Source organism: Anomalospiza imberbis, chromosome 5 (genome assembly GCF_031753505.1).
Source record: "Anomalospiza imberbis isolate Cuckoo-Finch-1a 21T00152 chromosome 5, ASM3175350v1, whole genome shotgun sequence".
NCBI classification, from domain to species: Eukaryota; Metazoa; Chordata; class Aves; order Passeriformes; family Viduidae; genus Anomalospiza; species Anomalospiza imberbis.
The window spans coordinates 34,460,321-34,604,499 of record NC_089685.1 but is presented as its reverse complement, the minus strand read 5'-3'; the positions used below and the strand labels follow the sequence as shown (position 1 = coordinate 34,604,499).

The window sequence follows — 144,179 nt, the reverse complement described above, 5'->3', positions numbered from 1 at the left end:
CACTTGAAAAATGGTAACTGGAAGTTTCTGCTGGCTGCTTCAGTCTAGCTCTTCACCACAAAACACACAAACCTTGTGATGGATTAATTGACATCCTGTCAATCACAAGAGAGAACAAGAAGCAGAGAGCACCACAGTGCTATATCCATGCAGTGTGTAAATCCTCTTTGCCAATCAGTTAAAGACTAATTTTGTTTGCCTGAAATATCGTCCATTATGTAGTGCTTGCTTTTGATGGAAGATTCCAACACTAGCTGAGTTTATTGATTTTCCTGTTGTCCATCAGACTTGAGTCCAAAATATTACTTTTAGATGCAATATTAAGTGATATACAGACTTTGATATATACATATTAGATATGGTGTCGCCTTAGAGGACCACATTCAAGTTTTCTACCTTAAGATCTAGTTCCTGACATCGCTTTCTGAGATAAAATAATTTGCATTCTCCCCAAACAAGCTTAAAACTCCAGAAATTATTTTAATTTGTAATTTAAATTTATAAAAAGTAAGTAAAAAGAAGAAAGAAGTATCTGTATAGCAAGCTGTGACCAACACCACCACACTGTGGACAGTAACATGAGAAAAAAATAAATGCTAACTTTGACTGATCATTGGGGGGATTTTTTTCTCAAGAAAGAGACTGGTTTTTTGACAATTCTCTAAATTAATTTGTTGATTATATGCATATTCTTCAAGTGAACAGTCCTAAATATTAAGGCTATCTTAGCTCAGTGGTTCAGATTCATCTCACCTATTTCATTGTCTGGGCATGTTCAATCATCAGTAAGGGACATAGGCATCTTCATGTTGGCTTATTAGTCCACTGAAATTTCTGCATCAACTGTTAAGGAAATCAAGGTGAATACATACTTCACTTCAGTAGACGTCTCACTTCAACAAGATGCGGTTTGCACCAGTGAGCTTGCACTCATACACACGAGAGCAGAGTTTGGCACTGCATGGCTATGGTATCAAACCATAAGAAAGGCATCCAAATTCACCCAGTAGGAAACCTCACAGTACTTAAAATGCTAATTAAATTACATATTAAAGTCAAATACCTTTACCACTACAAGGGAAAGGTTTATAATGTTGTTCTATGAGGACTGCTAAGTACAGACAGCATTACTAATATAGGATTCATCAGTAATCATGAGTAACAAATGAGACTGAAAAGCAGTGAGTTTTTGTTGCAACATTAAACTCAGTGAAGCTATTTGACCACTCACTGCAGTGAAAGGCCATGTCTTGCTGCAGCAGCAGTACATTTGGATACAGATCAAACAGCTCAGCAAGTAGCACAGTTAGAAGCTCCAATTTACAAGTCCTAATTTACAGGAAGTCATAATTAAAACCAATCCTTATCCACAATCAGTCTATTCCTTGCTTAAAATTAAAATAATATTTTATGTACCTGAATAAACTCTAAGAACTATAGATGACTTATCTCCACTGCCACATGCCTCTTTTCTCATTCTAGCCCCCTTACCCTTACATTTTTCTCTCATAGTTCTTGTGAGGAGACCCTTAGCCCAATTTGGGCTAAGAAGGGCTTTGCATCAGCATTACATCAATGTGCTTTCACTCTCTTCACCTTATCTAGGCAACTGAGAGCACCACAGAGTGGTCAGATGGGCCAGATGCTTATGTAACCTTAACCAGGTGGTCTCTATCACCGTAACTCTTGGAGCATGTTAAAGGAGTCAGTTGGATCATTCCACGGGAAGGATGGATTTTTTTGTTTAAAAATATGCAAGAACTTGGCTTCTGTGATTATACAAGAAGTGCACGTAAAGCATATTTTAATGTAATGATAATTTGACAAATGTTGACTCCTGCTGATAGAGCTGCTAATTATATGCTGCAGCCGTGCTACTAGATCAGAGGGATTAATACATGACATTCATTAAAAAATCCTATTTTTATGGATATCATGCATTAATTTAGTAATTTTTCATACATTCCTGTAGTCCAGTGAAACACGGAAATACTGGCTCACCAAGGGCCTATAAAGCAACACTAGTGTTTATGAAGCTCCATCCTTTTAAGGCCATCTTCACTGCCACTTTTTATTTTGCTTTGGTATTTACATTTTCAGTGCAAGAGCAGGAATTCAACTCTTGTGCTGCGAAAAATAATGCAGTGCTTATTGCATGCAAATAAATGGCAGGAATGAATGTAGATTTGACACCTGAACAGAGAGTTCAAGCCCTCTTCCTCCAAGATGTTCCTTAACTGTAAGAACCACCTCCAAAAGGAGAGGGATAATTCAGGCTACACATCCATTTACTACTTAGTCCTATAACTGGAATTACAGACAAGGATGTAGTTCTTGGTCATTTTTGTGATGCATCCAAATGTTCCTGGGGAATTATGCTTCCAGGACCAGAGTCACTTGCAAGCATCAGTTAATAAAGACCTGGGTGAATTTCAGTCTACTCCCTGCGAAGAGCTGAATGAGTCTGTAAATATCTGAAATCATCAAGACATCCAGATTGTGAGCAACCCTGTTCATATATTAAGGAAAAGTTTCCAAGTGCTTAATCTTGTGGAACTTCAACTTCCTTGCTGCTGTACTTTTAATACAAACTATCATTAGTGATCTGTCTCATTGATGCTTCAGGCTCTGGTACGTCTTTGAGAAGACTCTTAATTTTTCATTACAGGACTAGAAGCATCTAGTCCTGTAATGGCAATTTCCACTATAGCACGTGCTACTGGCTGCAGGATTACAATATTTTTATAGGATAGATAGGTGGCCTGATTCTCCTTTCCTCTAGGATCACCATGTAGATGGTAGGTGGCTTCTCTGGATTTAGAAGAAGGCTGTGAGTGCAGGACATTTGCAAGTAAGCACAGAAACCAAGGTGCTGCAGATGATTAATTTTTAATTTTATAATTGTGACAAATGTGAGCCTGGAAGTTACATCCCTGATGCCACACATCATCCAGTAGGCTCAGGTCAGGACCCTGATGAGGTGGAGGCGTGTGTTTCAGAATGGCAGCTTCATTAAATCCCCGTTTCCTTATAGAAAAGTGATCCTTACAGAAGGAATACTGGTCTTCTCTAGACATTATATTTCTTATTTTTTTTGCCAGCTCTTCCATTTTCCCAGACCTCTCTAATCTGAAGGCTTTCTGCCTGGGGAAATGGAGAGCTTCACCAAATGAGTCAGTCTCAGGGGCAATCTTAGCTTGACGCAGTGACACGAGCACAGTCTAAACTGAAATATTTGGAAATCACCATAAAGGGCACATGAAGGGATAATCCCTCCTTTTTTCACATGGTCCTAAGAGACTGTTTGGCAGGGCTCCCACAAGGCTGTGGCAGCGGGCAAGCAGAGTCTGGCCAGCAAACATAACATATTAAGGAAACAATTAATCTTCATTCCAAATTATCTGCCATTAGCGACTGCATACATGTGCACAGTAATTAATCCCCTTTCTTGCTAAGGAACTGATTCACTGCAATTTAACTCAAGTTTCTCCAGTCACTTTTGCTGCCCTCAGCAGCTTTGCTGGGGCTTTCTCATGATCACACTCATCTTTTTCTCCTCCTGATGCAAAGTACAAAAGTGAGAGTGGGGGTTCAAATACTATCCCAGAATATTGCCTTATTGAATAAGGTAAATATATAATCATCCAGTTGAAAAAAGTCTGTTAGAGATGATGTAATTTGTGTCTGTATCTCATGGTATGTTGATACATTAGACAAAAATATGAACAATGCAGACACATCACTAGAGAAGCCTTTAAAAAGCCTATGGAGTGACTTTCTCCCTGTTTTCATTCAGATGAGTAAGTCATTCTTACATTCAGTCACATGTGATGATGGAAGGTGGGTTTGGATCAAACCCTCCTCTTGATCAGCTTAAAATAATCCAGATTTAAATTAATGTTGCTTATGTATTGTTGTATTCCAGATAAGCCATCTGCCCCACAGGTGTGAGATGCAAAGACAACTTTTACAATGTTTGGGATTCTTTATAATTATAGCTATCCTAGCAATAATTTAGGACAGGAAATTTATTACCTTGGCATTATTTATTTGGCTGCATTTTTGTAAACTAAGGTGGAAATCTATGAAAAAAATGTATTTGGTCCATGTGTTTATTTCATTTCTACTATTTTTAAGTCAAAATTTGAAATCTTGTTTCTACACATTTTAGCAGAAATCACTGTAGAACTAATGTCTGATTAGAGTAAAACATATCTATCAACTAATTATTTTATAATTCAAGGTATGGTTGCCAAAAATGGAGGAGTCTCTTCCAAAATTAGAAAAACTCAGTAATTCCTTTGTGCAGAATACAGTTAGCACAAAGTAATTACTACTAATAGTCCTAAAAGTATTAGAGCTTAACAGTTGGATGTATCCAGAATATAGACAAGGAGGTCCACACAATTAAAAATTCCAGCATTTTCCTTTAATACTCTCAGTAACATTTGCATAATTAAGCAAAGTGGTTGCAATATTAAGGAATGCTACCTGGGGAGGGATTGCTCTGAAATTGCATCCTCTCTTGTTTGTGCCACACAATACTGTTTAACACACAACAGCTTACATGTAGTCAATCCAAATAACAGTTTTATGCACTAATATTTGGTTAATTATGAAGCCAAAACAGGGGTATGCAGGTGCTGCCTTGGGGTCTGCAATGTCCTGAGATGCATTTTTGTCATTCAACTGTTAAGGGAAGTGCATGCTGAGGTTTTGTGTTTCCTAGTCTTTTTTTCCCAGATCATACTTTTTTTTAAAACTTCTTTTTTATCTCTAAATACTACTTTCTATTTTTGCTAAATAATTATCCTAAATTAACTGTTGTTAAGCTTTTCAGCCTAACCATTCTGTTATTACTATACAAGCATAAAGCTAAAACCCAATTTCTTCTGTTCTCAAACTATTTTTCCCAAATGCTTTCATCTTTGTAAGTAAGGAAAAACAGTCTTAAAAACATCTTTAAAATGAAAAGGGTTGGGGGAGTTCCTGTATTTTTTTGAATAGTTTTGTCAGTAAACTGAAAAACCTGTCATATCACAGTTGCCTTAAGTCATGAAAGAAGAAATAATTTTAGCGTTTGTTAGTGCAACTTAAGGGAGGGAAAGCAAAACATCTAAAACATTGAAAGAAAACCAGTAATCTAATCTTGCCTAACCCTTCTTGTATTTATCTGTGTTTAGTCAAGTGGATTTTTTGGAATTATGCTGAAGATGTTCAGATAGCTGGGGTTTAGCTCGTATGAGATTTAGCAGGAACATCCATCATGCTTTGTTTCCTGTCTGGGAGAAGCTCACTGTAAACATTCACAGAGTATGAGTAAAATATATCTTAGACTAAGCTGCCTTCGTAGAGCAACACAAAGCGACTGCACAAAGAAAGGCATGGTGAGAACAGCCAAAAGTAAGTCAGCTCCTTGTTTGAAGCTTGCAGATCATATTGTGCATGACCAAACTAGCCACCCTTGATCTCACATTGTCTTCACTGCCACTGAGAGTCTTCGGTGAAGTTACTATTGCTGGCTTCTGGCTGGAATGTGGCAGGAAAACACTTTAGTGCATGATTAAACTAGCTCCAGACAGCTAAGATGGACTCTTAGACGAAGGTCCTGTTTGGGTTCTCATCATCTCAAAGCTGAGGTTTCACAGAATGCTTCTGTTTGACCTTGGCAGACCTTACTGGTCTTCTCAACAGCACCGCCCTTTCGTCCCTCTTCTGCAGCACAGGATGCTTGTCCTCCCTGGTGCAGCTTCCCAGTGGTTATTCCACTTCCCTATCTCTACTGTTCCTCACCCCCTGACACATTTTCCTTTCCCCTTAGGTATCAGAAGGGGATCCTCTGTCCTAATTTTCAAACCAGGTTCTTTGTGTGCACTTTCCTGCTTGCAGGATGCTCCCTATAACCTCCCCTGGATCTACCTCGTCATCCTTTTATGGTCCCTTCCTTCACCCTCTGCCTGGTTTGATAGCAGTAGCAGACTTGGTGGCCACCATGTTGCAAATGTTCTGTGGTTCATTGCCTCTCTGCAGAAAAAAAACCCAGAACAAACCTTCTGCAAATGAAACCTTCCTCACAGAGGAGGGCTTCAGGGAGCATGTATTTTTTTTACCTGGAGCTACATGGAGATTTTTAGTATATTTAGTAGCAATGGCTCCATTCAGAATCAGGAATATTCTGCATAAAGATACCAGAGATCAGCTTATTCTCCCTGCTTCTGAGGGATGGCCAGGGAATCTTTTTTCCATCTCCTGAGGTCACTCAGACCTTCAGGAGGCTCCCAGCATATGGGCAGGCTGCCTGGGCATCACATGAGCTCCCTGAAGCAGTCACAGCCCTCTTGGACAATAACTGCCTGTGAATAATGGATCACTCCAGCCAGGCCTGCTGGGGATATATTATTCAAATGGCAGCAATGCCCAAAAAAGAAAAAGCCATGCTTGTATTCTGTATAATCACAGGATGGCAATCGACCTCCGAACACACGGGTGGCTGCTTTCCTGGCACCACATGTCTGGTAAAAGAATGCCAGGCTTGCAAGCCTTAATTAGTACTTAATAAACTGAAAAGGTGTAATTTGCACTGCTCATTTACCTCTAGAGACTTATTCTTGCTGCCTCTGTGCCTTTCCAGACTTCAGACTTCCTTCTGCTCTCAACAGCAGTGGAGAGAAAATAAAATGGCATCTTTAAGCTGAATGAGACAGTTTGTTTATTACGGTTGGTGACACTATTCTTGCAGCTAGCAAGCTAAGCCAAAATCACATGTCTTTTTGTATATAACACTCGGCTAAATTGATTCAGGAGCTGTATCTCAGCAAAAGGTGCAATGCTGTGAGGGAAGCCTCCTCCAATGATACAGATGCAGAGTCCTCCCAACAAAGTGAGTCTCCATTTGTCTGTGTTTAACCTGACGTGAACACGGTCTTGAGACACTTCATGTAATTATTTCAAATTGTTACATCTATCCAGAGAAATACAGTCCATGGCTGTGGGGCAGGTTATATTCTAGGTGCTACATAAAGTCTGAGGACTCAGGACTTATAGTCTGACTCTGGCTGTGCCCTTTCCACAGCTTCACCAGAGCTGGCAACTTGTGTGTCTCCTGTTCTTAAATTCAGGTTGTACATACAAAAGTAGGTCATACATGTATACATATCTCTGCAGTCCCTCCTGAATGCCAGAAAACTCAGTAATTTCCATTTGCTCTGCAAAGAAAATGCCTGTGATGATAAATCCTAGCTCACAATCCTTTGGTATAATGAGACACCAGTCACCAAGCAAGGGGCATTAAAAAAGCTATTTACTCAGCCACAGACATTAAAAGGGCTTTAACTGTGTCCTTATGTCCAGTGAAAGTATGAAGAGTATTGACAGGGTTTATTTTGTATGATACAAAAAAAGAGAAGCTGCTAAATGTAATTGCAAGAAAATTAATGTAGATAGCAGTTTTATAATATAAAATATGTGAAAGCTTAAAAGCAGCATATAAATTTTCTTTTTGTCCCAGAACAGACATTTTCTGAAAAAAAAATTATAAAATACACTTATTCTGATACTATAGTAATTCTACCATTTTCAAGAAATGAATTCATCCAGTTATATCTCTAAATACTGACTTTTACCCACCCTTAATAGTGCTACTGAATTAACTATCATTAAGCTTTTCAGCCTTGTCATTCTTTTCATGTTACCATGTAAGCATAAAACTACCCAGCCCTTTCAGCTGACCTTCAAAAAATGAAGCAGTATTGCAGATAAAGACCTTGAAAATCACAGTCAAAGCTCTTGTTGACTTTAGCAGTGCCAAGGTTTCATCCTGATGGTTTTTAATACAGTGCCTTTGTGAAGCTATGAAGGAACTTGATAGTAGGTAGCAAAGTACATGGTGATGACATCCAGCAGAGATGCCAATCCTTGCACAGTGGATTTCAGCCTGTTGGCAACAGATTTGCATTCCACGGTTGTCTTTTAACACATATGTACCTGTGAACAGAAGACCAAAAGCCTGATCACCCCTGGAACAGCACAGACCCATATCTGAATGACAGGTTCAGCAAATGGCAAGAATTAGTGGTGTGCAGTTACAAGGCTCTGAGGGCAGTCTTTGTACACCACAGAAAGTGATATGGAACTATCTTTTCCACTAATTTTTTATTGCTGTTTCCCAGCATGACTCTGACATCTTCAGAAGCCACAATATGATTTAAGACTCTAAGTCTCCTTAGGTTTCACTCCTGGAAGTCTTGAAACACCTTCAAGCATTGCACAGAGGTTTTTCCCAATTAGTTGCCAGAATTTAGTGCTCAAAGCAATGTTGAATTAGAGATTATTCACATATTTAAAGGTATCTGAGCTGATATCTGCCTCTCATAGGCTGATGCTGATCCTTTAGCAATGCTTCTGGGGTCTGAGTTCTGGCTCGTACAGACAGACTTACTTTTCTGACCTATATATATAAAACCACAGATGGTTTTGTATAAAACCAAGCCAAAAAGTTGCAAGATCACCTTTCAAAGTCTTCTGCCACATCCAGATACTGTATCTGCAGAATCCCCTGTGCATCCCAGTCTGCCCACAGAAACAAGCCAGCAGGGCTCCCAGGGCTCAATGCCGACTGAAGAATGTAGAGTTCTGTGCTGGGTCTGGTGATGGGAAAGCTCCTCCAGCCTCCAATGCTCATGGAGGTGTCACGGCTAATGTAGCAGAGGAGACAAGTTTACAAAACAACTATCTGGTGACCACAAAAGGAAATCTTTAATATGGACCTTTGGTGGAAGAGAAGGAAAAATTGAGTCCTGAGCTTCCAAATACTGAACTGAGATAAAAGAGAAAGGGCTTCATGGAAGTGACCATTAATCAATTTGCAATACATTCCATTATTTAAAACATTAATTACCTTTCTGCTAAATAAAGCTTAATCAGTAGCTCTGTTTAAATCTGCCTACTGTAGCAAAATCCATCCTCATTTTCTGATCACTCTCCTACCTTGCAATGGGAACCACTCTGTTAGGCGAATCTTTGATCTAAAAAAAGTAAGTAAGCATAAATACTTTGGTTATGACCATGTCATTTAGAAACTCAGTGCCTTCAGAAAATTAACACTGTGTTTTGATCCATGATATATTTAAGGAACAGGATGATATATTCATCCTAGTGGCTTGCATCTACTGAATGACTAAGGCATGTTGATTTTTGGTACAAGGTAAGGACTGCCCTCAGAGCCTTGTGTTTTTTAGGTAAGTTGACTCTGGAGACACCTCTTTATTGCATCTCAATTGGTTCTTTTGTCTCTTTTTTGTTTATTACTTTTTTTTTTTAGCAGGAATCTTGCAGAATTATTTTAACATGTCCTCCAGGTTTTTCTTTTCTTCCAGAATTGCCTATTAGTTAATGGACAAATTTTAACAATACTTGTTAACCTTACTTCAGCCCACTAAGCTTTGAAAGTAATAAAATATAAGGTTGTGATTTGAAATTACAAATATCTGAGGCTTGCTTGTTGTCAATGCCAATATATTTATTTTAAATATATGATGAGCCAAATTTATTTATATTTTTTATGCTTCCTACTTTAAAAAAGCCAAACAGACAAAAAACCCCACACCTTCCTATTGCTCTAGTTCAGACAAGTATTTTCTAGTTTAGAATGTAAAAATAATCAGTAAAAAGCTAAAAAAATTAATGTAATTAATGGAGAATAATATAAAATGTTATTTCTCCTATGACTGCCTCTGGAAATTATATATAAAATTAAATATTCCTAGTTTTGAACATTCAGCTATGTTTGACTGCCAACAGCACTCACTCCTACCTGGAATGTTTCACACAGTAGTCACTTTGGAGTGTTGTGAGGAGCAGAACTGCCTTTATGGAAAACTGTACAGAATCAAATACTGTGCTTGATATCCACATTTCTCAGACTGCACTGAAACTGTCCTGGCTGAAAGCAAGATAACTTTACTTTGGTTTGCTGGGAGACTAGTGAACATTTGTGTACCTCAGCCTGCTGTGGTTTAATGAGGTATTTTACACACTTACCTCTAGTTAATGTGGATTAATTTTCTGAGGACGTACCTATATATGAAGTTACTTTGCAAAGGAAGCCCCTGAGCACTCTTGTGTGTGCAGCACTGCTCCCAAAGATGCCCCAAAGCCCTGCAGCAGGGTAAGGGCTGCTCCCAGCCTCTTCCCCAGCCCCTGGGTGTCCATTCTTCTCCTACATGGAGTCCATGGAGTTAGAAGGGCAATCCCAGAGGATTTGTGGGGACTGGGATTTGCACCCTCTCCACCCACTTTGTTCTCTCTCTGGCACCCCATCAGGGACAGACTGCTTGGCAGAGACAAAAGAAAAATTCCTGGCCCAGGGACAACTTGGGCCCCTGCAATATATCATGGAGGAAATTACTTTGTTGTAACTTTGTTGGCACCAAATGAATTCACCATAATTATTGCATTCAATGTGAATCCCAGTGGAAGCAATAATGATTTTCAGCTTATTCAAAAAGGTTGCTATTTTCTCTGACAAAAAAATTATGACCTAAAAATATCTGATGTATTTCTCATTACTTTAGTGACTGTAATGATATGTTTGGAAGAAACACCAATTTTCCTGTCTACTGCTTTTGACACAACAACAATTAGTCATAAGCAATGAAAAAAAGACATTCGTTAAGAAGTGGTAAGAAATACACAATGTTTCTGTATTCATAGCTATTAGATTATTATTTGGTTACATTAGTCTAACTCATTTTGTAGAATCAGGGATTTAGAAAACACGCCCTGTAAAAATTCAAACCTGTTGATTGTAGAGGCAAAAGAATTGTATCTTATCAGTGTAATCCTTCCAGAGGGAAAAAGGCACTTTAGTAACAGCCAAGTATCACATCATGTAGTGAAAATAACAATGTAGTTTTTAGAAAACCAAGCTAGGCTTAGGATGGTAGTGTTTGTCTAATTAAAGAGAGAACATAATCACATCATGCTATTTGCATGCCTTGTCCCTAAGTTTGGCTGATATATCTCTAGTTATTCTAGTGAATATAGAGAAAAATATATTTGTAAATGTTCTCCTTAACCATTTACTTTTATCAATGTTTGTTGGCGTGTCTGTTGGTAACTCCTTTTATTCATCTATTTGATAAACATAAAAAACAATTATGCAAATGGTCTATTAATATTTCAGAAACTTAAAACCACTTCACTATGACAACTGTACTGCATTGATTTTGGCTTCTATTTCCCCCTTTTTTACTCTTCCCAAGTTCTTTCCCCTCCAGACACTGCACTTTCAACCATTCTCTTCTCACATGTTATCTTACCCTTGCTTTCCAATGTTGCAGCATTTTCCATGAATCCATCTTCATGAACAATGTATGGGGGAAGAATCTTCAACTTCTCTGTCAGTCCTTATCCAGAGGGTAGGTTCATTCTCCAGAACCAACAGGTCAGTCAGTGACACACATCACCCTTGTCATACAGACTGGTTCTCTCAGACTAAGCTGCATCTTTCTCAGCTTTCCTAGCACCATGTGCTCATGATATAATTATGAATTTACTGCCTGTTAAATATAAATCCAATGTGGTTTGGAAGTCTAGATTGTAAGTGCTGCCATCTATACTCAGCATATGAGGGATGGTGGCTGAGGTCTAGGGCTCTCTGAAGGTCCAAGATGTAGGTTTTACTGCTTCATTGGAACTTGGAGCCTTCTCATGTAATGATGGGACATGGGCTAGGCTACATATGCTCCCTCTCTCTCTCTCTCTCTCTCTCTCTCTCTGCTAAAAGAAATCCCAAATCTGGCTGCTGTCAATCAGGATATTCATCTGGGCATGAGCTACAGCTACGTGGTTAAGAGGACACCTTGTCATGGGCTCAGCACAGGCAGCTCTGACAAGAACTAAGGTTTGGCTCCTGTAAAAGTCAAAAGGAAATTTGCCTCTTTCTCAATGCAAAACCAGGTCCTACCACAGCATGAGGCTATTTCTCCATTTGTTTCCTCTTCTTTCAAAGTTAGATAATCTCCCTCCCCCACTTCTTCATTTCTTACTATTTCTGGTAGACTGGGAAATCTCATTTTGGCAATTTTTATATCATGAACACAGAAGAAATTGTTTTTGTTTCATTACTGCTCACCCTGCAAAAATTTGGTTTCTGCTGTGTTCTTTGCCTGCCAGTTTCCAATTACACAAAAAGATATGCTATTAAAACATAGAATAACTTGTACTACTTGCACTTTTCTGAATCTTACTGCTTAAAGGAGTGATTTAAACAGCACCTACTGCATCAGACTTGGTCTTGCTATTCATCAACTTGGTCTTACTATTTTCTACAGATAAAGGGAATCATTTGTTATTAATGAAGCTTAATTTATTTACCTCATTTTCCCTGCTGAGTTTGCTCAGCAATAGACCCCAAACAACAAGCAAATGAGCGTGGAAAGGTTTTTTAAATGACAGCCCAAGCTCTCCAAAACAGAGGCTATGCAAATGCTGCCATGGTAAGACGAGCCCTCTTTGAGGCTTCTTGTTTACAAAAGTCCCTCTGAGAGTGTCTTGCCTCTGAGGCATGGGCTCCCATGAGCCCCACCAGAGCTAATGTCCAGCAGTGCTGCAGCTCACCCACTGACTCTCTTCCTTGCCCTTTCTCAGAGGGTCCTGGGTCAGAGACTAGGTTTTAAATGGCACCAAAATTAGGAAAACTCACTAAAATGGAGAACTGCCTGCACATCTCTTTGAGTTATGCTTTGAAATACTTTACAAAGTGTCACACCCTGTGACTATTGAAGAGCTGATTTATTGTTCAAAACTCGTTTTACTCACAGAATTGCTAGCTTCTCATATGAAGCAGATATATATGACTATACATCATGAAATTATTGTATATGAAAGTTTCCAGGTGTCCTAAGCCCCTCCCTCACTTATAAATTTCTTTGAAGTTAAAACAAAACCAAGCCTCTAATTATCTGGATAAAACCCTGTGAACAATGAACCTTAACATCAAAAAGAAATTTTCACCCATTATCTGTTCTATGCTGGTATTCCCATGCAAAATCTTTATCTGCTCACTTTCTAAGGCATCTTTCTTCTGCATGACTCCTGGAAGTCTTCAAGTACCAGAAGCCCAGGACAATATGATTTCTCTGATTTCCTTGGTTTTAATGTGGTCCCTACTGTAAAGTGGAACTGTTGGAATATTCTGTAATAACAACACCAATCCTGAAATATTTGCTTTGAGATATTCAATGAGAAAATCTTACATTTATTAAGCTAATCAATAGCTCAGACTATTTCACATATGACACACGTGGCCCTAAATCTGGATTGTACATTGAGAGAGGCAAAATATGTGTTTGAAGGAGAGCTTTCTGCTGGCACTAACTGAATTTAACAAACAGTTTGCAAATAATTTATCAGGTACTAAATAAGTCCCAGATGCTCAGAGAAACCTCCGGTGAAAGGCAGAAGAGTGATTTCTGTATCTCTGTGGGTAAACAAGTGATCTCACAACCATAAACTGCCACCGCTGTGGATACTACTGTTAATTTTCACTAATTTGGAACATCAGGTCAGCTGTGCAAATCCTTCATGATCAGAGCATCCAGGGTCACCAGGCATGCTCAAGAAGCCCTCCAGCCTTCAAAAGGCAGTAGTAAAATAAGCTGCCTTTCTGAAGGATGGAGGTGGCTTCATGGATGAGGCAAAATTGTACCATTCTCTCATGTATCCAAGCACATTATGCTATTTCTGAAGTTTTACACTGGCTACATCCTCTCCTGATCCTGTGGGCAGCATGACAGACCCCAGGGGCATAGATGGTGAGCAACAGGAGACAAAGAGGTACTTGGTTCCCTGTGCCACTCCCTGCTGCCTGGCCATATCTTAGCTGCAAATGAGGAAACCTGATGGTTGCCATAAATTACATTTCCAACCCTGGGGGCTGTTCCAGCAGTGCTGAGGGCTGCCACCTTGGAGTGAATGCCAAAATGCCAGCCCCAGGCAGTGGGGGCAAATGCGGTAGCTGTGTGTCCCCTGGGGGCTTCCTGGTGCTGGAGATATCTTCAGAGGCAGATGAACCATATTAAGGGCTGATTTGCATGTCAGTCACTCATACCACTACTTCAGACCTAATGATCTCCTTCTTTGAAAATATCAGTTGCTACTGAAAATAATAAATGAAAGTTTATGCATCCCAAACAGCTAATGCCCATAAAGAGATCACATAGCATAAAAGGGATTGCCAAGGAAAGGATGCACCCATTTGAAGCTTTTGGCAACAGCCAGACTCCAGACTGATTTGCTTAAAATTAGCCTCAAGGGCAGTTGAGAGCAGTTCCATATATCCCATGTCACATGTCAAAATTTCATTGCCTAAAATGGAAATGGCTCATAAATCACAAGGTAGTGCAAGAGCATGCCAAGCAGAGGACCATTAACTGCATATTAGGAGAAATAATCTTTTTAACAAGCAAGTTTACTGGGGCTACTGTAACCAGAAGGGGAAAAAATAAATTCTTTGTACTGTCCTTGGAACTATTGGCCTTCATATGTCCTGCCTGCAGAAGCCTTTGAGTTTCCTTCACAGTGTAGTATTTCATTCTCCTTAGCAGCTGGAAGGTTGCTGTCCAATTTGTTCATGCACAAGGTGCAGAATCAGTGACAGCTGCATCTGTGCCTGACCAAGGGCATGGCATAAGCAGGCATATGCTACATAGAGCATGTTTCACTTGCTAAGGCAACAGCATTTTTGTTGTACTTCAAGCCTTTCACTATTGAGCCTCAAAATAGCTCTGTTGGGCTTGCTGTACCAAGGATGCATTGAAGATTATGTCATGTGCAGGTCAGATGTCTCTCTAGGAAAATATGAGTTAGTTATGAATGATGAAATGCAGTTGATTGTCCACTGTATGTGCATGTATGCCTACCTGTGCCTGTAGATCATGTGTAGTACTGTAAAACCTGGTTTTGCAGATAGAGCTGTCGACTCTGAGTACTTGTGCTTCTACATGGGAGGAGAACTGATGTGACTAACTTACATGTCAAGAAAGAGGCATGTGCACGCTTGTGAACTTGAAATACAGAATAATCACCTACATACATAGAGTCTCAGACAGGACTCAAAGCCTGCAGACATTTCAGGATTGACAGCATGCCAGAATCTCCGGAGAGCTGGTTTGGGGGAGGGTTTGGTTTTTTTGAAACCTGTAAAACAAGAATTCCCAGGAGGCAGCCAGTCTGCAGGCGATTAGGAGGAGCCTGCAGTACCTCTGCTGGGGTGCTTCACTTGTGCTGAGGCCGTGTGCAGCCGAGTGGGTGGGGTGGTGTCACACGGGCTGCTGCGCATGGGACAGAAGGTGGACACCAGACTGCTGCCTGAGCTTCTTCTGCAGGGCCCACTGGAGGGTTTTCAGCATCACTTTTGAGTGCAGACCAGCCAAAGACTCCACACCTCCATACTGTGCCTGGGAGGAGCATGTTGCTACACTTGGGGAAAAAGAAATCTGTGTCTTCCAGCAGCTTTAAAATTTTCCCCCTGTCATTAAGACCCAATAAAACTGTTAGCACCTCCTCAGATATCCTATTTTCTCATGCCATCTTTCAGGTGTGCTCTATGGACTTCCCTGTTTAGTACATCCAGGATACATTTTAAGAGCCTCATGAATTATTTTGGGTAAAGCAAAAGGAAGCAAACTCCTGGCTTTGGAAGGAGGTTAATCTGGCAACAGCTCCACAAATGGTTATCCTGGGCCTCAGCCCAATTCTCTGTCCTTCTCAGTCTCCTTTCCACTTCGGTATGATTTCCAGGCAGGCATATGGAGCATGGGAGCCAAGGAACTCGCTGGAGCTGCTGTCCAGGGCCAGGGAGATACCCGGGGTGCCTGAGGTGCATCCAGTGCTGAGTGCTTGCCTTGAGGCTGGAGGGCACCACTGGGGCTCCTGCCCTGCATGGTGCAGAGCTTAGGTTCCACGGAAAGGTGACATGGAGAGACCAGAAGCAATTAGAAACATGAGCAGATGAGGCTGGTGAAAGTGCAGCATGCACAGAGAGGATGTCCCTGTGAACGGCGTTTGTAGGAGGCAAAGGGAGGTCCTGCAGAAGCAATCCCATTGGGTTTATCAGATTGCCTGCTCGTATCCTTGCAGATTTGTTTCACTTTTTCAAATTCTGCACTTTCTTTCGAGGTATGTTGCGCCTAACGGATAAATACTAGAGAGCCAAGATTCTACAAAACTAATTCCAGCAATGTTCCAGTATAAGAACTTTCTCCTTTCTTTCCTTGGCACTGCAAAGACATGCATAAATTTAATTACATCTATTTATTTTGCATTAGCATATCCCTTCTCCCTTGGTCAAATCACCATGCATTGGATTCTCAGTGTAGGATTTCTTCTATTTCAGAAATTAGCACAGAAAGGATCATACGTTCAGGGGGAAAAGGGAACTAGAACTATCTTAGAAAAAAGAGCAGAAGTGCATTTTTGCAGATAATTTTCTCTTTTGGAAATGTTTTTGGCCTTTATCACCTGAAAATGAAATGTTTTTATTAACAAGTAGGATTTGGGCAGGTTTCAGAAAAGAAAAAAAAAGCGGGGGGGTTATATATATTTTTTATTACTTTTCCTCAAATCTGTTGAAAATAATTGACATAATAAGCTACTTAAGCACTCAGTTTGCATCAGTCCCAAGAAGAATAAGATATCTAAGAGCTAGACATCTAAATAGCTTAACTAATTGCCTCCTGACAAAGAGACTTTATGGAACAAGCCATTCAGCCCACACAGTTGTCTTCCTTACCTTCAGAGAACACCATTACAGCTGTCAAAGGGCTCATAGACCTGGTATGAGTTAAGGATTAGTTGAGGATAGAGGGATTGCTAAATATCTTGATTTTTGTCCATTGATCTACTGTGAATCTCTGATTTCCACAAGCTTTTTTGTACAGAATTAATCAACCTAAAGATGGAACAGCAGATGCAATATTGGTATCTTCCACAGCTGTAGCTGTAACGATGGGTACTTCCTCCTCTTTCCTCACTGACAGAATAATACTGGCATGTTAAAACTGCTGCAAATGGCAGTGCATCTGCTGGGTACAAATGACCCCTCTTTAATAAGGCTGCCATTCCTCAGCAGCTAGCTCAAGGTGCCAGTAGTTAATCCAGCGTTCATCTCTGGAGGACATTTGAGAGATGAAAGTAGGAGCAGGCAGTGTCTCCCTGGAAGCTGCAGAAGTCCTCACTGAAGACAGGTACCAGGGGATGGAGAGAGCAAGGTCTGGAAAACCCCCAAAACTCCACTGTGTGAAACATCTACATCATCATCTCCAGGGCAGGGGGAGCTGAGAGCTGGGAGAAATCACAGTCTGGGCTGCCAGATACTGCTGGGGAAACACATATCAGGCTGAGATCCCCAGCCTGCTGTGGATGTTTAGTGTTCCACCAGGTTGTTTCTGTCCTTATAGCAAGGCTGGGCTCATGCCTGAGATCTGGGACACTGTGCTACTGTGGCACAACCAAAATAACTGCAAAAGCTGCACTGAATCCAGGTATGGCCAGGAAGTCCAGGCTGGGCATTGGACAAGAGAAACAGCAAGCACATGAGAGCAGAGAACAGGCCAAGAGCATGGCCAGATATTGCAGGTAGAGAAAGAGAAGACAAGATGCTCACACTGGACCAGGTGCTGGAGTAAGTCAAGGGCAGAAACAGGAACCAGGATAAAATAGGAAGAAACATACCTTCAAGTTTTGCCAGAAAGAGCTGCAATGATGGTATCTTCCAGTGTCTGCGTGGGGACAAACCTAGGGCCACAGGAGGATATGAGATTTAATTGTGCCCTCAGATAAAGCAGCAAAATGGGGAGCACTGGCAGCTTCTGGAGACAGGGACTGAGTAGAATTGACACTGCCAATTGTCAATTGAAAAATGAAAAGATAGCTCCATACTGCTGAAAGCATATTTAAAAATACAATATGGGTCTGAAAACCACAGCTAAATAAAGTGTTGTTTTAGTTAATTATATATTAAGAACCTTATTCTCAGAGACAAGCAGAGCCTTGTTAAAAGTAGCATGTTTCCTGATAATTAAGAAATTTGCTACAATAACAACACAACTACCCAAAATCAACAGTCTAAAAATTACTTTGTGAAAAAGTTTTCACTGTCTTCTAAGGTCATTAATTAATTATGTTACAAATATTCTGTTAAGTTAGTGGCAGTGTAAACCAAGACATAGGTACTGAAGGTATCTAGGCAGAGACTTTATGTGATACGAAAGGAGGGCATACTAATTACAAGTAGGCTATGAATATACATCAACATAATAATCAGTGTGCACCTCATGTATTTTCAGGAATCTTAAACTGTTGTGTATATGATATAGCTAGAACTGCTATTGACTCCAATGGTTTCAAATGAGAGGCATCACACAGCTAAATTCTGTGTGGACGTGGAGTGGACGGAATTAACTTTAGCAAATCTGGTTCTATGACCACAATATTTCCTCTGGCCTCCTATCCTGGAATGTATTTACACTTATTTTTTTCCAATCTGTTATGCCATGGACATGACAGGCCTCAAAGGCCATTCCAGGATTGGTTTTCTCTCCTCTTTGCTTATTTCTGCACCCATTTTTGGGAGAGTGAGTGTCCGCATGGTGCTGTCTGAGAACATATCACCTGTTCTTTCTGTGTAATGCACATTTTGTTCAAGTCCTATCCTGATGTCTGCTCAGATGACCTCTTCCAGCACTGTCCGCTACAAAGTTCCTGTGGGAGTCTTTTTGTTGCTTACAATTTTACCGTCCTTTCACATAAGCATCGTTCTGTTCCTTAATTTAAAAAATACAGTTAAAAGGACTGATTGATCTGTACTATACCCATCATAATCAATCAAGTTCGCACTGCATTGTCTTTCTCCCCAAAATAACCGTTCCCTGGTTTTGTATCCTCTTTTATAAATATAAGTCTCACCAAATCTCTAATTTTGTTATTCTTTCTTGAATCTTTTCTAAGTTATGTTTTTTCTTGAGATGAGAAACAGTATTGAAGAAAGCATTCCAGAGATTTTATAAATATACACACACATATTCTGTTTGAACTACTCAGCACAGTAGTTTCTATTGCTATTTAATGAGCTTTTATGAGCATTTAATCAACATTAATGTGTAATGTTCCCTGCTGCTGTACATGTCACTGATATCCAAAAACGCTTAGTGTTTTCTACAGACCCAGCCCAGAAATCAACAACATATGAATATATGACGTTTTTCTAATATTCACATCTTTTGTATTTAATCAGATACAAATATGACTTCAGTTACATACATAGTACCTAATACAAAAATCTGTTTAAACTCTTTTAATGAGTTTTTTAAAATTTGCCCTGATTTTTACTAATCAAATTATCTAGAATCAAAGTTCCTTTATGTAACAGGCACAGCAGGAGGGTGTGAATCTAAGATCTGCTCAGCATGGGAAAATAAGTTATTATCTGTGTGGTCATGAAGGCCAATGTGCTAGCATTTTTCTAATTCTCTAATGCTGATTTACCTCAGTGTTTTAAATGGGAGGACATGTGAGAAGGAAAACCTTGCACTTTTGGGAAAAAGATGCTGTCGTCTCTTTCTGCGGTTTAGGCTGTGTCCTCTTATTTCTTTTGTACTTTTAATGTGTGACATTTATGCCAAGTCTTTAAGATTTATCTTCTTTGAAGATGGTCATGGTGGATTTTACTACACACTTGTGGCAAGGGTTATAGAGTTTGAATATATGCACCCAGGAAGCTAATATTAAAAAATAAATTACTTTGTACTGTAAGGAGTTCTGCACCTCAGGGTTGTTCATCAGGATGGATGGAGCAGAGGATTCATTTCAGAAGACAGACATAACCCAGGTCTTTCAATACAATTCCTACAGATGCATCTCTCAAACATGTTTGCCAAATTAAATTTCTTGAGTAAACACCAACTTCATCCTACTAATTACACTGCAAAATTCATATACACTTGCTCAATATTTGCAAATTATCTCCTTGCAGCAGTCCTTTTCTTTTTTTCTTTTTCTGTCTGAACTGCCTTGTGCAGTGTGAACTGCACGCACGCCTTGTGGCCCGTAAGAATGTGTACACTGAAAAGAAATTTAAACACCAGCTGGCCTGAGCCTACATACATCAGAAGAAAGCTGCAGTTTACTCAGCTGAATTCATTTCCCAACAGTATATTTAAGGGTAGAATGCAATTTCAAGGTCTAACGGCTGATAAAGTTAATGTGCACATGGGAGGAAAAAAAGGTGCTGTCATTGCTGCAGATGGTTCCAGTGCAGATCCATTCATGTACATTCCTGTCCTGAACTGATTCTCCTCAAAACCATGACATACTCAGCCATGCTCCCCAGGGAGCACAGGGGCTGCAGAGGGAGCCAGGAGGGGCAGTGGGGTGTGGGGAGGAACAAAACGGTGAAGGCAGTGGCAGCCAGTGACTGGAGGACAGGGGGGACAGGTGGGCTAATGGGAGAATAGAGCTTTTGGACAGGGGGTCAGGACACAGAAAACACCCTTTTGTACACAGCTGGAAGGAGAAAAGAGACAAGGAGCGGGATCAGAAGGATGTGAAAAGACAGGGATTAACAGCTGTGAATAGCCTGTGGTCCTGTTCCTGCAGTGAGGACAACCCCCAGATGACAGACAGTTGACTCAGCCTGAAAAGCCACCATCACTTGATGCCCTCACTGCATTAAAACTGTCCTCCCTTCCAAGTGGACCGGCTGGCTCCTCATTGCCAAAACCTGTCTGAAGACATGTTTAAAAATGGTCTGCTTTTTTTTTTTTTTTTGTACTTTTCTTTCATGAGAACTCCTGTTCTCACTTATGATTAAAGCTGAGAGCTGAGCAGATGTCAAGACAAAAGAAAGGCTTTATTAAAAGTATTCTCTTCAACAGAGCTGGATGAGCATGTTTTGGGCAGTTCTAGTCCAAACTATCCTCATTTTACTGAGCTGAACTGTGAGACCTTTCAGACACAATGGCCAAAGCAAATATCTTATCTTTGTGTATTTATCAAGAATGGGAATTTAGATTATCAAGAGTGGTTCAATTTGTCCATAGGAAAGAAAATAAGACCAGCACTGAAACACCAGAGAAAGCTGCACTTAAGCCACAAATGTGAAGGGCCAAACCCATGCTGGAATTTTGGGACAAATACTAAAGGAGATCCTGGTGCCTGAAGGGGAATGTGGCACCTTAACCCCAAACACTGATCTTCTCAGCTGAACTCCACAGCACCTTATCTGCTACCAGAAAGCCCTCCTGCTCCCACCATTTACCCCACTGAAGCTTTTTCTCCCAGTGAAAAAAAAAAAAAATGGGCACAGCCCATGGACAAAAAGGTACTGTCTGGATGCCTTCTCCAGCTCAGCCTTCCAGTGTGCCCAGCAGACATCCCTGTCCCTCCCACAGCCCAGTGCCCACAGAGCCTGGGGGAAGCTGGTAGAGAGACACACATCCAGTCCCTTTTGGGATCATGACCAGAGCACTGTGTCATGAGAGTAAATAAAGACCAGAAAGAAAGAAGCACGGCCATCCCTGGGTACAAAGAGGAGCCACCCCATCGGGAGGGAGCAGCCACTACAAAGGCACCACCGGAGAGCCGCCCTATGCTGCAAATACTTGGTGCTGAGCCTGCACAGCCTGATCCAGGGAGCAGGGATGTGTGCTGTGCTGCACATCCTCTGCATGGCTCTCCGGGGGAGAAGGTCTCTGAGACCCGTAAAGCTTGTGTCGTACGTGCCCCGGGCCAGAGCGCCCCGGCTGTGCAAAGAGCCTGTCAGAACTATGAACCATCACATCAAGCAAATGAATGCTAATCTCTGCTCAGAGAGGGTTTCAGATGCTGTTGCACAGGGCTGGAGGTGGCAGGGCTCCTGTTTAACATGGGCAGAGAGCAGCCGAGGGGGGGCTGCTGAGAAAAGAAAGCAGCAGATGTGGATTCAACAGCAGATAAAATAACTGGACCAGCAAATTCACAGCAAACCCCTGAATGTTTTCTGCACTGAGCCAGCCACAAAGCCTTGTATAAAAGAAACAAATCAGACTTAGGAAAGACAAAAAATTAGACCCAGAAAGGCAATGTTGCTGATACATAAAGGAAAGCCAGAGGCTGGAACTGAAAGGTGTGTTACATGTTCACCTGAGGACCTCTCAATGGGCCTGAGAGGTGGAGGTGAACAGGAGTGCTGTCAGCAGGTGCCCTTCACCCAGCAGCACAGGCAGGGCGGCCCCAGGCCAAATGGACAGGATAGGGCTGAGAGAGCTCCTTTTCCCTCTCAGGGGCACATGGGAAGATGTTGTTTCTAAGCATTTGTCTGTCCTACCAACAGCCAGAGCTTCAGCCTGGCTGCTCAGCCTCTCAAAGTGTTTCCCTGCAAATCTGGGCTAGCACAGCAAGGCACCAGTAGCCTGCAATGTCTGAAAACAGCACCAAAAATGGAAGCTGAGGTCTCCCTCTGTGCAGAGGGATTTAGGTGGGACAGATGAATTGAAGAAAAACCAGCAAAGATTAATTTTGCACAGAATGTTGTACGAAACATGGATTTAAAAACAGTTCTCCCTCTCTGCAGAAGCATTTGTCATTCATATAAAAAGGGTTGTGATTAAAGTCACATTCATAAATGAAAAAGTAGGCAACTTGCTAATCCTCACTCTAAAAGGGAGGGAAAGCAATTTTGAAGGGAAAAAATGAAATTAAGTAAGTTATAAAACAAGACAGTGGCAGCTGGTGGCAGCTTAGGACAGTCTGGCAGTTCATCTGCCCAAAATCCTCTTGTGTAATGGAGATGTCTGTGCAGGCACCCTGGCCTCACTACTGCACTCAGAGCCAACTGCAGCTGCACAGAGACCTTTGTTGCCTGCCTGCCCTCATCTGCCAGGGTTCTGTCTGCTACAGAGGTGAAGCCCTCTGCACTGGGCAGGGTATTTCTCGAGCTCTCCCCTGCACACCCCTGCCTTTGTCTTCTGTGGGGTTTCTAAGCTCTACAGCCAGGTAAGGTAAAGCACTTATTCTCTGCTACTGAGATTCACAATTAGGCTCTGTAATCCTACAAATAGTCAAACAGTCAGAGGAGACCGTCTGATTATGCTATAAAAAATGTCATTAAAATGTTGGATTTAAAAGAAAAACCCTTAGCTCTGGAAAAACTCATTAAAAAGTCATTATTAGGTAGAACCGCCATAGCAGAAGGAGGTGGGTGTTTGGGTAATGGACCTTGCATATGCACAGAAGGACCTCCTGGTGATGCCATTATGATGCCAGATTACAGTGGCTAATCAATTTCAGTGCCAATCTGCGGAGACCCCATTGAGTTACAGAAATAAAACAAGGTTCTGCTGTGCAGATATCCCTCTACTTATTACAAAAGTAAGAAAAGAAATAGATATACATTGCTATGGTTTTATTCTGCACCAGAGGTAGTCTCATAAAGAGAACCTCCCACCTTTTTCAGGGTTCCTGTGTGCCAGCTGTCAGAGGGTCCTGCGAAACAGCATGTACTATCAGTAGAGAGCACACACCAGTAGCACATGCTGGGCAGGATGTCTCAGGAAGGGACAATATATGTAAATACACAGAGGCATTTTTAGTCTGCCAACAGCAAATGGGTAGGTGCATAGAAAAGAAACATATCATATTTTGCTAATAAAAATGCTTTCCCCATTAAATACTGATCTGGCTTCACTGGGAAACAAAGGTTTTGGGTGTTTGGTGTAGCCTCTAACCTGTCCTCATGAGGAGATAGGTGCACCTGGTGAACTGCAAGGAGTCTGACTGTATTTTGCTAGAGAGAAAAAAAGCCCACATTTCCTTACACTGGTCACAGTAGCTTCCTTCCAGTAGGGACCTGTAGACAAAGAATGTAATAAAATCTGTTAATTTTTGGTTTTAACCAAAATGTTTGTTGAACACAAAGTCACAGTTGTATTTAATGCAAGTAAAGCATTTTGGTTTCCCAATTGAGCCCCATTCAGCTGTGGAGTTTGATGGAGGGAATGGAGGGCCCTGGAGACCTGCAATTACAAGGTCAGAATCTGAGCCAGTGTGTGATGCTCCCAGCTGTGACCCTGCTGTCTGCTCTCATGTCTGTGAAGTAAAACATCTTTGATCAAGGTGTGCAAGTGCCTGGTCTCAAAAATTCCCAAATCAGTAAAAGATAAGGTAACATAGAACCCTTTTCTTTCCTGCCCTGCAACTGAGGGTGCCCTGCTCCGTGCAGATGTGGCAGCCCTGGCACAGCAGCAGGACGCCCAGTGTTGCAGGCTGTGTGCACCTGGAATTTTTTTTCTGGACAACATCTGTTTCCCATTAGCCTGTGACTGACAGTTTACATCTATTTTACAGAAATCCAGTAACCATAACATCATGGTAGCTGGAATAGAGTCTACTAAAAATATCCACTTTCAGGACAAAAAGACTGAATCTTCTTTTGTTTTCTATTTCCATCCAGCTGCAGTCATCAGGATAAAAACTGTGCAAAAGCTCAGGCAGGTTTACTGTTGTACATAGAGAAACTCATTAAGCCATCCTCCAGTTCACAGGGATATTTTTCCACCCATTTTCAAACCTTCTGGTATATTAACTGGAAAGGTCACCATAAATGGGTTGCTCAGTCACCTGTGTAGCAGGGACCCAAATCCTAATGCCCACTGGTGGACAAGTTGCTGAATTTCTTTAGCAAGGATTTAGGATAAAGGACCTCACTTTTTCCTAGATTTCTCTGTAAGAAGCTTCCTCTGGGCTTCAGAAGTATTTCATGCACTCACAGAGGTAGACATTGTCCAAGGTAGGAGCTACCAAACTGGACATAAAGTGCAGGCTGTTGTTCTGCTTTTAAAAATATATCTAATATTCCAATAAATGTGTAACTAAATATGTAATTATAGCGAAGCCAAGCTTCTCAGAGCATAACTTTCCAATTTAGCTCTGACCATAGCCCGAAATAGCTACATGCAGGCAAAGCACCATTTGAGGAGAAAGCCTAAGAGCACTTGCCTGAGAACAGCCCCAACCCAGGTGGCTCAAAGAGGGGGCTGGCCTTTTGCCAGGATTTGTCCTGTTCTTGGATTGATTCCCAGAGTAACTTCAGGAAACTTCCTGGACCTTCTGCATTAAAAAATACCTTTTTCTATGAAAGGTTAAGCCTTAAAACACCACTGGGACACAGATCTTGGAAGCAATTGGTGTTACAGGCCAGTAATTGTTGGCCCGAGGAGGAAGAAGACTGAATGGCCCTAAGACATAACACCTCTCTTTGCATTTCCTTGGGCCCCTCTCTCTTCACTTCCTTTACAATAAAGGAACTCACAGTGCTAATTTAAGACAGATTACTTGAGTTTCCTCTGCAATATGCAGGCTATTTAGTGAACTGGTGAGCAAAAGTGTGACTTCAGCCAAGGTTATCAATGTGGACAAGCTGTGCTTGGATTTGCATGGAATCTACTCATCTACCACATCTGCAGTGTGAAGTTGGTTGTGTGGACCTGACTGCTCCATTCAGGCCAAAAGTACCACCAACTTAAGCTTTTCACCCTGATTTCTTCAGGGAGGAGAGCATCACCACAGGAAGACTTGCTAGGTTTGTTGAGACCAATCTATGAAAGGATTCCTCACCCAAAGGGTGTAATAAGACAAAACCTCATTTATGGCTTCAGATCCCACTGTAATATTTACCTGCATTAGCTTTGGTTGCTGTTAAATATTAAGAAAAAAATGGAATAAATGGGAACTGCCTTCATGCCCTTAGGGGTGCAGGTGTGGAATGAACATGATTAGCACATAAAGGGGACTCTAGATGCAAATGCAGGCCTGTATTTATTTACTGTTATTGTACACACACCCTATATGCCATATCTATACTTAAAATTGCTGATTTAAAGAATTTAGAAAATCACCCTAGGCATAAAAATACCAGGACACTGTTAGAATTAATTACATAATTGACAAAATGAATTGGTTACATTCTAGTTTGAAGGTTTTGGTTAATCTCAACTCAGGCTTTTAGGGCTTTTTGTGCTATCATGAAAGAAATCTGGATACAGTAATATAAATATGGACCATAGAGCTAGGGCTGAAAGAGATGTCAAGGCCACCAGAATCCCATGTGCAGGGAATTTCTCCAGACATCAGGACTAGGAACACAAGAAGATACTTAACAGAGGGGACAGCCTACGAGCAGACTCGGAAAAGTCATCTAGAGGTGATCCTCATAATGCAATCCAGGGTGATGGCTGCAAAGGATGGCTCATGCAGAGACATCCCAGTTATAAGGGAAGAGAAAAAAGCAGATGACACAGTGGGCTAGGCTTGTGTGCTGTGCACCTCCCACCCAGCATCACTCACATGCTCAGGGCAAGATATGGGGGTTTGTAGTTTTTGTCACAGCAGAAAAAAGAAAGTATATTAGCATGTATGACAATTAATGACAACAAATGTATTGACAATAAATTCAGCACTTGAAGCCACTCTCCTGCATCCACACAATCAGGTCGCTGTGATGTCAAGGTAGATACACCTGCTGTGAAATGAAACTCCAGTGACACAAAACAATTATATTAGTGGAGTGGCAACCGACTCTCTGGCATGTGAATATTTGCCATCAGACACTACTCAGGAAATGGGCAGTTTAAGCAAGCCTAATTTATCAAGAAAACCATAACCTGAGGACTTACATTTTCTTTATCCCATTATTCACATAATAGGATTAAGTATGGAATAGGCATGATCTTCAGTCACACACATTCTATGAGTTTGCAATCAGGGGCTCCTGCAGTGCTCTCAACCTCCTTCTCTCAACCTCCTTCTTTGCAAAGGCACTTTTTCTAGTTTGGAGGAATTTCACTAACCTGATGTAGAAGATGGAACTGTGATGATGTGAAATATCCTTGCTCCTTAGCATCAGGCACTGATCCAAAGGGAGTGCCAAAGTGATCCAAAGTGAGTGCCAAAATCACAGTGACGGGCACTTAATTTTCTACTGCTGTGAGTAAATCTGGATATTCAGAAAAATGTTCTTAATTTCCAACAATGGTTTTGCTGCATTTATGGGTTTTGTACCTCTGCTGAAAATTGAAGTCCAGCCTCTCATATACAGGCAACTCCATTTTCACCCATATCAGGCTTGATGCCTACAAGTTTACAAACTAGGGTAACAATGGACTGGAGCATAACACCTTACCTTATTTGCTATCACTTGGTTCCTTTAGACCACAAATGTCTGCATTATTAGTCCAACAGTTTTATGGGTTTACAATGTCCTTTATGAGCTGCTAATTACTTGATTGTGCTGAACTGTTGTAGGTTGTGATATTTTGTATAACACTGCCTGCCAGTGCATTGCTGTGAGCTTTGCAGAACAGCCCAGCTCCCAGCCCCAGTTTAGCAAAGCTACTTGACCAGGTGGCTGCAACACGAGGTCACTCCTGGATGCATCCTTTCCTGAATGCATCCTTTCCTGGATGCATCCTTTCCTGGATGCATCTATCATGGCCCAGAATCCATCCATTGCAGCCTTCCTTGCAAGCCCAAAGCAGTCAGAGCAGAGACCTGGCAGCTTGCTGTGCCCAGCGTGGGGATCAGCACAGAGGCTCCCAGGGTGTCTTGTGGCCCCAGCACACACAGGCCATGCAGGAGGTACATCTGGTTGGCTCAACAGCAGGAGTGCTGCTGGATCTGTCAGGAGCACACACACGCTGATGTGCAGCTGGGCCAGGGCAAGGAGATAGCCGAGGTGGGCAGGATGTGCCCTGGAGAAGAAGGGATCTCTGGGGAAAGGTGGGTGGGCGATGCCACAGCCTTTGAGGGAGGGTGTCCAACCTGTCGCTGTGCATTTATCCAGCACTGCGTTGCTTTGTGAGGTACTTCTTTTTGACAGGTTTCATCAATACCGGTATGAGCCCAAGGCTATTTCTTATGTGTACAGGGCTGATCACTCCAGAACGTGTTACACACAGAGCTCAGCGTGCCAAACTCAGCGCTGCTTCCATGACTGCCAATTCCTCACCTCCACATGGAGAGGGCAGTGAAGAGCCCAGCCCCTGAAGTGGTAAAAAAGCTGCATGGAAAGTTAGTTACAATTTTTGAGCATTGTTTGCTTTAACCACAGAGACTATTAACAAATGTTACTAAGAAGTGTTAATGTTACTACCACTTTCTGGGAAGTGGAAGGCACAGGTGCGTTATACACACTAAACTCAGGATTGCTGCTGCGTTCCAGAGGCAGGGATAACACCAACAAGCTTCGTGCCACCAAATAGCACAGTCAGGGACACCATCCCATAGGATGTGGACTAGATGGAGTAACAGCCCTGTCACTTCTTGGAAGCTTGCACACAGCCCAATTGCACACAATTATCAGGTGATAATTTTCAATTCTACCCTGCAATATCTTTCTGGTGGTGCTCAGCATGAAGAAATAAGGCTTGGCACAGCTCCAGCATCAGCAGACACCTGGAAACTTTGTCTGGCATGGCTTCTAGCAGGGGAGAAGCTCCAGCCTCAGGAAGAGTAGCAGGAAGTCACTCCTGCGTTTCATAGAGTTCGGACCTCCCTGAGCACTGGAAAACTCCATAGAAAATCCTGACAAAGAGCCCAGTAAAATTGTTATGTTTGTTGTTTCTCATCTCCAGCTTGGATACGTCAGAGGTTGCATCAGACTGTACTGAAGCAGCATGCTGTTGCAAAAAAAGCATAAAACCAGCACCAAACATTTCACTCAAAGGCCATGTCATGGCTTGTCAGCTGCCAACCAAGCATCACCCAGCCCTCACTCAATCCTCTCCAGTGGAATGGGGGAGTGAAGAGTAAAAGTTAGAAAACTTATTGTTTGAGATAAGAGGGTTTAATGGGACAGAAAAGGAAGAAAGTAATAATAATAATAATTGTAATAATAATAAAATTATAAATGCTCATCACCTACTGACTGATGTCCAGCCAGTCCTCACACAGTAGCCCCTAGCCCATTTTACCTCCAGTTTATATATTAATCATGATGTCTCATGGTCTGGAACATCTCTTTGGCCAGTCTGGGTCAGCTGTCCTAGGTGTCTCCTCCCACCTCCTTGTGCCTCTCCAGCCTTCTCAGGACATAAGAAGCTGAAAAGTGCCTGATGTAGTATAAACACTGCTTGGCAACAACTAGAAGCATCAGTGTGTTTTCAACATTATTCTCATATTATATCCTAAACACAGCACTCTACCAGTTACTGAAGGAAAATTAAGCCTATCCCACCCAAAACCACATCAGGCCTCAATATTTATAGTATTCATAGTATTCTCAATATTCATAGTATTCTCCTAGAGACAGACAGCTGTTTTCTCATTATTTAAGTAAGACCCAAACCCTGTAAGAGAAGCTGCAAGTAATGGTCTCCTTGTGTCTCTACACAGGAGGCTTCCCAGTTCTGGCACTAAGCCATGTCTTATTAGACAGCCAAGCTATAATTACAGCTGGGTCAGAACACATAAACTGACAAGTTTTACTTGGAAACAATAATTAGGAAAAGAAGCAATAACTAAGCTGAGATAATAATTTGGGATCCATTTTGCCCTCCTGAGAAGGCTTTTCACAGATTCTTATTACCATAGGAATTAATATAAAGTCCACATCCTGAAGGGTATGCAAAAGAAATTGTTCAAAGAAAATAGGCATAACCCGAAAAATACGTAGTAAATTCTGAATTCTCAGACGAACACACTGGAGTGGGAATGTGAAGCAGTAGTCTGAGGGGTTGCTGTAACATCTGGGGAATTTGGCTATTCTGGTAGGAAAGAAAATGGTCCCTTTTCCAGAACTTTGGGAGACGAGACACCAATTTGATCATCCATTTTTTTATTGTGTTCAGTGCTATTTCTGAACTCTTGCTAATTACATTGGCTAGATATTATACCCTTAAAGAAGACCATTGTGAAATGCAACCAGGTGTCTAAGCACTGGCTGTCGTACACTAGACCACAAGATACTTGAGGATGGCAGTTTTTTCCAAATTTTTGGAACTTCTTGTAGTTCAAGCAGATGCCTAACTGAATTAGATCATCAGTGACTGAGCTGCAGCCATGACACATGTTTATAAAAGCAATGCCAAGAGGCCAGCAAGAGGGAAAGAGGGTCATAATGGGATTACTGACTGTTTGGCCTGACTTCCTGTGTGATGGATGCCAGTCAGTCATTCTTGTGTGCAGGCCACTTCTGATATTTGTGCTGCAAAACATAAATTTGGTCTAATGAGTAACAAACAGACATGGAAATGAGACCTTCCAGGGAAAAGCTTCAGAGTGCCAAGCGTTTCACTCATGCCAGCTGTCTGAGCTCTACACGTACCTGCTGCAGACCACGTGTTCCTCTGGGATTTTCAGCACACCTACCTTGGCTTCAGAGACACACAGTGGGGAGAGTGGGTGGTCACACCAGGTGTCTAAAGCTGAGCAGTGTGGTACCTCTTTTGTGACCCTGTGCAAGAAAATGAGTCCCAAATAAATGGTGCCATCCTGTGTGTGCCACAGAGACCAAGTGCTCAGTAGACTCTACCAAGGGGAAGCCCTTTGACATTTGATATACAGCAGGAAGGTCATGGTAAGCACATCCCTGGCCCTGGCCTGAGAACAAAGTGGAGAAGTCCTTCAAATTCCAGGCTAAGGAGAGAACACTTAGGGAAAACTATGAGCTCTACCATTTCTGAGGTTAGCTTCTGATGTCTTTTGAGAAATTTCCCTTTCTCGAGGGGACTTGCAATGCCAGGCATAAGATCCCCTCCCTGCTTTGTTAGAGAGGTAAACAAGACATCAGCAGATCAAAAGTGAAGTGGTTGGTCTGTCTCCTTTTGCTGTGGCTGTGAAACAAGGCAGTACAGGTTGTGTCTGTGAGCTGCAGACAGGGGTAGCAGCTGCTCAGCTGTGGTGGCTCCTGGCCTGGAAATAGGTGAAGCACAACAGGGGATCAGACAGCAAAGAGCAGAGGAGACTCTTCTCCTTCATGCTTTCATAAACCCAAGGATCAGTCTCAGCCTAGGGAGAGGCTGTCTGGGGAAAGAAGAACAGGAGAAGGAGGATGGAGCTGAGAGAGCCAGAGATGAACTTTTCTAGGAATGTGGAAAAAGCCATAGATGTATAAAATGTGGAAGGTCATGAAAAGGAGAGTAGAAAGCAGGAAAAGACTGGGCATGGGTGGTCCTGGGGAAGTCCAGGGAAAAGGAGCATTTAAGAGCACAAAACAAATTCTATTCCTAGTACAGCCTATTACAAACATGTACATTTTCTTTAATGGGTTTTAGGTTAAGCAAGGTATATCTAAAACATGTTGAGCACATTGCACAAGGTGAGCAAACTCCTCTGATGCTCCACCAAGGATGTAACATCTTTCTAGCATCTGGTTATGTCTCCTCATGGGCAGCTCCTTCGTCTGTCCATTTCTCTTCTGGGCAGCGCAGGCAAAGCTCACATGAGACTGTGACCATCAAGAGCCATTGGAGTCTCCTAGGTGTGCCATGCCTGGTGCAGAGATGTACTGCATTAACACCTGGGTGCAATTGCCTCTGAAATGAGGTAAAGGTCTGTATACGTGCCTACCTAACAGCCAACATCAAGACGTGTGTGTGGTGTCCTACAAAAACCTTCCTAGAGTAAGAGGACTGTGCTTCAAACCATTTATGTTCACATTCAAAAAGAAAAAAATAAAAGGTTAATCACCCACATAGTTGGGATTATGAAGCAATCAACACATAATATTATTAAGACCAGTAAGAAAGGCTTGGCATACTTTTCCCACTTTTTAGTAGAAGTTCACAGAGGTCTGTCTTTTTAGCAGAGCTCTGACAGAGGCAAAACACCCAAATGTCCCTGAGATGAGAAGGAAACTTCTTGTGGTCACCAGTGTGAGGTCAGATTCTGGTACAGTGTGGCCTCTTTCACTCTTCCCAATGTTTCTTTCAAAATACTGATACCACTGTGTTCCTAGAAAATATCAAAAGATCAGCACATAAATGGCTGCAACAAACAATACTTCTTATCCTCACACAGTTTTTCTCCCTCCAGGGCTACAGATAATTTAATGGGAGAATTGGTTATTTCAAAATGAACTGTTCATTACAGTATTTTTATTGACAGTTCAGTGAAACTCTCAGCTCTTCTTGCTCTAATTGCTTTTGGTCAACAAAAGGAAAACATGCACCCTTAAAAGAAAATTATTTTGATGCAGCTGGAGCAGCTCCCTCTTTAAAGAGACTGATGTGGCAAAGAGCAAGCAATGGACAATGATGAGAAAAGAAAGGAGGAAAAGAATTGACACATTTTCCCAAAAAATCACTAGTTACTTCAGTATTTCTGCAGTCAAATGCAGTTACTCCAGAGGAAAACTTTACATGTCCTTCAGCAGCCTCTGCCGGAAGAAGAATTTATTTGGATTGGGTCCTGCAGGCACTCAAGAAAAAGCCATTTCTCGAGTATTTATAGGGAAGCAAGTGGTTAGCTTGTGTTGCATGAGTCAGGTTTCTCACTGGTACCATTCAATCAAGCTACAGAGATTAATTTGGATACACAGTCTAGTAAAACCTGTCATAGAATACCCATAATTGAATATAGGCTACAACACTAGTCATAACAGAATTAGCAGCAATGTGATCTTAAACTCTAGTGGAAAGTATGATCTACCAACACTCAGGGTTTAATGGATTTCTGTAAAACAACTTGCATAAAAAAAACTGGCTTGCTCATTGCCTGCCCTTGGTAACTCATGAGGCATTACTACATCACACAGAAAACTGACTAAAGCCACAGTCCTTTAAAAACTAAACAGAAATTTTTTTTCTGTTTAGTTCACTTCTCTTTCCCAAATATCGAAGTATGTAAGAGAGAAAATAAAATCCCGAATTCCAGTCAGATTTGGGATCAGATAACAAGGAAGGCCTTGCACATTAGGAAAAGCACAGGAAATGGGTTTGGGTTGTCCAAACTCTGGACAACCACCAGCTCACACTTTTCTGGGACTCTGGGGTGGTCAGAGCACAGTTGCCCCTCAGAGTGCTCCCCTACATGAGGCAGGATGGGGATTCAAGGCCAGGTGCCACCTCTCCTGCTCATCTGCAGCATTCACTACCCAAACATGGTCAGCCCTTCCTGACTCCCCTGCTGGTGCTGCACCCTCCAGTCATACCAGAGTGTGTGGGACCCCACCTCAGCCCTGTCCTCCCTCCTGGCTCTAGGCACCAGCTCCCTTTCTAGGGCCAGGAGCACCTGGCTTTGTCTCCAGGAAAAGCCCCTGCCAGAGACCTGGAGGGAGATTTCCAAGAGGGTGATGCTGATGAGAGTCCCCATTTGGTTCCTAGCCAGAAAAGTTAGATCTGGTGTCTGAGCTCAAGAAAAATAAAGCAGCAAGACTGACTGCTGACCATCTCTGGGACAGGTGTCAGCATGTTTTCTGGGAAGGACCTGGCTGCACACCAGGCAGGTAACTCATCCTGGTGCTCCTTTCTTCTAACAAGGGCCTTGATTTCTAAACATGTAAGATTAGAATTGATTTTGTATGTTTTGAAAACCTCTGTAGCATACATTCTCTCCTAGCCAAAATAGCCACCCTTGGGATCTCAGCAGAATATGTGCTGAAATCACTCGGCTCTTCCAGGAACTGAATCACTCTTATTTGTGTACCTAATCATGGCTTTAAAAGCTTAACTTGTAACATGCTGGTTTGAAAAATACAGTCACCTCCTTCCTAGTTGTACACATGTTCCTGCTGTTTTATAGCAGACGTGGAAAATAAAAATTATAAAAGAATGTCCCTTAACCTGAAAGAGCTTGTTTTAAAAGGCAAACCAGCATCTCCTGGGAGTCCATGGAGGATACCTGTGTTTAGATGCAAGAGATAAGCTGACCAGCCATGAGATGGGGAGGATGGGAAGAGATCTTGATTTATCATGGCAAACCCAAGCTTCATGTGAAATTTCAGTGCCAATATAATCCTCTATTTTGAATAGCTGGTACTCAGGTACACAAAAGCTTTTAAAACAGCAGACTCCAAACTAGCAGAGGGAAAGCAAGAGTATCCGTCACCTCCCTGATAGCCTCTGCCAGCTCCATCTACCCATTTTTATAAAACATGTTCACCTTACACATTCAGTGCAATTTAGGAAAATCACACTGGGCTTCATGTGATCATATTTCCCTCACGACCTTGAAGAAGACAAGATGAAAAACCAGGGGTTTCACTATGCCTCTGCAGCCCTGCCATTTTCCAAACCTCTAATGATCAAACCAGGGAATGTTTAGATTGGATATTAGCAAAAATCTACTGAAAGGGTTGTCAAGCATTGGAACAGGCTGCCCAGGGAAGTTGTTGACTGCCCATTCCTGGAGATATTTAAAGATGTGTGGATGTGGCACTTGGTGACATTGTCTAGTGGTAGGTTTATTGTTGGACAATGATCTTAAAGATCTTTTCCAGCCTAAATGTTTCTATAATTCTGCAAGAATAACACCTGCTGGAGGCTGCAGAGCCGACATGCTGTATGTAATCCTGAAACAATATCAAAATTTTTTGCTTTCTGACATTTTTTTTCCTCCTTGCTCTATATTTCCCTAGAAACCTCACAGTCAAGTTTATTCTAATTTTGCCCTTTCTTCTGTCAGGTTATTTTTACTCCTGCATTCCTAATGTAGTTTGAAATTAATGCAGCCTTTTTATTTATATATCAGCCTCCTCAATGATGTATGCACAGGTTGAGGAGAGATATAATTACAGGCTGCTGTGGAAGAGCACAACATGCTGGTGTCATTACAACCCAGGCAAACTTCAGCTTTGTTTGGAATTCATGGCATATTGGATTTTTTTAAAAAAATGTTTGATCTGAATGTCATTCCCCTAGACCTGATAATAATCTAAATCAGATCAGGACACAGGCAGTATCCCCGTGCAGCACCAGAAATCACAGAAAAAGGATGTGTTCTGTCACGTCCCTGCTGCCTGACCGATAGGGCAGTCCTTCATCCAGGGATTTTTGAGCCCAAATAAGGAATGAGGTCGTTTTTATTAATAATTTAATTAAAAGCACTCCAGACAAACACATCTAAAACTAAGAAATAGAGGTACAAAGTTAATGAGAAAAACCTAAGTATCTTTTGCAATGACCCCACTCATGGATTTGTAATGTGTTGTCAAACGGTGAATAAATCATTTCTTGCCAAAAAAAAAAAAAAAAAAAAGGTAAACCTTGCATTGCTATTTGAGAGAAGAGGCTTAGGTGTGACCACTGGGGCCAGCCATGGCTGTGTATCTCATACAGCAAGGGTTGAAAATGAAGAGAAAACCAAGGGACATTTTACCTGGAGACTCTGACCTGAAGCAGCTGCTAAACAACAATAAGAAGAGGAAAAAAAGAGAAGGATTAAAACTTTCTAGTGTCTTTCTAATGGCTTTTGCTGGGCTATCTTGCTGTGGCCTATGAATACTTAGATAGAAAAAGTAGTAATAAAATTAACATGCTTTTATCTTTTTAAATAAAGCTCACCTCACCTTATTAATTCCCCCAAGGGTACTGTGGTTGAGAATAACTCTGGCTGAAAAATGGCTTTCTCATGCTATGAAACCCCAGAGCTTTTTAATCTCAGGGTCTTTCACCAAAAAAGAGAAGGTGAAGGGGAGCCTAAAGAAAGTACCAGAGGACAAGGCAGAAGAGAAAAAAAATTCTCAAACTTTCAAAACCTTCTTTATATACTTAATAGAGCCTCATCCTTTATATACTAAAGAGCCTCATCTTTATATACTAAATAGAGACTGGGGTTTAAACAACTGAGATTTAGCCTTTGGATCTGTCATTTCTATTCTTGGCTAAATTCAATTTCCTTTTAAGAATAATTGTTGAATCTCCTTAATTTGTTCTTTGTATAAATGGCATATATAATAGGGATGAAGGCAGGAAAAAATGAAACAATTACTTATGAAAATGAGACATTTTAATTAAATTTAAACATCATGGTACTTAGTATTATTTAAGTAAGCCAGCACTTTTTGTTTAATATTACTATGAGGTGGGTTTTCCCTTAAATAAATTTTGCTCTCCAGTCCAGGTATCAAGCCAGGATTATTCTGAGTATTCTCGATGCAATCTCTGGCTAGTGGGACATTGCACAACCTCATGGCCTAAAGACCTTTGCAAACGTGTCAGTAAATTGGTAAATTGGGATGGCACTTGTCTTACCTAGGTGTAGGCTAGATTAGTCTAATCTAATCATGGAGGCTTCCTCTTCTGGCAAAGGGGAAAGAGAGCATCTCCAAATGTCAGATCATCTCCTTAAGGGTTTCAAATTTGCAGGTTAAATAGCCTTCTGTGGGTGCCTCTCTGTCTGCTCTGAGCATGGAGCAGGAAATAGAAGAGTGCTTTTAACATCTGTACTTACTACTAGATGAATAAAAATAGAGAGATGACCTCATGCTTTAGATCAAGCCTTTAATTTACTAGCTTTGGCACAAACGGTTGCACTAATTACTAGGAATTACTCCCACATTTCAGGGGGAAAACTCCAACAAAACGAAAATGGAAATAGAATGTGTGGCACTTCAAAAATTCCTGTCCCAGGTAAGCAGTTCTATATAAAATGGGAGATCAGAAACCAATTTAAAATGAAAGATGGGGGGAAAATCTCTGCAGCCTGGAGTTCCAATCACATAAGAAACCAACTATAGTTGGTTTGTTTCTACTTTGAAAGGTATATAAAAACATCCCAAAAGGAAATCTCATTATACTATGACAACAATCAAATCCCTTTTTAGTTGACCAGTGAAGCAATTCTAGAGAAATACCTTTGAAAGTATTGAGCAGAAAAACAAGTGGATGGGTTTGCTTACTTTTATGCAGAAACCTCAGTGGTCAGGTTTGGTTGGAAACAAGAGGAGGCTCAGCTCTGCAGACCTCTCCATCTAGCAGGAGGGAGGACCTGTGTCACACTGTGTGCACTCCCACATCAGTCATCTGGGGAAAAATAAGATTGGAGATGGACTTTGCTGGAAGGCACTGGAAATCCCCAAGTAACCAAGAGGAGACACATTGAAATGCTTGAGACTAAAATCAAGGGGTGAGGGACCTCTGATTTGATACATTCTTCTGATGATGCCAAAGCAAGAGCTGCTTGGGTCTGAAACAAGATTTATCCTTTCCACATCACTGCAAAGGTCCAAGTGATTTCTCCCATGAATATCAAGAAGAAAGAGCCACTGCTTATTGGCCACAGACACAAGAGGGCTGTATCCCTGCCCCATGGCACTGCCTTGGCAGATCAGTCATGTACCCCATGGCTCTGTTTCTCAAGGGCTGAGTGCTGGATTTCACCAGAATCTCAACCCAAAATCTCTCTGACATGTTTTATTTCTTTTCTCTTAGAAGGCAGGAAAAAAAAATGTATTTCAATGTGATATTTTGTAAAATGGTAAAATGGTAATAGTGTGAAAGTGATATGATTACTGCAAAGGCTGTATAATTGGATGATTTAGGATATGCAGGGCTTTTGAAATACATTGGGCTTGTTCCTTTCACTAAGATTGCTAACACTTTCTTTTAAGTCTTTCATTTTACATTAATGGATTCATTTTACAAAATCCCCTCTTATGCTAGTGCTAGAAGGAAAGTCAGTTGGGCCAATTTGCTTTCTGTGTACTGTTTGTTAATGCACATCTTTCCACATGTCCCTGCATTCATCTCCACTCTAGCTGAAAAAAATCTATTTTTTCTGTTGCATTTCCCAGAGATCTTTTCCTGCTCTCATTAATTTTTATTGCCTGGTCCAGACCACTCTCTGCTCTGCTAAACAACAGGCAAACAGAACAGAAATCATGTTCCTAGTAAAGTGGACAGCAAATTCCTCAAAAGGAAAAATAATAACCCCATATAATTTTTTTCCACTCTGTCCCTTACAGAGTCTGGCACTTGAGTTGTTTTTTTTTTTTTTAATCACTAACTACATCAGCTGGGGGTTTTCTGTGTTCTGTCATCAGTCACATCTAGCTTTTTCCCTCCATCCCATCTGCAAATTAATCCAGCATCCCCTGGGGTAAATCATTGTTCAAATCATTCCTGTCAGCAGCTTATGAAGGTCTTGGCTGGCTCACCAGTGCAAACACTGATCCCAGACCTTGTCACCTCATCTGGGACACAGCTGCTCAGTGCCATGCCAGGCTGAGTCCTGTCCCACGGCGAGGGCCAGGTCACCCCATGGCACAAAGGTACAGCAAATTTTGTCTCTCAGCAAGAGGTAGGGTTAGGGCTTGCTCGCATTCATCATCCAAAAGGGACAGAAATACTTTTTTCTCCACTGCATGCGGTAATCTGAAAGGGTTGTACTCCCCCTAACACACACCAAAAAAAAGACCTTAGTTAATTGCTCTTCCCAATCTGCCTGCTCTAAGGGGAAATAGCTGGTGCCAATGAATAATAAATAGAGTATTTGCATATTTTCTTTTTTTTTTATTTTCTTAAATATTTAGTGTCATTGGCCAACTATAGATCTATTGTCTTATCTCCCCTTTTTGAGATGATTTATACTCTGAGCAAATAACTCCATGGCTTACCTACAGAAGGTGGAAGTGCTGGCCTGCTGAACAGTGCCAATTTCAAAACAAATTATTTCCTTTGTCTTTTGATTAGAAGAAAAAGGTGGCAAAATCTGTTTGCTTTGCCTATTGCCTATCTTCTTTCTTTGAGCCAAGTTATTTCCACAATCCGTTCAAGGCATCAGAGCCCGTCAGTTTAATGGAAACCCTTCCCTCTGAGCTCACAGAAAGGACACAGCCTCAGCTCCTAAGGAGCGTTTCCCCGTGGAAGTGTGGAGACATGGTGACCACTGAGAGACTGGACTCACTCCAAGCCTCAAAGCATTGGCTCTGTGTGATAGAGCCTCAGCAGCCTCATGGGAAAAGTAATCCTGCCCGGCTGGCTGAGTGCAAAACTGACAGAAAAAAGCACAGATCAATTATTTCGTTTTAATCTGTATACCACTGAGGTGAAGCTCAACTAAACAAAATATAGGGTTGGCCTCAAGCAACTATGTAGAATAAGAAAAATTGTTCTCACTGTTATTTTTAGGTTACAGGAGCTATTTCAGTGCTTTTACAAGATTATAAGGATAGTATTTGAGAATAATTAATTTTCTAGTTTATCTGCAGAGTGCTTGAGTAGAGATAATTATGTTTTACGGTGCTTGAGAGAATCCAGAAAGCAGTTCGATGTCAACTTTTCTGCTGAGGCAATCCAATCTTGCAGATTAAATACTGATAAGCATACCAAAGATACATAGCTCTTGGTAAATGCTAAAGATCATCGTACTGTAAGTGTAATTTTGATGATGACTACTTTGCCACTAATTCAGAACAACACCTATCAGAACAACATGTTTGAAGTAGGCAAAGTGCTGAAATGACAGTGCTAGAAGCTGTGTTCCTTTATCCAGAGATGCCTTACCGAGACACAAGTGCAGCATCAGCTCCTGCAAACCGACTCATCTTCATGTTTCCACGTCTTATGGGAAAGGCTGTGGTTTTCAGAGCATGAAAAAATCTCTTTGCTCATCCCTGATCTCGCTGGCAAAATAGGGAGCAGCAGAGTGCTTCTACAATACTAGCTTTTACAATAGGCTTCTTTGACTGTGGTTGAATAACACACAGAATAACATCAATACCATGTCTCTTTGTGACAGCTATGGGAGAAAACTAACAAGAGGGAGAAACCTTTGCTCCTAACCTATGCAGATGACGGCTCATTCACTGCCCTCTCCAAAATCCTGCTTGCTGGGTATCCCTGTATCACCTGTCACCTTCCTTAATGATACAACTAATTCCTCTGTTCCTGTTTGCAATGTATCAGCCACTATATTCCTTTCATATTCTTCTTGACCAATGAAAACCTAAAAGATAACCTGCCTAAGAAGGCATGTCAGAAGACACATACCAAGAATCAGTGGGCTACAGCATCCAATTCCACTGCTTTTGCATCCACATCAGATCAACCATGGGTTTGCCATGCTCCTCAGTGCTGAGCACACTCTCGTCACAGCCCTGGAAGGAGAGCAGGGCGTGCTGGCAGGGTGGGCACAGGAGAGGTCCCCAAGGATCATACCCCAAGGATCTGCCTCGGGCAGGGCTGGTGGAGCCTTGCGCATCCTCTGCCCTCAGCTTGGGGTGGTGTCACTGCACACACCAGCAAAGAGCTCCAGAGTTTTTGTCGTTCGTGTGACCAACTCTAATTGACTGCTTAATTACATCTCAGTAAGAAGCATCTTTCTCCCAACAGAAAATATTTCTGATGTCAGATGGGGCTAGCACTGGCAAGGGTGCAGAAAACTATGCTTGAAGTAAGACATTATCAGAGCAGACTCTTCTTCCTTCTTCTATTTTAAATTATATATTTTTATTTAACTAGAATTATCAATCACAATACAAGTTTAAATACGAAGCAACAATTGTAGATTAATTAAAAGGCACATGATTAAAACCAATAATTTTGAAGATTGATAACTTTGCAACTAATTTTATGTTCATAATTCCTGTTCTCCAATATTGTTTGCAAAAGTCAATGGCAATTAAGTAACCTTATACCATTCAGTCAAAGGTAAAAGAACTTTGGTTATTTGATTCTATCTGTTAACAACTCTATTAAACAAAATAGCCAAATCCCCAACTATATTTTCATAACAAAATTTCTTGAGGACAGTTTCTGTCCCCAGCTTCTCGCAAAATGAGAATGAGTTAGAAGAAGCCAGATTTATGCTGAGGGACAAAGGATGACAACAGTCACATGAAACTGTTCCAGGATGGTGTGAAAAGATGCTGGTCATGTCTACTGGCCTTCACCCAGTCACGACCTCTCCAGAGGTGAACAATGATCTCCCAGCCTCTGCTGCAGAAAAATAATTCCCAATGGGCCATTATACTCTGTGCACTGAGGTGCAAAGCCAAAAAGCTCAATTAAAAAAAAAAAAATCTGAAGTCAAAGAAAAGAGGAGAAATAAGATGTCATGACCAGGAAAAGGATATGGCAACTAAAACTGGCGCTTAGGGGACTTCAGAATACTTCTGGAACACAAGCAGGAAAATAATACCAGCTAATAATAAAAAATGCAACACCTGAGCAATAATTCCAACAGACATAATCTGGAAACCATCTGACCTCATACTTACCTTTGCCTGCTAAAGCCCCTGATGGACAATTAGAGATGGCTGGGGAGGGTTCATGGCTGAGCTGCTGAGCTGGAGATCTCCAGCATGGCTCACCTCACACCCCTCCCATTCACAGGGTTGGAGCTGCAGTCACATCAGGAGCACCTGAAGATGAGGATGCAGAGACCCCCTGCCCACCCAGTCAGAAATTGCCCCTTACCCACACATGAAAATCCCAGTACTGGGGACAATGTAACAGGCAATAAGCCTAGACAGATGTATGCAGGAAAACAACTTTAAAAAGCACTGTAGGATTGAAATTCTTCCCTAACAAAATGCCAGATGTCAGCCTCAGTTGATTAGCATTACAACTGAAATGTGCTTATAAATATGTCATATTTTTGTAGCACTCAGAAAACTCGTGAGCATTAGACAGTCCTCAGGACACTTTCCCTAAAATGCAACCTACAAAAATGTTCTCGTTTTCCTCAACACACTGGAGAAAAAGATAAAAGTTTTATTGGTACTCAGGCATCACATAGATCAAGGGAAACATATGGTCAACATGTTATTACAGCATTCATGGGCATTTTTCCCAGTAACATTGACCAGTATGGAACATAGGACACTGACCTATGTGTGGACCTGGGATTATCCTGGAAGGCAGCTCCTACATCCACAAAACAGTGGCAACAACCCATTACTGAGAATCTCTCACAGACATCTGTTAATTATTTTATGACACGTGAAGCCAAGACAGAACAAGTACCAGGGAAAGTGCTTCCCCAGTGGCAATTTATGGCCTCACCCCAGTACCTGCAGGCAGAGACAACCACATTGCACTGATACAACCAGAACCTCCAGGTAATGAGTCTTCAGGACTGCTGTGAGCTAAAATGTCCTCCCCAGTTTTCAAAGGTGGTGGAATTTGGGGTGTCCTTTCTTGGCGCTCCTTTCTGCCTAAGAGAAAAACACCACCTCCTTTCAGTGTGGACTTGGCTCCTCAGTCATGCCTATGTCATTTTCCCATAGTCACTCTCAGGCAGGGCTGGGGGTGCTCCTGCCACACAGGGTGTCAGATCAGCTTATGGGTCTGACCAGGCATTAACCTCAGCTCTTTCATTTGATGTACCAGGTCTCAGTGTGTTCTCAACCTGCACCCAATGTGCCCCTCAGAGGCACTGTAGTGCAGCTACTGACACCCACACAGAGGGCAGTGCCAGGCGGAAAGGGCAGACCCAGCCATCCTCCTGAACTCTAAACTCAGCTTAAGCACATCAAGGTAGACTTGGTGAAGATGGTTATTGGAGAAGATGGTTATACTGCCACTTGGGATGTCTCAGTACCTTTCTCTACATTGATCTGAGCAACCAGTTGAATATGACCTCCTTGATTCTGTGATGAAAACTCAACATTATATGATTTTGAAACAAAAGAAATAGCACTAAATCACTAAGAACAAGCACCACACAAGTGCAGTTGGCTGAAAGTTAGATGCACTGGTTGCCAGTGAATTTTAGTTTGCGTCTGTGTATACATACCTTCTGTACTTTTGTTTATAAAGTATGCAAGGATATTTGGAGGCAATATTTTAAGCAGAGGGCACAAGGCATGCTCAAATACCAGACTTGAAAATAGGATTTAATTGTACTTTTTAAGTTATTTGTTTATGTCATTATCAATATCAAGGTTGGGATTATTTCGATGAACTGACCTAAACCTTTTCTTCCATGTGTATTTTAAGGACATGTTAAGGGAGAACCATCATTAGCCAAAGTTTGGGCAATACATATTACCTAATTATTAATTGAGTCAAAATACAGATTAACTAACATTGATTAAGACATCTTTTCCAAACCTTGTTTTCTCTCACCCCTGAAGTGAGTATAAACACATAGGTGTCTGTCTTGTCTCTGGAAGGAGATTAACTTAATATTTCTTATGTGATTTTACCTTTTGGAAAATGTTTGTGTCCCTATTTATATTATGACTTCTCACATTATTATTCCTTATTATGTCAGAGTTATCATACTCTGCCTGGATGCATGTTTGGTAGTCTCCCTTTTCAAGGGTATACAGATGATTAAGTTTATTTTCACAAAGTATGTGGAGTGGTTTTCTCTGCTAAATACCAAAACAATATTCAATTGGGAGAATTAAGCTTATGAAAGAGATGTTAAGGCAATGTCAAAGATCTTTCAGGAAGACGGAACTTTGTCGCCCTGATTTCTTAGGATTTTCTAAAGCCTTCTGAGCTTACATTCTTGTAGACAACTTTCTCACGCAACTTTCTGTAAACAACCTATTGTTTTACATTCTTTCATAGAGGCGGAGAAATTTAATAGTCTAGTAGTTTGTCCAGTGTAGTTGGAGAGGTGGCATGTTCACCCTCCAATCCACTTGAGAACTATAAATAATTAGAGTCAGAAGAAATAAATTAGTCTCTTCATTGTGACCATAGCTGTGGTGCATCGTTTTTCCTTGTGTCCTCTAGTGACAGAACTTCTATGCAATAACAACATGGTTGGATTAACTTTACAACAAAAGGAAATTAGACTGGATTTCTACAGAGTCAGTTTTGTTATTCTAGCTAACAATATGATTAACATTGAATGAATAGTAAAGGCCTCATTCATGCTTCGCTTAGCCCAAATTAATGTGACTGATTACCCAGGCTCTCTGTACTGGCAGAAATCCCTGTGTCTCCAAGGCTCATTTATCCAGAAAGTCTCACTTCTAAGGGAGTTGACCCCAGGTAGAAAAAACCAAAAGCCAAAGCCTTTGAAAATTTTGCACTTCATTGCCTTTTCCTCTGGACAACCAGCTCCACCTTCATGTGGGGGTAAAAGTCTACAGCCCCAAAGATCCAGCTGGGCTCCCTTGTAGACATGCAGTTTGACAGTAACTTCAGGAACTGTTCCTCTCTCAGGGAGGTTCATTTTTTTCTTAAATTACTCCCATGCTCCACATTGCCAGTAACCAGACCATCCTAGACAGAGGTTACTATTAGGCTTGGGATTAGCTGCTTCCCCTCACTGAGGACCATCCCTGACTCCCCAAGGTGCCATGAATTAAACCTGCTGCTGAATAACACCTTTCTCCCAAGCACCTGAGGAACCTGAGAAGATCTTATGGGCTGTGAAAATGACAATATGCACATCAAGTGCTGTTTGTGTTTGCAGTGAAAAAACAAGTCAGCACAGACTGACATCAATGTCAGCATGATGAAGGCTGCAGAAGAAAACTTAAGCTGTAGATTTAATCGAAGAGGCAGGAAACCAGGCAGGAGCAGTTAACTCCCATCCCTCTTGCTGCCACTGCCCCATCACATCAGTAATACTGGAGCAATCCACTGCCTAAGTGTAATCAACATGAAGAGGCTTGACTTTGCCTTCTCCTCATCCTCACCTAAGTACAACACAGATGAAAAATGGAGGCAATGAAAACAGTACACATGCATAAGCAGGCAGTTGTCTCTTCACGAGCTCACATACTCCTTACATTATCCTTTAAAATACCTTCCACATTCCACCACAGGAGCCTGACTTTCACAAATGCACAGAAGGGCACTGCAAGACTGAGCGCCTTTTGTGGTTTCACAACCTGCTAGTGCTTGAATCCAACACCCACCCCCCACCAAAAAAGCCTTCAGCTGGATTTCTAGAGCTGGACTGAATGGGGAACTGAATCCTAGCTTTATACTTATGCATTCATGGCTGACTCAAAGGGAATCCACTAAGGATGTAATGGCATTGCCAGGATTCTCAGTGGGGTATTGGCACTGACCAGTGGGGATCTTAATGGCCACCCTTCAACTTCTGTCTCTTTAATCACCAGAAAAATGACCATTCTCTCTTAAATGGCACTAATTCTCCTGCTGAACAGAGTGCAAGGCAGTGCAGTGCTGCATTAGGGGCAGGGCCTGAGTGCAACCTGGAGGCCACAAAATGGGAGCAAAAGCATTGAGTCAATCCAGCTGCAGCTTACTTGGCTTCTGCTACTGGCAAGGTACTGGGAGGGTGGCACCTGGAGATGGCGTTTGAGAGCCAGAGGAAGACAGGGAAATGTAGGAAGAGGAGGACTGAAGAATGGTCTGTGGGTGGGAGAGGAGGCTCTGATGGTCTGTGGGTGGGAAAGGAGGGAAGCAGGTTGCTCAGAGTGAAAATCCAGAGGAAACTCTGACACACCTAGGGGTGTCACATTATATATATCACAATACTTCCATTTTTAAAGGCACTCAAAGAAGGTGAAAGCCCTACACAGTATAAGGAAATTTATCCAAGCTAGAGAATAGGGTGTGGATCCTACCTCTGGTGAAGGCAGCATCTCTTTTTTCAGTGCATTTGCCCAACAAGAGTACCTGAAGGAAACTAATTCTGGTACTACTCATTCAGTAAATTATTTTGAATGCAATTCTTAACACTATAAACTAGGTAAATCTTAACTGCTGTGTTACTTCAGATAGACAAAATCCAAACCCAATCTCATACCAAGGCTTGACATTAAACCAATTACTGCTGACTGTGAAGCACATGCAAATCTTGAAGTCTTTTCATCTTTCAGAAGGGGTGACAGAAACTTCTCCTTGCAATGTACTCCATACTGAAATGATGGCTGTGGTGCCACAACTCTAAACACTGGCATGTGCTGCAGACAATTTGACTCACAGAAAAAAAGCTTTACCTCTTTACACTGGTCACTGGTCTGAGCAGTGGAAACCACCATTTTGGTCCATTTTCACAAACTCATGTGAGAAGAACATGAGGAATTACTGAATACCTTCTCTAAATCACATGCAGTTGTCACTACTGGTAGTTCCTTCATGACAGTGTCTGTGTCTCCTGAAGGTCTTTCTGGCATCTGCAATGCACATGTCACTGGCAACCAGAATCAAACCAAATCCTCCTCTAAGACAAACAAGAGAAGAATGGGAAAGTATCCCAATAGTCTTCCTGGCAAAACTCTACAGAGGCTTAATTTTTATCACCATCATGGAGACTATGTCTGAGAAAGTAAACAAAACAAATAAAGGAAAAGAAAATGTTTCTCCAAGAATATGCATGTAATTTTCATAGCAAAGTAAGTCCTTGAGTCATGCAAAGGACAAAGCTGTGATAAAGCTAGGTGATATAATCCCATTTTCCATCCCTACATGCTCTAAATATTTAACATCTAGCAACATTTATGTGTACTCCCAAAAATAAAAATCAAGAAATTGTTACAGAAATAAGCATTATGATACATATACATATGTTTGACTCTTGCCTGGAAAAAAAAATGTTTTGTACATTAAATTGGAAAGCCCCATAGTCTAGAATATGGTTCCAGAATGAAAGCAATTAAAAGAAAATGCATTCCAGTAGATTGTATTGTCATAGTTTATCCTTAGATGAAAGCAAATCCATGTTTCATTTTAAAGATTTGTCATTAGGACATATATATGTAGTATTCTGAGCAAGGGACAGGAAAGGTGATAAGATTTTGTTACTTTTCCTGGTGTTGCTTTTTTCATGATGGTTAATCCACCTACAAACTTAACTCATTGTACAAAAGGTTTTGTAGAACTTACTGACTTCATGCTTTTGAAGATTATCCTGACAGAGCTAGTAACACAGAACATTGTTTTGATGATAGCAATGAAGTTGAAAACCAGTGGGATAACCATTCCGCTTCCTGAAATGGCTTTTATGAGCATTTCTAGAAACAAAATAATAATAGTAATATGGCATTTGAGAAGACTGCAGAATCCCTTCAGAATAACACTAAAGGACATTTAAAACATGTTGAGATACTGGAGCATGTTCAGAGAAGGACAGCAAGGCTGGTGAAAGACCTGGAGCACATGTCCTATGAGGAGCCTCTGAGGGAGCTGGGGTTGTTTAGCCTGAAGAAGAGGAGGCTCAGGGGAGATCTTCTCACCTGACAGGAGGCTGTAGCCAGGTGGGAGCTGGTCTCTTCTCTCAGGCAGCCAGCAACATGACAAGAGGACACAGCCTTAAGCCGCACCAGGGGAGGTTTCTATTGGACATCAGGAAGAAATTCTTCACAGAAAGGGTGACTGGGCATTGGAATGTGCTGTCCAGGGAGGTGGTGGAGTCATCATCCTTGGAGGTGTTTAAGGAAAGACTGGATATGTCACTCAGTGCCATGGTCTGGTTGACAAGAGGTGGTGTTATGTCATAGGTTGGACTTGATGATCTCAAAGATCTTTTCTAACCTCATTGATTCTGTGGGTTTGGGGAGAACAAAGAAAGGATTCAAGTCCTGGAAAGACAAATATTATACCAGAATCCAGAGTAGGATACATATGGGATTAATTACACAACAGAATAATATACACAAATACACCTGCATGCTGCATTACATGCTATCTTTTTCTAAATCTAGCAAGTTTCCCTTGCTCTGTCCTGCACACACAGTTTTCCAGGCTGGCTATCACAAGAACAGAAGTCATTTACCCAAGATAACTCTGCCAGGAAATCCCTTGGGATGGATGAAAAGCACGGGTTTTCCAGGGCCTCCTGCCTGGAACCCTTTGATCCCAACCGCACGTCCTTGCTTGGCAGCAGGCAGGTACTGCATATCATGGCCATGTGCCAGTCACACTGTGCATCCGTGGCTCCTGGCAGAGAAGGCATGTCATTCCTGGGAAGGAAAACCTCCTCTGGATGCCAGGGGAACAAAACAAAATGACTCCTGTTAGGATGCAGAACAGGGATTGGTCAAGTACAGCGGATCCAGGTATCAGTTTGCAGAGTCAGAGATCAAAAAACTGACAAGGCAAACATGACTGGGAGAAGGAGGAGGGACAGACAGATACAGAGGGATCTCCCCCCTTGCAAGCCAAATATACTGCTTTTGGCAAAAACATGATTAAGATTTAATTAATTACTAGGTAAGAACCATCTTAGAGTGCCTAAAGGAAAACCCTGAGTTGTTCAGCAGGAATAAACCACCAAATTAATTTCTGTCAGCACTTGCATAATCCAGGCTAAAGCAGAACTGACATTAGACTTAAAATTCCTTGTAGAGCAAATTTTTGCCTTATCCTGGATGGGATTAAAGATCCATGAACATGCTCAGTTGTGGTATCACAAACAAATAGGTTCTCTGGTAAAATAAACATATGGAATAGATTTTATTGAGCTTATTTCATAAACCAGAAGAGGCAACAAACTCAGAAGGGCTGCGACTGAACACAACCTTGCAGCTTCACTCTGAGATGCACAGAGAGACACATTGAATGACAAGTGAGAACATCTGGCTTCCATGATCAGCAAACTCCTTTCCCCACAGCCTCAATTTCTCCTCCGGAAAGACACAAGGTACTGTGTTTTCCATGTTTTTGCAGAGGACAGAACAACAGAGTAAGGCAAGTTTGTCAGCTAAACATCCACTTGGCTAGTGTCACATAACATTCAAACCAAAAACTTTCAACAGTCTTAAGAGACAGAGGGCCTCCCTATTGAGCTGCATGTGCCTTCTAAACTTGGGCAACAGGGACTCTGTTCTAGTATTTTACCACCCTCATCATGAAGACCCTCTTCCTCCCCTCTTTAGTTTAAAACCATTACACCTTGTCCTACGGGTAGATCACTACAGGTCCTACCAAACAGTTTGTCCTCATTGTCCTTATAAGTCTTCTGTAGGTATTGCAGAGCTGCAATAAAGTCTCCCTGAACTTTGGAGGCTTCTTTTGTCCCAGGTGAACAACCCCAACTCTCTCAGCTGATCCTCTGGGGCTGCTCCAGCCCTCCGATAATTTTCATGGCTGTAATCTGGACTTCCTCTAACAGGTCCATATATTTTCTGTGCTGGGGACCCCCGAGCTGGATGCAGTGTTCCAGGTGGGGTCTCACCAGAGCAGAGGGGCAGAATACCCTCCTTGGCCCTGCTGGCTACACTGCTTTGGATGTAGCCCAGGATATATTTGGCTTTTGGGGCTTCAGGCACACATTGTTGGCACATATCCCACCTCTCATCCACCATCCCCCTGCCAGCCCTTCTCCACAGGGCTGCTCTCAATCCCTTCATCCATCAGCTTCTATTGGTACCAGGGTAATCATGGCAGTCAAATAAACATAAGCAGCAAAGAGTAAAGAAGTCTTACAAGAAGTTGCACACACAGGTAAGGAAGAAAGGACCATGAAATTTGGGACACCTCATAGTACAAACATGTAAATACTTCACCAGCTGATGCAAGTGAAGCTGTTTTGGCTTGCATGAGAGCAAAACTGGCTGCCACTGATTCAGGCATGAAAGAGGGCTTGTGGATCCAAGCCCAGGTCTGTCAGATCAATTGATACAGCAAGAAAACACAGACAATGCCGGCTCTAACCCCCAAGCCTCACCTTGCTCACATTCACTGTGGCGAAGCTCAGTGCAGTTCCAAGAACCAGGCACATAGCCCTGCCAGGACTTGCAGGGGAGCCATGGGACCTGGGCAATTCTAATGCCCCACAGTCCTGGGTCACAGATGACACCCTACTCCAGAGACAAAATAGCCCTGCCAGCCTGAGGGCTGCTCTGGACCAAAGCACCTTAGCTATTTGTGAGGACCAGGCTTGGACAGCGAGTGTTGACATCCCCTCCCCAGGGACACACTAGGCTGCTCAGCAGCAGCTTGTCTAACTCAAGCCTGCCATCTGCACCCTGCATGTGTAAATACGCCCTTTGCAGCTGTGCAACCCCTCTGGATGTTTCACTGACCTATATTCCCACGTGTACACCTCACAGAGCAGCACCAGTGCTCTGCAAGCGCCATTTCTTCCACACACCACAGCAGCTTCCCACTGTGCCCACCCATCACCTTGAACACTGCAAAAAGGACCACTTCCAGCACGACCTCAAGCCTCAGACAAAAGCTCAGCTCTCAGCACTTTGGCTGAGGATTCAGGCATCACCTCAGCTCTGACACACTCACCAAAGGGGTTCAAGAGATGAAGCAGCACAGCTCAGTTCATCAGATGTACAACTGTGTCTGAACAGCAGCGGGCCAGTATGTCAGGCACCGCAGGAGCTCACTAAACAGGCCCATTAGCCAGAAAAATAGGGCACTCTGCCAATTAAATTATTAACCTCCGGGCGTATTTGCATGCATCGAACATACTCAGCTTTTCCAGTTTTACTCCTTTTGCTACACTCAGTGACCCATACATGTCACAGCACTCTGTGTGGCTAGGAAAACATTTTTATAATGTTTTGTAAGTAAAGGATAGCAGAGACTAAGTCCTGCAAAATATCTTATGTCAAGTCAAGGGAAGAGCCTGGAGACACATCTCCTGACTCACCATACAATGCTCTGTCCATCACATCACATCACATTTCAGTGTAGGGACATTGCTAGGTCTGCCACATGCTGATAAATTTGTACAACTACAAAAAAAGGTAGTAAGTATGGAATCTTAAATCACCTATGATTTTTACCTAAGCGAATGGTCTCTTGATTTTCTGTTCATCTCCTTACATGGATAAAGTTATATGCACCTTAAACCCTTCATAGGCCATGCTTTAAAAAGTGCAAAGATCTTGCATTTCAAAATCTGTAAAAGTAAAATAATAATAATAATAATAATAATAATAATAATAATAATAATAGTAGTAGTAGTAGTAGTAGTTCAACTTGCATGGTACTATTTCCCTCTCCTTTCTGCTCTGAAGAAAATGCATGCTTCCAATCAATGGTACTCTGGGCTCTGTTGCATGGGGTAAATCACCCTGAAGTGCTATCAAAATGCACAGCAGCAGCACAGGCCCCAGAGGCCTGACTACATTTATGGTCACAAATTTTCAACTGTAGTTACAGCTGAAAGAGTGACATTCTTTCATTCATCAGGTCAAACTAATTCATATTTTAAGCATGTCAAAACTTCTAAAAATCACTTAATCATTTAAATCACAGCCATGGGTGTTTTTTCCCCTAGGTTTGAACAGGGGAAGTACAGACATAAGCGTGCTGGGGGAAGCTCTACAGCATAGGAAACTCCTAAGTACAGCTCCCACTGGTTTTCAATGGGAATTATGCCCTTCAGTCCCATGAATGCTTTTGAACACTTACTCCACAATGCACATCTTTCTTCGCAAGCTCCATGCCGAGCAGCACTGCCCTTTGGCAGAATGTCTGACTGCTCTCCTGATGTAATGCAAGTAGAGAAGTGAAAGAGAGAGACAAAACCGACCTTACTTCAAATCACAGAGCAGGGTTGTCTGTATTAATCAGTTCAAAATAAGAATATCAAACAGCATTTTCCTTAAGCTGATATATTTGACAGGGCGTTTTGAGAGGCTCAGGGATGCAGAAACAACTTTTATATAGTCAGAACAAAAGCAGCAGTCAAAACCAGGTGTTTAAAAGCCTCTAACACTGCAGAGGTTCCCCTAGTAAAGTCTGTTTTGATCATCATATTTTAATTTCACACAGCTGTTAGGTGAACATCATCTTAGCCGTATGCTCTAGCACCATCTAGCTTGTGCCTAAGGAACTTTTTCCTCAAGTAGGAAAATGATTAATTTGTCATAAATGTCTCATTTCCTTCAAGTATGACTGTCTGTGCTTCAGGTATTTTAGTTAATTTGACATTATAATCCAAACGAAAGCAAAGGTAGTGAGTACAAAGCAGCCTCATGTGTTAAAGAGGCCCCTTCATGGATCAATTTCTTCAGCTGCAACCTTTTCCATCTGTACGTTTATCTGTTCCCTCTTTTCTGTGCTTCAATCCTGCCAAAAATGCATGTGTGTTAGATATTTCTTAAGTTTACACTTCAAATTTTGTTTGCTTAAACAAGATTCCTTAGAGGAACTCATTAAGAAAAACAACAAAGAATTGGTCAAAATAGCACAACACCAATTCTTATTAACAAAGGAAAAAGCACCAACAATATGGAAAACAGAAAAGAGTTCCTGTTCATCACAGGAAAGACTAATGGTCAATATTGGGAATGGTTTTTCTCATGGAGGATTGAGGTGGCTCCCAGTGGCCCTTGTGCCCTACAGAAGTCACCTTGATGCACTCTGTGGCTCAGAGCTCAGATGCAGGCAATGTAAGCGAGAAGAAAACCTCCAATGAACTTAGTAGTGTGGGAACTGATGTTTAACTTGGATCACCCAGAAAATTATACATGATTCCATTCAATACTTGGGCTGACATAAGCTGTCCTGCCCAGATTCCCAAAAGTGAAATTCATACTTATGGAAACTGTGATAAGGACCACCATTACCCTGCAGCACATGTCACAAGACCTCTCCTAAGGAGTCAAGAGAGCTGTTCTTCTTTCCCTAATCCTTGATCGAAATGTTAGAAGAGTTTTTACTAGTTGTGAGGGCTCTGTAGTTACACTGCTGCAGGGCTCATCAGCAATATTTGTAGAGACCTTGCTTATATTTTTGGAGGGGCTTCTAGCCAGCTTGCCCACTTCTCCCTGGAAAGCACCATGTAGCTGAGTACTCATGGCACAGGTTTACACTGCAGGAGAGTGTAACAGAGGACGAGGCTCGCAGACAACTGTGTGCAGTGTCACTGGGGGAGGTGATATTGAACCTGTGCTCGTGTTATCTCCCTCCTGAACGAGAGCAGACAGGTCCTAATGCAGGGCGTCTGCTCTGGCAGCCCCGGGGAGCAGTCTCAGCTCCTCCGCTGCAAAGGACTTAGGCAACAAGCAGCTGGGGCAGGCATTGATTTGGATATTGTTTCCATTTTTGCTGAGCCAAAGCTTTAGGAAGGAACTCAGCTGGTTTGTTTTCCTGTCAGCAGCTTCATGACTAAATTAGCCAGTGAGTTACAAAGTGGTGATGCCAAAAGTGCAGCACTGCAGGGAGCCTGGTCACTAGCAGGTGTATCTAGAGACCAAGCAAAACGCTATTCCTCTGCCAAAGCTGCACATAGCTTTATGTGTTTATGTGAAAAGCCCTTAAGGCTGTCACTCAGCTTTCAACTTAATTTTGCAAACATGATAAGTCTCCAAGACTTGAGCCTTTCTAATACAAGGCGATGAAAAATACAGGAACCAGGCTCAGCAGGGACATTGCCCTTCAGAGGGATTTAGAGACCCCAGCTCAGCACTACGCCAGGACAAACCATTTTCAAAAACCGCATTTTCCTGCCTGCAGGTTACAATATGCTCACAGAGGCAGAAAGCTCATTACCGGCCCTAATCTAAAGGCCGTCCTCCCTGACTCAGTGTCCCCATGACATGCCCGTGCCACCGTTTTCCTGCACAAGGGGCCGGGTCCCTGGGAGCGCTCCCGGGGCGGGCGGGCAGAGCTCGGGCACAGGCACAGACCGGCGCGTCTCTCCGCGGCGTTTGGCAGCACGCAGTGATTTCACAGAGGATGCTCCATCTGTCACCGTGCTCTGCAGCAGAGCTTGACCTCGCTAGCACTAAGGAAGCCCCAGCAGATTAACATTTAATGATGCTTCCAGTTTCAGCCCTTGTAGTTTTTGATCTCTCAGAGGGCAGACATGGAAGAGAAAGAAAGTCATATACTATGTATAGCATATGGGTCTTCTTTCAGCCATCTGCTTTAATATGCTTGACTTTGACAGATTCAATTTTTTAAAATTATTTCTACTTTGAAAAAAAAAATCTACATATATCTTATTCCAGAAACAGAACATTGTTGCTTCTTGTATACCCAGACCACTTTTGTTTAGATTTGTGTAACCATCATACCTAATTCAGTTTAAATAAATAAACACAGGGAATATGGTTCTTGGTAGCAGTCTGAACAGAAGCAAGGAAACTAAACCTTTGCCAAGACAGATGGATTAAATGAGATCCTTCATGTCACTCTTTGTTGTCTTGAAAAACACATATAACCACACGACTTCATGCAAAAAATAAATCCTTAAGGGACTATAAAGTGAACCAGAAACACAGAGTTTTTATTCTTTTTGTTAAGCACTTCCACTTCAATTTTTTTTTTTTTCTGCTTGTGAAATGTCCAGCTTGTGCTCTGTGCCCAGGAGCAGGTGCAGATAAAGCACCTGAGGTCTGCTGTATGTTCCCAGAGGACCCTCAGGGGTGCCTGGAGCACCTGCTGAAGTCAGTAAGATCATCACAAGCACAGAAGATGCTGAAAAAACAAAACTGTGGTATGAAAGTTCACAAAGTACATAATTGGTGGCATGGCTGAGCATTTGATGACTTAGGTTAGTATTTGTAGGAAATAGTGACGTGAAAGAGGGATTTACATGAGAAAGTATAGGGACAAAAGTGATGGCCCAGAGGAAGGAGAAACAAAAAAGCTAGCAGAGAGATCCCAAGCCCATTGGACATTTCTGGAAGATAAAGGTAAGAATTTTAATTTTGGGATTATAGTTACCAAGAGACAATGCAATAGTCAGATCCTTAAAGCAAGTAGATCACCTAGGAAAGTGATAAAACAACTGGCAAGAGGATAATTGGTGCTACTTCAGCCATGACACTGTACGGGGAAGCTAGATGGGAACACAGTGGGGAGAGAAGGAACTGAATAATACTGAAGTCACTTCAGCAGCCAGAGCCCAGCTGTTATGTGAACTTTAGTAAAGAGAATATCTGAGATGGCTAAAGTCCAGTGAAAGTATGAGCTGTGCAGTCATGAGGGTAAAAACAAGGCAATTAACCTGTCCCACACAGTAGCTTTCATAGTTTGTTTTTTTAAAATAGTGTCCATGCACCTTCAGCAGCCACCCAAGCAATGAGGTTACCTCAACAAGTTGCTAGTTCAAGTTTTCTTTTGCCTGAAGAAATCAGAAAACTATTAAGAATTCCTAAAAAACTGACCAAAGTAAATCGGGAAGACAGGAAATCGCTTTTTTTTGCAGCCAAGACCCTCCAAAGGAAGAAAAAGAAATTGCTTCCTAAAATTTAAAATTGCAAAATCACAAGGTTACAGTAGACTCCCAAGCAGCCTAGAAACTGAGAATCATGAGTTTGCAGAAAGGGTGCCCAATAAAGGCTTACAACACCGGCAATAATTTAGAGAACAACTCCATTCACAGATAGAGCTTGTGTTCAACTGCCCAAGTCACAGCAGATCTGGCTCAGAGGAAACTTCATTCTCCTTGGTATCTGGCAGGCCATGGGTTTAATGCTGCAGGTATTTCATGTCTTTCTGGGCCATCTCTGTCCTAGTCTGCTGTAGGGTGGATACCCTTGCACTGGTGACAGACATGCTGAGCTGAAGCATATAATTCCTCAGAGTGAAAGAAAACCTTCTAGAAAAATGTGGGGCATTGACTCTTCAACCTGCACATCTCACATCCCCTTGCTAAAGCTCAAAGCAGATAGCAATGGTATGAAATCCAAAAGGAAATTTACTCTGAGTAGTAAAAATGGGTGTTTGCAGTTAAATGCATCTATGGGAATAAAAGAGCAAAGCCTAACACAAAATTGAACTCCCTGCAGCAAAACCCTGAGGTATTAGTAGGTATTGTTTATGAGCATCATCATAGTGTGTTCTTTCTGCCCCAAAGGTATGCACTGACACAGTCCCCAAGAGCAACACAGAGCAGGGAAGGGAAGAGTGCAGCAAAGCCCTGAAAGCAGATCTGTCTCCCTGTGCAACATTTTCAGAGTATCACCCTTAAGTGTAGGGTTTTGGTCCATGTATGGGTGACATAACTACAGGACATAACCATTATAACCACCACTAGATGTAAAGATATCCAAACACATCAGCAAGAATATTCACAGTCTCTAATTAACACTGTGAGAAGTCAGAAAATATAGATTATGCTTAGCTACTGCCTCATTTTGTTAACAAGAGATAATTGAAAAAACACATGCTAAAGTGATTGCCTAATCATCACATCAAATTTGTTAAAAATTCAATTCACCATGATCAAATAGTTATTTACAAAAAAGCAACAACACACAGAGCACATTACTTGTTTGGGGTCTATCTCACCAAGTCTGAACAAACAGCCTTTGTGCAAGGAATTTTACAGAGGAAGAAAAATCAAAACTGTGTCCCAGCAGCTTTTGGGCTAATTTTGGGAATCAGAGTATTGTTCCTGCTACTCCATCACCTCCAGTTTCAGAATCATTCATGTCCCTTTTCTGTGCATCCTGAGGAACCTCTGATATTCTCCTTTGCAGCACTACCCTGACCCCAACCATTCTCCCTCTACCATCATGGTAAAGGTCATGAGGGTCCACAGGAAGAGCTTACAAAACTCTATGCCTCCAAAATGCAGGATTAGGCCAACTGACAACAAAAGTCCTCTGTCACCTTCACCCCCTAATGATATTCTCTTACTCTAGGTTTTCAGTGAGAAAATGTGTCATCCAAATGCATAACAAATTATTTGTAAGTAATTTACCAAAGAGATTTGTTCCAAATTCATGTCAAGCTGTGCAGATATAACAAAGAAGTCAGGACAAAACTTATTTTAGGAATCATCAATATGCTTTAGGCAGAAATTTCAACTTGTAAATATTGCATTCTGGCCCAGCAGATTTCCTTCGTGATAGACCATGACCACTTCATAATTCTAGGGCAAAACCATGAAGATTAATAAAAAGCAGAAAAAGGATTTTAATCAACACAGCCAGCTGGTCTGTGGTTTGGATTATGTTGGAGAAGGCAAAGTGTAACATTAAGATTGAATGAAAAATGCAAAGCACTGATTACCCTGCAGACTATCTACCAGCTAAATTAACATTAAACTCATATTTGCAAATCCTGTGCTTATATTACTGCATGTAGGCAATTGTGATATATTTAACATCAGCTAGAAATTTTAAAATCTGCCTTTAAAATAATGAGTTTTGTTTCAAATCCCGTTCATAGAAGGCACTTTCCACCCGTTACTAAGAAGATGACCTATTTTAGATCTCATCCTTTAAAAGTATTGCGATGAGTTGCTTTTCTGGAGGGAGTAAAGCAGGACACAGGATGTCTGGAAAGCAACGAGTGAGGGATGAGGAGAGGGAGCCTGCTTAAAACCCAGGGGCAGGAAGATGAAGCCTTATCCAATAAAGAAGCATACAGCCAAAGGATGGGACTTCTGGTCTGCAGAGGAGCAGCTTTGGGTGCCTGGGAGAAGGTGCCTCCTCCAGGACACAGACCAAGAGAAGCATCAGAGGCTGCAACCTGACCACTGCTACTGATCAGCAGATGTAGGCTGCTGCCAGCTGCTGTGGGGTGGAGGGAGAAGGGGGGAAACAAGCTGTCTGGACCCTGGCCAAGGAGCAACAAAAGGCTTGTGTGCCATCCCCACATGGTCCTGCCCCGCCAGCCACCCAGCCCGCAGAGCACCATAGCAACCAGAGTTAAAATTGGGTCAGGATTCCAGTGCAAAACCTGTTATTTTGAATATAGGGTTTGCACTGAAAATGTTCTTTCATGTGCTGTTTTGACAGAAAACATGCTATTTGGTGAAGCTGAAGAGGGGAGAGGAAACTATGCTTATGAGGAAATCAGTGCCCAAAGTGCTGTGAGTGCATGAATTTTTCTTTTTTAACTGGCATTGTACCTGGACAAGACACACTAGGACTAACTGAAGTGCCATCACAGACCTTGAATTTCACTGAGGTTCCAGGCAACACCCACAGTGCCCTGGGTACATCAGCCAGGCTGCTCCTGACCACCTGCCAGCATGGCCCAAAGATAAGCAGGAGGGGAAGCAAGTCACTGGACAAATATATGTGATCTAGGACTGGACATACTAATGCCTTGGCCTTTCCTCAGAAAGTACAGTCTTTCAGCTAAATGCATGACTCATAGTCAGTAACTGCTACTCCAGGCATTATGTGATGTTAATTAGAAGTATTCTGTCCATATTAGAAGAATTTAACAAATACTATGCATGCATAAGTGCAGGGGAGGGGGTTTGGAAGAGTAACAGTGAAAATAGTTTATTTCAATTACTTGAACGCCACTGTACAGAAAACAAAAACATTCACAGTTCTTCTGGAGAAATATTTCTGTAGCTTAAGAAAGATACTGAGTTAACATGCCAGAATCAAAGCATTCAATCTGAAAAGCTAAATCTAGACCTAATACACTCCTCACTGGGCCTGATTTTTCTTAAAGTGCTGAGCACACTGTTTTACTAAAATAGGATGTGTTTGATTAGTCCCAGACATACATAATCCTGACACATCTGAGCATTTCAGTGTGCCTAATTCATTTACCCTTACAACACTGACCCACATCCAAATCCTCTTCCCCTTCATGAAGTAAAAACACAATTAGCAAAGTTTTATTAGTGAGCAATGGAGGCATGAAGGCTTCATAAGTGGTCCCAGGTCTACAGAGGAGCAGGACTGCATCCCAGCCTCCTTGTGTCACAGATGTTAACCAAAGCTTTGGAACTACAAACTAAAACTTCCCAAATATCCTGTTTCAAAAAGAAGCATCTCTCTCAAGAAACCTGAGAGACATTACTCAAGATTTTTTTGTCTGCAATGAACTAAATCCTAGCTTTTAACCCAACATCAAATTCACAAGCTGATATGATCAGCTTCACTGTTCTGCTGACTAATAATTTTAAGGTGTTGACCATTTACAATCAAATTTGACTAATAATTTTAAGGTGTTGACCATTTACAATCAAATTTGATGGAGGCTCAGCCAAATTATGTTTCTTTAAGATGCAAGAAAATCTGCAGCCAGGAAGTTGAAAAATACAAAGCTTGTGCCCACAGAAAGAAACAGATAGGAACAATTTAATAATTACAAAGGCAAGTAAGAAATCCCTGTGTGAGAGGGAAGAAATTCTGTGTGAGTACCCAGTTATACCCCGTCAGTATGAGAAAAGCTCAAATCAAAGTCAGTCCTGCCTTTTGCCTTGTCCAATATGTAAGGAACATGGGAGGAAGCAAACATCTTGTGGAGGAGCACTCCACAAAAGCCAGCAGAGAAGCTGGGATTTTTGCAGTGACAGACTATCAGTGATAGAGGACACAAATCTGAAGTAAGTTGTTTCTCTGTAGCACAATTTATCTGGGACATTAATATAACTATTCCAAGATGAAGGCAAGATCAGTAAATGATTCCTTATCATGAGTTTCTATCAGTTGTTCAAAGCTTTTGAGTTAACTATAATGTCACATAGAAAAACCATGTCTTCATATAAAGCTACATATTATATAAAAGTCTTACAGCACTGCAACTGAAAAATTATGATTAATTTTCTGTGTATTCTGAATGTAATTTCTATACCTAAAATGAGCTGGCTTATTTAAAACACACTGTAGCACTCATATCAATAGAAAGAGAAACCTGATGTAAATCAGGTTTGCATTTTGCAGATGGATTGGCTCAGGTTCTATGCAACAGATTTGTAGTTCAAGAACTGACTCGTGAGTGACTTGTGAGTAAGGAACTTCTTGTACTGTGAGCAGAATTTAACCCAAAGTTAATGATAATCTTAATGAAAGTATTTTTCTGACTTTATAAAGCAAGCTAAAATCCTAGAAAAATGTAGATAATCAGGACTTAATAAAAAGCTCACCCCTAGGTCTCCCTTCAGACCTGTTCTGTGCAGGACTGCAAGCCCAGTTTTGGGATTGCTAACTTCTCAAGGTGGGCTCACATCATGTCACCAGGCAGCCTCCTCACTACCTGCCAGGCATCTTCTGAACTAAAGAGTCACTTGAACTGAGCTGTAGTAGGAGACCAAAATGCCTTTTTGCTCACAGCTGTCCACAGATGTGCCAAAGGCTATCAGCAATTCCAGCTGCAGACTCACCCCTCAGAACTGCTCATTCTGCTCTTCTGCCTTGTCCTTGGTTTCCATGTAGTGGCCATGCAGGATTTTCTGCCTTTACAGCCTCTTGGCTCAATGCACTGGGCTTTGAAGTGATCTCTGGCTCTTACTTCAAATGCTGCTGCCACTGCTAGATCAAACTCAGAGAAAGCATAGCAAAGTAATTTGTGTTACAGTCAAGTAAAAACATGAATTGCCACATCATGTTCTTGATATGCACAGCATGGTTTGAAACCCAGGTCAGCTGGCACAAGATCACCCCATTCTACCCCTGCATTTGCCTTCTGCAACTTACAGCTGTGACTTTCACACAGCATGGCAGTTTCCTTTGCCTCAGCTCCCTCTTAAATTAGGCAAAAATATTCCAGTGATGGATGTCTGAAGGTCTCTTACAACCACATTGTGGTAAAAATAGATAAGGGAAAGAGAATTTCCTGTTCTAAGTAGAATCTACATAAACCATTAATAATTCACTATTCAGTTTTCACAAAAATTCTTTCAACTTAGAATGACCACTATTAAAAAATGTTGTAAATTTGTTACTGAGGACACAGAAATGAAAAAAAAAAAAAAAAAACCCCAAACAAACAAAAAACAAAAAACAAAACCACAACAGACATGCTTAAACTTTTAAAAACATATTCATTTGGAAAGGTCAATCCATACTTCCTTTGGCTGTACAGGATGGAAAATGCTGCTGGCCATGTTTTCCCTGTGGCATTCTTTTCTCTGGTAATTCTAGGTCAATGCCATACAAGGGAGAAGGACAACAGGAGGCCAAGAATGTCACCAGTCCAGTGCTGTCAAGATGAGTTCCACTTCCCCAAACACAGTAAAGTGAAGGCTTGGCAGTTAGGGAGGGTGAGAATCATTCCTAGAGCTTTTATATTTCCAGTCTGAAATGGATCAAAATCTGGTCATGTAGGTCATTCACTCACCGGGTTTCTGGTGGGGCTGTGTCACAGTCTAACTGCAGTAAGCAGATAAACAGCACCCAGCCACAGTTCTTTTAACACCAAGTATTTAATTTCTGCTAGGTCTTCCCTAGCTTTTGCCAAGATTGATATTTGTTATCTCAGACATGTTAGAACACAGCCTTCATACAGCCACACATCACCTTAAACCTGAATGAAAATCTTCAACAGTATCTTATGACAAACATATGACAGGACTAGAGAACGAGTTGAAAATTCTTAAATGGGCAAACTGGTGTGTAATTAAATTACCACAAGCTTTTTAAGAAAGAAAATAGTTGCTATCCCATATACACCTCACCCCAGACTCTAATTACAGAAAGCCTTTGATGACAGGAAACACAGTTTATATTCTCCTGCTGCAGTGCTCTGTGCCACTGGGAAGGGAATTACAATCCAGAATAGTGTGATGAAAACCAGGCGGGCCTAAAAAGGCAGAATTTTTGTTCAAAATGCACATGCATTATCATCTGTGACTGGTTGATTCTACCCTCAAGTACAAACTACAAAAAATTAAAGGCACAAATTTCTGATTATTTTGTATCCAGAGTTCCAACACCACTTAGTCTCTGGAATATTATAGAACAGTGGTTTACACCACAAATACTTCCCAGGAAAAAAAAAAAGCCTACACCACAAAAAAACCTTTACACATATAAGGTCAAACAAATGAGTCATTTAAGAAAAAGAAGCCCGACATTGCAATTGACCCCAACTAAGCACATGCATCTAAAAAAAAAAAAAAATCAGTGAGAAGGAGATTCTTAAAGGAAATCCCAAAATAGCGACAAAAGAAGTGTCAAATCAAGGCACAGAAACAAATTAAACTCTCCCGTCACGTTTGCAGACAATAAATACACAATTAAGGCACACTGGTGTTTACAAAGACTGTGGCAAGGTCTTTTTTAAACATTTTTTTTCTTCCTAATGTTTCCCTTTCACTGCTAAATAATTTCATTCAGAGGACAGTTGTTCAAATGTAGCTTTCACATCATAAATCTTTAAAAGCCTACAGTCTCTCTGTTATACTTACTTTCTCTTCTCTACACAAAAAAAAAGAGGATTGATCTAAACATATCCTACAACACTAATTACACTTTAGTTGAATATTATATCTGATTTCTTTCTGAGTAACTAATGTAAAATTTCATTTGAATAGCTCATCCTTAAAAATGTATTTCCTAAATACAAACAGAAAGAATTTTCCCATGCAGGTGTGTATCCATATGCAACTTAGAAAGCCATGAAGGCAAGACATTCTTCTTTTCAATATTTCTATTCTTTTATCATAATAACTCAAAGCATAAACAACAAGAAAAAATATGACCTGAATTTAGGTGTAAATAGTTAATTCCTGGTGTACAGTTTCAGAGGGGAAAAAAAAAGGTTGCTAAAATATAACTCGTTGAAATAGCAGTAGCATTGTTAAATCACACAGTGGTGGCAATGATGGGACTGCTTTCTGAAATGGAAACACTTACACAGACAACTGAATTGACCTGTTGTTCCCTAGCTTACACTTATTTTAGAGGGCATTTGCAGAGTGCTACATTTCTATTTTAGAGTTTTGGTTGGTTTTGGTTCTGTTAGCAAAAAAAAATAAATGGATTTCTATCTAAAAAAGGGCAGCAGGTACTTAAAGAAAGTGCATGCATGTAGGACAGAAGTAGGTCTCCTTATTTGAAATAACATTTCATCATCTTTCCATTTTTTGAAAACTGAAGGGTATCCCAGCTCAGCAGTGCTCCTACCCATTTGCTCTTGTCTGCTATACATATAATATCATATAACTTCTATATGATCCATACGATCATTTTATTTACACATCTGTCTGGGATGCACTAAAGACTTGAACAATGCAAATTTTTCAAAGCTATCAATGGGAACTGAGAAGAGGTGTCATGCTGCTTTTGGTGCTGAATTACACAAAACCAAATCTGACTCATCAACTCCAAAGTTAAACATCCTGGTAGTGAGGTGAAGGTGTGGCAGATATTGTAAAGTATCCTTATCTAAGGATGCTGAGCTGACACAGCTGACTTCTCCATAAGCATATGGAGACATATGACTCACAGTGAACCACTTTATACTATAAAAGTACCACTTATATATATACTATAAAAGTGCCAAATGGCAGAGATTTCTAGCACACTCCTTCTTGGAGCATGTGTGGAGACTCCTCCCTTGGGTGGGGACACCTCTTAAGATGAGCTAAGGATGTTTGCCCACAATCATTGGTATGGGTGAGTAACACTGATCTCTACTCAATAATTGTTTCTTTTTTGATAACCTTAATATCATTGCTCTAATATAGTACATTATCATATACTGTACTAGCAGTGTTGACTTCCATACCATGTAATAAGTAATTCTGATTAAGAACTTTTTGTCTAATCATTTTTCATAATAAATCACTCATTTTTATACATCTGGCTTGCCATCCTTAATTCTGCATGACAAAATTGTACAAAGGTTCAATCACATGTATTTAATTCCTTAGACTTAAACCATTGACCAAGTCTGGGGCTAAGATTGGATCCAACCACACCCAGACTCCTCTCTGAGGAGTTTAGAAAGCCAGAGGTCATTCTGCACCTTGTGACTCAATGGGAAGGCTTCTCGAATAAACTTTGAAGCTCCCATTCCACCCACAACAAAATTATATACTCCATTACCTCGTGTCTTTTTAGAAAATTTTTCTGGAAATGCAGAGCTATGGTTGTTGTCAAACACTTTATTTTTCTATTTTTTTAATTTAAAAGTGAAAAAAACCCAAGAAAGTCCCATACAATCCAGAAAGAGGTTAAAAAAAAAGAAAACAGGATTATTTGCAAGTCTCTTTTTCATATTAAGCGTTTCCTCATCTTTTCCCCAAAGAACAGAATATTTGGCAACATTTTAATTACACTGCCGATAAAAGTAGAAGTAGTAATCAGTAAAAAACATTCCAGCAAAGTAACGGTCTGTTGAGCAGCTAGCAAAACCCTGCAAAAGAAAAATAAAGGACATTCATATAGGAACTTCTTTCAGTTCAAATGCTATTTGTCTTTTGCTATGTGGCCATTTGGAAAGGCTTACCGGCACAGCTACACGGAAAGAGTATGCGCTGTCATACAACCTAGCTACAGGGAGAGCCCAAATGTGCTGGCGTCCCTAGGTGACAAATGAGAGACAGATTAGATAACCTCATTTCATGGGAAACTGGAGAGAAGGACAGACTCTGGAAATACTTAATTGACAAATGCAGTGCAAGGTAATTATGTATTTAAAGATCAAGTGCTGACTTTAAACCCTGCAAATGTGGGTTCGACATGGAGTAGAACTGGCAGGCATCTGACTCCTAGTGACGCTCAGCTGGCTCTGAAAAACTGGATTCCTTCACTCGTTTTCTAAGCAAATCCCCCAAAAAATAGGGATTGATCCTGATATGCCAGGTGGCCTGAGAGCTTTAATTTGTAATACTAGCAAATGGCAGTTCTGCTGATTTTGGGGCAGCAACTTCAGCAGTGCTCAGAAGACAGAAGATTTCCTCCATGTATTCTAAAGATAGGGGTAGTGTCTTCTCCCAGTATTTTAAAAACAGATACCTGCAAGGTTTCATGCTATTTTTTATTACAGTGCTCTGCCATGCAAAAGTGAAAAAACATATTTTGTACCTGAAATGTTTATGCTACAATGAACAAAACAAAATTCAGTCCTCAGCTCTCTTTCACCTAACGAGCTACAGTAACTTATATTTCTAGTGTCTCAACTCCTTCACCTTTCTCTCCTCACTTCACTTTCCGACACATCCTCTCTGCTGGAGACAATATGTTCACATGACAAAATTTAGGTGGGACTGGTGAGTCCAAATGATTGCTGTTCTGCCTTTTGGCAGGGAATAAGCCTTCCCATCCCTAGAAAAATCCTCTTAAAAGAAAGCTCTTCAGATAGGTATTTCTATTCTGAGTCACATCAAATCTGAAAGCTCACTGCTGCTGGAGGCTAGTTAACTTTAGTCTTTTGATGTGGATTTCAGGTTGACTCAGGAAATCTCTTTGACTAGTTTTGTCAGTAGGCTTCAAAGAATTTCTGCATTGTAAAACTCTCTATGTCTGACTTAATTTCAACTCTGTTGAAATTACAACAGACAGGTCAAAACTTGGAAAATTTTGGCTTTCTGTTGACTGTGCCACTGTTACAGAGAAGCCTGAAACTTTTTGCAAGAACATTTGAAAAGCTGACTAAAAAGTCAGCTGGAGGAATCTCAAGTGCTGTAATCTGACTAAGCACAAAAGAACAAAACCCAAAAAAACAAAAAAAAATCAATTAAAAACATGTTATGTATGGGATCATACATCAGAATTCTGAAGACTCTTCTCCAGAAGAAATTGGAAATTACTTCCAAATTAGAGATGCTTCTCCTACAATGTGTTCAGAAATGCTATTATCTATTATCATTGCTTCTGCCTTTCCTGCTGTTTTAGTCAGAATAAACATTTCTGACCCAACACTGACAAATGGGGTCCTTGAAGGAGGCTTGTATGTCCAGGGAACCTGAAGAAAGTTTAAAGCCTTCATCAATTTACTGGAGATGCTTCAAGATTTGCAAGACTTGGTCACTAAATATTTTTTAGTGGGAAAAGCTAACCTGTTTCACCAGCTTTTATCCCCATTGAGGCAATCCAGAGAATGACACATAAACAATTTTGCTTTTAAAATGAAGAACTTTCCCTAGAGGGATTTATTGGTAAACTCCTGTTCACACAGAAATAAAGCAGAATATTACCATTGTTACCAGCAAATTCTAGACTTTAAAACTGGAATTCATTACCCAGAAGATAATAATGGAAACCATAAAGTAGATGAGAGTTTGGAAGACTCTCTTAAAGCTCTGAGTGATAAGTTATTCCCATTTCTTAAGAATCTCTGGAGTTATCATGAGTTGTAGTCATGGCTTAGGCTGAAGCCGAATAAAAGCTGTTCTTGCAGGGAATTATTGGATAGATTTTTATAAAAGTCAGCAGAAAACTGACTCCAACAAAAAGATTTTTTTGTTGAGGCATCTCATTATGGTCACGCCAAAGCCAGCCATGACTGACAGACTCAAAGTACCAGCATTTGGATTTCTAGTACTTCAACAAAGATCAGAATTTTGCAGCCATTAGTTTCATAAAAAAATATTCCCAAAACCCAGAGTATTGCTATAAAAATCTTACCTGTGTGGTTTCTTGGAAATTCTTCCTAGTATTTTGGCTTGAAGAATAATGAGGGCAATAATTTCCAAATGTGACTTTGCAGAGAAATATAATTAATGGTTCTGTGGTGCTTCAAGAAACAGAGAAAAAAAAAGGATCAATTACTTTATTAAAAATAATATCAGTTGCCTCCAAACCACAAACCAATATTCAAAATACAGTCATACTCAGTGAAACTCTGAATATGATGTATTAATCCCTACATGGGAGGGCTATACTATCGGATTATAATGGCATACATTTAAAAGACAAATTTTCAGTGGCTGTAGAAAACAAGCAGACACTTCAGGGGTACTGTTATATTTTATCTTATCTGAGAAATGCAGATGTTTACAGGGATAACATCAAAGACCAAAAGACTGGACAAGTCCTTTGTTGCAGAGACAGAAGTCATAAACTGTTGTCAAGCAGATTGTTTGGCAGCTGTTCTGGCTATTGCTAGCCTTTCTCAGAATAAAAATCCAAAATAAATGACTTGTTCCCTCTGGGAGAACACGGTGGAGGTGGGCTTTTCAGGAGAAAATACCTGCTGAAAGGAATAAGTCTGCTGCTTTTCCCTGCTGTAAGTCACAATTTTATGCAACACCAGAAGTTCCTGCACAAGAATCCCCCTTATACAGGGCTTGGCACAACAGGCTCAAAGAAGGTACTCTCTGGAGTTACTCATGTTATGTTCCTAATAATGTTTCTCTACAACAAAAGAAAAACCAGATCCCTAGGCCAGAGACCACAATGCTGCCAATACACCCATACATGTCTGCCCAAATGATTGTTAGGATTGAAGCTTAAGACTTCTGGATTTCAATACCTGCAACATTGGGTGAAATTTTCCTTGAGCTGAGAATGGTATTGGGCCTATGCAACAGCAAGGAATCTACCCAAAAGGTCTACATTAACAATTTCATTGTGCATAGATTTTTCCCACTCCTCTGAATAGGACAAATTTGTGTAACAATAGACATCAGGCAAGAATTTCTATCAAATTAAGAACCACTGCTGTTTTTTGCATATATTCCTGTTAATGGTACTTACTTTATTTCCAGTGAGATTTCTACATCCATGGGTGTGTATTTGTTAATAGGAATAACATAGCTGTAATTTCCAGAGCTGAAAAAGGTTGCATTAATACACATGGGATTTTGAGATAGACAGTATCTTCATCAAAACATGGAAATTGCATTTAAATTTAAAAAGGAAAAAAAAAAAAGGGCATCAAAGACTACTGCATGCTAGATGAATCAACTGTGAGCAGGAGGCAGCCAGGCAGCCAGGCCACAATAACACTGTCTAATTCTACCATAGTATAATAAAACAATTATTTTTATTAATTTATTAAATGATAAAATAATAATTATTAAAAATTTACCTACCTGCACTGCAGATTTTTACTACAATATCTGTTGTCAATGCTTTGCTGAGTTTCCAAAATCTGTATGGAACTGATTGTTGTATCAATCCCTAAAAATATTAAGAATAATAGTTTATTCTTGATTATTTTGGAAATCTTAGATAAGAACATAATAAAACTGCATATAGTCTACTGCCTTGATTGCCACTACAGGACTTGCTGCAGGTCTAAATTAGCACTCAGTTAAAAGCCTCTGGTTGATTACCTTCATTCTGCCCCTGGAGATAAGAATCTTGTTCAGTTTGCAAGGACAAATATCCTGGGAACCTAACATTGCACCATTTTCTTTTGCACAGATGTTGAAGGCTACTTTGATGGCAGCCCAAGTAAAACTCAAATGTGTCAATATTCATTTTCATGTACTAGAAGCCATACCATTCAGGTAACCACAAACTTGAAAAACCTCATCTTTATTGAGAGGAAGAATATGGAATGCAACAAAACTTTTTCTAATTATCTGTGGAAGAAAACTACTCAACATAAATGAAAATCATAATTTCTTCATATAATGTTGCCTTGAACTTGCAAGCACTTTTGTTTTTGCAAGAGTTTTGTAATATACTACAGATGAGTTGATGAGTTTAGCCATGATAACATTTTTTTTTCCCTTTGGCAGATACCATGTGTCTGAGATTGCTGTCCAAATCCTTCCTGAACTCTGGCAGCCTTGGTGTCATGACCACTTCTCTGGGGAGCATGTTTCAGTGCCTGAACAACCTCAGGGTGAAGAATCTTTTCCTAATATCCAGCCAAAACCTCCCCTGACACAACTTCATGTTGTTCCCTCAGGTCCTATCACTCATCACCAGAGCAAAGAGATCAGTGTCTGCCCCTTCTCTTCCCCTCATGAGGAACCTGTGGGCCACCAGGAGGTCTCCCCTCAATATTCTCTTATCTAGGCTGAACAAACCAAGGGATCTCAGCTGCTCCTCATACAGCTTCCTCTGCAGACCCTTCACCTGCTCTTACAATGTGGTGCAGAAAGCACAAGGAGGACTTGGTTCAGCAAGCCCAAGCCCTTCACATCAGGCTGTGCACACTGGGTTTGAGTTTCTATTCCTCTGTTCCACAGCAACCATTCCCTACTTTGCAGAGAAACTTGATGAGTATAGGGTGACCTGTTCTCCGATTATAAAATCCCTGTGTGGTAGTATATACTTAATTTTTAGCATGCAAATATCTACAAGTGACAGAGGGAAATCGAGCATGTTCATCTCAGAGAAGTAGCAGAGGAGAACATTTCCTTGTGGCACAGCAACTCATTACAAGATGTAACATCATGATGCCTGAGGTGTGTGTACCCGTGCAAAAAAAACAGAAAGGGAATGATTTTTCCCAGATGATCCCACTGGGGCACAACCAGGCAACAAGCAGAACCTGTGTTCTATTCCTCACCTGCTTTAAGTGCATGGTCTAGATGTCTAAGTCTAGATGTTTTATCTTCCAAATATTGCCTAGTCTTTAATCAAATATTTATTAAAAGAAAAAAAAAAAAAAAAACCAAGTCTTAAAACAGAGGATCCACATAAACCAAAAAGACACAAGGCATAATCCTGCTCATAGTGAATGAATGCCAGAGCATGCTGTTATAACATATGTAGTCAGCAGATACTCATCTTTACATAAAAGAATCAATATTTTCAGCCCAGGCTGGCTCTGACAGCAGTGCACAGTCACTAAAAGGGGAACCTGAAATCAAGCCAAACTTCCTGTGTCAAGGAACTTAAATTTCATCTCCTCTGAAGGCAGTGTCAGGATCTGAAGGTAGAGATGGCCCCTTTGAGCAGCTGACTTTTTAATCCCTTAGGAGAGATGAAGCAAACCCCAAACACTTCCTTCACACTATATCATGAGTTTCCTGCACATGAATATCACGCTTATATCCTCAAGCACAAGATTTTAGCCCCTGTCAAGGAAAATGCCACTGGTCATTTTATTGTATTTGAAGCCAAGCCTAAGAACTCTCTAGAGAGGGCAGCCAGAACGTCTATAAAAATCTAATGAAGATGTAAGAATAAACTGAAAATTACAGTGAATCACGGGTTTCCTGTTGTTCACAGGAACTAGACTCACAAGTGGTAATTCTCTATAATGATGAATTATAACTGAAACTTCCCTAAATTCCAGAAGCAGAATTCAAAGCCTAAAAGTAGATCTTGAAAGTTATACAAGTAAACACTTGAATTATTTTTCATTTAAATATAGGACTTACAGTCATTTCCAAGATCAGGTTTTCCACCAGGTTTTTTGATGGGATCTCGTTTGGGTAACATGTCACTTTTGTTTCCTGTGAAAGGATGAATGTACAAACATCACCCAAGTTAGCCTTGCACAATTGTAACAGCAAAGTATGAATACAAAACCAGAAGATATTTTGTTAATTATCTCTTGAATAGAAATGCATAACCATGAGAGAGATCTTTAAAATACAAAACACCTCCATTCAGAAGAAGATATACACAGTCAAAATAAGTTTGGATATAACAAGAAACAAGTTTTTGAAATCTACAGAATATCAAAAACATTTCCAAAACATAGCCTAATAGAAAATACTTCATCACACACAGAGAACATCACCAATTTCTGTAACAGAGAGCCAAGCTGAAAGTCAATATGCAGCTAGGCACTTCAGCACAAATCTGAACATAAAGCCACATCTTTCTTATTAGTGAGAAAATCACATTAGGAATTATAGGCACCTGACATGCAAATATAGGCTGAGGGAGCAACATAGATTTTTGAATGTGAGATGTTAAGATACTGAAGACTGAGCCAGTACTTCAGAGAGAGGATGCATAACCAAATTTAAAAAGCTAATACTCATCTCTAACAAATGATCACCATGTTCACTGCTGTCACCTCTGTAACTTCACGCATGGAACTAGGCTGTGTAATATAAGCTGATGACTTCTTTTTTTAATTGTTATTCTATAAATTTTCTCAACACTTGCCTAGAAAAGTGAACTTTAATGGTCTTTTTAATAATCATCATATAGTACAACCTGGGGAAGGTAAATGGCCCTTCAAGCCCATGGGAAATGGTCTAATGTTATTCCTGTGCTTCTACACAGATTGCCAGCTAAGAATCTGTTCAGAGACATGTTAGCAGGAAATTGGCACTGGAAATGCCAGTTTCCTGCTAACTAATGCCTAAACTAATGTGCTTCATCAAATATCACTTCTAGAATACCAAAATACTCCATTACCACGTTTTCCAAAGGAAACTTTCTGATTTCAGAATGACTGTTTCATGAAAGGAAGCAGGGATCAAAATGCATTATTACAGAGATTGAAGCAAGACAGCTGGATTGACCTTATTGTTTTCTTATTTATTCCAGATTTGGATTTCATTTCAGTATTGGGAAATAAGAAAAAATAGACTTTTCTCATGCTAGCAGGTGACCAAGAGCATGGAGCAACATTAACAAATGGAATACAAGGGCCCAGAAGCAATGTAATACAAAATCATCTTTGGGATTTTAATCTGTCTTGTGTTTTTTTATAAAACTCTCATACTGCTGCCAGCTATTCCTTGAATTCATTTCCTATTTACTAGTTCATCATACAGATCTACAGGTTCTGCCAGATTTGGTGGTAACTGCTGCATTTAGTAGTCATCTGCTGTCCCATTTCATTATACAGTTCCACACACCTAGTAAAATGGCTACTGAACACATGCAATCACTTATACACATACGCTCATCTTGGGGCAGATCTAATAAAAACCTGTTCATTCTCTCATTCCTCCCTATAATTCACAAACTAATTGTCACACATTTTCTCCTGGTTTCTCTTAATAGTCCAGATATGCTAGCTATGCATTAAACACTGTAATTTTCTATTTTCATTAACAGAGAGGTATTCTGTAGAAAACCTATATCCCCTAGTGGAGGTAAAAGATTGCTGTATGTAGATAAAATAGTTCAGCCCATGCAAGTGCTGGTAGGAATATTCATTAAAAACTTGGAATTAGTAAACACTTAAAACTGTGATTCTTTTGCAGGTGGTGGAAGAACGCATTAAGCAGTATCAGAATTTTGTACAAAAACCAGGACAAAGACAGATTTACTGCACTAAGATTTCAGCTATTTAAACTGAGTCAGTAACCAGCATAGAAATTTATTTTCACTTGGGTTTTTACTCATCATAGAATTACCAATTTATTGTTCTTTCAGATATTGCAATCTAAATTTTGAATACAAGGTGCCAATTGAGATCAGGAAGAACTACCACAAAGCACCACAGCAACCTTCAATAAATTGTAAATAAAATTCCACTCTTTCACATATAGTAACACTGAGGGCTTTCTCAAATGCCCATGTGAGGTGTGAAGATCCAATTCCATAACAAATAATGAACTACAAGCATGTCAAGAATATAATGAGGAAAACCATCATCTTCAGATAAGATTAAGAAAAACTCATCCAATAAATGTAGTATCTTTATTTTTCCTCAAATATTCTATAGTTTTAATTCAAGTAAGTTGTAATATTCTGTAGGCAGCATGGGAAAAATCTGCTGATGATTTCTCATTGTGGTGGTACTTTACTATGAATCTGTTAACTGCCCTCTGAAGGCAATAAATGTCAGCCTGAGGCTGACCAAAATCCAACAGGAGCTCTCACGAACCTTTTATTGTGAGGGGAGAGACACTGGGGAGAAACAACAAGGACAGCTCCTGGTTATTGGTGGCACTTAACATTAAGGGGAGAGCAGTGAGCACTAATGGCATGTGAGCAGAGAGCAGAAAAGGCACAAATGCTGAAGGGTATTCACATTCCTCAATTCCACAAAAATCAATGGAAGTTCAAAAGCCTAAATCCTCCAGAGAAATCAGTTAAAAGAAAATATGAGAAAAAAAGGTCACATTAAGCCAGATTACATAAATATGTGCTGAGTTTTTGTTTAATAATTTTTCCCTTGCTTATGAATCCTTTTGCTTTTACTTGAAATTTCCAGACAGCCTTTTCATTAACAGCTCTGGGATGCAAAGGATTAGGAGCTACAATGTGTGCACTCCACAGCAGTCTGCACCCACAGAATTCAAGTATTGCATGTGGAGCAGCAAAAGGTCTGCAATAACTCCTAAATTAATGTTTAATTTAATTGCAATTTCAAACAGTTCTACCTTTCCAGGAATAGGAATAATCAGCTGATTCTAAAGTATCCACTTTTTATCTTGATTATTCCCCATATTTAATGCTTAGCTTTTTTTTCTGAAAACATTTTCCTTTTCATTTATCATTTTTCATTTATCTTGGCTACAGCTACATTAAACAGCTTATTGGTTTTCCTTCTGTTTGGAATTCATATTGACATTGTTACCTTCCATCTGGGGATATATTCAGGTTCATTAAACTTGTGCAGAACTGAAATCTTTCAGTAGCTTGTGTACTGTGCTGATTTTTCACTCTTGGATCCACTCTTAATGCTATTTGGAGCATAAAACCTTGAGAAGGTAATGCTTTGTGTTAATTCTTATCTTCTCTGTTCACCTAATATCAGAAGCAGCCAGCTGAGGATTGAAGATTTTCATATTTCATTTTCATCCATCTACAATTCCCTAATTTATAAATGAGATTAATGTCTTCTTAATTAATCAACACTCTTTCAGGTTTCAGAGCAATACAAATCACTCAGGTATGACCTCCTGAAAGTACTGTATTGAGCTCTATCTGCCACAGTGCTTACTGCAGCACTGATCACAAGAATCACAAGGACCACTCACAAACAGCTTATCTGCAGAGTGAAGAATGGCCAGTGAGTGAGTCCCACTGAAACAGCTCATGCTGAGAGTGTCACAGCAATAGGTAATGCCTGCCCTGGCAGACATTTGTACTTCAGAGGCTGAACTGCATCCATCCCGTTTCACTTCACTTTGTCGACTGCGCTGCAAGAATTGTTCCCAAGTCCAAGATAGGAAGAATATGAATGCTGGTTTAGTAATATTAACACTTGCTTCCTTGATATTTTAAGGGCGGGGAGAGAGGAATACAGATTCCCACAACTTATGCATACCTTTATGCACTAACCCTTTCTTATAAATATCATGAAAGTTGTAAACAACGCTTCTTCTCATACACTACACATACAACACTTGGCAGACAGAGTCAGTAAAAGAATTCATTCCACTAAAAGTATTTTATTTTATAGAGCTCTGCCTTTGAATGCTACTGCTCAAAACCCCTGCCTTAACAATGAGAGTTTTAAGTGTAAGTTTTATGTTTTCAGGCAGTTGGCATTCTGTCTCTGCCCATAGAAAAAATGTAGTACCACCACATTGTGAAACAATTCAGTTTTTTGGGGTTTTTTGCATCTGTTAATTAATTCTCTACTACCCCTAATCCACTCACATCCAACTGTAGCCAAAGGTCAATTAAAGGGATTAGTGACTTTCCAGTTCACATCAAATAATTTCCCAAGAATGGCCAGGAAGAACAGCGACACCAGATAAGACATCTTAGGGCCCCAAATTCTTAAGGGTAACCAGACTGAATTTTTCAAAAACATATTGACTGTTTCAAAATCATATTGACTGATGATTAGTTATATCAAGATTTTCTAAATATACTGGACTAAGCTCTTTTGCAGAAAGCTAACTACCTTTAAAGATTCTTGCCCCTTTCCCCACATTTTCCATACAGTCTCTGCTCAAATTATAAAGAATAACATTTCCAACTTACGTTTTTCCTTTGCATTATTTTTTTCATAACTTAGAGATTTGACTTTTGATTGATGAATTGGACAACAATAGACCTTGTCACAAGGTAAAATGTCACAGAAATTCACTTCAGGGATCCTGCTGATGGGCTGTGTGGTCTGAGAAACTGTGCTTTCACTCTGCAATGCTAAAAAAAAGCAAAAAACAACAACAAAAAAAAAACCCCAAAATATAATTCTCACAAATGCTGTGTACTGGCATTTTATAATTACCAATTATGTGTATGCAGACCAGCAGAGACACAGTACCTGCTGTGGTAGTAGATGGAAAGACTGGAACAGAACTTGAGGTACTGCTGATGAAGAAAAACAATTCATTAAGAAATGGTCATTAGAGTTGAGGACCAAAACAAATTGATCTGCAGTCTATTACTGATTCTACTAATTTGAATTCATTAATGGTAATTTAACTACTTGCCTGTAAACTGGATGTTTTTTAAAACGGCCGTCATGAATGCTAAGTAAATACAGGCTCCATATTGTCAAAGCACTGTAGAAAGAGAATTGTTCTGTAGATTTATATCCATCTTTTATGCAACACAATATGAATAATACCTTTACAGCATTGTGTCGAAATGCAATCATGCAAGTGTTAACTATCTGATCGCTTTCCCTTTAGTGGGAAAAATATCAGCTGAATTTAATGGGGTTTAGATCAGATACTCTTATACAGTATTGTGTTTATATACTTGTATTCAACATAAAATACGGCCACTTTCCAACCTAAATAAAATCACACCACCAGTTCAAAGTACTCAGGTCACAAAGACATTGATTGCAAGCCACAGGTTTTTGGACTGCAGACAGAAAATGGCAACCTCAGAAGTCCAGGGCATACTTTCCTTTCCCAAGTCTAGTGTCACAAGTTAAACTTCCAGTCACATAACTGCCCACTGCAGTGGGAACAAGTTCACACAACAGATTCACTCTGTATATCAGAAATTGTACTTAGGCACAGAATGATTGGATAAAACATGCAGAATCCACTTTTGCACCTGTAGTACGAGTCACTGAGGTAGACTTAAGGTGCACCATGCATTGTGACATGGAGAGAGATCAACTGTGTGTCCATCCCATGAGTACCTTACTTTTATACAATGGTTTCAACTTTACAAAGTTACCAAGGATATTAATTTTAATTTTAATATATTGTGTTCTTCAATTCGGAAGGGAAAGGAAGAAGAAAAAGTGTTATATTCTTTCAGATAAGTAGAAAGAGGAAAGGGATAAACGAGTCAAATTGTTGTTAATTAATTTTTACCATAGTGCCATAATAGCAATCAAAGCTATTATAGTCACCCGGAAAATCTTCACGGAGCAAGGTTCTTTGGTCTTTGATAAACAAACCTGGGGTAAAAAAAAGCTTGGTTAATTCAAGTGGCACATATCTAAGCAACTAATAGTAGATTAAGAAATACTACACTAGGCTGACTTTACATCACCCTTGCTTCTTTCATGATAATAGGGGTCAACATCTACAAAGAAAAAATTAAAAGGTCTCTAAGACTGTCAGTGCACTGTGCATTGTTGATAGTTTGGAGGCACAAACATTATAGAGGAAGAAAGGATAGCTAAAAATAACAGCTCCTTGTCCTTTCTTCCTGCCATTTTTCATACTTTTGAAGTATTTCAAAATCAAATAAAGAACTCAGGTAAGTGTCCAGAACTAAAAGCTCAGCAGCTTTCAGTATGTGCTCAGATCATGCTAAAGCAGGACTGGTACAAATACAGAAGAAAGGCACTTTCCATCCAAGTAGGATAATCTTAGGTGATGGAGCATTTGATTGTCATTATGGTACAAAGCATATTTGACCTATTCTTTTCTCTTGCTCTTTGGCACTGGCAAAAGCAAAGTAGGCAAATGAGCATTGGTTCATATTAAAGAAGAGGGCCTGGCAGCCTAGGAAGACTGTCTCAAAAAAAGTCAATGTATGTACTTCTTCACTCATATGATCCCTTTGAAAAAGGGTGCCCACTTTCCTTACAACTATACAGGCAAGAGAAATTGAAAGCAAACCACAATGAATGACTCAGACAAGGATTTCATTTCACTCACCTTCCTGGATTTTAGTGGGACTGATTTTATTGATGGCAAGAGACTATTAGCTTGACTATACCTGCTGTAAGAGACAAGATCTCTTTAACATTCAAATGCTTCAGCATGTAATTAATGAAGAAAAGACATTTTTAATGTGTTCATGTCTCTTGATTTTGCAATTTTAACATTTACAAGGGGAAAGGCAGAAGTGTCAGCAGATTCATTTTCAAGGATAAAGGTCTCCAGTTAACTCATTCAGGTGAATGTTCTTAAATGCTACATGTGATTTCAAAGAAAACTTGGGGAAATGGCTTAAAAACAGGAAACACTCATCACTTCCACTGTAGCCCAGTGAATATTCTTTCTTGCAGACAAAGCTCTGCAGATTTGCTTTAGAAGAAATTTCCAAGTCCCAGAGCTGTAACTGGACATAATCTACCCTTTACTTTATGCAACAGAAGCAATTACAAAAATTACTGCAATTTAACAGCCATTTCAAATTAATTTAATTTAATTTTGTCAGCGACTAAAAAAAAAAAAAGAGAAATCTGGGGTCTTTTGCACAACTTAAATACTGGAAAATAGCTGAACTCTACTGTCAAGCAAAATTGGTTTTCACTTCAATCACTTCAGAGATCACATTAACAACTTGTGCGACAACTATTAGAAAACATCCCAGCCAGAGGTACCTGACTTTGCTCTCTTCACTGACTGTTGACTTTAAACTGTTGATCCGTTTCAGCCTGGCCAGTTTCCTGTTCCACTGTTCCAATTCTTCTATTCTGACTTCAAGATTGTTTGTTAGTTTACAAAGCTGCTTTACAGCACCAACATTCTCCATGAAGATCTGATCCTGAGAAGAAAACAATGACAAAAGTAGGTACATAGTAGATACATAGTATATTCATCAACCAGATGTAACCAGCAGAACTAGTGCAGAATTCACCTCTATAAACACAAGTAGATGTAGATGCCTGAAGATGTAGATGACCATAAAACCCTTTTGCTAGACATTGAATTTGCAGTAAATTGAAAATGAGGACTTGAAGAAAAAATTGAAGCTAAAGGGCTTTTTACACCAAGAATTTATACTCTACTGAAATCTTAACCCTGTTCCAACAGACACCTACTACTTGATTTTCAGTGCTTTAGCTGAACATAGATTTTAGAATCCCTTAGCAAAATGTACATCCAACCATCTTCCTACAGGCATTAGGTAGGCTCAGACAAACCAGAGTTTCTATCCATGTTGTACGCATGTTTCTATCCATGTGTGATATTAATCACACAGAGATAAGTGAGACAGATTAAAAGCCAAACCAGATGTCAAGCTGTGATTGTATAATATTTTGCTGTCCCCTTTAGCCTCTCCAGTCTCTTACAGGAGTCTTGTAGGTTCTAATAACATGATCATCTCTGCAACTTAAAACAGTTTAGACACCCTCCGTTTACTCCATCTGGATATTTTATCCAGGAAAATCCTCCTATTCACCTACCTCTGTTTATCATCTAGGTATCAATCTGCTGCTGGAGAAGGCCTCAGTATAATCATCCAGATAGAATTTTATCAATTTCTGAGTAAAATATGGTTACTGATCCACTGCAGGAGCATAGTAGAAGAGTACTTTGCTTGCTGTGTGTGAAAGAATGGCTTTCTCATACTAAGGTCCAACCAGACTGGTGCCATTGGATGAAGCTATTACTGCAGTTAATGTTGCTGTGTTCCAGTCTAGTCAAGTTATGCAGAAGGTTTTGCCTTTCACATTATAAAAGCCATGCACACCTTTCTTCTAAAGGTGACTGCATTCCACAAAACCAGACAGCATTTCATGTAATCAGAATCAGAGCATACTATCAGTGGCAAGTCACAAGCTTCCCTACTGCCAGAATACCAAGAGTCCATTTAAATAAAAAGTGACTTCAACATAATGTCTTGGACCTAGAACTGTGAAATCACTTATATGGGCATTTGCCCTTGTATCAATGATACGTAGCAGCTGCCCTTTCCATTGTCTTCAAGCATGAATTGCTTCTAGTTGGCTGCAACTAGTGGAGAAAATTGCTCTTCTCACAAAATGAAGGGACACTTTATTTGAGGGAAAAAAAACTGATCAGAGTTTTACTGCCCCTCTAGTGACAAAGTACTGAGCACAGTGTGACTGAGAAGAAAAGATTCTGTCTGAAAAAAACAAATTGCATATAGTTGAGACATTTCTCTAGAAAGTAGCAGACCCTGGTTCAAATGTAATGTAATCAATTTGCTTTACAGAGTTCAACAGCTCCAAACTGACAAAGAGACACAACACCAGCCAACACCCTACTTATCTGGATATAAACTTGGAATATGAGATAACAAAGTTCAAGGTCTCACCACCTGCCAAACTGAAAGAAAAGAAAATGAAACACTGTCCATTTACTTTTCAAGCTGACGAGCTATTCTGGAGCTGGGAGCTCCAGAAATTTAAATCAGATGTTCCACCTGAACAAGACATGTTCAAAATCTCTGAATTTAATATACATCTTAAACTGTTAGACACAGATCTCTCCGGATCCTGTCACCCCAAAGGTCGTGGAATTGACATTCATATGCTCTGCCACAAGTGTTAGGAGAAAGAGAAAGCACAGATTTATCTGACCATATTAAAACACCAATGTGCCTGTGAAGTAATCCGAGATCCATATCTAGACTAGTAGTCAAGAAAACGATAAGCAGCAAATAAGCCATTGCTGTAACAATCCACTCCTGCTTGGGCCACATACACAGCAGAATCACACCCTGCAGGGATGAACAGAAAGTAGGCATTCTCCATTTGTAGGTCACATTCCTGGAAGACATCCTGGCAAGCACTCTCCAGAGACCCAAGGTACAGAGAAGAAAGGGAACATGATGAGCCCAAATGGCAGTGCTGTGAGGCACTGTGAGAGATGGTATTTTGTGTGATATTTCAGCAAGGAAGAGATATGAATCAAAAGCTCAGTTCTCCAACATAAACTTCTGTCAGACAAAAAACTCAACTACCCCAAAGAAATTTTGGAGGCATTCAAAAATGCAAATGATGCTACAGGTGTCATACCATATAATTGGAAGGCCTAAAGGGCAAAATTAACTTGGAGTCACCTACCACACTGCTCTTCTACTAACATCTAGAAATCAGCTACAGGCTGGAACCCTGACCAAATAGAGAAAATTTTCTAAAAGTCTCCTTTTCAACAGTATCTCCAGAAGTGCCCTTTCCACAGCTTTATTCAAGGCATCTAATTCATACTTCTTTTATATGGAATACAACCTAGAAGATTTAATTTAGATTATTTATAGCCTATCAAAAGATGACAAGTGAAATGCAATATTTTCGTAGATATTTTCTCCAAGTTTGGGGGTGAAAATTTGTGTTTTCTACAGAATAATGAAAGAATGCATTATGATAATGAATGCAGGATTGTGTTCATGATATCATTCAGACAAGGTCACCTTTCTCTAAAACCTCCCTCTTCTCATTATCAGATGTAAGTGGGAAAAAGCTGGGAAGTGGTCTATAGCATGCAGTGGATCAGCACTTAGCAGAGGGGCTGCTTTGAGACAAGGGCTGTCTGCAGCCCTGTGTGACTGGACTCTGACTGACAGGCCCTTGCAGTCGTATTTCCACAGGAAAAGGAGAAGAGAGCACAGGACAATACCTTGGCAGTGTTTCCAACCTATGAGCATGGTAACTATTTTGTGTGCCACTTCATGGCATATGATTTTGAACCTATAAAAAGCATTTCAGATTGCCAAAAAAAAACCACCTACACACAGAGCTAGCACTTGGATTTGATATGTAAAGGTTATACCAGGATTAGACTAAGGAAGTTTTTCTTTAACAAATTGAATGCCATCATTGCTTAATTCACTTGTGGGACACTTAATTAACTGAAACACTTAAGCACAAAATGTTTTGGAGTACCACTTGTTGAACCAATGCTATGAAATCACTATCCACTTCTGTTCAGAAAAGTTAGGGCTTTTTCTTTTTAACTGTATGTGCATATAGTATTGTAATCAGCTTTAAATATAGATACTTTTACCATTTAAAGATTCAGCCCTTTACTAGCAGCTGGTGATTCCGTTTTTCTCCATGATTGACCAAACACGATTTCTGTAACACATGTTGGGGGCTACAGCATTTTATGGGGCACAGTGTGTGTTCATAGCTCTCCACATGAAAGAACAGTCTAAATACACATCCCCACTTTCTCCCTCAAGACCATACCTTGTCAACCATGAGAAAGTTTTCTATTTTTTCTCCATCATTACAAGCAACATCTCCAACTTCTCTAACAGCTTCAGGTAAAAGCCTCTTCACTTCCTGGGCTATTATTCCTGTTCAGGAGGTCACAAAAACTAATGTCAGGAAACATACTGGCATACCTGCTGACCATTCTAAAAATTACAGGCAAAGCAAAAAATTATCTAGAATTTCTCTGTGGTAGGAAAATCCAGGATTTCAGGATTTTTTCTCAATTTCACAAAAAAACCCCCAGAAACCTTTAGAATTCTCTTTTCTGCAGAAAGAACAAAATAGTTTTTAAGCACATACTTCATTCTCATTAAACGTCTTGAAATAAACTCCCCATCTTTAAAAATTGAAACAGAAGTTGTAAAATTACAAGTAATACCTAATTTTGGCATTTTTATACCACAAGAGATACACTGCAAAGTGTAACCTAATTGTGCAATTGAGGTAACCTAAAAAATGAAAATGAAATAGCAGGATATTAAAAGACACTATGGCACAATAAATACCAGTAGATGTTAATGAAAAATGGGAACAGAGCTGACTTTATACCTGTTTCATGGGTATCTTTTATTCCCATAACAGATGCAAATTCAGGTTTGTAGTCATATTCCACCAGCCTCATTTGTGTTATTCTTCTCAGCTGCTCATTTGTGTCGACCTAGTTGGAAAAATACCAAGATTTACATGTTGAAACATTAAGCATGGCATGTAGGACACCACTGGGAGAGCAACACAGTCATTTGGCCAATCATCACATAGAATAATACAGCCAATCTTCCCATTCCCCACTACCAGAGCGCTATTTGTATTTGTATTGCCAGTTACACTTCTGTTTGACAGCTCCCAGCTTCCACAGAGAGCCTTCTCCAAAGTCTGTAGGTGATGCTTCTCAGAGCACAATGGTACATCTGCTTTCTTTAAGCCAGCTTTTCAGCACAGCCAGGATACAGGAGCTGCTTCACGCGTCGGAACAATGATCCATACGTGCTGCAGTGCAAACACGAGTGCCCTGAACGCTGCATGGGCCTCACCTCCCGGATGTTCTGTTTTGCTCTGCTGTCAGAGGGGTGCATGACTCTGCCCATAACTTTGGCGTTTCCGCAGACAACCAGCGCTTCGTCTGGTGTATCTGTGTTAATTCCTACGCGACCATGATAGGCTATCGTCTCTGGAACGTGTCCTCGCTGCCACAGTACATCACTGTCATTCTCAAACTGCCCTGGGTTAGATGCCTGGAAGGAAATTTTTTTGCTTAAAGATACAGTACAGCATAGATGCACTATTGTTTATTCTATTAGAAATTCAGGGAAAATGAAAAGCCAAATTTTAAATAGTGAAATTGCATTCAAGAACTTTTTAACACACTAACAGAAAAAACAGAGTGGAGTTATTTCTAAGGGTTTCTGCTCACACTGCATTGACCTTGTGCTTTGTTCCCTTGAATTCTACTTTATTACCACCTTAAACTAAATTGACAATGTCCAAAACTTTCCAAATTTTAACTCTGACATTATACCACATAACCATTCTTTATCTACCACTAAATTTTAGCTGAGACTGGAAATCAGAAAAGAGAAAGCAAGGCAGAGATTAAACACATGTGGTTAATAAAATCCTGTAATGTTTGAAATTAACTCATATTGAAAATTTCATGTCAAGGAAATGGGGCCTTTTAAAGAACACCAATAAAACAACAAAATGTGTATAACAAGAAAGGCATTTTATTTCAACAGTTCATTTTGGGTTGTTTGTTGTTTTGGGTTTGTTTTTTTTTTTTTTTTTTTTTTTTTTTTTTTTGTTTTGTTTTGTTTTGTTTTAATTTGAATTCAGGCCAAAACACAATCATTATAAAAAGAAGCAAGGCTTTCACAAGGCTTTGCCAGCTACAAGGCCTGGCACTGTGTACTCACCACTGTTTGTCACAATTAGAGCATGATCTGATAAGCCTGACAAGCACCACTCAGCTGGTAGCTTTGTTGTGTTATAGTGTATAAAGAGCCAGAAGATGAGCTGCTTTTTTCTCCCAGTGTATTTGCATGGCTTTGCCTCTTTAAGGTAGCCAGTGGCTGACTTGCTTTACCCTGCTACTGAAGCCCTGTTAGACAGCTAGAAAATTTCTTTTTTTTCCTTCTCTCTTTACTGTTGATATTTTCACCATGTCAGACCAGAGCCTCTTGATCTGCCCTCTTTTTCCTCTGTCTGAAATAGTGGCTTGGTTTGAAAAATCTCATTCCATTAATTCCTGTTCAAAAACTGTCCCACATGCATTGAAGGTGCCCTCTTCATTGAAATTTCAAAAGAATCTAATATTAGAAATAGTGGGAAAATGTAAATTTCTAAATCTTACATAAAAATATATATCTTGTGAAGTAACAAGTATGAGACAATTGTGAAAATTCAACGGCATCCCCAAATTATTAATGATGTGAGATCTGTAACACTGTCAGACCCAGAGAGAGAAATTCAGATGAAAACAGGATTGTGGAAATTAATGGACAAATTAAGGAAAATAACTATATATGCAGGAATGATGCAAACACACTGCTTCAGCATCCTGAAGCAAAAAACCACAGGAGCAGTCAGGACGATAAAACTTCTCAGTCATGCAGAACACTGCTGAAGTCTACACATTGCTTTCAAGGTCTTTTCACAGCTCCACCAAAAAAGGAGTTCCAGGCCATAATACCCCTGCAAAAAACCTAACTATAACTACAGAAAGAGGGTTTATGGCACAAGAGGATGCTCAAATGAAAAAGGAGCCAGGACTAAAAGCATCTGAAAGCCCCCATCTTCCTTTGGAAAACCCTGAGCAACACCCCACATGCTGGAGATTTGCCCTTTTGCTCTCTCCAAACCCAAATGCTAAACCAGACCATAGTTGTAAGCCTAGGCAGATGATGGACTGCCAAAAAGGATGCAAGCTATGGCCTGCACAAAACAATGCCAGGACTAAAAGTTTTTGACAGCCCCTGACTTTCTTTAGAAGCCCCTTCCCAGATCCACTTAATACACAGGAGCTTTTGGTCTTGCTTGACTGTAAGCTAAAATGCTAAGCCTATTCCTCTCCATAAGCCAAGGGCTAGAAAGAGTCCATGCAAACAAGAAGCAGCTCTTCAACTGACCCACATGAAAAAGTTTAGTGGACCGCAATCTTCCTGAGGGCCTCTCCATCTTTTGCAGCCCCATCACATGACACTTTATGTATTTCCCATCTAAGCCCTAAACATAATATTCACCCTAGAAATAACTATAACTCCAGATTATACCCAGTTCAAACATTAACCACCACCTACTGATCACAAGAAAAAGGGGCTAGGACTAAAAGCTTTTAGCAGCCCCCACCTTCCCTTGGCAGTCCCCTTGCAATCCCATTCATTCTAAGACTCTGTGTTTTCTCCCTCTCCTAGCCCCAGTTCTCCATAGCTCTTGTAACATTATAGATCTGGGGTTTTTCTCTTTTCTAACTGTAGGCTAAAGCTGAGTACTAAAAGAAAAATGTTCTGTGAACCAAGCAACTGAAATGTAACAGTTAAGAGGAAAATAGATTATTCTTCCTTTTGTTAATTTGAAACCCATATTACTACTGTCAAATTGAGAGGTGGGACACTCTGGAAAAACATTGGAAAAGCAAAGCTATAGGTCTTAAACTTCCTAGAGCTGCTTGACCTTCTTTCCGTACTTTTTTTTTTTCCTTCTCATCCTCCTGGAAACTGAAGACTCTAGCTAATGAAAGCTTTTATAAAATTCCTGGCAAGTGAAGTAAATTGTTTCACTGCAAATAAAAAAGTCTGGAAAAATCAATGTATTTTGTATTGGAACTCATAACAAGCTTTATTTTAAAATCCTTCTATAGCTCTACTTAAAACATTTTTAATTTCTGGTAATTAAAAGGTAACATACTCATACAACATGCAACTGTAGGTTTTTCCCTCAATCTTTTTGACTCAGTGGTAATTTTTATCCCCAGGAATCATGACCCCTCAATCGCCTGTGAATATCAAACAGTAAATACTTTTACGTGAAAGTAATATACATTTATACTTACCCTCACAATGATCTTTTCAGAGACATTTGCAGATAGTAAGTAGAACTGGTCCTGAGAGACAGCATACAGTCCAACCACCAGCATGAAGTATCTAATTTAAAATTGATTTAATCAAGACAATAATGGAAGTAATTCTTTCTCACAGAAAAAAAAAAGTTTTAAATACAGCTGTTATTATTGATACATAAAAAGACAGACAATGTTTTTTAAATGTATTTCTTACAGTATAAAAGAAAAAATATTTCCTTCACTCTTAAAAAATATGCTCTTACAAACTCCACAATCACTGAAAATTAGCAAAGAATACAATAATTTTCAGAAATTCAAGTAATGAAGCTTCAAAGATGAAAACCTTTCCTGCCTCTGAAGAAAATGGTCATAATTTGGGGTTTTTTGCTTCCTGACTTTGTCAGCCATTATTCTGGCTATGATTTCTTGAAACTATCTCTAACCATGAGGATGAAGTTTGGGGTGTTTTATAATCATATCATTCTGTGACTGCAGAGAAAGAGGCTTTTAAGAACATACCAAGTATTGCAGAAGTATCACAGAATTTGAAAAAAACCAAAGATTTGATAGCAGAGATTTTTCACAAACATTGGCTCCATTCTAAAGTAGACCTTCTCTTTTCTACTTCTAACACACAGGCCAACTAGCTATAGCAATACCTCTGATCAGGATTAGGTTTCCCCTTTTTTCTCATATTATTTGCTGTTGTTTCACTGAAATGCAGCCGTCCCAGTGTTACTTTAGTTATCTGGTCCCCTGGCAGATCAACTCTAAAACAGAAAAGAAAACAAGATCAGGGAAGTAAATATTTGGAGATGTATCTGCTCAAACCAAGTGTCCACAAACTCATTAAAACAGTTCTGAGAAAAATTGAAAACTCAATAAATCAGAGGAACCGCAGTAAAAATGCAGTAACCCTGGTTTCTAAAAATGTATTTAAAACAGTGACTACAGCAAGGAGATAAAGAGGATAAACCACCATCAGTAAGAGGCTGTTCTTAGTAATAAGAGCGTTATGTTTCTCGGTCTGTACGCAGTCTTGAATATAATAAAACTGTATGTGTTCCATATGATGCCTATTTTCTGCTTGACAGGATTAATAACTACTTGCTTATTATTAGGCCTGAATTTCCACAGTAAAATTAATAGATATTACTGCTTGTCCTTCTTTTCATCTGCATCTAATTTACATGTCTGGAAGTACACAGTAGACACCTATGTCTCAAATACATAGTGGTAGTCCTCCAATCAGTGGTAAATAATACAAATAAAGAGACTGTATGGATAAAATTACAGTTCACCAAACAGCCATACATAAAATAATTTACATACACACAGAATCTATTTGTCAGTACACAAAAGGAGGAAAAATGTCACAAGAGAGACAATTTTGTGAAAATCAGGCTCTTCTTCTAAGCTCAAAGTTCAGTTTAGGTAATAATATAGTGCAACCTTTATCCCAGCACTGTCCTGTCTAACTTGACACTGTCTTCCCTCTTTGTATTTTGAAATAATTTAATTATTTATAGAGAACAGAGCAGCTCCAACATAGGAAACTTAGGCCAGAAGAATAAATATTGATTCTGCCAGTGAGTTAAATGCTCAAGGATGGCAGAGCTCCAGAAAGATGCTGCATGAGTGTTTCTAGCAGAGGCACTTCCCCTTAAAAAGCACTGTGAATGTATCTCATGTTCATATAGAACAGGAACATTCTGACATTTTTTAAGATTGGCAATGCATCTGTCATACAGCTCTAAGCAGCGTAAAATAGTGTTTCTAGCTGAATATAAATATTTTGGGTAGCCATACTTAACATACCTGTAAAGCTGTTGAAAATTTCTCTTAATGAAGTGTGACTAAGTATATATTACTACTGTGATTCGATGGTGTGCAACCACAATGAAATTTGGATAAAAATCAGAAAACTGGCATAGAGCTACTGTAAGATTTCGAGAAACAACTACTTCATATTTCAAACCAATCATACATATTGAAACAAAATGGAATAATTTTCTCAAAAATCTTACTTAACAGGATGAAAAGTTTTTTTGCTTCGATCTGATTGAGACTGTTCAATAGCAATTATTTCATTTGGAGCTTCCACCTATAGAACAAAAATAATTTTCAAAAATGACAAGAATATAAAATTTTCAACATAAAATTTGAAATAGACATTAATAGGCAAATTGTGCCTAAAACAGTGAAAATGCACTCGCATCTAATGGAATTACATAGAAATTAATAGAGGAACTGACTGATGATCAGTTGACAATTGACATCTAATCTGAAGGCCCAAGTCTTTCTGCAGATGTAATTTGAAAGAGGAAAAAAAAAAAACAGAAAGGAAAGTAAGTGCATTAATTTACAAAAGAAAAAATGCTTTCGGAATCCAGACTCTTATTAACTCATTCCATGCCCAAGCATAAGTGTAGATATTCAATGTGAGAACAGAACCTACATGTTCTTGGTCAAAAAATTACTAAGAAAAGAGTTCACTTCAATTATTTATCTCATTACATGGCTAATTAAAAGTAATAATCTCAAAGAGGAAACACACTTGCCTTAATTCCATAAGCTTTCAAGTAAAACTTTTCTATTGGTTTCCTCCCCTGCTGAGTTTTGACATATTTTGGATGTCCAGTGATTCTAATATGAACTGTGATTTGGAAATGATTCTTCTTTTGGCACACAAAGGCATCATCTGCTGTTGAAAAATTAAATCCTTTATCTGTGACAATGTGATATCCTACAGCAGGTCTACAAAAACAAGGAGAAGGAATGGCAACTTTAAGTACTGACATACTTAAGTGACATCTTGAGCTCCTTTTTTTTAAAGTGTTCCAAAAATCCATCTGATTTTTAGTGACAAACCTGGACTAAAAATACATCATTACAATCACCAGTTCTACCAGTATTTTCTTCTTAGACTGTCAAAGGTGTAAAAATGAAAACACATAAAAAATGTCCTCTAATTCTAGTCTGAAAACAAAATGTTTGGAAACCAGAGGTTGAGAGGCTTACATAATTCTCACTTATAAATCTGATATAAAGGAACTGTGTGCACCTAAGAGCACAAACTAACCTTTTAGTGTATTCAATAATTCATTATAACAGTGCTACAAACCACAGTCTGCAGCTAGTGCTGCAGACAACAATGAGCTAATGAGCCAGCAAGACTCCCCAGTTTGTTCACAAATTCTCACAGCAAGTGCTTCTGCAGAAGCTACTGGGATTTCAGTAAGGCTTTACTTAAGCTAAAAGAAAAGCTATAGGTACCAGCCCTCCAGCCTGACTTTAAGTTGTCCATCCTATTCTGGCTATTTTATTTCTTCAAAGGGCAATTTGTCACCCAAAGAGCAAGGGTATTCTGTCTCTAAGATTCACAGTAAACAAGGAAAGGTATCAAAAGGTCTTTCTATTAGAGACAGTGAACTCACCATCCCAACAATGCTGCTAGTCCTGATTTAAGTGATGGATAATTCTGAAATAACTACATGGTAAGGTTCTCTTATATAGACATTGGCTTTTCTTGTTAATGAAAGTTTGATAATGATAATCTTGTATGATGCTACTGAGAATCTCTCATTAACACAATTACTGAAGATGGATTTTCATTACTCTTCCATTATTATTTGGAAAAATCAAAATATACATAGGAAATACAGGAAATATACAGACCTTATTATTGTTTTATAAATTATGAACTGAAGTCCCCTTTCAAACAACTATTGATTACCTGGGACAGGGAATAAAGAGAAAACTACTTTGTAACTACTTCAAAACTTTAAAATTATAATGAAGATTCTACCATCTCCTCATACCATAATTATTAAAGAAGAACTTTCTCAGTTTTTTCCTACAGTGGGTATTTTTTTTTATGTATATAGGAAATGAATGTATATTATAGCAGGGAAATTAGTCATTCTTCGTATTTAGGTGTCAGCAAGGTCACTAGCTGATATTTTTAATTCAATTTCAGACTATTTTCCTACACACAGGCAAGCAGCATGAGAAGCAAAATTACAAATGTCCACATCTCCAAGTTCCAGTATTTGGAACAATGGCTCCCAAAGAGCAATTTCATAGTATAACTTTCTGAGGATGTATTTATAGTAAATAAGAGCAAACATATATTGTTCTTAGTCCACAAAGAACGATGAGTCATACCAAGCAGTACAGCAAAATTTGGAATAACTTTTAGGTTGTAATAGATATCCCTGTCACACAAGCATCCCTACTAGAAATACACTTCAAATTCCTCTTTCTATTCAGAATTTAAGTCTTCAGATATATTTGGGACAGAGCACCACCAATATCAGACAAGGGCCAAGAATTATGCCAAGCAGACACAATGAAGGGCAGAATTAACGGTAGAGTAAACTTTTCTAATTAATCTACCTCAGCTAACAGCATTTTTGCTGTGAAAATGAAATAACTAAGATGTTCAAGTACTGTATGAATAAAATGGAAAATAATAATTACCCTGAGAAATACCCCTCAAATGGGTGCAGCAATTTGAAGGCATGGAATTAATCCTTCTACACTAAGCAATGAGAAGCATGTGAGTGAGGACAACAGAATACAGGACCCCTACTCAGAAAATCTGTGCAATATGCTGTAATTACAGTGCATCTTGGAAGAACAGCGCTGCCATTGACCTCACTTAAAAGTAATACTGACTTCCTCTGCAAATAACACCTCAATCCCCTCCCACAGTAATGGCAACAGAGCGTGTATTGGGATACTTTATAGCTAAGCATCACATAGTCTTTGTTCACAAAGAAATGTGTCTAGAATCTTAATTTGAGGTGTATGGAAAGCAACAAGTAACTGGGTAGTGGCAGGAGAGCAATCTCCCACCATCAGCACACAGCCCTCATGTAGCCATTGACTGAAAGTGCAACCAGGAGTTGGAAGCCTTCATTTAGAGAGAATACTCATATCACAAATTCAGCTGGAGGTTTCTGCGTCCATCCAGCTCCCAAAGGAGTGTAAAGGTCTGCTCTCTTGTCATGTCAATGAATACCTGAGGAGAAGGGCTGTGTGGGGCACAGCAAGATGTGTAATGCCCCTATCCCCCGTGCAAAGAGGGAACATCAGTGTCCAGCAATGACACTGATATGCACCCAGATCCCGTGAGACATTTTGGCAGGTTGGGCAAGGGGAGCATTAAAATTTACTGTGCTATGTAAGTCCTGTGTAGACAGTGACAAATTTTTTGCACCAATCCTGAAGAACTAACCAGATGCTGTATAAAAGGGTTAATTTGTTAAAAGGGTTCATATCCTAAATATTAGAATACAGAAAATCAGGGATGTAAAGTGAATTTGGAATGACCTTTTCCAGATCATGTGCCCAAAAAATTATTTACAGCTTGATTAACACAGGAAAAATCTAAATCTTTGACTAAACAGTTACATGTCACCCACATATCTATAATTATTAAGACTTAAGTTGTATGAGCCCAGAAGTAGTACTGGTGACTTCTAATGTTTTCCTTTAATGTTTTAGACCACTAGAGGGAAAGGTGCCATATGCTTTGTAATTACTTGCCTCAATGCATTTGACAAAAAAACTTAAAAGTTACCAGGTGTCTAAACTCCTTTTCTTTTGCCCCTAAATCCCAGAAGGGAAATCAGAAAACCTGGCATTAATTTCAACCAGTGTTTCTTATCTGATACACCTGCAAGTTCATATTTCATCATACCTGTTATACTTCCTTCTCTGTTCTTATTTCCAATGAGAAATAGGGATGCCAAATGTATCATTTATTCCTACAAAACTACAACAACAGATAAAAAAAAAAAAACAAAAACAGAAGAAACCAATTTTTTTTTTCAAGTGCAAACATCATTGCTTACAATTTTTCATAATTAGAGTCAAATAAGCTGTTCCACTGAGAAGTTTGATATGGTTGCCATGTAAGAGCTTGACAGCATTTTTCCAAAGCTGCATTCTGTCCATCACTGTCATATTCTTGCACTTCAGCAGCACAGTCCTTTACAGTTGCTGTAGAGAGATAGTGATAATTCAGTTATTTCTTTTGGGACTTGCAAAAAACCCTGCACAGCCATTTTTACAAATATATTTACATAAATGCACAAATACATAAGTCACAAATGCATTGCATATATATTTAAATGTGATTAACCTTTGCAGTTATTCCACAAGATTGTGTTATATTCTCTTGTTCTAGAAAATAAAATTTTCAGCTTTCCTGATTTGCAAAACAAATGTTTGATTGACATGACAAGTAGCACTTTCTATTTTTTATTCTTTCCAAAAGGATGAATAGTTTCCTTTGGGTGGGAGGCGGGGGGAAGGAAGAGAAGGAAAGCTAAGAATTCTACTGTACCTCTGCAAAACTACAAAAAAGCAATTAAGCAAAATAATTGTATTTGTTTCCCATTCCCTCTACCACAAGTTTGAATTGAAGAATATATTACAGGGGGCGCAGTTTTCCAATAGCAAGCACATTCACCACTACATCTAGCCAATCTCCTTACTGCTTTCTGCCTATACATTAGAGAATTCTTTGACAGACAGGGTCAACCCCAATTTTCTGAGATATTATACATTTTATGAAGACAGAGGAGAATGTGATAAGAGAGATAAACACAGTGCAGTAAGGATAGGAGAAAATCTGTCATTGAGCAAATAACTAAGATCCATCCACAGCCAGTGACAGCACAGTAAAACAGAGCCTTCAGAATCATTTCAGGCCCAAGTTTCATTTGCAAGTTCCCACTTCTGACATACAGCAAAGATAGATAGATAGATAGATAGATAGATGATAGATAGAAAGAAAGAAAGAAAAAGACCACAGTAAAGAAATTCACACCTCACTTCTAAATTATCCCCATGCCATTTTCACCCATGTCTCTGTTGTTCTTCCAATACACGTGTCAGTGAGATGCTATTAAGAATGACACCCAAAGAAAGCTTGTTTCAAAGCTATATCTTTCAGTATTAAAAGCAGCAAGAGCAATTTCAGAAATAGAAGTATCTGCTTGTCTTCGCTTTTCAGCAGTGGTTGACTTAGAGGACTAGTCACAATCAAGAAACACTGATTAAACAAAAGATATCAAAGAAAAAGCAACTTACTAAATCCAGTTGCTAACATTAAACAACTTCTAAAAGATTGATTCGATGCTGACAAATAACTTACTCTGAAGAAATAACAAGCAACTCAGATTTTTCACTAACAGACGTGGGTAGAATTGCTCAGGTGAACAGTCATTACAAATTGTTCATTCAGAGAGGGCCTCACACTTCACGGAAGCTGATTCATTTCTGTACATGCCTGATAAGGTTTTTTCTATCGATTGGTATGAGCTTATTATTTTAATCTTGATAAAACAATGAACCAAACCAATATGGGTAAGGGGCAGGACAGAATATACAGCTTTTACCAAGCTTGCTTATGCATACACTTTGTAGAAAGAAAACATGGAGTGGAGGAGACAGTAGGAAATGGCTATCTCTTTGCTCATCCACCCCATTAATTCCCTGTTCAGCTGGCCCAAAATTGTTTCTTTGCCCAGTCAAGATAGTGCCAAGCAAAGTAAGCAAAATATCATCTCTATAGTGGAGGTTCACATATGGAAAAGGGCAGAATATTCTATCAAGAAAAGCCTCAGAAAACATGAACCTCTAATGCTCTTTTTTATTTGCCAAATAGAAATAAATCCTGGGTTTCCAAAAAGGTAAATTCCTCCAAACTGGGTAGTGGAGTACAGACCACTAATACTATTATCTTTCTTGAGCTAGCAGGAGCTCGGTTCCCCAAGTATTCACTTGTCTATGGCATAAAACACTAAATTTCGTCTTCACACACTTGCTCACCTTGTCTGGAATCCTGAGACTGCACTGGAGAATCAATCCCATCTCCTAGTAACTGGGAGAGCTTCCTTTTTTTGCTTGATGCTGCAGAAACACTTTCATAAAAATACATGTTGTGTTAACCCTTTATAAATTTAAACATAGATATTGCAGAACCATAACAAAAGAACACCCAAGTACCTCTTATCTCATTTTAACTGCACTGTCATCCAAATTCTGATTTGCTGAGGGAGGAGACTGTTGGTGGGTTTTTAAAACTGAGTTATCAATTTTTTTCCTTCCAAATGTCTTTTTTTTTTATTTCCCATGAATAAAGAAGTTGATTCCATTGAAAAATTTATACAGTGCATAGGTGGCAGGGGTTTAGTTTCCTGACATTTGCAATCACAGCTTTTATCTTGAAAAATTTTCCTTTTTACCAGTTAATGTTAAAATATCAGAACATTTTAAATAATTGAACATCCAGAACACATTGGTGGGTTAATATGGCAGAGAGTATACAATTACTGCTTCACTTGCTTACATAGATATGACACTTCCTTTTCTCTTATGTCACTTGTAAGAACGCTTTCAAGATCCTCATACACAGATTTCTACAACAGGTATTGCAAAACACCTCAATATTTTTATAATCCAGTTATGAGAATCCTGTTGATTTCTCATTAGCCTTCTATTGTTTTAAAAATTGAAATGCATTACTACGTCAAATCTAAACCTCAATCAGAGTATTTTAAAGAACCCTCCACCACAAGTGTCTCAAAAATGTCTAAACACTGCCATCCTGTGGAAAATCCTACACCCACAGGGATTTACAACCAGTCTTAAACCAGTTTTTCTGGTTTTGCATGTCTCACCCTTTGCATAAAAGCTTTATCATTTACCCAGAAATCTGAGATGCATTAGGCTGGAAGTATGAATAATTAAAACCCAAACAGCTGGAGGATGTAGAATGATTCCATGGAGTCACAGCATTTTCTGTCTTCAGGCAGCAGCCTTGGGAGATGGCGCAAGGATATCCCGTGGCACTGGGGTCAGAGTAAGTCTCCATAAACCCGCAGGGAAGCTTGCTGGGTGCCCCAACAGATGGGTAAGGGAGTGGAGGCTGCAGCCCACTGGGCCACATAGCATCATACCATGGGGCTGAGAGAAATAAACAGATAAGAATATAAGAACAAGGAAGAGGAGCTGGAGATCTTCCTACAGGCTTGGGAGAGGCCAAATTCATGTCACCTACTTTGTAGCTGTGGTGGGGAACACGGTTCTGAACCAGAGTCCGGTGGGGAGTCTGGCAACTGGCTTTGCCTAGGGATGAAAAAGAGATTTTAATTTCTTCTGGAACGAGACACGAAGGACAACAACAATGAATGCTGAAAGCAAGTGGAGGGGGACCACCAGGCTACTGACAAGGGTCTTCAGGAAGTGTTGCTCACCATGTTTGCTGCCCCTTCTCACAGGAGCAATGTCACCTACACTTCATCAGACCATCTCCTATGGCCCTCTGCCTCTCTACTGTGAAGGAAGGCCCAATCCCCATCCCTTCTCATCCAAATCCTCCCTTCACAGCCTGCTCACTTCAATCCTCCTTCCCATGAGTTGTTCTTCAGTTACCTCCAGGCACACCAGTGATTCCCAACATACAGCACTCATGAGGGATTTAAGCCCCACTCTCTCTAAACTAATGGCTAAAATCTGCAGCATCTTAATCTCTCTTAAGGAAGAGAAAATCCTATGCCATCTTGCTGCCATTCAAAGGAGCTACAGAGGCTTCATCTGTTACATTAGGAATAGATGGAGGTTCAAGAAATGGAACAATCCTTTCAGGTATTCCTATGAATTGTCAGCTCAAACACTGCTCTGAAGCCTAATCTAAAACACAAGTCTTAAGGCACATGTTAGGCTAAAAATGCCACAGCAGAGGAAGGATGACAGAAATCTAATGAGACACACCTCACCTCAGAAGCTGAATATAATAAAATTCCTTAAAGAGACGCCCACATATATATAAAAGACATGTTCAGAGCAAATATTTTCAAGCATCAATAGAAAATTTTGACTCTATTGTTTCCACTGCAGGTTTTATATTTCTGAGTTTGGATAGCATTAAAGAGAGCAGTTTCATTTTTGGTTACTGTCTATTACTTTTGACATGTGTTTATGCGTTTCTTAATGGCATTGCAACTGGTCTTCTAACATGTTATGTCCACAACCCTGCATTTTGGGTTAGCTTCAACTACACGGCTCCTCTTTAAAAATAAATTTTAAAATTCTACATAATAATAGTCTTTAATTTCCTTCAGTATAGATTCTCCGATGCTTTTAAATGCCACAAATACACTCTAAAACTTGTTTTCAACTTTGAATACTTAGTAAATATTTCATTTTAATTTTTCTTTTTCCTGTGGGATACTTGATCCATATATACTGAATTCCAATTGTGCTTTGTAAAATTTTAAAAGATACATACATAAAAGTCTAAAACTTCCCTTCTGCACATTCAGTTCATATTCTGGCTTCAAATGTTGCCTTGGGTACTTGATTTCTGCTTTAATGTAGATTATTTCAGTAAAATAGAGACAGACACTTTCTAGGATAAAGTATTTATGAAGTAAAGAGGTAGTAAGGATATATCTCCAAGTTAGAACTTTACTGAAACTGATACTCTGCTTTTTGAAGGAAAAGAAAATAATCTGTAGTTTAATTGATTCTACATTACAAACATAGTTAATCAATGAAATGCCTACTTAGTAAAGGACATGGCAACCATTTTCTCCTTTTACTGATAATGTGGAAGGTATTACTGTGGGAAAAGATGAGGAAATCACATGGTGCTTCACATGTAATGTAAGAGAAGAATAAATGTAACGCTGATGGCCTTTCTGATGCAAGATGATCTTTAATGGAAATTTCAAGATACACTCAAGATCTTGGTGGTAACAGCGCCCTTTTTATTGAACATGACATTATGGAGTTCTGCATTTTATATGTATATATGGAAGCTTTTAATATTTTTCTCCTTTGAAGTATTTTGACATATTCCTTTATGATATTCTATTCTGTTTATGCACAAATTTTCTGCACTACAGAAAAATGTTTAATAATTTGACCTGTACAGATCTAATGATTCAGTAAATTTTCTTAATCCCATAAAGAAAATAGAACTCTAGTTTTAGTGTAAAATCCTTAATAGTTTTACAGATGGTTTTCTTGCATGTAAGTACTTTGTAGCACTGGAACTATAATATCTAACTTACTTAAGCTACATAATAGCATACATATACACATTTACATTTTTGCTATACTTTATGCATAAAAGAAAAATAATAACATTTTTAAGTTGTCATACAGGAGTTCAATAATGTTGTTAACCTAAAACACATTTAGTCACTAAAAAAAAGGTTATGGATATTTATATACAACCTTCTCTTCATTCTTTACTTTTATAGTGTGGGCAAAGAGAATCAATTCATTATTCATGATTTAGAGCAGGTAGGGGCCTATTTGGGCCACTTTAAGTAGACGTGCTGTTGAGTCTGTCTAGAATGAAAAATTCCATGCTTAATTATTTTTAAAATATCCCTTCTTGCTCTGCTTCTTGGCAAGTGCAAGTGTCAGCCTATTAATACTATTTTGCCTTGAACAACAGTCATCTGACAGTTGTCCAGATGAAAGATTTGGGGTTTAAGTCTTTGATAGATCTATACTACATCATTTTCCACCCCTGACCATAAGCCTTTGCAGTATGTGTCCTTTGATAGTTTTAAAGTTAGTCTCAAAAGAGACTGATGGACAGTTTCTGTTCTAACTAAGTATTTAGGGGAAAACAGTCGCTTTGCTTCCTTCAAACTGGGAGACTTCTGTTATTCTTTCAATTTATTATACAGTAGTCTCACTTTTATCACTTATTCTGTACATAAACAATAAATTAGCACTTAGAGGAAGAACTGAACTAGAAGTAACAGTTCCGCATTTAATGTCACAATTAGTTCAACAGTTGTGAATCAACACAGACTTTATTATCATTCGTTCTGTTGAACAAGAAGACAACCATATTTCCATTACTGGCTTTAGTTCATTTTTTCTAAGTCCTCCTATGCAGCTTCAAGAAACAATGTCAAGAGAGCCACAATCCTCTTGAAACTCAGATTTTATCATGGCACTAATAAAACAATTCAAGACGTGTGGCTAAGGAAAGGAAGTAAATATTGCTATAATACTTACAAAGTTCCAAACTCTATGTCACTACTAATGAATTCTTCCAACAGGCTTGTATCCACCATGGGATTTTCCAGGGCTCCATGGACATCTTGCCCTAAGGTTAAAAGTAAAAAAGACAGAAATTCAGAGGGAATTGTCAGTGTTTCAGAATAAGTGATGCTGCTGATGGTCCCACACAAAGGAAAACCAAATCTGTCCTGCCTCATGTGTAAAAAAAAGGATTATGCTTCTGGTTTAGTCACTCTGGGAAAAAGGATGATGAGAAATGCAGAGTAATTAACAATGTGCAGGGGCACTGCAGATGACAGTGCAGCACTGGGCAAACACCACTGAATGCATGGCATTAAGGTTTCAGGGAATTACGACAGCAGAAGGATGAAGGACCCCAGTCTGCAACTGAGAAAAAGGGTTTTAAAACTCTTTTACATTGAGGTCTAAAGGTTTTATGGGTTGAAGCTCAGATCTTACACAGATCCACATGGTGCATTAGTGCTCACAAGTACTGCAAGTGAGTTTCTGATATAAAACTCTATTTTAAAATCCACCATCTGAGTTTAAATAAAGCCCAAATAAAGCTTAAAAATGTTTGATTGGTGGCTTCCTTTTATTCTGCCTAAAAAAAACAGTCCACTAACATATCAAATGTATTAGCAAATAGAAAGTTTCAGTACTTTGTCCTTTGTTGCTTAGTAACTGAAGGCCATAAACAGATTTTATGATTATAAAGTTTCCGGAATTCATGACAACTTTTGTAGAAAGTCAACGGGCACTCATTAAAAAACCCAGCCAAGCAGCCCTGCTCTGCAGGTTCTCCACCTCTGCAGCAGGCCTTCCATAAATACAGGTGTGGCCAGTCAGAATGCAAACAAGATAAGGACCTTGACATTCCTGCTTGAGCTGCAAGTGCCTCTGTCCCACTTCACACATGATGAAATGGACCAGCCCACACAGCCAAAGATGTGAGGCTCAGCCCTAGAGTCTGACACCAGCCATGTCTCCCCAGCTCGGCGGCAGCAGTGCGTGAGAACACAAAAGGTTAATCTCTGCCTCTGAGCCAAGGAGTAGTCACTGCCTTTGGTGTATTTGCTGCCTTCTCACTGTACTACCTTGCATAGGACACTTACCCTAATATAGCTTCAGTTCCTTTTCTGATGTCTTTGTCTGACACCGTTCCTTCTTGATCAAGTGTTTAGAAAGGACATTCATGCAAGCAGAATCTAAAAATCAACCACCTTGCACAGGATTCCCTCAATACATAAATCCACGTTGCTAATAATAATTACCCAAATTTCTTTGTGATCATAGATTAATCTAGGTATTGTTTATTGTTGGTGCTGCAGGCTTAATTTTGAATGCCTTTCACTGGGGAATTGCAACTTGGAGATGTGCTGATAGATCCTTGCATCTCAATTTACTGATGTTGTATACAGAACTGTCCCACGCACACCAGAGAACAGTGTAGCCCACTAGCTTATCTCAGCAAAACTGCAACACACAAATTCTGGAAGCAGCAGCAGATCACTCTGCAAAACCAGGTAGAGAGTGCAAAAGAGCCTGACTTTCCTTAGCAGCCCTCAAACCTGTTGGATTCTCATCTTCTCTTTCTTCATGTCTGAATGTACGGTCCCCCTGCCTTGAATTACAAACCCTTCCCCTTTTACTAATGTAGTCCACAGGAAAACAATTCTATCACCTTCTCCTTCTTTCACCCCACCTGTTCTTCCTGTTCAAACCTCCAAACCCTCACGAAGAATGATATACTTTCATTACTAACTTAAGGCCAGAAGTCAAATGCAAAATGTTTTTCCTGTACCACACAACCAAGAATCCTTTATTTTGACCAAGATCAGAGACAGGCTCTTTTGAATCAAAGAATATAGCTTTAAATCAAACATGGACAAGGCCTTTCAAGTGGACATCCCACAGTTCAGAGATCAGCTCTGTTGCTAAGTGATGATAACAGAAATATCTATCATTTCTGCTTAATCTCTCCACTTTGCATGAACAGCTAAATGGCAAGGAGGAGAATGAAAGAATAAACAGTGCTGGGAGAAGAAGGAAGTACACCAGGAAGACAGGCCACCACTAATGAATGTTTGTGACGCAGGAACACGGAAAAGTGGGCACATTTTGCTGCCCTGTAGAACTCTGTTAATGTACTTTCCAGGTGAGTGACATCACATGATTGTACATCTGCTTCACCAGAGGAGGACCTGTTGGATCATATGCAAATTTATTTTAATTGGTGGCATCCATTTCACAGGCATTTGATCATGGTAAGTACTTAACAGATATGGGCACCAAGCAAGACAGTCACTCACCTGGATGCTACATGCTTGTAAGAGCAGAGAACTGTTTTCTGTGTGTACGTGGCAGGACAAGCCCTGCGGTGAGGCCTCTGTGAAGCACAGAACCATGTGCCTGGCTAAGAGCTGCTGGAGGATATGTGGAATCAGCAGCCTCAATCATCAGCTTGTGCTCTGCTTGCAGTTCACAGTGTATGCTGCAATGTGCCCAGATGTCTCTGGAAGAGTCTGCACTGAGTGATACATTCAAGTTTGGTGTCACTGTGCAGAGGACTACTAGCTACCCAACAGACAGATGAAGATGAAAGCACAAGGTGGTACCATGGCAGGGGGTTCACACACAGATATTTGCAGAACACACACTGCAGTCACAGGCTGCATATGATTATATATTTTTCTCATTTCTTCTTAAGCTTGATACATCTGTTTTTTTGTCCCCAAGACTAAAACCTGTCAGTACTACTACTGTCTTCTGTTTCCTGTCCATTCTCACTTAGCCTGTCCCTAATACCTGGCCACAGGCCCCCAAGGAGAAGTATGAATACCAGCATATTAATTTGGCAGTTATTCTTTGGCAGACATCCTTCTTTCCTCCAGACATGAGGCTCTCATCATCTGGCTCCTCACCTTGACTCTATGGCCCTGTGACCAAGTCTCAATCCTTGAAAAACCTACCTCAATCAATTCTCCCAACATTTTCATGTAGACTTATGCATATCTGCATTTCAATCAGCTGCCTCCTTTTCAGTGGTATCTAAATGGAAAGTGAAGGATGGGGGACAGAGAAATAATATAGACTAAAAATCAATACTAAACTAATAATTTCCTGACATTAGAAAAGGATGCCAGGAAGCTCCCAGCCAAGTCCAGCTACCTGTAGTAAGATCACTGGTAAAATATCAGCTACTTTACACAGGGATCAATCCTCGTATACAGCTCAAGGTGTAAACACAATACAGAGAACATGGTCAGTGTTCAGTAATGCTTGCTGAACAGACAAATTCATGTTTGCTACAAAGCCTTTTAACTTGAGGGACATGTTTCTACTTAAGAATTAATAACTATTTTCTACCTAAAGACACTTCACCATGAAAATCTGTATTTTTTTACAAAAAGAGCCTTCGGCACTTTATGAGCTTCACTATACAGGCTCAATGGTCCAGCTGAACCTCACTGACTTACACTAAGCTAAGTACTACTTAGGCCCTTCTTTCATGGTAATAGACTCCAAGACTGGTTACCATTTAAATTGTGTACAAAAATCCAGCTCAATTTGACTGGAACAGACCTGCTGTCATTGACACAAGCTGCAGAGCTGCAGGGTTATAAGTATAAACCAGCTGCAACCAGCCAGGAGGTATCACAGCCTAAGTTATTCAACTTCAGAAAATTTGGTTAGTCCAAATTGTAAGGAGCGAGTTTGTGTTAAGATAGACTGTTTTCCCCCAAAGCAACATTTTCTATAGAAACAAATCTTACCATCAATATTTTATATTTTTCATTTAATCTTTTATTCCTGTTTCAAACTCTCATCCTTAAAATGTTATGTGGCACCTCTGGGGTTTAAGTGTTTTGTATTTTAAGGGCATGTTTCTTCAGTGGCTTCATTATTTACCACAAACTAATCTATATTCGATGTTACTCATGCAGAAGTATGAGTATACAGAGGTGATGATTCCACTAAGGAAAATATTTCTTTAGATCACAGCACAGACAAAACACATGCATTTCAGACACCTCAAAGTACCTTACAACAGAAAAGAGCAAGTTCAACAGTGTAACTAGGCTGACCTTCTACCAGGTCTCACTCAATGATAACATCAGCAAGAACAAATTGTTCTGCCACATACAGGTGGAAGAGCTAACCAGGAGCTCTGGCCTTCCCTTGACAAATAGGAACTTACAGACTCTAAAATGCAGAATGTTTTAATTATAAATACTCATTTCAACAAGAATAATAAAAAAAAAACCTGCATCAAAGATGAAATCTCTAATATGCAAGTGAAATGAAACAGAAAAAAATTAGAACTTCCCAGCAACACTAGACAAAAGCCATTTACTTGAATGAGAAAAAGCCGCGGTCGAATCCTAGAGTCATATCTAATCTAAAAGGTCTATCAACTATTCAAAGAAGTGATTGCCAGGAAAACAAACAGTATCTCAATTTCCTTGGGAAAAAAAAAAAAAACTGCTTCAGACTGTCCCCTCTCATTACTGCAGATGCAATTTCGTCCTACTAGTGAGTGTCAAAACAAATATGCACTGTAAGGAGCTAAAGCACAAGACAGAGGGGACTCTTTTTGTTCATGAATTTCACATAATTTTATCAAGCAGATCTGTAGATTCATTAACTGCCAGCTGATGTGTTGTTAAGCCAAAACTGAACCACTGAGGAACCACTCAGTAGCACCATTCTCCACTTGATATTGCAAGTTCCAGTTTTTTCATAGCCTTGAAAAACAATGTTCTAACACTGTTATGACTTATCACAGAGACCACCAAATCAACACTAACAATTTATGACTCTTGCTTCATGAGGTTTTGCCCCATTGCTGTGTTACAAAGCCAGCCCACAAGCTGTAGTGCTAAGCTGCGGAGATGCCACTACATAAAACTGGCTTTGTGCTCAGTAAACGTAACCCCTGCTTGAAAAGAGGGCTAACCACCTCTTTACTTCAGCTTGCTCCCTTTTCAGACTTACCTATGGTTTATAAAAGCAAGAGAACCTACTCCATGCTGAATGAATTATTAGCTCTTGCAGCCTTGACACATATCCATGTCCAGATAATGAAATTCAGCCATCTAACAGCATCACTGCATGCCGTATGGCCTTAGCAGACCTTAGTCACATTCTGATGGAACACAGCAGAACCACACATCACAGAAGGGACATGACATCCCAAAATGTTTCATTTTTCCTGTAATTAAAATGAATCAACAGGACTTCTCTATTCTTACACTGGCACACACTACCAAAAGACCTTCTAAAATGAGTTGAAGTAATAATTATATAATTAAAAATAGTAATTCTCATTAAAGAGCTCATACAGGTAAAGTCCCTGCTACACCTTCTACCATCAAAGTATCATTGCCACAAAACAGAATCTAACCTATACTTCCCTAGAAAGTCATGTTTTCCAAGAGCATTCCTAAAAATGTGCTTTTTTGTAATATAATTTGTATTCAACACTATTTTGATATTTAACAGCAATGCAATGCAGCAGTTGAAAAAAAAATAGCCTGATAAAAACAAGTATTATGCTGCTGAAAGCAAAGCCAAAAAAATCTGTTAGCCTTTCAACTCCACTATGTAAACTGAACTTAAGGAATATGGTAGGAATTTCCTACCATCTATAAACAACACATTTGTTTGCTAGCAGCCCTAGATTGTAGCTCACCAATTTAAATTTCTTGGCTTAAATGTCCTTCCTTGATCAATTTTTTAATGCCTTAGCTTGAAATTAAATTTTAAAAGATACAGTTGCCACCTCTCACCCAGGCTAACAGAGGGGCAGGGGAAAGAATAACACAGAAAGAAAATCACAAGAGTGATTTTCCCAAGTAGGTAACTTGGTAGTTTCCCAAGTTACTTTGAGATCAGTGAATACCTGCATTTGGAAACAAATACAAGAAAAGCAGCTTAGAATAGAACAGTTAACATATTAAAAACAAAAAGCAAAGTGCAAACTGGAGGGAGAGAAGAAATAGTAAAAATATATAAAAGTAATAGGCCTTTGAACACATTATCAGAGAGTCTAAAAATGCAGTTTAATTATGGAATCTATTAGGAAGTGAATTGTGTAGTAAGAGAAAGTGATGAAACTAACTGGCCCAGCTTGAATAGAAAATGCCTTGGAGAAAAAGGCAGAACAGATGATCCCAGCCAAAAGACAAAAATATCCAAGTTTAACTCCTCAGAAGGGTCCTAAGAATACTGACACAATTAACATTTTACCAATTACAATCAGGCCATTTCAGTTAGTGGAAGGAAAACCCTCTTTACCTGACATGCTAAAACTGAGAAGGAAGTGAGATTAACCACATGAAAATCACTAAGATTTCAGAAGTGTTACATGGCAATGAGTCCTCAATCACTTCCCAGTTTTTCTTCCAAGGCAATTACCTTGCCCATCTGCAGGCTTTGCTGGGTTCACCTTCCCTTTGGTATTCTGGCCAGAGCACGAAGAAAAAGGCACTGCAGCACACCTGTACTATCTGTAAGCATTCTGGTATTGTCTTCTACAATAACTGAGTGTAAACACAGCTTTGGGTTTCTGAGCACTTTTTCTTCCTCCTTTCTTCCGCAATTACTCCCGAACAATTACTGGTTTTGCTGCCACTAAAAACTGTTAAGGCATCTCTTGAAACTAGTCTTACCTTCAAAGAATTGCTGCAAGGCCTCATTTTCTCCCACCACATCCATGAAAAGCCAGTAGAAGTGTTTTACTGTCCTACTACTTGAAGAGCTCCTTCTGGGACAAATGCACTCTCTTCCAGATGATTATGAACATGCCATGGAACACATCATGTTTTTGTCAGAGGTTTCAATGACTTTGTCGCAGCTGATCTCATTCCTCTCTAAATAGAGTCAGGGTTATACTTAGGCTTCATGTAAAGGACTTAAACTACACATGAAGAAGAATCTAACAAGGCTTTTGAGGCAAGATGATGTAGGTTCTAGCCAGTCAGTAAGTCTAATGTTCTCGTTTTAAGGACCTTTGGTCCCAGTACTAATTACACATGCGCAAAAAAATGCAGCAATAAAAATTACTTATCTTGTCTTTGTACTTTCACACAGGTCATGTAATTAGTATTGCCAATGAAAGCAATAGTAATCAAAAATGCAAGAGAAAAGCCATCACTGGTAGGGAGTAGAACTTCTATGTTGTTACTATTATTAACAAAACTAAATCACACATTAACCTGTTTGTCTAAGGCAACAGTGGAAAACATATGGGAAAGCAGAATATGGAACAAATCTCTTTTAAGGCTAGCAGCAAACTCTACTACACTTTCTCTTAGTTCATCTTTAAACAATGAAAACTGGCCATTCTGTCATCACTAAGCAAACGAGAGAAATACTCAAGTAATTTGAGCAGACATTTAAAAAAGGCATTTGGTTATGAACAAAAGTTCCAATGAAGTCTGGCATTAAGACATTTTTGGAAGTAATTATATTCACCAGACAAGTAGTTGTCCACTTTTTTACAAGCCCCAGGCACTCACAATGACACAGGTTTCTCATGATAAACAGCTCATATGAAAAATATAGAAAAGCATTCTGGATTAGGGACATGAAGACAGAAGTCAGCCAGCGTTTACAAGGTGTTGATGTAATTGAGCCAGTCATTACTACTGAGATGCACTACTTGGGGTACACCTTTGTACAAGAAATCACCTCAGCGTAGTACATTTTAGATACTACCATGTACAGAAAGGACTGTTCTCTCTGCTTTAATGAGCGACAGGATTTTGTTTTAAAGGATATTAAGTCAGAATAGCACCAGCTACTGGCTACCATTTGCCTACTGTTAGCTAATCATGGAAACAGTTCTATCTCATTATCTAAACTAAGGATTAACAAGCATTTAGGAAGCATTTATGAACCTAAAATAAAACATTAATAGCAACAAACACAGCTTGTTTTTTAAGACTGAGTCAAGCCAGACCTCCTTAGCATTATTGAATGGATAAACAATCCTTTAACAACTGCTGGTAGAATTATTCCAGGTTTCTACAACAGTACCCAGTGATGGGAGATTGAGAAAAGTATTCCCTCAGAACTAAAATTGCCCAAGTTGGACCTACATACTCCATTACTAATAATATCTAGGTTAAGGTGTTTGTTTTTACCTTAACATTGAAATGTCTGGTCAAAGCCAACACTTGCAAAGTGTTTTCACGTATATACAATCAACACAAGCATAGCATTAAATTTCACAGCCCATTCTATTGACTTTTATGAAAACAGAGAACATTGCAGAAAGACAGTGATGAATACTGTTGGCTTTGTTCGGCATCAAAGACATCCACTGAGATGCTTCGTGTTAGAAAAACAAATGTATAAGCTCACCTTCTAGTCAGTTTAGCTGTCAAAGTTTTAATCTTGTGTGCAACTGATAAATAGTTGTCAAGACTGAGATCCAATGTTTTTCCAAAAAGGCAAGTCTGGTACATACCCACAACCACGTTCCTTGTAACATCATCAACTATCTGCTGTAGCTGAGACAATGCCCAAAAACAACAAGTGCCAAAGAAACACTTCCAACAGAAAAAGCATCTCTTAAGAGGCCAGGATCCTTTAGGATCCTTTTTTGGGGGTTCTCTGACACCATTCTTTTCATACACACAAATTGTAACATTACATGGAAATTACCATCAGCATGTTAAAGAAACCACATAATGGAAATTTCTGAGTTTCAAGAACAACTATGGGGAAAATTATGTATAAGACATTGAAAACTGGAAATCCCAGAAGACTGGGAAAAAAAAAAAACTACTTTAAAGGAATGAAAAAATTCTAGTGAAAGAAAATTAGAGGGAAAGAGAAAGTTTTTAGCAGTCATATATGGGTCAAAATAGATTTCTAACCAAAAAGCAAGTAAGATAATTTTACTGTTCCTTCATATTTGAGAAGCACCCTTCCTTAAAGAGAAGACACTCAAGTCTATTGTGCTGTGACTCTTCACTATATGTGTTTCTTTTCTTATATACATATTTTTAAAAATTACAAGTATAGGAAAGCAGCACTTCAAACAATTCCAAGTTCTCCCAGCTGTCTGTTAACTGTACTGGCATATGTGCTTAGAGAGCTACGTAAGTGTACCTAAACACTACAATGAAGAAAATACCAGGCATTTACTTGCTCTTCATAAAATCAGTTTTATATTTTGGAGTGTCCTACTGGGGAGGTTCACATTCTGCATCACAAAGAACAGAAGACAAAGACTGTTTCAGATTAACACTTTAATCAGAAGGTTTGTTTTTAAACGTAAATTACAATCACTAATACACTTGCAAGTGCTTACCACATTTGTTCAACTAAGTATTATATGTACGCATATACAGCATAGGTCAGTTTAAAACAATCACAGTACTTCTTAGTCCCATCTGCAAACGGAGAAAGATCTTGGACCCAGTTTGTGGAAATAAATATCAAGTGACAAAAAGAGGTTCAGCAAGTTTAGTTATGTATATTCAATGAAGTTCATGCATGCGCACGAGTAAAAAGTTTTAGAGCTCTTCCTTGTAATAGCCCAGTTTTGCTAGTGACATCTCTCGTCTCAGCTGCATAACTTCCCAGAACATCTGATCCACTAAAAAAGACAGAAATATCATTAAATACAACAAATTCACATTTTATTTCAACTGATGCATTCAGGCTGCCTTACTCTATATGAGTTTAGAGGAACTTCATAACAAATATCTGGTAAAACCAGCATTAGTATGTGTAAGGGCTAATTGTACTTTGTTATAACAAAATTTGTTCCAGCACATATTCTAAACATTCTAAATGAGAGTCGTATAAAAAATTCCTCAGATTTTAGATTTCTTTAAAATGAAGAACAGAACTATATTGGTACTTCTTGTCAGCTTCAATTAATTGCAGCTTCTTATTTAAGCTTCCCTGCCCCTTGACTCATTTTCTGTGAAACTAAATGTCTACAAAAAGAAAAAAGTAGAGCTTGTTGAATAAGAATTGTTTCACCAAAGAAACTGCAATTTTGCTAGAATTTTGCCTTTTATAATCCTTCTTGCTCCCTTTTTTTTTTCCTACAGTAATCTACTAGCAACAATAAATTGGGTAGGAAAGACCCTTTTTTCTTATTTCATCTGTATCTTTCCAAATGTGGTAAGTCCAATGCATAGCTTAAGCTTCTAGAAATCACAGCAATACAAACCAAAATCACAGGGTTTATAATTAAGACAATATTTCCATGCAGTCAAGATCCTGATGTAGAATGTCTACAAATATTAACCTGAACAACAAGTACAAGGTCTTCCCTACCATAGTTCAAAAAACACTTTCGTAAAAGTGACCTCTGTCTTAAAAATTATATGGTGCATTAGTAGAAATGCATGCAGCACATTATACAGACAATTATGATGAGTGCCTACATTCTTGTGAATGTATTGTTGAAATCCTTATATAAAGCTAGAAATGCAAATTCTATGTAACTGGGTATACGGTGAATATGTTTTCACAATCTTCTTTTATATGGACATATGAGAACCACATAGCTAAGCTAAGCAAATTTCTGAATTACTGTGCAGACACAGTTTAAATAGGCAGTTGTTGGATATGATACTCTGACATGACCAAAGCAACTGGCTAACAAAGGTAGGGACCCCCCCCCAGGCCACAGCCTGAAGCAATAGCAGTAAAAAACACATTTCTCTTTTGGGATGGAGGGTGATCAAGCCTTAAATTTATAACCAGAGCCCTAGTCAAGATTTCACCACTGCAATGATCTCATTTCTCAGCTGCACTCAGAGGAATGATTACAGGTTTTCTGTATATATAAAAGGTTACCTGTTTACATTTTGCAATTTAACCCAAAATATTGTGTTTCTTGCCAGTTCCCCCTGAAAAAACAGTCCAACAAGAACAGCTGTCTCAAGTGCCACTACACAAAACAAGAAGACATGCCAAAACACCAAGCTAGAGAAAAAAAATGGCCCAGACCAAACCAAAGTGAAGTTTTTTGCATCCAAAATACCTCCACATTCTGTGACAGAGATTTGATTTTTGACCACTGTGTGGAAAAACTGTGACCAACTCCCCTAGTTAGATTTTATTTTAACAGTTCTTACTGTATAAGGGGTTTTTTAATGGACTGAAAATCAATGCATTATAATTAGTAGTTTTAAAAAATAACTTTATTGGAGAGTGAAATATCAACATATTCTCAAAATTACAATGACTAACTGATTAACTGTAATGTCAGGTCACAGATAGCAACTTTATTGCACAGAGAGCAACTTTTAGGAACAGGCATTGTGTAACTGTCTCTTTACATAGGTCAAATACAATTTTTTTATACTCACCATCTTGCTGCTTCAACAGTCCTTGCTGGATGTATCGAATATATGTAAAGAAGTTACACACAGAAGTGATCTAAACTCATAAAAATAATGGCGGTTAATGTAATTTTGTATAGAGGTATGGAAAAACAGTTAAATAACTACTACACAAAATTAAATAATAATAAATCTACTTACCCTGTAACGACAGAAAGGAGAAATGTAGTAATAACTGCTTGAATCTCCTAATTTGATTCTATGCTTGCATGACTTACTTTGTCCACTGAGAGCACATTTCCTACAAATATAAAGGTCACATGATTCAATAATTCAATCTGACATTTATGTCTAAATACACACATGTGTATGGGTGTTAATATAACTGCTTCATATTGGCACAGATAGATGAGTCTCTACTTCATTTTACAAGCTGCAATTATTACATTATGTTGTCAATTTTTTTAGCTCCACAAAGCCTAATTTAATTTCAATATTGGTGCATTATGATGCTTTTTTTGAATTCTAAAACTTTCTTCAGCTCTGGGAATGCTCTTCCCTATTCACTAATTTAAATTGGCTTGACAACTCCAGCACAGTGGGATTTCTTTAATTAACTCTTGATATGTCAAATAAACATTTTTAAAATTATCAGTTGATCCCAACATTTAAACACATTTTTTAAAGTTACGTTTGATATTGTATTTCATCCTAAAAAAAAAAAATTAGTCTCACAAGAAGAGCAGTCAAATCTCTGAGACGCATTTTAAATCCAGTTTTGCATTTATGCCCAAATTGAAATCATATTTTACATTCAGAGTATAAAATCTTCTGGGACAAAGGAAAATGGACCGTCTGACAGTAATTCTTTCTGTTACCATTACAAAAAGTGAGAGTAAAATAATCAAATTTACTTCTGGTGTATTGCAACTATGCAGTATTCAGGAAAGGTCATTAGTCACCACAAACTGTTCCCCAAAAAAAAACAAGTTAGGAAACCAATGAATTTTTAAAGATGAGAAGAATTTGATTTATTCGGAATGTCTGTATTACAGCATCTCAGATGAAGTGGGTTGTCATGGCAACCACTGTTTCATTAATTTTAAAAGCTGCTGGCTCTTCTTGCTCCCATTTCTACCTCATGAAATTGGGGAGTCTAAGAACAAGCTGCCTTTCAAAAGTGAAACAAAAATTACTAAGCTTCTGTGTTCTGAACAGTGGCTCATAGGCCCTTTTAAATTGCCTGCAGCTGGTCCACAGAACCATGTAAAACAGGAGAAAATGGAAGTGTGTATACAATTTTCCACAGCAGTTTATGAGGACTGACAGCAGTTCATTGATACAAGAAATCCTAAAGTAGACGAGGCAAGCTGGATCACAATTCAATCTAGCTTTTGTCAGAAGACAAACTTTCAATGCTAGGAAAATAAAACCTTTTTTTTCCTTCTGGTTACATAACTGCCTTCTCTATGTTGTCTTCCATCACACCAGTTAAATGCTGAAGGCTCCTGCTGGTGACTCCGTTCCGTGCTGCACAGCACACACAGCTCAGTGCTTTGTTCCCCTTGGGGACAATTATGTGAATCTTTTGGGGAAACCCAGCTGTCTTTTGTTAAGGCAGCACTCCCTGCACACCATTACAGTTACCATTCAGTAACTCTGTATATTCAGAATCTTTCTGTACTACTGTCACAGCTTTCTGTCCTCCATTCCTCACTATGCTATTTGGGCTGTTACCCACTATTTTATTCATCTTTTTACCCCCACACGAATGTACAACAAAATTACTTATTTGAAAACATTACTCTAGCTTTTGTTATTGTTTATTTTCAGTTTGTCTATATTAGGTTACCCATTTAAGAAGATAGTTTCAATTAAAAAAGCATTTTTCGCTGTATAAAAATAAAATCATGAAACTGCTACACTGATTCAGTGAAAACTGCAACACCTGTTTCCCATTCAGTGCCAGTAATAATATATAAGGCAAAGCACAACTGCTGTCGAATTACACTTAAATACTGCAGATTCCTTTCCTATTATTTATCTACAAGCAGCAGCACAGAAGTTTTTGTTGGTACAGAAGAGTTGGAAAAGGGAGAAAAGAATTTATCTGACCTTTTGGTATATCTAAAATAACTAAATTACAACTTGCACATTGTCATCTCAAAACATGAATCTCTATCTTGCCAAATATTTAAGGATTTTCTAAGTTCTGATTTAAAAGTTATCCTACACTGGAGAAAACAGGTTTAAAATCTCCAGAAATTTCTGAATTATGCAGTTGGGTCTCCTCTCTGCTACATCAAGATGTAGCAAAGTTGCTTGAATCACAATGACTTCAAATCCATTTATTAGTTCTTTTTTGATGACACGTGATTTGTTTCAGTGGTTTCTGACTGTCCAGATTCTCTACTGCTTTCTTGGAACACAGATTACAGTGGCAGATCTTGGATAGGAATTCCCTACTCCTTGACTAGCTCGATTACTGGTGTGGGCCCTTCTGATGAGAGGCTGCTACAGCTCAAAGAGTGTGTTCTAATGACAGGAGGAAGTTGAAAAAAATTTGAATACTTGAACTTTGCAGGCTAGAAGGGATCAAAGGCTAAGTCATAAAACACACAAACAAATTTTCATTTTATACAGCTTCTTTAAAGAGAAAATAAAGAATTTTGAGATGTGTCAGTTGTAGTTTCTCTTCCACTCAACAGAGGAAAAACAGAATAAAAAGCAATGGCAATAAGAAAGAAAAAAATCTCAGAGTCAGATGAAAACATTTTTATGAAAGTTTTCTATTGTAAAATTGAGCTCTCTCAAATCAAATATAACACAGTAAATTGTCAGCTTGTCCAAAATACCTCCAACAGAAAGGCCAAGTCTTTCTCAAGATTTGGAAGGCTTCAGATTAATATCCAGACTGATCTTGCTTTCTTACTACAACATCCACTAAGGCATCCTACAATCCCTTTCCTACTCCACATAATCAAAGCCTCAGTGCCTTAAGCCAAGTCCCTCCCACCAACTTCAATGTTTGTATCAGTACCTGACAACAAGTCTTGTGCTTCACATTTCTCTAGGACCATTCCAGAATTTCTAAAATAACCTTCCCATCATTCAAGCATACTTCCTACTTTAGGTTCCAACTCTCATTCAATTTCATTCCCACTTACATTCCTCCTGCTCAAATTCAGAGGATTAACTCTTTCTATATTTCTCAAATATTTCAGCTACCTTTGTCAGTGTCCTACGTATGTCCTGAATTTCTTATGTCACAAGTACTCCAGATGTCATGAACCCAGCCTGTACTATTTCAATACCTATTTCTTTCATGATGCTTTCCAGCTGAGAGCCCCCAGTTCAAAACCATCTGGTTTAAGTATCAGAATGCTCTTCTACAAAGAAGTGAATGTTACTTTCAGGGTGAATGCATCAAAACAAGCAAAAGTCAAGCTCTCCCCAAATGATAAGGTTTGTTCTATATTAGGGGTTTTTTAAGTTTAATTTATTAGTTGCTACTTTCCCACAAAATTTGTAACAACAATTCTGAAGTCTTAGATTTTAAGGAAATTAAATTTAAGATACACAAATTTGACTGAGGTAATCAGCTGATAGCAGTTTTGTCAAGCCAAGAGAACTCAAATGAGTCAAGAGTATCCCCCTGTATCAGCTCAACATACTTTGGTCCCCCACATTCAACTGCAGAAGCTTTCACAAATCGAACAGGTTGCAAGCCAACAGGTTCAATGCTCAGAGTGTTGTTTTCAACAGCTTCCAGAACAGCTGAGGCCAACTGCAAGAGAAATTTAGAAAGCAGTTAAAAGTAGCTCTGCTTCATCCACTGTCTCAAAGCAGTGGCATATTTCTTCTTCTGGAAAGTTAAGAACATGAGGAGGAGGTGGGGGGGAATCAACCCACCAAAAAAATTCTATTACAAATAAGATTTCACTTTTATCACGAGCAAGAGGTCCCATTTCCAGGCTCCTGTTTAAATTCTGCCCTACAAATAACCCTGCCTTCCCTGAGGCAACCTAACTTCCTTTACAGCCAGGAATGTAGTGAAGCATGTTTAAAACACTAACTATATTCTCAGCCTTTCCTCATACACCCAAATAGCACATGTATTGGTACATGCTATACTCCTGTCAGAGACTGAATATGGCACAAACTTTATTTTTAAAAATTGGTCTAATTTTATTGTGTTATATGAAAAATACAAAATTATACTGCATACATCTTTATCTTCAATAAAACAAGTGTTATGTAACTGTTTTCAGCTGAAGATAGCTCTAGCAAGGTGTTCAAACAAGTAAGACTGAACAATATATAAAAAAGCCAGATGCAACTTTCAAACACTAACCTACTTAAAGTGCAACTTTGTTTAGGTTCTTTAGGTTCACTCCTTATAAACAATCAAAAGACACTGGAAATGTGACCATTTTGCTTGACTGGACTGAATATTTGTCCAAGACCACTACTTCAAGTAATAGCCATTACCTGATTTAAAAAAGGTGCAACTTATATTACTAATGAAATTTTGTGCCAAGGTTCTTTTCTACTAAGTAATAAAGATATTTTGCTATTGTACTTCAATTATTTTAAGACCAGAATGTTACTATTTAAGTAGTTCATATGAAATACTCCCTCTGCCATCTCCCAAAAATAGAACACTACACATACACACAAAAGGCTACTGAGAGTTAATGTAATACTTCAACTATTCACATAACTGCACTTTCACTTATTCAAAAACACAATACATGTGTAATTTATTGTTTGGTTTAAATGCACACTAGCATCGACAGCTAAGTAAAACAGAAGTTGGTCACTACACACAGCATTTGGGAACAATAAATGCTGTAACCGACAAGTGCTAGAAGCTTCATTCTTCCCTTAAAAGGCAATATAAATCTATAGTACTTATATTACCAATGAAGAACAAAATCCAAAATTAAGTTGCTGCAAAAGACAACAGGATGGCCTACTTACATATACTGCAGAAGCAGTTTAATTCCCATAGTAACCAAGTAAATTTTTAGTGGGAGAGGTTCATATGATGCTGTGCTCCAACCATAACAAACTGGTATACAATTGACTAAAAGACTGCGTGTGCTTATGGCCAGTAAGTAACAGTAGATGAAAAGCATGGGAAAAGAACGTAACACCTCCTGAAAACAACACATGAACATTATGAAGAAAATGTAGGGTTTTCTGTGTGAGGTGTTTAATTTTACTGGGAAAGAATATCAATACTTAGGACTTTAATTTTTTTTTTCTGATTTTGATAAAGATCTAAGAATATCCTCCCTTTTCTCTACTGGCAGATACCACAAGTACAGCCTATAAATGGTGCTTAAGAACAAAAACTAAGTAAAGCAGATGGATCTGCAATCAGTTCCATGTTATTCCCAGGATAGGTGAAACTCCAGTCTTTTGTCTGTGTGGGAGTGTGTGGGTATAACACAAGGAAAAAAGTTTCCTAATTTGATTCCTCTAAAACCATGTTGACCAACTGCCCCTGTTGAATCTTAAATCTCAAAGTCTAATTCTTGTAACTCAAACCTCTCCTCAAGAAAAGGCCCAGACTACACTTGCAGACTGCTTTGACTTATATGAGAGAAAATCAGTCCACAAAATTAAATATATTGGCCTCTACTGCCCCCTATATAAATAAGACACAATACAATTTTCAAATCAAATACACTGTATTTGAAGTATCGGGAAGAAAACTTCCATCCATTCCAACAAAGATCAGATTCTAACAGACAGGAGTAACATTTGAAGAAGTAGACATAAAAAGGCCGTATCTGGAAGAGCATAAATGGAAGAGAATAGTGAAGAAAAAAAATGGTCATTTCAATACTCCAGACCAAACTTTAGGACTTCACTGTAAATTGTCACATACTAATGAAACAAAAATGGTTAAACTTCATATTGAAAACAATATAATAGTCTTCTGGCTCCATGTAACATATTTAAGGGGAAGATATCAGTGAGCGCATTTAGACCATTTCCATTACCTCACTTTTGGAGAAAGTTAAACATGGAAAAATATCTTCCCGATAAATTTTGTCCAAGAAAGGACATGTTCTGTCCATAGTAGGCTCATCCTTCCAAGACCTGAAGTCATTGTACAGAGACAGGTCAGCCTAGAACACACAAAAATTCACGTATTTTAGTAATATAATTATCACACTAGTGTCTATCATTTGCAAATATCCACAGGTAAATAATAAGCATTAAAACACTTTCTATTGTAATGTAAAAATTGAAAGAATGTAACATGTAAATTGAAAGAATGCTATCATGGTTCAGCTACGAATACCTTCTTAAATCCACTTTCCTAAGTATGTAAATTCAAGCAAATCAAAACATGATTTTCAATACACAGAGATAGTGCATCTACTGATTACCATTGCACACTACCACTACAAGCTAATGACCTTTCCCCTAATTCCTAAGCTTACAGATAGCTTTGAAATACTTAGGAAGAGCCAGAGAACAGTTTCCATTTTCATGCATCTTCCTTAAAGTATTTTAGTTCACCTCCATTTATGTAAGTTAAGAAAAGCAGAGAAATTCAAAGAAAACAACTGCAATCCTAGACATCTTACATGTTCATGCTGCATCTGACTCCAATATGCTGCTATCCAAACACTAAAAGAAAAAAGACTAACATACTGAATATCCTAAGAAAACAGGAAGTCAATGTACAACTCAGTTATTCTTCACTTTTCATCTTTATGCCAAAACTCTCTCCTACACCTCCCTACAACAGAAAGGCAGTGATGGTCGCTGGGAATGATTTATAAGCCTGCTCCCCCAACAGCTCCTCTAGGCAAAGAGGAAATGATAAAATTACCTATCAAATCATGCTCAGAAGAACCATATTCTGTGTTAGGAAAAGTAATTGTACCTGCTTTGAAAACACCTTGTTTTGTCATCTCCAGGCTGAGATCAGTTAGCAGCAGAATGGCATCTACCCAGTGTGGTGGTCCAGAGATGGGTACTAGGTTGTTATTAAAAATCTATTTGTATTATGGGGCAGTCTGTCCCACGGGCTTGCTACCCACTAACAGCTAGAGCACACTCAGGTGCTCCCAGAGCACATCACCTGCTTTAGGGTTACTTGAGAAAGACCTTTCATGGGCTCCAAGCAGAGTGGGCGTGAGTGCTTCTGACACGTGCTCCTAATCCAACATATAAAACTAACTCCAGACCCAATGGGATATGCAGCACCAGGGCCAGACTGGTTCTGACATTCTGCTTCAGCACCTCCGGTCTGCTGAACTACAACAGGCCTATACTCCTAAAACTATAGAAAGGATGTACACCACAGGAGAAAGATAAGCCAGGATGCAAATTTAAAATTTTGTACAATTAAAGAAAAAACAATACAGATAGGATATTGAAATGGAGAAATATATACTAAAAGTTAATTTTTAATCCTATTTAAAAAAACAGTATGCTGCTTTGAACCAACCTCAGTCTCTTTTTCATTCCCAATGCATCACCCCTTCTGAGTTCTCAACACTTTTACATATATGCTTTGGAGAGCTCTTTCATAATTTTCAGGCGATTTTGGTTCAAATGTATTATTTTTCTTTTCTTTTTTTTTTTCCTTGAAAAGTAACTTAAAAAAATTAGACTGGAAAATTTGTATTTCATTAGAGCCACTTGCATTACACTCAGGTACAATCAGGAACAACTATCTTAATTAAGCTAATCTATAAATGTTCTGGTTGCTAAGCCACCAATTTCATTGTACAAGTGGAACTCAATAGGTGTAACTTGCTCCCTTAAAGGAACATTTCCCATAACTTAAACCCATCTCAGGTCTGGCTTTAAAATTAATACAATCAGGAGATACCAGCAGAAAAACACCCATTTTTTATTTGTACTCTAGAATTCTAGAAATTAAGATGCATTTCTTATTAACTTGGTTATTTTCTATACTTACTCAATTTTACCTAAACCTACAATTTATAAAGAAGCTGCCTTGAGAAATATTGTTCAGTGACCATAGCTTGATGATCTTAATTGTCAATCTACAATGTGTGATACATGTGTATCTCCTCCCTGCCTTTACATATGCTTTCACTAGATCCCAGTTTTGTTTACCTGAAATTAAATATACAGTTAAATGTAATAACAATTCCAGTTAAATTTTTTATGCTTTCATTACAGTAAATATGACATCAGCAAAATATCTCAGCTCTTTGAACAACACTGATGCATTTATCAACATTTCTGGTTGATACCTGAATGATACCTGTCTGCTTGAGATCTGGGCAGCTTATCTTAATCTTTTTAATATCTGAATGCATTAGACATGTCTATTTATCCTAGAGGTTACTACCACATACTAGGAAACACTTCTCTGGGATGTTGGCAGCTTTCTAGCTCTACTGCAATTTAGGGTGGACAGCCAGACACTCATGACTCTGTCTACATTCCACAAAGAAATCTGAGAGCTGACCTGTATTTACACCCAGCTCCATCCCTCAACACAAAGCCCTAGGCAGTAGACTCTGCTAAAGGGCCCAAATCTATTGGCTCAGGGCCAATACACAGCCCTGACCAAGGGTACTCTTGACCTCCCCTTAGAAGTCAAGTCACTCAAAATCAGAAGAGTAAGATCCAAAGAGTAACAACTCAGTGGCACGAACAACTGAACTAGGGGGACTGAACTAGAGTTTCAGACCCAAGCACCCAGAAATGCAAAAAAAATTACCTTAGAGCAGCTACAAATAAAGCCAGTAAACTAAATGACAAAGCACTAGATAACAGGAACAGCTGGGAAGGCATGCATCCTCTGCTTAAAACAATGTCCTAGCTACCATGCCAAAGGTACTCTTCACCCCATTCTACATTCCATTGAATACTCCCGCTCAGAAGAGAAATAAAAATACTCAAGTCCCAATGGGTGGAAAACCCATGTGTTTCTTAGTGATTCCCTGGCCGTCACTGGAAGATAAAGTCACCAGTTTAAGCAGCCTTGAAGTGTCTCCTAATGCAGCCAACAAAAAGGTGAATTAACTAAAGAAAAGTGTCAGGCAGCCTGGTTCTTCTGCAGCATGTTCTCCATAATCACCACCTTCTCTCCATGAGAAACAGGCAAAACAGATCTCTCTGGTCTCCCACTGTTAGCCAACACTTAAAAATTTCATTGAGTCATGACCTCAGTGTGATGCTTACAAAGTAATTGGATTCCATTCCAGTTCTTCCCTTTTCTGAAGGGCAATAAGGATTCCATTTTAGTAAGGAAAAATCCTGGATACCACCGAAAGTAGGCAAGTAGGTTGCAAATAATCTGATTTTTTTTGAGTATGAAACACCAAGTAGAAGATGCCTTACTTTTCTAGGTTTATAGTAAAATTGTGTCTAGTACAAACTCAGCCAGCAATGACTGGTAAAGTATAAAGATCCAGTCAGCATATTACACCTCTGACAATAGCCAGCAGCCACAGAATTGGCTGAAGAGACATCTGAGAGGAAGAATAGTGATGCGTATTCTTTTACAGCCTCAAAACTTCTAGCAGTCTGTAGCTAAAGAAGCTTTCTAAGCCAAATGTCGTATCTATCTTCTATGTATCTTGAGAGGCTTTTTTTGTCACTTTGCATGACTTTATTTTGAACATATTTTAAGCTTGCTTCCTTGTGACAATGGTTCATTATGTACTGACTATAAATTATTTTCCTTTTAGCATCCAGAGTTGTCATTAATTCATTAATAATTGTTCATCATTCATCTTCCTCATGTCACCTGAGATTGCAGAGATTTTTCTTCTACCTAAAGTATCTCTACACAGAAATCTTTCTTAGGTTTGACCATCTATGTTACATTTCCTGCTATATTCAGTGTCCTTTCTGGGAGGAATATATCATAGCTGCATGTACAGAAACACTCTTACTACATGTTTATACAGCAGTACAATACTACTTCTTTTGTTAATTATTCCTTTCCTAAGAACTACGAAGTCTCTGCAGGTCTTTGACCATCACCGAACACTGAGATGGGATTTTTAGACAATGATCAACAAGGACACTAGGTTTTTTCCCAGCACAATGTAGCTCTTTCCAAGTTCGTAACTGCAAGCTTGCTAGTTGCATTTTTTTCCTAAATGCCTCATTTCTCATTTATTGATTTTTGGATTTCATTTGCTGTTTTACTAACCATCCAGTAAAAAAAGCTCCTTCTCGACACTTTGGTCAATTTTTGCTACTACCATTGCAAGGACTCAAGTACCAACCCCTCGCCACATTATTTCCCAATTTTCAGTGACATGAGTAGATTTAAAAACCAAGCAAACAAACCAACCAAAGAAACCAACCAAACAAAAAAACTCCAACCCACACAAAAAAAAAAAAAAAAAAACCCACACAGGCCTCTGGATTCCAGTGACTCGGCATCTGTTCTCTAATAAATTACTGATTTCATCTTTTCCCTAGCCTCTTTCCCCCACTACTGATCTATAAAATGACTCTTCCTCTTTTCTATGACAGTTTATACAATGCTTATGAACGTTTATGAACTTTCAGTGATGGACTTCATAAAAAGGCCACCAGGATCTATTATTCAGTTATATTGTTTGGTTTATTGCTTAGGGTTTTTTCATCACCACATGCAATTTTAATATTTGAAATCTTACCTCATCTTCCCTTAATGATTTAAAGGTAAATAAGACTTGGAAAAATCACCACCTATTGGTATGTAAGGAAAGTTCTTTCATTAATGAAAAATGAATGAAGATAGTAAGCATTAAATGAAGATTTAAGATATACTCTATTTATTGTGAATAAAACAAAACAATAAAGCCAGTTTATCAGCAAAAAGAGAACAATCCTTGTACATTACCTCTTTACAGTCTTTTACAATTGGCTGCATCATGGTAAGGTCCTGATGACTGCCACCCATAGCACTGCTTGTACTCTTGTTTCTTGCATGGCCTTTCTTAAAAGGAGTTCTTCCACCAGACTGGAATTCCTTAGTTGGAGATGTTGGTGAAGTAGACAGTACTAGTGTTTTCAATGCTGCTACTTCAGCCTGGAGGACATCAATCTTCACAGGGCAGGGGGGAATAAAGTCAGTAACAAACAAAAAGTATATTAGTTTATAAATACATTAAATCAATTAAAAACCTCTCCAGCTATCTCATTGCAAATCCAAGCTTCATCTTTCAACAGTACTAACACACAGACGCCTAGGCAATTACATATTGTAGTAGCACTGGCTTCCTATGCACCTTGCTGGCTGACATGACAATGAAACACTGTGCCCATGGGTGTTCGCTGAGAATATGTTAAGCAACACAAAACTGAGTATATACTCTAAAAATGTATACAGGTAATCCTCTACCTCTATCTTTATGATTCACACTTCAGATTTAAAACCATGTGAAAATACAAAGCAAACAAGTTGGGAAAAATCTCACCTTTCCTTGTGCTTCTTTTAACTGTTTTTCTGCTGCAGCTTGTTTGACATTTGCTTCTTTAACCATTTTGTGTGCTTCCTATAAAAGATGTTTAGCTAGTGTAAATGCTTCACACAAATTTATGAAAAATCCAACAACTAATGACAAACCTTTGCTTCACAAAGACTATTTGTTGACTATTAAGATTTGCAATAGTCTGAAATGAAATAGCTAGGTTAAAAAAATAAAAATCCCTACAAATCTATGATTTTGATTCGTCATTGACCAACTAAGGTTCTCCTTGGTCCTGAGCCCAAATTCAGAAATTCAGCAACTCCACCTACCCCACTCCAGCAGGAACAATACCTGTCATGAACACCAGGCTCCAGTCACGCTTCAGTGGCTGACAAGTTCCTTGACCCCCAGGAGAAAGACTCAACCAAAAGCAACAAAAGCAACATAGGCACAGTAGCACATTCAAAAGAACTTCTCCCTTGTTGTAGCCAGAATAACCAGTTTTAGACAACTGTAAATTTCGGCATGAATAAACCAGTCAAACAACTATGAAGTCTAAATTCTTGCCATCAATAAAACAGACAAAACAGCATAAAAACACTTCATTATTTAATAAACATTTTTTAAGTAGAATGGAAAAAGCACTAATACAACAATCCAAGTAAAGAAACAAGGCTAAACCAATAAAGAAGGAAGCATAAAAGGACTGAGGGTTTTTGCAACATCCTTTTACTTCATAACTCTAAGCCTTTTGTCTGTATAATGTATTTGTTTAGGCTCTGATCCAGCAATTTGTGCCTATGATCAAATTACTGTTCTCACATGGTACTTACTGAAGGCAAAATCGAAATATCAGAGCCACTAACCAAATTACTTGGGATAGGATCCTTTTCATATCTGTAAAGCGCCTAGCACATCTGGACACTATATAAATAAAACAAAAAAGTTCATACAAAAAAGATCTGTCATACCAAAAGTTCTGGCTCCATCTAGCATACAACACAGCTATATAGTATGGGTTTGTAAAATTCTCATAAGTAACAAGACACATGCAGGAATGAGAACATACACATTTATACAATGTGTACAAATACATTTAACATTGACCATGCAGTTTCTGATTAGTGATGCATCTTTGAAAGCAAAGCATTTTACTGTGCAATTACAGTGTAATAATGTAATATATGCACCCAGCTGTGCAAAACAAGTCTCAATCCTCCACTGGGATGCAACAATATAAGCCCTAGCATATCCATTTATATGGGTGCTGAAATTAGTGGGATTCAAAATTAAACATGAATTCAAGGGCTGCAGATCCCAGTGCAAAAAAACAGTAAACTTCATCACTGGGTCTTGTTAGAGCCTCTAAGTGAAATCAAATCACAAAAGAAAACTTAGGGTAACATGCCTATAACAGTCTGGACAATTCAAACTCCAACTATTATTACTAATAAACTGTATTTCAAACATATTTTTAACAAACTGACATATTGTACTAAGCAATTCAATGTCATAAATAAAAAATTCACTGATAATTTTCCTTTTATTCCTCCACAGTTAAAATACCTGCCAGACATTTTCCTCCCCCCCAGCATACACAAGTATTTATACTATAAAATACCCTTCCACCCTTCTATTTATTTTTTTACACAAAGGAACTGCTTAATATTTTACGTAACCGTGCTCTACCAGGATGTACTTTGTAATTTGATTTTCGAATGTTTAATAGCACTTTTATACAATGTCATAGGCTTAAACACTGCTTCTAAAACATACCTAATGTTGTATCTTTATGCATACACTGAAAGCCTATACTTACAATTTAGTAAATGTATAAATCATCCATGGATTATGAAATTTATTCTGACAGTTAAAGATACCACAATTTAGGCCCAAACCATTCCTGTATATATTCCTAAGATAAAATCAGAACTGATTCAACTTCATGTCATGGATTTAGCATTTTATTTCTGTGCAATACAATCTCATAATCTTTGCTACTACTACTGCCTTTTCCTCAAATGCAAAGGTCCCACTGAAATTTCAGGCTTCTCACTTGGTAACCAGGTTTCACTCTGGTGCATCACTCAGCACTAATGCTTCTTTTGAAGCCTGTGGGTGTGACATCCTGCCAGAGCCGAAATTCAGAAGCTGAAAGCATGGTTAAGTTATGTACTTGCTACCTCCATTCATCTGGAACTACGTTATTTTTTTTATTTAGTCACCATGGCAACCCCAAATTTAGCTCTTATCTAGATAGCCTTGTTGTCAGACAGAGAAGCTGTCTCAAAATAGTTATGCCAAAAAATAAGCTGATTTATTTCCCTTATTTTCTTCATTTTGTGTCTAGGCAGATTGACAAGCTCAATACGGTGTCTCACATCTAAGTGAAAAGTCTGCTGCTTTCTCTTAAGCCTCTACTTCAACACACCCAAGTCTTCAGTACACAAATCCTTTTATGCACTTACTGGAGAAAAATTCAGCATACAATATACTGGTTCTACATAAAACATCTGGCTCAGCTTCCCTTAAGTATATCACATCGAAGACTCCAACAAACCTCAAACAGACTAGCTGTAAGTTCTTCCAATTCCTGTCCAAGTTGATCTCGCACTTTAGAAAGCCTTTCACATTCTTCATCTTTTAACTTCAGCTCCTATGGAAAATTGAAAGTTATTTATTCTGACTTAGAGTAGTAATTTGGCCTTTTAAAGCTAATACCACAAGATACGGGGGAAAAAAATAAAAGCAAATAATCAGAGGAGCATAAAACCTTTGCTAAACAAAGACTTTCAAAATAGTCATCGTAACACTACAAGCAATTAAATTAATGCTATGCATATATAGCTGTTTCTTCCTGCTGTACAGAATTATACCAGGGCAATCTAATGTATACCTAAGCTAAACACCAACACTTCCAAAATACTCTGAAGTTAAAAAAAAAGTTTTGTTTCCCTGGAATTATAAAAAGCTGTATTCACATAAATTATAGATCAAATTAATTATTGGGGCAGACAGAACACCAGTTCATCTACCCATTCCTTAAAATATGCTTAATCCTTTAAAAAAAATTAATCTATTAAAAAATTAAAAGCATTGGCTCAGGAAAATCTGCAATTCTAAACAAACCTTAAAACATATTTTACTATTAAGACTGTCTCCCAAATATTTCCTTACAATGTTTCTAAAATTAATTATCCTTTAATTATATCCTTGCCCTTGTTTATGCAGATTTAAAAATAAAATTAAAGCAACTTAATGAAATTCAAAATGTTAGTGTCCACCCCACTAAAATTTGAGTGAATGTCTAACCATAACCATTTTTACAGTAAAATTTTAACACAGATTTGGCAGTATATTGGTCACATATGCCCAATCTCATCCGTACTGAGGATATAGTGAGGTACTTTGCAGAGAAGTATAAAAAGGCTGACAAGAAATTTGAAAGAAAGGTCTTCTCCCCTTCAGTATCCATTAAACCCTGGAATCGCTTGCAGAAAGAGAAGGATGTAGAGCTAAAGTAAATGAAAGAAAAGTAGCCAACTCTGACCTTTCAAACTCTTTTTGGCCCTAGCTCCCTTCTCATCCCCATCCATCTCCTCTTTTTCCACTTCTCCCTGTCAAGAAAGGTATTACACTGCCATCGCTCCTGAAATGCAAGACCAAAGATTGTCACTAGTAGGTTAAAGATTTCAAATACAATCTAGCAGTGATTTGCTCTGAAAACCTCCACAAGCCAGTAAAAAATAGCTGCCTTCAGAAAACTGTGGGAGCACAGTCACAAGAGAGTCATAAAAAAGGCCCAAATGGCATCTTCTCTTGTGTTTTTGGAAGGTGGTTAGTATTTCCTCCAAAGTCTTCATGACTGAAGTAATGTTGCATACAACTATGTGGGAAACTGCATTTTGCCTCGCAGCATGCTGGTATTAGGTCTTGCTCTCAATTTCGGCAGTGAAATAGGCAATAGATTTTTATGTAAGGTGAAAGGTCCTGTTTGACTTCAGGTCCTAGACTGGACAAGAGTTTAGGGACTCTTCTAGAATAATTTAGTATCAAAGGCATTATTCTATCCTTCTTTCATTTGATTTTAACTTTGAACATTTTTATTGATTTTTAGTCTAGTTTGTTTGTCATTTGGATTTTTTTGCTTCAATATGTAGCTATTTTGTGAAGTACCACTTAAATGATGGGGATTTTTCCAAACACAGTATTTCTCAAATTCTATTCAAATCTTACTTGTTTGCTACTATTCTGCATATAGTGACAAAACACAACTCTGCAAAGGCAGCAGGAAAATAGCTACTAATGAGGCGTGAGAAGTAGAAACGAATACAAAAAGCTAAACACAAAAAAAAAGGAAAAAGAAAGAGGTTAATAAAAATGGGGGGGGGAAATTTAATTATTTTGTGTTGGTTTAAAGTATTTCCCATATAAAGTATGGTTCTTAATCAGGAAATGGAATATTCTGATACAAAATGCTTAAAGCTCAAAAAAGAGTTGAAACTTTTCCTATACATGCAGAGGAAACATCAACATTTCCTTTGGCTTACTTCCCTGATTTATAAGGATAATGCTACATATGTCTTAAAACCAGGTTGTATCAATATTCAGTCAAGAGCTGTCAAACTAGCAATGCAAGTAAAATAACCCCAGGTTCACCTACCACTACTGATACACTACTTACTTTCAACAATTACATTTTGTCTGCAACTGGAAAGATTAGGAGAGATTAGATTAAAATTTAGGCAGATGAGTAAAGTTTCTTAACAAAAACAAAAAGACAACACCAGGCAGTATACTACACATGGCTGCTTAGCTGGATTTGTCAAACACTAGGCAAGTTTCCATTACATGGTTCAGGAGAAGCATAATGTAAGAAATTATTTTTGTCAAGCAAACTTAAGCTCAGGTTTTTTAGGCAGGGCAGAAATGAAGTGCCCAAAGCAAAAAGCTTAGCAGTTATCAGAAACATTACTACTGCCTGTGACTTAAAGGCATTACTAGAGACTTCCCAGCCATACCCAATAAAGAAGCAGAAAATACAACTCTGTGTGCTAGACTAACCATTCATGCTGCAATCCTTTACACATTACTGTTCTGAAAAAGTACATGAAGATGAGGAACTATTTTAAAGTACACTAATAACACACTTACAGAAGGCAATAAAAAAAATTACCTTGCATGGAAAAAAAAATCTTACAGTTAAAAAAAAGCCTGTATCAAAGGGTCATATTGTTGTTTATTTCTCTTCGATCTTCTCAGACTATGGGGTGGGTATTTAAAAAGAACCGTGAGATAAGAATTGCAAATTACTGTTTCAAAACCATTCACACTTTACATTCTAGGAAGAAAATCATCCTACATCTAACTCAGCAATTTAACCAAGTCAGAACTAGACGCATAGCACCAAGGAAAAAACATTTTCTACAGATATCACCTAAATTCTGAACTGCAGGATACTGCTGAATTCTGAAGTTGTCAAAGAAGTACTTATATTAAATGCATTCCTATTTGACTGGTCTTCACTCAGCACTCAAGTTAAAGAAGCTACATAAAAATCAGTCCTTTGCAACCAGATTCACAAGGGAGTGATATGATGCGACAGAAGATCCAGAATCTTCTTTCAAACTTATCATCATTTCACAAACTATTTAATTATCTTATGGTGTGGGTGAAGATGTTTCTATTTTGCTTTCATGTAGTTTTCTTTCTACTCGCCTGAGAAAATTTCTCTGCCTACAATGCACTGCAATGGCATAAAAGGTGTAGAAACTTTCATCAAAGACAGCCAGGAGCTGCTAGAACACCTTCAGAGAACCAATACATCTTTAACCATCACACGCCTGTGACCTTACAATTCAACTACAATTTGATTTTATTAAAGGTTTAAAGCATACATTTCACTACAGTTCTAATGCACCCTCATTTTTTACAGTTAACTTATAAGAAAATAGAAATTTTTAAATGCTGAATAGTACTATATAGTACCACTGGAATTCCTTGGTAGTTATTGGGAATCTGTTTATTGATTAATCCATGCAGAGTTTTAAAACATTATGATTTACTACAGATCTAAAGTCATGAGATCAAATTGTAACACTCAGTTTGTTTCTGAGATGAAAAATGTAAACAGAAATTAAAGCCTTTCAAAAGAAAATTCTAAATCTGAGAATCAGGCTCTCAAACTATGTTGAAATTGATAGTACATTCTATACTATCACCTCTTTCACAAGAATTACTGTATTGTGGGAAAACAAATCAATTTTACTCTATTAGGAAAATATAATTTATTCACACTTTATCACAGAAAGTCAAACATGGTTTTACTTGTTACTAATTGTACAGATCTTACTCTAAAAGATCATGGGAATAATGAAAACCAAACATGTTGTTACCATCATCTCTGGCAGACTGTTCCTTCCTCATCAAAGAGGGCTAAAACATCAGTTTGTTTGTCCAGGAAACAGGTTTGGGTCAAATCACACAAAAAACCAAGAAAAATATGACTACAAAATGCTAAAGCTCAGAAAATACAGGTAAGCTATCCAAAACACAGGCAGTATGCTGGTTAACTCAGATGAAAAGCAAAAAGTATTCCCTCCCAAGGACTCCACTAAATTTGTGCATCAAGAAATACCATGTATCAAAATATCATCACTATTCCCTGGGAAGCTATCTACATGTGGTTGACGTATGGCCAATAACCACAGTGACAGAGCTCAATGCAAACATGGCAGAGAAAAGACAAATACATAGAGACATGAGGACATGGGGTCCTAGGCATTACAGTCACTGAGTCTTTTAACACCTTCGCAATTTCCCTGATGCTGCTTTGGAAGATCAGTGAAACAAGAAGGGTTCAGATGATCTACAGCAAACACTACTCATCTCCACCTTTAGAATATACCTGAAAATTATGAATTCAGTGTGAAAATAAGCAAAAAATTATCTGAATGATCTCAAAAGATTGAAAAAAATGTGTCATTTTAATTAAGGGAGCATTGTAAAGCAAACGTAAAATTGTAAATGCCCCATTAGTACAGAATTCAGCACTGCTGTTAACCTCTGACCCAACCTTCCTCCCAATCTTATGACATGATCTGATGCTGCAACAGATTTAGATTGAAGTAGAAAGTGTATTTTTCTCTCATCAAGACACAAACTTTTGAAATACTTTTTTTTTTTTACACACAAGCAGGAAAAAAATAATACTTATTCTATTACTGAATAATTTATTCAGGAACCATATTGAAATATCTAACAACTACATGGCATGCATACATTATCTAATATAAAAAAACTGACAGCACTTTAAGAAAAATGTTGCACTCCAAGTAAAGTGAAAAAAAAATCAGTGGATCCCTAAACTTTAAAGTTTCATTTTCCTTTCTAGTTCCCTTTCTGATCACAACTGCAACAAATTCAAAACAATCTTTAATGTGTAGTAAAATAGCACACAGTTTGAGCAGGAAATTTGGAACAAATGAAAAATGCAAAATAGTAAATTTGCATTTACTTTGTTCACTCTCTGTAGCCTGTAAAGCTTCCAGGCTCAATAAGCTTCAAGTGCAAATTGTAATTCTCATTTTTCTCACTAGTAAACAGCACAGAGAATTACAGAAAATTTAAAGCCATTACACAAAAGACAACCAGTTATACAAAGACACCACCTATTCATTGCATCCCTAGAGGGTTTGAACTGAGTACTCATCAACAGAAGTGAGTGTGCTTGGAAACAGAAGTTTAAAGATTGCATGACATATGAATATCACAGAGAGGATATACAGCACTATGAACAGCCATGAGTTTTGGAGGAAAGATACCAGAGATGAGTTAGGGATAGGAAAAAGTAGTCCTCATGCAGGAAGAGGAAGAACGCGGGTATAATGGAAAGAATAGGGTTTACGGTTGTACAGACCCCTCTGTGACTAAGCAATTCTGAAACAGTGCAACTTTAGAAAGACAAGCATAGCAAGTAACCTCTCCAGTATAACACTGGTAAGAATCACATGAAGAGTTGAGAATTAGCAAGAACTCTGACATCAACAGTCTCAAATTAGTGCTAAATTGCTTCTGTTAAGACCACACAAAGAGCTTGAAAACATATAACATGCAGTTAAGGATGTCCTAGCAGCCTTCATGCCACTTCCTTAAAAACAGTCTTAACAAATTTTAGGTGAAACAGGAAACATTTCCATCTTTAAGAGACAAAGTGGTATACATTGGAATAAGATTTTTGTATCATTCCAAGCTATCAGTAGCACATCCAAGTTGTGGTTTTCAAGTACATGAGCTGTAATTTCATATACTGTAAAGAAGAGCTTTTCTAAAGTTTGGATGTTAATTTGTTCTTATTTTCTAGGGTTCCAAGTTTAACTGCTAGGATATATATTCACATGCAAGGTCCTCAAGTTTAGTTCAGGTTAATGTTTTCTTTCAGTGGTCAAAAGCTAAACAAACACACATTAGCAAAGAAAGCCACTACTCAGCAGTACAACAACAGAAAAAGCAATGTTTGAAATTCATAGTTAAGGTTCACTATGACAGTAATGATGACTGCATCCAACAAGATAAGGTAACAAACAGAGGGTAGCAAGTTCAAACACAAGATGAGATTAAACCTAAATAAGAATGGAATCACTAGAGGAGAAGAAAGGGCACAGATACAAATAGCACAAAATCTATTCAAAAACTTAAGCACAGAGAAATGTTAAAATGACAAATAATGGCTTTGCATTTATATAGCACCATCCATCTAAACAAGACAAAGCGCTTTACAAATATTAATGAATTGAGACACAGTGTCTTCAGAGGTATCCATATTCAATTTGAAGAGTAGTGTAACAGTACTCTAAAGAGTATCAGAAGTATTTTTACTGCTTTGTTCCTATGCAAGCATTCCCCTATGAAACACTTCTGTTTCTAAAGCATTTATAAATTCCATGACACATGCTACACTTTTAAACTCTAGAGGAAACAGACTCAAAAGGTATATAATCAGTGTCCGTAAATACTTATTCAGTAACAACAGAATGACAGAAAATTACTCCTATTCTCAAATGTCAGAATGAAGGAAAGCCTACATTTCAAAAAGAGAGTGTGTTTAACCAGATATTGCAGCAAAAGCGTCCATGGTTAAGTAGCAGCAACAGCACTAGAAAAAAAACATTATCAAAGAACAATTCTAAGACATCAACACTGCACTTGGAAAATTTTACATAAAATAATTAATCATAATAAATCTATAAGAAATGAGCAGACTTCAAGTTCACCTTCTGGCCTATCTATCATTCTGCAATATTAAAAACTCTTTGAAGAGAGAAAAAGAGGGAGGAAACAAGACAACAAACCTTACCCTCTGAGCTTTTGCAAGTTCTTCTTTCAATCGCTCATAGCCCTTTTCTCTTACTTCCAGTACAGATGGGCTCCGTAAGTGAGATAAACTGTCTGTACTCAACCCAAAAATATCTTCATTTCCTTCGGCAACATCTGCTACTGTAGTACCCTGCAAAAGCTCTCTCTCTATGTTATTGCTCTCCTTCCTGGCATTATTGTGATTGAATGACCCACTCTGGGGTCCAGAGGTAGAACAAAGTACTGCATCGGTAACATTGATGCTGGAAAAAAAGCAATATAAATTTTATTTATATAATACATTAAGAGTAAGTATTTCAGAAATGGCAGAAATTATATTGAATATATAGTTATGGACACAATTTAATATTGCAACATTTTAAATAATATTAAAATTGTATCTTTAATGAAGCAAATAGTTTATATGCAACAAACATCAACAATTTAAATGAAAAGACACGTGGCATTTACCTGACACCTGATACTTCTCCACAATTCAGTTGTCTGGGAGATGAATAAACGGGTTGGGTAGGAAGGTCAGAAACATTTAATGCATTGGGTTGGATTGGTGTGGACACAACAGAAGGATGTGGTCGGTAGATTACACTGGGTGAGGTAGTTTGTTCCTGAGTCCCTGGCTCATTTACTCCAAGAAGATCTGGTGTAGTAGGCGAAGCGAGGTTCACTTCATGAAAGCCTTCCAAGGGGTCACTGGCCATAATAAAAGCCTCATTATATGAATCCCTAAAGGAAATAATCACATTATCAGAAAATAAACAGGAAATACTTAAATATATCTGACAGCTATTTGAATTTAAAAACCACTCAAATATGTTCAGAATACTTTGTGATAGAATAGAAACTGTGGACTACTCCAGCAAAAGTACGAACTTCAACCACCAAAAATGTTTCTTCCCACCCATTTTACTGCTGAGTCCAGAAGATCTAACAGCAGACTCTGCATCTAAATGGGATGATGAAGAACATACTCTGTATCATAAATCAATTTCATTCTTAATACAATCTAGAGCTGTTTCATATCAAAGCAAATATATTTCATTCATGAAAGAGGGGCAGACCTGGGAATCAGTGAAGAAAAAAAAATTTCTAAACCTAAAACTCTCTCTTTTCATCGCAATGAAGCAAATAATCAAGGACGGAAATCAGTGAACCTTTAAATAAATTACAGTCCACAGTGGTTTTGGCTCAATTACTCATCTGATCTTTTAACAGTTAACTGAAATGACAGACTTCGCCAATAAGATCTCTCATGAAGTATGATGGTGTATATTTAATACATCACATGATTAAGTGAACATGACAATTCTGAACAAGTATACCAAAAATATAGATAAAAAGTACTATGACTTGGCAATTTCACTGACAATCTTTCAATTTATTTTTTAATTAGATATGCTTTTCATAAAATCTACAGAAAACATGTACAACACATGATTTTTACAAGTCCTACTTTCCAGCAATTTCTCAGAGATGACAAAAATCTTTGCATAATTCAAAACTGTATTTTAGAAGGAGTATGAAGAAATTTGTGATGGAATTACTTAGCACTGATTATTCACTGCAAAAAAAAAAGAAAAACATCTTTTCCACATTACATAACTACAGACGAGAGAAAGTTCTCAAAAAGTTATCTAATATGCAAAAAAAAAATCTAAACAAAATAATACATTGTATTTTAGAGAGAAAGTCGCTTGGATCCTACACTTGAAAAGACAAGGCAGGGAGAAAATCTAGAAAGATGATGGTCATAACCATGAAGAGTGGATGCTATCAACTTACACATACATCCACTTCATTAGCTACTTCACAAAACACACACACAGGAAGACATCAAGAACAGAATCCCAAAATTACATATACAGTAATGTTTTAGTTAAATTAAGACTTTCTAGTCACCTTAAACTCAAAGAACACTATTCAAAACTGTTCTGCATCTCAAGGTTTGTGGTGTGTATACACCAGTTTGAAACAAGAGCTTTGACACATCAGCAGGTACATGTGGGAGAAATTCAACCATTCAGACAGCAAGAATATGTTAATTGCTAAAAAAAAAAAAAAAGGGAAAAAAAAAGAAAAAATTAACCCCCTCTAAGAAACTTAAGGGACAAAAAGGACCTTACATGAACAACAAGGAACGTTTTTGTTTTGGGTTCCTTTTCTGCAGAAAATTTTATGCAGAAATTTGTTTTATTTTGAACTATCAAGAGCAGTTGCACAAATATGACTAATGCAGAAAAACACTGCCACAGCTTTGGGCTTTGAAGCTTTCCTATAACAGATGTGAAAAGCTTATTTTTGAGTTTAAGTAACTTTGGCAAATATTGCTGTCTGTTTTCCCTATATTCCTTAACTATTAGAAGTTTTATAATTACATGCTCTACATGATGATAAAGCCTGTTAAATAGACAAATTAAAATGAAGGAACTGACCCTACAGCTACAGGACATTTCTTCAAAGTTTAATTTCAAGAATGTTTTCAGCTCTCCAATGCAATTATTACATAATTGTTTTATATTTAATAAGCTCAAATACTGCCATCTTTATAGTTCATCACACCAGTGGAAGAATATCCATGTCGCAGATCTCAAAGTCAGGGCCACATCTACACAGTTTCCCTTTCTTTGTTCCCACCACTCTCCTCTTCTTTGACCACCAAGCCAGCCATACCCAGTACCATTAGACTGGCAACAATACCAACCTGCCACTTAAAATTTCCAATTCTTTGGATTCCAGTCTTCACAACTAACAAAAGACACAGGCTCTGAACATGGAACTGAAGGGCTGCCTGGATGCCTTGCCTTTTCTACAGCACCTAGGAAAGTGCACTCAAATCCACACAACAGAAGCAGAAATTAAGACCCACCTGACACCAAAGCAGGAACACACTTCTGCCATACACTCCCTGCTGTTGACTAGTTTCTATTTGAAGTTTGAAAGATGCTAGCCATTGCTAGTCACTCTTAAAACTCACAGTCTACCTTGATATTCAGTAGAGATACCATGGAATTTCATATCACCAGCACCACTGCCTGAACTTCGCTATGCAAGGATTTTTTTAAAAACTGGGTTTTTTTTAAATACTACTTAGCCTTTTCCAAGAATAAAAAAAAAGGCTCAAGAAAAGCTTATCTCTTGGTTTTTCTTTTATTATTTCTGTACAAATCTTAGGGCTGTCTGTCTGGAGCAAATACTTTAAGTACACAGAGTAAGCAACAGGATAAAAGATGCACCATTCCATATATCTGTGATAACAGACACAAATTTGTTTACATTCTGAGGCCCAGAAGGCCATGCGGGCTCACACAGAGAAAAAAACATTTGAAAACCTACTTATTATCTTTCAAATATTCAAATGCACTTCTAGCTGTCCCTCTGGACCATTATATCAATTTACCCTAGCAAAATAGTATGTTCAGGGGATGGGTGGGAGGAATCTATCCTACCTACACGGTCCTACTCCTCTGAGAAATGTTCCACTTAACTCTTTTCTACAGTTTTCCACCTAATCTGTCTATATCCTGCAGTATTTTTAACAGTTAAAAAAAAAAAAAAAAAAGAAAGAAAAAGCCCAAACCAAAAAGATTAGGATATTTACAAGACTATCACTCCGTATATGTATAATGCTTATACATTAAATATTGACCCCAGCCTACACAGTAAATAAATCCATGCATAATTTCTCAGCTATCCAAAAACAAGTTATTTTTGATACAAGAAGTAAAAAAGTTTTTTAAAGTTATACAAGTTATTCCTGGAAGAGCTGAAAATAAAGTCCCTCAGCTATATTTTTCCCATAGCCTGTCAAATGGGCACTCATAAGTAAACCATCTGTGTAAAACACTTTTCATTCACAGCTTTTTTTCTTTCCTAAGATTACTTCTCCCTCGGCAGTGAGCAGGCAGAAGCTGGGTACACCACCCAGACAAGACAAAGGAGCCCATATTAAGCATCTCAGTTTCAAGACTCACCAACACTGTTATGAAGACACATTACACATTAATGAAACCAAACATACATGCAAAAAGCCAGGTGGTTGTAAAATTAAAAGCTCTCTCTTGGGAAAGAACTCTTCAAAGTAGTGGCAACCAAAGGAGAAGGATTAAAAATGCACATTAAATTTCTGTGTCACTAAAGATTAGAGGCTTCCTTAAGGCTTGTAGGAAGGATTCAAATTATTGACTAAGGCAACAGTGAACAGCCTTGCTGTGAAGGAACATGAAGCAAATGGTAAGCTGAGAGCTTCACTAGGAGCCAAGCTGACTGTGTGCAAAAAAAAAACCACACTGCTGACACAGCACTCTTTAGTAGTAATTCTGCTCCTGTGAACAAAAGCTGGTATTCTGACATTTCAGGGCAGCACAGATGTTAAATAATTAATTTTCTTAGTATTCTTCTACCACATTAATGTAAGGTGAAGGTTTAGAATCACATTAGTGCCTACTAAATGTGATTATTTTTTTCTTAGTTGATGCTATGCAATTAGCATCACATAAAAAATGTCAAATACTGTAATAAATCAGGATGAAACAACAAAATAATTCATTTCCTTATGCTATTATCTGGAAATAATGCAAATTTGCAGGGAGCTTACAAAATGCCACTTTTTATTACCTCTTCGCTGCCACACTTGCATTGCTGACTAACCACAACTTCATGAGGAAACTATGCTCAAATCTGTTATTTTGTTTAATAGTAAACTAAAATGTACTACAAAGAAACTAGTTTAACAACAGTTGGTTTAACACTTCCTAAAACTTCCAATAGAAATTGAGAACCACAAACATTTTTAACAGCAGTCAAATCAAAATGTTTAACCTAATTTTTCTAAGAGGTGTTTAACCACTTGTCTGAATCAAAACATTCAACAACTAAATAGTAAAAAGCTCCCTGAAAGGCAGCAATTTATTAAGGTTTGTTTCCTTTTGAAAATAAAATGTTGAAAACCACCTACTACAAACTCTGGAGTTTGTCTTTCACAGATTGTTTTTGAATACCAGACACTTCAAAGATAACAACTCTGAACAATTTTCTGACTGCTGTAGTCCATTTAAAAGCAATGCCAACACCAAACATTTCACACATCAGTGATCTCATTTTTATCTTTAATAGTAAAGAGTACAATCATAAAAGAATGGCTACCTGCTCGAGTAGGAAGAAAAAAAAATCCCTTAAGGAAGAAAGTTAACACTTCTAAATATTTTCACCAAGAGCAAATTCTAGTTGGTATCTATCAAAAGAATGTGCCCATTAGCCACTATGGTTTAACCTCCATGCAGCAGGCCTTTAATATGTAACTGAGTCCCAAAGACTTCATTTATTAGACTCCAACATGTGCTTCAGCTGATTTGGGAGGGGTCTGGAAAGTGGATTTTTCCTCAAAACGACTGCCTTTAGCCCACCACTGGGCCTGCATTCTTCTCAGTCGGCTTAGGAAAAAAAAAAATTTGAAATATGTGGCATTCTAGAGCCTGGAATGTTATATGTTTTAAACTCTAAAGAACTCAGTAGGGAATTAAGAAGAGTGGATTAATGAATACCTTTTAAAGAAGCAGTTCACTTAAGTACTGCTACTTCAAACCTATCAGATGCAAATAGGTGGTTTAAAATTTAAATTGTCGTAAGGCATATACAGGCAATAATTTCAAGTTCAAAATGAATTCAATTACATCTATCCAGTACACGATATTCAACAGATGTAGGCACAGGACAAAGTGTGGTAGATTTTCTTCCTAAACTGTTTTATATTTAAGCTTAGCCAGAGATTTCAAGGAAGTTTAAATACCATTATCAAAGCCAGTTGATTGCATGAACACAATTCAAGATTTGGCATAGGAATTCCTTTAAGGTTTGCAAAAAATAATTCCCAGTCCTCGCAAAATCTTGCAATTGTGGTAGAAATTTCTGCTCCAGGAACCCAAAGCAATTTTTTTTTTTTTTTTAGCCAGTAAGATACGAGAGGAAAGAAAGCATTGGACTACTCCAGTCTTTACATATTCTACTTTTATTTTCAAGTGACCTCACACCATGTATTTACCAACAAATGATAAATAGGCAAGACAGTAAAGCGTAAGTTCGGCAAGTTTACAGAATTTAACAGCTAGCAGAAACACTCTTGGTTTAACGTGAGAATATTTTTCTACTGCATTCCCTCTAGTGTTGTCATATAATACTATGATGTGGGTCTATTTTTACTCTCACTTTATGCACTGAAAACACTATTTTGCACTGTTTTAAAAGAAACATAGTCTACTTTGGATTGTATGAAGTTACAAGGATTTTTGTTTTGATGAACTGATGATAAAAAAAAAAATCTCTTTTCTAAACTTTATTTTAGGTATATCTTCAACTAGAAAAATACAGGTACAGACAGCAAGTGTCTCACAGAAACAAGCAGCACAGAAGATTTAATGACCTATATTTATGAAGTGCTTGTGAAACTTATAAATAAATATGGTTTAGAGTCTGGTAGATAGTACACACCTCTTACTAGAGTGAAAAGTCAGTGCTTTGCAAAGGCAAAGATACCATGAACTTTCATTGTAAACAAACATTCAAAGAATGCTGTTCTGTTCACAAAGACTCTCAAACCAAGTTAATTAAAATGAAAATATTATTCTCTTTGCAGTTCCTGTTCTTTTTAAAGCAGAGCATTGTTCTGCCTTATCTTGGAAACAATTTCACTAGCCCATCTCGGGTTTTAAACCTGATCACAATGACTGTAGAGTCATTCTTGCCAAGACTTGGACCTAAAGACCCTCTCGTTATCACTTAACACTGAAAATATTCAGTAAGTAAACTTAAACTTCAGTAAAATTACCATGAATTTCCTGACATTGTACCTAAAAATGCATTTAAAGAAATATTTTCTTAACTTATTAAAAAATGGCTAGCGTATTAGTGCTAATGAAGTCTCTAATATAAGTCTTGACAGGTTACACTAAGACAATATTTTATACGCCATATTAAAAAGGGTCTTAAAAATAAAAATCCAAAGTACACATCTCTTTCTGAGAAAATCCATAAACCTAAGTGGAACAGTGAGTGACCATCTCATTTGGTATTTTACATGAATTTTTAAACCAAATCAATAAAAGCTATGGAGAAAGCTGCAGTCTATAATCAAAATGCTTCTTGTGACTGTTCTGTTCTCCTATGGAAAAAAAAAAAATCCCCTTTTAAATATAGCATAACAAGATGGATATTCCAGTGGCAGCTGCGAGGTGCACTCCCATTTGTTATTTATTAAAAGCACAATGAGAACAGTAAATTATTTATCCTTCTTTGCTCACTAGGTAACATTAACCAAGCACAACGGATGAATGACTGCCAAGAGACAAAGAGACTGCCAAGAGAAGGCCAAACTTTAACCCTTCCAAAAACTTATTAAACAGATCTATAGTAGAAACAACAATAAAAATATTAAAGCAACAAGATTTCAGGTTTTGCCCTACAGTGAGGAATACAAATATTTGAACAGATGGTAGCTGCCAATACATACTTCTAGTCTGAATAACCTTACATCTGCTTCAAAAGAGAAGCTGATAATTTCAGTTACAGCAAGTCTATACAAGATTAATTATTTCATCTATTTAGATAACTGTTTTGAGACTTCCTAAGAATATGCTTAAAAAGGAATGCAGCAAACAAAGCAAGATACATAAAACTTAGTATATGATCTGCAAACAAAACAGACAACACTTTCAAAGTCATAAAAACACTGTAGCTTTTTGTCAGTAAGACAAACTCTGAGGGTATCATAAAGGCTTTGGTCACTTTGCTCTACTTCTAATGCCCTGTGACCCTCAGGGAATTACTGAAGCATCAGCACTCTGGCACCACAAATTTCTGCACAGCTCATCGCTTGAAATCAACTTGTACTAAAATTTACTTTCTGAGCCTTACTGTCCAACATAACTACATCAGAAATTAAGGCTAAGTCAAATATGTTACTTTACTTCAGCTTACAAGACCACTTATCGGCGACTAAGTATGGCCCTCAGTATTGCTCGACAGATCATAAAGCAACCACAAAAGCTACAGGCGAGGGCAGCCCCACAGTCCCACAGCGCAGAACGCCGCTCCTGTCCGTGCCCACGCTGCTCGGGCACCCCTCGAGGGAGGCGAAATCTGCGAACCTTACAAGGGGCCCTGCCCGGCCCTCCCCCCGCTTCTGTCTCTGCCGCTTTCGGCGCTCCCCGATCCGCACCTGCCGCCCCGCCGGCCGAGAGCTCTGAGAGCGGAGGCGAAGCGTTCCGCACTATCTCAGCTTCTTCTCGCACCCCTCCTCTCCTCGTCTCGGTCACCACCGCCGGGCCGCCCTTCCCCTCTGGCCCCACACAGGCACTACCTGGGGAGCACGGCAGCTGCTCCGACCCGCCGGCCCCGGGGATGCCATGGCTCTTTGTCCGCCGCCGCTGCCACCCCCGGGGCAGGTGCTCCCGGCACTTCCCGGGGTGATCCCTACTTTTGCCCAGTTTTGTCTTCGACCGCGGCCGGACTCGCGGACAAGCACATCCCTGCCGCCGACTGTCCCTTCTGTGCCCACGCAAGCCCCGACAGATCCGGGGACGCCCTCTCGCCGCAGACGGGCACGGCGGCATGGCCTGGGCCGTCACCTGTCCCCACGTTCTTCCAGGCAGGGTCCCACAGCCGCCACAGCCAGCCCGCGCCCGGTCACGGCGCCCCGGCTAGGGGCAGCGCTCCCCGGCGGCGCCTGCTCCGCCCGCCTGGGCACAGGCTCCCGGAGACGCGTCGGCGGGCAGGTGCAGCAGCACTAGCGGGGAGCCACCCCACGCTCCCACTGGCGGGGCCGGGGCCGGGGCCGCGCAGCCCCCGCCGCACGTACCTGGCGAGCCTCGAGAGAGGAGAGGAGAGGAGAGGAGCGGCCGCCGCCGCCGCCGCCGCGTCCCCTCAGCCGAGCTGCGGGGCCGGGCCGCGCATGCGCGGCGCGGCGCGCGCAGCGGGGCGGGGGGCAGGTGTGCGCGGCCCCGCTGCCGCCCCCTAGCGGCGGGGCGGGGGAGGCCTCCGTGAGGGGAGCGGGGCGGTCTCCGCTCGTCCCCTGGGCCTGCGAGTTACAGCGCTGAAACATCGCTTCTCTTCAGGAGCGGGCCAGCACAGGGCTGTTAAACGCTGAGTGTTCTGTCGCCGTGAAAAACACAAGGAAGTTGATAATTCTGTGTTTACTGTATGCAGTAACAAAGGCACAGGACTGCGCAATTAAAAATGAGAAAATGAAAAATATGCCAGGTGGTTATCCAGCAATTTTCATTCATGGGGCATGCACTGCTGCAAATCAGTTTCCAAGCCTCCCTAATGTATTTATGATTTCATAATTAAAGACTGAAGTGTACGCACAAAATTTCTGAAATGAGGCCACATGTAGAGCTATAAAAGGCCTCACTTGCTATGGATAGGTGTTTTTCCAGCTCCAGTAGTTTGATTAAGAGCGATTACTACTATGTCTCATCTGGGCTTGCCCTAAGCCGTCCCCGCTGCCACCCTGACACAAGCATGGTACTTAGTGCACTTGAAGTCCTGGTCTGTTCTGTTCTGCGTGTCCTGTGTCTTAAAGGTAATAGGCAAAATGTTATAAAGCTGCTATAAATAAGACTCCATTTCGCCACTGGTCTGATTACAGTGCCAAAAAATATGCTTCAAATGATGGCAGTATTAGCTGGACCATGTACTTTCCTTGCTGTTAGTGCAGCTGAACTGAATAGTGTGCTGCCTGGTGAAGAACTTGAGCAAAAATCTAAGGTAAACAAGACCTTGTCCCATTCATCAGTTAAGGAATCTAGGCCGAATTCCAGTCAATAATTGAAACTTTAATTATCTTGACAGCTTTCCACTGAATGTGAAAGAATCCTGTTTGGCCAGTCCTGCAGGACATAGCCACAGACAAATAATGTTCTCTGTGGCACATTCCCCATGGCATCCACCAAGCAAAAAGGTCATTGAGAGCAAAAGAATATGACAAAGATTATGTCAAAAGGCAAATGTATCAATGCCATTCTTCATAAAGTAAATACAGTACCTATAAATACTAATATCTTCTAAATTACTTTCCAGTATACAAATCTACATTGACTACAATGCGCCTTAGGCAGAACAATGGCTACAGAAAGTCATCATCTATAACTTTTCTGGAAGCAATCTGAAAACCAAGAAACCAAAGTGCAAGAAGTAGAATATTTAAACAGCAGTATAATTTGAAGTTTGTTGTAAAAAACCCAAAAGAGCAGAGATGTTCAGTATAAGGACCTTGAACTTTAAATTATTAAATTTTTTAATATTGACATGAAATAGAATCCAGGTAGTGCTATCAGAATACAATACAGGTTTGACAAATTAGAAGATGCATCAGAAATTTATTAAAAACACGATTGCAAAAGAGATGACTAGTAGAATCAGAAGTTAAAAACAACCTATTAAGACATAGTAAACCCACAAGAGTCTATAATTAGGATGTGTAATCCTATAGTTCTTAATCCTGTACAATGACTGTGCTTGGCATGGCAGTCTGCTGTTTTAACCAGATTAGACATCTTGCATTTCAAGAAATAAAAGCAGTACAGTTCCAAAGACATTTGACTGCTAAAATTAATCACCAACAGATTTATTTTGTCAAAGTATTCCTGTATTTTGCTGTGTGTAATACTTTAAAGAGTCAGGCAGCAACAAACCACAATAAGCATAATTTACATGGTTAAAATTAAAAGCTAAAATAAATTTAATAAATAAATTGAATTAAATCCAGAGTCATAAATAAGAGAAGGAGTCTTTTACGTGGGGCTGGGGGAAAATAAAAAGGTATTTTAAAAGAGTATTTTTATCCAGCCCTTTGCTCCTTCCTGAGCTGTACATCAGTGTCAGGGCAGAGCTACTCCTCCAGGCATCTTGAACTGAATGCCAAGGTCACCAATGAGGGCACAGCCAAGAGCAGAGCCAGGTGGCAATAGCAACAAGCTTTGCCATACACCAGTGACCATCAGCCAAGGTAAGATGTCAAATCAAGTCCAGGATCCATTCAGGAGGTCTTGTCAGGAAGAGCAGGAGGCAGTACTGGAGACATGTATGACCTGTGTGCAGACCCACACCTGTAATGTAGGTCTGAGGCTCATCCAAGGAAGAATCATCCAAGACAGACTCACACAAGACAGAGTATGGTTTGTCTGTTTGTTTTGAGCTCTGTAGTGTGGTTAAATGCCCCAGATCAGAAATTCCCATTCTCCAGCTAGATAGAACACTGAATAGGTATCTTGGCACAGACTTGGCTGGAGCAATCTATATACTGAAAACTGAGTCTTGACTTGTGTAGCTTCTCTCCAAGTCATACTGATGGAAGGTGTGATAAAAATCACTGCAAACGGTTCCTGCACTGCACAGAGTTCCCCTGAACTGCAGCTCTGTCTGTCAATGTCTTCTGTCACATGTGAACCATCTGTCTGAGAGACTCTATCTTCAAATGTAGTTGTTTCCTTTCCTAATAGATACAGTCCACTTGAAATAAGAAACCTGTTTTAGGGAAGAGAAAACAGAAGAGACTAAGCTGTTTTGCAGAAGGTAGTCCCAGACCATGGCAGGACTCTCTGTTGAAGGCAAGGATTGCTGCAGGACTTTAGAAAAAAAAAGTGTGTAGTTTTATTTTGATCTGAATTTAGTTAAAGTTTCTCATCTCTACACAGAAGCACAAATGCCAGCTAATGCAATTTTTCCCCCTACAGGTTGGGAGGAATAAAATAAAGAGATGGTTGTTCTCTTTGTAGAAGATGCTTAAGTGTTTAGTAGGGGATGATGTCCCAGCAATGTCATGGATAAATAAAGCAAATAAAATTTGAAGTCTCAGTTTCTACTCATTTTCCCACTTTCTATTTGCCTTTCTTTTGCCTTACTTGTTTATTTTATTGATTTTTTAAAATATTGAATGAACTGTACTTATTACCTCTCTTTTTGTCAAGATGTTACAAAACAATAAACTAAAGAAAGCCAAAGAATAAATCTCTTAATAGTAGTCACACATGCATTGAAACCCCATAGTACAGTGAAAAAAAACCCAAAGAATGATCCACTATATTACAAAAAAAGGTACAGAGACTGTAAGTCTTATCTATTTTAGAAGTTTTCCCCCACACTTTTCTACTAGCTCAGCTGAGCCAGTGCTACCAGCACTGGGAACAATAGTTCCCCACTCAGGGATATTTCTTCAGTGTTTAGCTAAGCATTTTGAAGGCAAATCCAATTGGTACTTTGGCATAAATAAGCTTCTAGCTTATTGGAACCCAAAAACTTATCTCTATGCTGCCCTGCCTGTCCAACTAATAGAATGTTAAAACTGGTGAGGTCTGTGTTATTTTTCAAATCTACCCACTAAATCAAGGCCCAGAATAACAGAAAATAAGCAGGATTGATATTAACTGCTCCTGAAGCTCTTTCTCAAAACTTCCAATGGTGAAAGACAGAACAGCCTCCCTAAGCAGTGCATTCCAGTGCTGAACTAACCTTGGAGTTACAAATATCTTCCAAAGTCTAACCTCATCTCTTGTGCTGCAGTGTAGAAGAGATAACGAGCTTACCTCAGTGAATACAGGAAGCAGCAATCTTCAGGGCATTTGATAGCATCATCTATACCCTCAACTTCATCAAAGTATAAACAATTATTTTAATATTTCCTCAAAGGTGATGTTTTTTAGACCTCCAATTGTTTTTATTGTTCTTGCTGGGTTTCTTCCTGTGAGTCTTTGTCAGAACAGTGCTCAATTCCAAGCACAGCAATCCAGCTGAGGTCTGACCAGCACAGGCTTTAAGATACCACACATCTGCTTATACATCCCACCAAAGATCCTTTGCTTTTTCTCTTATGGCAGCAGAATGCTGCTTAACCAGTCCTTCTCCAGCTTGTGTATGACCTTACTTGTGAATTGCCTTCTATGTCCATTGATTTTTTCTGAATTCTAATCTTGTTCTGAAAAATGTTTAAGACCCTTCACATCTAGTAGATTTGATAAGTGCACTGTCCATTCCATCAGCCAAGTCCTTAATTAAAATACTGCATGTTATCAGATCCAGAATGATCCTCTGAGCTGAGATGTTCCTCTTAAAAAATTGACCTTCTAAAAACATGGTTTGAGCGGGGTTTTCATACCCATCTTGTATTGTTTTTACAGTAGTTTATGCTGGACAGCATGCCCCTCCCTTTCTTATGAGATGTCACAGGAGGGAATTTCAAAAGCCTTAGCAAACTCTATCTGTATCACATATATTGATTCTTTCCTATTTGTCTTCAAATGATGTGCTCAAATCATGCAACAAATATGTTGCAGCATCAAAACCTCAAACTGCTTTATAGTCTTCACCTCTGTTACCAATGTTATCACCTCTGTTGTCTGTGCACTAAATTAATGTCAGAAACAAGAGATTAAAATTATGTCTAAAAAGGAAATACTCATTAAAGCCCTGTATTCATTAATTGAAAGTCAAGGCTTGAATATTAAAAAATATAAACTTGGCAAATAAATTCTTTTATACACAGCATATATCTATATACAACTGGCAGAACTCACTGACACAGTATTAAAACAATGGCACATTCTTTACTGATTAAAAAAAAAAACCAAAACACTGTTAAGGGAATACACAGAACACAGCCTAACCAAGAAATTTACAAATTAATAAAAATATAAATTCTTCATTACTGTTAAGATGACAAAGATTAAAAAGAAATTTCCCCTTCAAGCATGTTAGATTACAATTGTCCACTTTGACTGTAAGACTGATTCTGCAAACAAGCTGCCCAACTAGACAGATTCTGCTGCTGAATATGAAATAATAATGCCTCTACATTTTTGAAGGTGCTTATAAATGTAGCAATACTAAATGGAAGAAACATAACAACTGAAATGGGCTTACCAACTTATGTAAGGATTGACATGTGGCTTCGTTTATCTTTAGAAGCAAGCCAGGGACGGATCCAGAGTGTGATTAAAATAGTACAATGTGTTCATCCCTAGTTGGAAGACAGCAGAGATACCAAACCTCAACTCAGAAATCAGAAAATAAAAATACAAAATACATTTTCACATTAAAGATACCTTTCAAAAAACCCAAACAAACTTTGTAGTCCCAACAAACCTGTTGTTAAAACTGAAGAATTCTTTTACTTGATGAGACCGAAAACAGCTCCACCAATACTGAAAATAAAACCAGTAAAAGGTACCAGAGGAGAATTCAGGAATCCTGTGTTTTATTCACAAGCCTGCTTTGGACCTTGGTACCTTCTCTGTGCATTAATTTTTTCATCTATAAATGAAATTAATGAGACTTCTTCCTCCTTCCGCATAACACATACTCACGTACTAAAGTTTACATAATTTTTCAAGAGGTCTTCAATCTTTCAGACTGAAGTTGCTATGAAAATGGAATATGTGGCTTTAATGTGCTGATTTTTCTTTATTTTGTCTCAACAACACAGAGATTTAAAATCAGACTTCATTCAAGCCTGACACTTATGGCTGAGTTCTGCTCTATGAGGTGAAGCTGATATTATGGAGAAGTTTCTACAGGTACCAACCATTTCCCTGTGTGATAGAAGTACCATTTTATTCACCTTCTGTTTAGAGTTAACTAGTTGGTATGAGCATCACTCCACTGGGCATAGAAATGTGTCCCAGTTTAGAGTGGCCTTTCTTCTCCTTGTCTTCTTCTGTCTTCTCAAGCTCAGCACACTCATGATGCCAGGACTCTGCAAGTTCAGTGCAGCAGAGAGGCATTTCTGAAAAGTAATCTGAATTCTTTATTCAGTAGATGCTAAAACATGCTTAAGTAGTATTGAAACCAGAGCAGTTTCAGTTGCACAAAAGAAAGGGATTACTGTTACACTTCCCAAAGTGACCTTAATAGTGCTAGGCCTCCCAGGAGTCTAGTCTCCAGTATCATATACATCTCTGTTACCTTGATTGGAAATGTTCTCTCACACTCACTGTGGTAGGAAACTTTTTCTGTCACCTCATTAAAATAGTCAAAGCATGGATTTACCCAGAGGAGAGTGAAGGATAAATTCCCCAGCTAGCACCATTCAATGCCCGTGCATGTTCTGGGCTAGGCACTGGCTCAGCAGCAGCACAGCAGCAGAGGGTTTGTTTCATCTGCTCTTGGCAAACTGATTGAACCCCATGTCTGGGGGAACAATAGGCTTTAGATGCTGTTCAGGCATTTTTTCTAAGTGAAAAGTTGCAGAGAGCAGAGAATGAGAGGATTCGTTGAAATTCAGGTGGAAATAATCAGACTTGTTGTCCATAGCAATAGGTTAGTTGTTTATCTGTTGGTTCACTAAACATGCTATTCTTTTTATTGCATGCTACTTGATCTTTTTACACTCTTTCTGTTTTTTCGCCTCTTAATCAATATCTAAAAAGTGAACAAATTAATTTCT

The 144,179-nt window shown here is 39.0% G+C and overlaps 2 protein-coding genes and 1 long non-coding RNA gene across 7 annotated transcripts; all 3 read right to left on the bottom strand.

Annotated features, from left to right (window-relative positions):
- Positions 1 to 7,430: 7,430 nt before the first annotated feature.
- Positions 7,431 to 9,196, bottom strand: LOC137474988 (uncharacterized). The gene is made up of 2 exons (XR_010999609.1): positions 8,897 to 9,196; positions 7,431 to 8,765 (listed from the first exon to the last, which is right to left on the bottom strand). It is a non-coding gene; the product is annotated as an uncharacterized lncRNA (long non-coding RNA).
- A 53,475-nt stretch (positions 9,197 to 62,671) lies between these two features.
- Positions 62,672 to 104,670, bottom strand: MYRFL (myelin regulatory factor like). Its single transcript, XM_068190212.1, has 25 exons — positions 103,311 to 104,670; positions 96,631 to 96,721; positions 93,647 to 93,714; positions 93,294 to 93,552; positions 92,416 to 92,507; positions 90,432 to 90,579; positions 87,132 to 87,327; positions 86,598 to 86,674; positions 85,230 to 85,340; positions 84,562 to 84,652; positions 81,548 to 81,748; positions 81,066 to 81,174; positions 80,490 to 80,599; positions 76,932 to 77,095; positions 76,261 to 76,324; positions 75,466 to 75,551; positions 74,623 to 74,694; positions 74,454 to 74,500; positions 74,168 to 74,332; positions 69,697 to 69,771; positions 67,447 to 67,534; positions 67,109 to 67,183; positions 66,038 to 66,146; positions 63,918 to 63,992; positions 62,672 to 63,824 (listed from the first exon to the last, which is right to left on the bottom strand). Exons 1-25 carry the CDS (start codon positions 103,354 to 103,356, stop codon positions 63,738 to 63,740), a joined length of 2,706 nt encoding a protein of 901 aa, XP_068046313.1. The 5' UTR covers positions 103,357 to 104,670; the 3' UTR covers positions 62,672 to 63,737.
- A 1,212-nt stretch (positions 104,671 to 105,882) lies between these two features.
- Positions 105,883 to 137,706, bottom strand: RAB3IP (RAB3A interacting protein). Of its 5 annotated transcripts, none has more exons than XM_068190207.1 (11): positions 137,598 to 137,706; positions 129,203 to 129,475; positions 128,733 to 128,994; positions 121,938 to 122,033; positions 119,384 to 119,461; positions 118,807 to 119,010; positions 113,969 to 114,097; positions 111,629 to 111,741; positions 108,156 to 108,255; positions 107,982 to 108,051; positions 105,883 to 106,249 (listed from the first exon to the last, which is right to left on the bottom strand). In XM_068190207.1, the coding sequence occupies exons 2-11, from the start codon at positions 129,448 to 129,450 to the stop codon at positions 106,167 to 106,169; spliced, it is 1,383 nt and encodes a 460-aa protein (XP_068046308.1). In that variant the 5' UTR covers positions 129,451 to 129,475; positions 137,598 to 137,706; the 3' UTR covers positions 105,883 to 106,166. The 5 variants fall into 5 exon arrangements, with proteins under 5 accessions (XP_068046308.1, XP_068046309.1, XP_068046311.1 ...); XM_068190208.1 differs by lacking the exon at positions 137,598 to 137,706 and adding an exon at positions 137,368 to 137,502; XM_068190209.1 differs by lacking the exon at positions 105,883 to 106,249 and adding an exon at positions 106,537 to 106,595.
- Between the last annotated feature and the right edge of the window lie 6,473 nt (positions 137,707 to 144,179).

What these genes read in the sequence shown, in the direction of transcription:
- RAB3IP (XM_068190207.1), bottom strand. Translation starts at nt 129,450, where the DNA reads ATGGCCAGTGACCCCTTGGAAGGCTTTCATGAAGTGAACCTCGCTTCG. An exon ending in GGAGAAGTATCAGGTGTCAG is followed by an intron (nt 128,995 to 129,202) that starts GTAAATGCCACG and finishes CTTTTTTTCCAG; the next exon opens with CATCAATGTTACCGATGCAG. An exon ending in ACTGTTGAAGCAGCAAGATG is followed by an intron (nt 106,250 to 107,981) that starts GTGAGTATAAAA and finishes TGTCTTTTTTAG; the next exon opens with TGGATCAGATGTTCTGGGAA.
- MYRFL (XM_068190212.1), bottom strand. Translation starts at nt 103,356, where the DNA reads ATGGATGTGGTGGGAGAAAATGAGGCCTTGCAGCAATTCTTTGAAG. An exon ending in TTCCCCACCACAGCTACAAA is followed by an intron (nt 93,553 to 93,646) that starts GTAGGTGACATG and finishes TATTTCTCTCAG; the next exon opens with CCCCATGGTATGATGCTATG. An exon ending in CTTTCCGTGTAGCTGTGCCG is followed by an intron (nt 63,825 to 63,917) that starts GTAAGCCTTTCC and finishes TTTCTTTTGCAG; the next exon opens with GGTTTTGCTAGCTGCTCAAC.